Raw genomic sequence first — 144,179 nt, forward strand, 5'->3', positions numbered from 1 at the left:
ACACAGAACGCTGATGGATCATCAAGGAGCATCAGTGAAATGGCTCAAGGGAAAAGAAGCCGAGACTCTGGTTACATATAAATATTTTGGATTTTTCTGAAAGAGAAAAACACCTTTTAAACATCTGCAAACAGGGACCATATGTGCCTTCTGATTGCATAGCATAGATGAGAACTAAGAGCTTATGTAGCCAAAAAACTATCTTATTATGTAGAAGCTCCTCCAAAAAACGTAAATAAATAAACAAACCCCCTTAGATATTTAGTAAATTAAATAAACAGCTAGCAAGAAAACGTTAAAGGGTGAAACTTAAAAGTAGAAGAGGATCATATTGTCCAAATCATTTTTGAACCAATATTTTTGTGATTCTTCTACTCCAGAACACAATTGGATAGGAGAGTGACCAAGAATGACTTCCACTTTACAAAATGTAATGTACTTCTCTACTAAGGAAAATAGGTAATTTGGCCTAAATCTACTAATATTCGAACGCACTCCCACTGCTTTTTTTTTTCTCCAAAGGGAGATGGGTTTCTATTACTTTATCCTGGTTTTTTTTTTCATATTTTGTAAATTTTATTTGTGTTTCTTGGACATAGGGGGCAATTTGCCAAGAAAGACACTAGTTCAGTAGTATACTAAGCACTTGCAAACAATAGTTCTTCCTATAAAGGCTTGCTCTCTGTCTCTGAAAGAAGTTTCTGGGCAAATGATTGACATTTTAAAAACATTTTAAGAAAAAAGTGCAGATATGGGGAAGTAAAGGTCATGGAGAGCAGGGGATTTAGAAAACCTAGCTTGTGCAGGCAGTGTAAACACACTGAAAAGTACCAAGATAAATGAAGCCAGGTGCGTGAAAGAGAGACAGATGCCAAATCTGAGTTAGAGTCAAATTACCTACTTAGCCTGGTTTAGATTCATGTTGGTATGATGGAATAGGGCCAAAATATGAAGTCTTGCCTGGGCAAAGGCTAAATGAGCTTGATGTACTTAGGAATTGAGTTTTATTTTGAGTAAAAAGTCACCTTAACTTCTAAAATGGAGCATTAGAATTTTAGTTTTAAAAGAGAGGATATTCAGTCAAAAAATACCCTGTACTTGTAAGAGCAGAAGTGTTCTAAAGCAAGGGTGGGAATGGGAAGTGAGAGAGGAAAGCTGAAGTCCGAACAGGACACAGTATTTAAAAATAAGATCATACTGGCAGTCAGGACACCTGGATTCTAACTGCAGTTCTGATGTTAACTTGCTTTGTTACTATAGGGAAGTTCTATTGCTCTCTGGGCTTTGTTTCCTCATCCAATTATTTGACATGGTTATACTGAATAGTCTTCCAGGACTTCTGCAATTCTGCATTTCTAGTTAAAGTCATTTGGAATCATTTACTGCAAATTTGCTAGATTTTGACTAATGTTCATTTATAGCCAATAGCTAATAAAGATAATTAAGCTAACAAATTATATTAATTTTAGTTGGGGACTTTGGCTACCATTCTAATCATGCTGATGCTAAATGAGGGTTATACTTAGTTTTAAAACACGCTGAGCACCAATCTTCACTGCTTATGTCTGGAGATAAAAATAGGGGAAAGCATAGAGAATCGGGCTATTTCCTATCCCAGGAAAACACACTCTGGAAGTGGCTGATTTGGCGAAATCTTTGACAGTAGCTTCTTTTTACTTTTAACTCCAAACTCCTCTCCATTCACTAAGATTTATAGTTAAACCCAGTGTTCCTGTCCTAGGTGGCTGTTGTGCTGTCACTTTTTATGGGCGCTCAAGATTTTTGCAGCTGTTAAAAGATGTGATCGGTGTCTAACTTTCCCTTCGGTCTGTAGAGATTGAGCCTTTGCACGTATGAATCCATCTATATAGAGATTTTTTTCCTGGTGCAACTCAGATGATGTCCTTTTCCAAATTTCAGTTTCTTTCTTTAACTCTTTGACTCTTACATTAGCCACCTCTTATAACTGGGGCTGTAGGTCTAAATAATGCCAGGAAATTTAGGAAGGAAAAGTTATGTGACAACCTATTAAGCCTCAAGTAATAGCTCTTCTTTCAAGGGCCATTTAATGTGGGATTTGTCTCCATGAAGTGTACAAAAAAGAAGTTACCTTTCTAAGAGAGAGAAATATTCCTGTACTCAGGTCAGTTTCATTTTTGCCACAGCTGTGGGATCTCAGACAGGAGTCAATCTTTCAGGATAAGAGAAGTTCTTTTCTAACATACTTTGTGGATAAAAAGCAGATGTAGAACTGCATCCATTTGCCACAAGTGGCATACAAAATACATTTGGGAGGGGTGCGTGGGTGGCTCAGTCAGTTAAACATCTGCCTTTGGCTCAGGTCATGATCCCAGGATCCTGGTGGGCTCCCTGATCTTCAGGGAGCCTGCTTCTCCCTCTCATCTTTGCTTGTGCTCTCTCTCACTATTTCTGTCTCTCTCTCTCTCTCAAATAAAAAAATAAGAATAATTTGGAGAAATTTATAGATAATTTTTGTTTTAATAACTAATGAATAAATTATTATTTATAATAGATTTTTTTCAATTATCATCCCTTTATGCTTGATGTAACTTGCCTTCCAAACATATAGTGATAAAATATTTCCTTTTAAAGGAAGTTAAAATAACATTAAATAGAATTAAATTTAAATAGATTAAAGAAAGAGATGCAGCCTATTATGCACATTAATTATTGATAAGCGGGTATGGAAAAATGATGAAGAACGTACAAGAATGATTGAAATTTGGGAAACACAGGACCAGGTAACCTCAAGGCTGCTGTCAGCCCTTAGATTTTGTAAATTCATCAATGGTCACTAAAAGAACTATGAAATTATTTTCTCTCCACCTCTTTATTCTCCTCCCTCCACTCAGTGCCATGTTTAGTTCTGTCTGTGGAGTGCTCATTTATTCCAAAAGTATCAGCACTGCCTAGGTCATATCTTCAGCAAGAGCAATTCACCTACTAGATGAAAGGCTGTCTGACCACAAATTGACATTGCTCTTCTTGGAAATTACTATAACAATTCTATAAACAGATACACTTTTTCAAAAGGTGTCAGAAGGGTGAGAGCGATAAACCATGAATCCTCATTTCACCGTAAACATTCATGAAAAAATGTCATCTGCAGCTGATGGTTATAATAAGCCTCATATAATCACTTATACTTTTGGACTGCATGGTGGTTTCATAAGTTAAAGCACAGGTTCTCTACTATTGTGGGGCATGTGTTTCATGAATAGCATGGTGTTATTTGAACATTTGCAACTCAGAATAAAACCAAAAGAACAAGATAAATTCCCCAAAAAAGATCTCTTATGGTCGCTGTGAGAAACCGATTTCGAATGACCTTCAGAGAAAGCACCATGCCAGGATTAGAAGTGTGTGTGTGTGTGTGTGTGTGTGTGTACCCTTGGGGTTTATTCAAGCTCAGCTACCTTTTGCTTCATTAGGGTGAATGGAACCCCCTTACACTTTGCCCAGGAAGCTGTGATTTTTGACCCATATCAACATTTATTAAGGTTTGTGTTTTTGCTAGTCCTTTGGACACTAGACATTAATGAAGATATCTTTTATGTGAACAGCACCTATATTTCCATTAACATCTTGAGTCTCAGACAACCTAGGAAGGTAGGCACAGCAGACATTACACTCTGAACTTTAGAGGAAAGAAAACTGAGAACTAGCAGGAGAGGCACAACTGATCCACATTGTACATTAATGACAGAGTAGGCAGCATAATTATAGAACCAAGGCATTTTGGCCTCTTAGGAAATTCTAGGTTCTATCTAGACCAGATTTTCGCTGGAAATAGCAGTGATAAAGTGTTCTAGATAAAGAGGAAAAGGTAGAGGTGAGTGTACTAAACTCTTCCTTCAGTGTTCAGATATCTTTTGAAAGCCATGCACAATTTCATACTTTCAAGTTATCCTGAGAGTTGAGCATCCCTGGAAGAAGGTGTTCTGCTGTCCTAGTGTAAACTGGTAAAAGGAAGCCATCTGAGGTTTATTTATATAAACATAAACTTTGAGCTCTCTAGCCTGAGAATACAACTGAACAAATCATTACACTTTTTTTTTTTTTGCCTTCAGGTGAGTAAGCCTTTTATTTTCACTTTCAAATAACATTTAATATGGCAACTAATTCCCTTTAAAGACTGATAAGGGCAACAGAGCTAAGAATAATATATTTTAGCTGTATTTCTGTCTTTGATTAAGATAGATTTCATAATATTAGTAAGAACCAAAGGGGAGCAATTGTAAATGGAATCGATTCCTTAATTTCTCTTTCTTCTGTCTCATTGTTAGTGTATAGAAATGCAACTGATTTCTGTGCATTGATTTTATACCCTGCCACATTGCTGAGTTCCTGTATGAGTTCTAGAAATTTTGGGGTGGAGTCTTTTGGGTTTTCCACACAAAGTATCATGTCATCTGTGAAGAATGAGAGTTTGACTTTTTTTTTTTTTTTGCCAATTTGAATGTCTTTTATTTCTTTTTGTTGTCTGATTGCTGAGGCTAGGAATTCAGTACTATGTTGAACATCACTTGGCATCAGGGAAATACAAATCAAATCCACAATGAGATACTACCTGACAACAGTCAGAATGGCTAAAATTAAAAAGTCAGGAGAAAAACAAATATATATATATATATTTTCCATTATATATATAATGGAATATTACTCAACTGTCAAAAAGGATGGATTCTTAACATTTACATCAACATGGATGGAACCGGAGGGTATTATGCTGAGCAAAATAAGTCAATCAGAGAAGGACAATTATCATATGATTTCACTCATCTGTGGAATATAAGAAATAGCACAGAGGATCATAGGGGAAGGGAGGGAAAACTGAATGGGAAGAAATCAGAGGGGGAGAAAAATCATTAGAGACTCAACTATGGGAAACAAACTGAGGGTTGCTGGAGAGAAGGTGGATGGGGGGATGGGGTAATTGGGTGATGGGCATCAAGGAGGGCACATGATGTGATGAGCATTGGGTGTTACGTGCAAGTAATCTGAAACTAATGATGTACTGTTGTTGGCTAATTGAATTTAAATAAAAAAAGAAATGAAATGGGAGAGAAGACAAAGCCATAAATAGAGATTTAAGTATCATCAGTATAGAAATAGTAATCGAAATCATAAAAGTAGGTGTGCTTGCCCAGTGTGAGTGGGCAGCACTAGAGGAGCAATGGACCTTGGATGTAACCTGGGAAAGGACAATATTTAAGGGTTGGACAGGGGGAGAGTTGTATCAAAAGGAAAACAAAAGGTAACAGACAGAAGTAGGAAGAAAATCAGGATAGCTATTGGATTAAGAAAACTTAAGAGAAAAAATTTTCAAAAGTGGCGGTGAACAGTGTCAAACATTTTAAAAAGGCCAAAGGCAATGAAATGAGGACTTGAGAAAATAGCGCTTCATGTATTTATGGGGTAACTTTTAATGGAATATTTTTATTAGAAAATGGGATTACCAGGTTTCAAGACAGATTGGAAGATAAAGATATGGATGCAGTGGGTAAAAGTCATTTGTAGGAAAAACTTAAGTGTGAAAGATGATAAAAACAGAATAGTAACTTTGGCAAAAAAGAATTATGTTTAGTGATACATAAAAACTTCTTATCTTAAAAATCAAAACAGAATGGTAGGTGAGGCAATGGGGTTAATGTATCTGTCTATCTTTAAGTTATAAACAAAAACTCTTATGTGTGTGCTTTTTGCATTTGATTTTAACATAGCAGAAAAGAAAAATGAGCTCATTGTTACTTCAGTGTGTCGTTGCACTATGTATCCCAGTATTTGTCTCCTCATTTTCCACTGAGATTAAGTAGTGCCACCCAAACTGTTCCCTGACTCTGAGAAAAGTATTTTCATAGTTCTGATGGTATCATTTTGCTTAACTTTGTGGATGTTTTAACTATTTCTGTCACCTTTTAAAAAGCTTCTATTAACCTCTATTTACAAGTTTCAGTGAAAACAGGTGGCCCAGGGAAAGAAACAGGTAAGTGCTGATGTGACTAATGAATAGTCCAGGGACACAAACAGTCACTTCTGAATGGTCCCCAATATTTTAAACTTCTTTATAAATCAATGATTTTGAATGTATACATATATATAGTATATGTCTTTTATTTATTTTTACAGTATTTTCATAGCAACTTTTCTCTGCAGTGCTCAGCAGTGGGGATCTCAAAATAGCAATCTGTTCATATGAGGACTCAGGGAAAGTCTAACACTGTTGGCAAGGTGTCAGGTTCCCCTCCCATCTCATACCTTCCCCCTTTCTCCTTCTTGTATTTCCTTGACTTCTTTTTCAGTCTTAATCCCCAAGTTGAATCATAGTCTATCAATGTCTGCCAGTTCCCATTCCTTCCCTAAGTGTGACTGAAATATGAACACATGGAATCCCCCAACCTGTGGTGAAAAATCTCCATGGCCTGAGCACTTGATCAGGTCATATTTCATCAGCAGCAGTGGGTAATGTCTGAGAACATAATACATACATCAAGAAGCTAACTTCAGCTTAGCTTGAGTTTTATAAGTAGAGTCTTCAGGGATTTCTTGGCTTTTCTTCTTTAGTTAGAAAAATATATTCATTTCACATCACTAGTAATCCTCAAATGGAACTTACTGCAACCTGTTTGTTGAAACTCCTTTGCTACTCAAGCATTTCAGTAATTTCACTTAACTTCCAAACCTCCAACCATCTATATGTTACCAGTTTTGAATTTTAATATTTACAATAATTCTGCCTCATGTATAGATAGTTGGTGATAATGTTTAGATGGTGATATTAGACTTAAAATAACTCACATCATTGTCAATATAGCCCCAACCTTAATACATTAACATTCAAGGCTCTCCTGTGGCCATTGTCTTTTGTAGGAAATAGTCTAAACACTTTATCTAGCAAGTTTAAATTATCCCATTAAGTACTCTTATATCCACTTTCATATACTATATATCCTAAAGCCAAATCTCCTTGTTAACTGTCAGGCTTTTAAATCTGTTCATTTAGGTTCATAGTTCACATACTCCTCAACACCAAAACTCAAGCCCAGGACTGTACCTAGAAAAAAAATGATTAAAAGAATTTGCCTTAGTGCCAGAGAAGCTTCTTTGCTCCTCATACCAAAGACATGGCCCAACTCTACTGATTTAGATGGGATACTATTGAGCTTTTATGTTTAACTAATTGTTAATTATGTTAACTAATTTATGATACTACCTTTAACATTCTTCCTCCTTCCTCCTGCTTTAGGCTCCATGACTTCAAATCCCATGAATACATAAAAACAAACAATACCTCAATAGTTTCTCAGTTATCTTTACTTCTTGCAATAAAATAAAACAACATAAACAAGACTTATAATAATAATAATAATAATAATAATAATATATTTGGCCCTTAGACAAAGCCAACTTATGTTAATTACTTTGTGCACAGTGTCTGTAATTAATGAGTAAGAGGACTGCCAGAATGGCCTTCCTTTAGAGTGTTGTAGATTCTTTGTCTAATCCATGATTCTACTGTATTTCTGTAAGGGAAACATTGGTGGGTTTAGCTCACACATTTCCAATGGCCCGAAGTCTACTCAGTGAGATTAAATCTATCTGGAAGGGTAGTCTAAAGAAAGGTAACAAACTTTTGCTTGTAAAAAGTCTTACAAGTGGAAACATATCTCCATTTGTAGAGATTCAACTAGCGGGGAAATGCTTCCTTGATCACAGAAGAACATGAAACACACTGGCTACGTAAAGAGTGATTTAATCTGTCTACATAAAATGATAATGCACCAACTAGCTCATCCACAGACATAAATATTAGAGTAAAAACTCAGTTCCAGCAAATTACAACAGAAGGTGCTGTATGACCAAGTTCTCTTTATGAACCAGGAAATAATAGGGGAAAAAACCTTGAATTTTTGGTTGGAATATTGTTGTCCAAAAATCACCCTGAACATGTATTCTCTCTTTTTGAGGAAACGTAATCTAAGGCAAAATCGAGATCATGCACTGTTTTAACAGTAACAGGCAAAGGGAGAGGAAGAGTCTCTGCTGAGTTCATTACAAAGAGTTCATTTTCTCATCAAATAGTGATTACTTTTCAAACCACACATCCCTCCCCACCGAAAATATCTTTACCACTAAATTCCCACCCACCTACCAACTGACGTAGAACAGAAACTCACAAAAAGCTTTAGATGCTTTGAAGAAAGAAAAGTGAGGGTGGACCAGCACCCACTTTTTTCCATCTGGGCTCAGAGCACGTCTTTCCACATGCTAGCCACAATGCTATTGACTTTGAGCACAGACTTAGGTACCAAACTGCCTACGGTCAAATCTTGGCTCGACCTCTTATTAGCAATGTGACTTTTGGCAAGTCATTTAATACTTTTGTCTTCAGTTTCCTCATCTATATAATGTAATAAGAGAACCTACATCATAGGGTAATTGTGATGATTATATGAGTTGAAATAGTGTTTGCTATCACTATTTTAGGACATAGACTTTTTCATCGTGCCATCTTTGTTACCAGGTTTCATCTAAGCTCAGAATATTTGTCTGGTTGGTTACATTGAACTACAAAGTACTCCTTGATATGAAGCACATTTGTATATATGTTGTGTTCAAGTGACCAGCAAGCTTTGTGTACTAGGTGTTCCTAGGCCAATTGACAACTTCACTATTTATCATTTGCACAAAAGTAAATTTTTTTTTAAAGATTTTATTTATTTATTTGACAGAGATAGAGACAGCCAGTGAGAGAGGGAACACAAGCAGGGGGAGTGGGAGAGGAAGAAGCAGGCTCATAACGGAGGAGCCTGATGTGGGACTCGATCCCAGAACGCTGGGATCACGCCCTGAGCTGAAGGCAGACGCTTAACCGCTGTGCCACCCAGGCGCCCCAAAAGTAAATTTTTAAGCTGATTCTTATCCTTTTTTCTCTCTATGGAAACTTCTACTACAATAATCTCAGCAGGCAAGTGCTTTTAAACATAATTCAATTATTTTCTTTGATTGTTAGTACAAGTTCAAATTTAAACACAGCCTAGTGGCTTGGGAATGTTATCAGCTTTTTTTTTTAAGGTTTCCTTCAGTGCCTACACAGATTTCCACATTCTACCACCTACCCCTATGGGTCCCCAGGGACCCACAGCTCTGTTTCAGATAGAGAAGAAAGGTGTGTGCTTTCATTTTGCACTTGTGAAACAGACTAACACTACACACTGGTCTCACCCTGCCCCCAAAGGCCAAGGGCAACAAACAAACAAAAACGAACAAAAAATCAGTTGGCTCCTTCTTTCTTTTCTGATTTTGTTTTATTTCATAGAGATCAAATATGTTTCTTTAGCTTTGAATTTCCTAAGGGTCTTTCAGTTAATTTTATTTCTGTTTTTGAAATCCCTTGTTCTGTTGCACACAGAGAGGAAAGTAGATAAGTCATGTCTGTTAGACACATGGTGAGACGGTTCACAGCTGCTGCAACCAAGGCCTACATTCTTTTTTGAATGCGGTTAAGCTGGGAAACTGAAGTGTGGGTGTCTATGGAAACAGCCACTCAAGTGATTATGAGATGAGACATAGAGAAACCAACTTGTAAAAGGAGTATGTTAACTCCAGCCTCCTCCAGAAGTGGCAAATGATAACCCTTTGTAGTTGTCAAATTGTAATTGGGGCTAAGAGGGCCACCTTAAAATTTTCCTTTAAGCAGACTCAGCTTCTGGGCTACAAACTTTCCCTTGGCTTAAAAGTGTGGGTCTGAGTACTTGGGGATATAATCACATTTTTCTATCTTAGGGCTCCAGCTGCCTACCTATTTCCACAAAGACACAATCCCTTTCCCCATCATATTCTGTAAGTGTGGCTGCCCAACTTGTTTCATGGTACAAGAAGCCTTCTGCAGTGGGTTATAAGAAAGAATGAAAAGAGCATTAACATTGCAGTTAGGAACTTGTTTTCAAGTCCTGGTTCACCCAATTATTAGCAGTAAGTAGGAAGCTTTACAGCTTGTGGGAGTCAGACTGCCTGGGATCTTAATTCCAACTCTGCAAGTTAGTAGTTGTGTAACCTGGGGAAAACTACTTAACACTTTTTACTTCAATTTTCTCATCTATGAAATAGTTACAGTCATAGGTCCTATATCTCACAGGGTTATATGATAATTTAATGAAATGATACATAAAACTGGTCTAAGGAAAGATAATACAATTTTAATAGATGTTATATACCACCATCACCAGCACAGCCACCATTATCATCATCAAATCTATATTACTCTCCAGGCAAAATGAAATAACTTTTTTCTCCCTAGTAGACTTATCTATAAAATGACCATCATGACTTAAGGGTATTAAGAAAAACCCCCAAATTTACTAATTCTAAGCAAATATGGTAGTCTTTGAAGTGTCATATAACTTGAAGGGTGATAAGAATTGTTTTTTGATAAGTGTCAAATACAGAAGCTAGCAAGTGCCTACATGCCCCATTCGAGGGTCTTTTTCTATGGTGAAATTAACTCTAAAAGTGAGAAGACAAGTACTTCCTTTCCAGCGGTTTCTGAGTAAATTAATCCTAGTTCTCTTTTTCATTGGCATTTCTTCAATGATTTACATATTCTTACTCACTAGATGCCTTCAGAGTATCAGCCTGGTTGTCATAGAGCATACAAGACCTGAATAACAGGCTTTTTTATTTTTGGCATGATATATTATCAGAGAGAAATCTGGGATAGATTGTTCTTCATGTATTTTGATTAGCTAAAGCCTGCATTTTCTGTGGGATCTCAAAGGAATTAGAAAATTTGTGGTGCTCTTCTTGGTTGCCTTTTTAAAACAATTTTTGCTTTTCTCTGCAGCATTTCTTCACCAGCATGGTTATGTGACAGTTTCAAAGACCCTGACATTAAACTCTAACGTCATAGTTTTCTATAGTCTGTGAGGTAAGGTTTGAAGACTATCAGCTTTGTATTTTTCCCTTGTGTGTTTCTTTTTGCTTGTTTCAAGTCTTTTTTTTTAAAGATTTTATTTATTCATTCGACAGAGATAGAGACGGCCAGCGAGAGAGGGAACACAAGCAGGGGGAGTGGGAGAGGAAGAAGCAGGCTCATAGCGGAAGAGCCTGATGTGGGGCTCAATCCTGTAACGCCAGGATCACGCCCTGAGCCGAAGGCAGACGCTTAACCGCTGTGCCACCCAGGCGCCCCGCTTGTTTCAAGTTTTTATTTAAATTCTAGTTTGTTACTATATAGGGTAATACTGGTTTCAGGTGTAGAATTTAGTGATTCATCACTTACATGTAACACTCAGTGCTCATCACAACAAGTGCCCTTCTTAATACCCATCACCCATGGGTAGAATATGATTTCACTCATGGAATTCCTGTGTGTTTCTAATATACCTTTGTCTAAATCATAATTAGCTGGATGTGTGTGGAGTTATGGTTCAGTGTTAGTTAAGTGGATCTTTAGTTGTTTAAAGGTCCTGAAAAATGCCAACTATCATCCTCATGATTACTCACAGAGCCAACACTCTGTAGCAAGGCATTATTAGCCACTTTTTTAAATTAAACTTTTTATTTAAATTCAATTTAATTAACATATACTGTATTATTAGTTTCAGAGGTAGAATTTAGTGATTCATCAGTTGCATGCAATACCCAGTGCTCATTACTTCAAGTGCCCTCCTTAATGCCCATCACCCAGGTACCCCTTCCTTCCACCAACCTCCCCTCTAGCAAACCTCATTTTTTTCCCTACAGTTGAGGCTAATGGTTTGCCCCCTCTCTGTTTTCATCTTCTTTTGTTTTTCCTTCCTCTTCTATATTCATCTATTTTGTTTCTTAAATTTCACATACAAGTGAAATCATACGGTGTTTGTCTTTCTCTGACTGACTTATTTCACTTAGCATAATACCTTCTAGTTCCATCCACATCATTGCAAATGACAGATTTCATTCCTTTTGATGGCTGAGCAATTTTCCGTTGTGTATATCTATATACTACCTGTACTCTATCTATTCATCCATTGATGAACATCAAGGCTCTTTGCATATTTTGGCTATTCTGGACATTGCTGCTATAATAACACTGGGCTGCATGTACCCCTTCAAATCACTATGTTGTATCCTTTGCATAAATACCTAGTAGTGCAATTGCTGGGTATTAGGGCCATTTGTTTTAACTTTTTGAGGGACCCCCATACTGTTTTCCAGAGTGGCCGCAGCAGTTTGCATTCCCACCAACAGTGTAAGAGGGTTCCCCTTTCTCCGTATCTTTGCCAATATCTGTTGTTTCCTGAGTTGTTCATTTTAACCATTCTGACCAGTGTGAGGTGGAATCTCACTGTGGTTTTGATTTGTATTTCCCTGATGCTGAGTGATGCTGAGCTTTTTTCATGTGTCTGTTCATCATTTGTATGTCTTCTTTGGAGAAATGTCTATTCATGTCTTCTTCCCATTCCTTGACTGGAGTGCAAAATCAGAACTTTTAGAAGTCTACTACAGTGGGGGACATCCCTGGCTTAAAGGTGTTCAGGTAGTGAAGTGGGGCAGAATCCCAGGTGGTACAGCATGGTCTCAGGATCCCTGGGGTCACAAGAAGAGCAGGGGTGCCTGAGTGCAACATAGTTCCCAGGCATCGGAGTGGGGAAGCCAGCTGAAAAGAGAAAGTCTACGCTCTGGCTTTCTGCTTCATGTTGCCATAAACCGCGAACTGCTGTGGGGTTGTACCATTTTTTTTATCCAAACCTTTGCAGCTCAGCAGCAAAAAGGGCCTGTAGCTGTATTCTATTGTTCATCAGAAAGCCCGGGGTCCATGGTAGGTTTTGTTGTTGTTGTTGTTGTTGTTATTGTTTGCTTGTTTGTTTTTGTTTAACAAATCTGTCATTGTGTCCTGTCTGTGAAGAATGCTTCCCAGAGGCCATTGCAATTATTTCATTCACAAAAGTTACCTGACAGAAAACTTATCCACATGTTCTTAAATAGCTACAAAGACAAGTTAGCAATGCTTCTGAAGATGGGATTCTTTTCCCATCCCCAGCATAATATTTCATCTGCCTCTGGAGAATACTTCTGACTCCAAGGAAAATAAAGTGCATTTAAATTACCAATGGAGACCACTTCTGGAATGGTAGGAATAGAAATGACTGAGCTAAGTATGCTCTCTCACCCCCACTATGCACATACACACACCTGGGGAGAGCTTCCTATGAAAACAATTTGTTAAAACTGCCAAAATTTTACTCTTGTCTGAGAGAATAAACTAGTAATGCTTTGCTTTGGGCTGGCGATTTTTATGTCTTTCTTGCACACCTAGATGTGTGTGCACACACATGTATACTGCTTCAACAAAAAGGAGGGCAAGTGTTATTTAAATTATTTTACACAGAAGGGAACAAAAATCCAAACAAATTTGGAAAATCGCCTAAGATCATACAATTAATACTTGGAGAAATAGAACTAGATCAGTTAGGGTAGGAACAATCTCTAAGTCAAGTCTCAGTGTTTTCTTTACCCCTGAAGGTTACAACTGAAAATCTTTAGTAACTTAAGGCATAGACTTTGGTGGGGGGGGCAGTGGGGGAACAAGTAAATAGGAAAAGAAAAAAGAAACACAGAAAGAAAAAGGCATATGCATTGCAAGATTAAAAACGCAATGACTCTGGCCTCAGAGCTCTCTCTGTCTGGCATTTAGATGCATATTTCACCGTTTAATCCATTTTGAATTTATTTTTATGTATGGTGTTAGAAAGTTGTCCAGTTTCATTCTTTTGTATGTTGCTGTCCAATTTACCCAGCACCATTTGTTGAAGAGACTGACTTTTTCTCATTGGATATTCTTTACTGCTTTGTTGAAAATTAATTGACAATATAGTTGTGGGTTGATTTATGGGTTTTCCATTCTGTCCCACTGATCTATGTGTCTATTTTTGTGCCAGTAGCATACTGTTTTGATTACTATAGTTTTGTAATATAACTTGAAGTCCAGAATTGTGATGTCTCCAGCTTTGCTTTTCTTTTTCAAAATTACTTTGGCTCTTCAGAGTCTTTCGTGTTTCCACACAAATTTTAGGATTGTTTGTTCTAGCTCTGTGAAAATTGCTCTTGGTATTTTGATAAGGATTGCTTTAAATGTGCAGATTGCTTTGAGTAGTATAGACACTTTACCTATATTTGTTCTTCCAATGTGTGAGCATGGAATATCATTCCATTTTTTTTTAAGATTTTATTTATTTATTCGACAGAGATAGAGACAGCCAGCGAGAGAGGGAACACAAGCAGGGGGAGTGGGAGAGGAAGAAGCAGGCTCACAGCAGAAGAGCCTGATGTGGGGCTCGATCCCAGATCGCCAGGATCATGCCCTGAGCCGAAGGCAGACGCTTAACTGCTGTGCCACCCAGGCGCCCCTCCATTTCTTTTTTTTATAATAACATTTTTTTATTATATTATGTTAGTCACCATACAGTACATCCCTGGGTTTTGATGTAAAGTTCCATGATTCATTAGTTGCGTACCATTCCATTTCTTTGTGTCATCTTCAGTTTCTCTCATAAGTGTTTTCTAGTTTTCAGAGTACATGGCTTTCACCTCTTTAGTTAGGTTTATTTCTAGGAATCTTATTGTTTTTGGTGCAATTGTAAATGGGATTGCTTACTTAATTTCTCCTTCTTCTGCTTCTTTATTGGTGTATAGAAATGCAACAGACTACTGTACATTGATTTTATATCCTGTGAGTTTTCTGAATTTGTTTATCAGTTCTAGTTTTTTTTTTTTTGGTGGATTTTTTAAGTTTTCTGTATGTAGTACCATGTCATTTGCAAATGGTGAAAGTTATAATTCTTCCTTATCAATTTGGATGCCTTTTATTTCTTTTTGTTTTCTGCTTGCTGAGGATAGGACTTCCAGTACTTTGTTGAATAAAAGAGGTGAGAGTGGACTTCCTTGTCTTGTTCTGTGTGTTATTCATAGATAGCCTTTATTATGTTGAGGTATGCTCCTTCTAAACCTACTTTGTTAAGGGTTTTTATCGTGAATGGATTTGGGACATTGTCAGATGCTTTTTCTGCATCTATTCAAATGATCACATGGTTCTTGTCTTCCTGTCATTGATGTGAGGTATCATGCTGATTTATCTGTGAATATTGAATCATCCTTGCAACCCAGGAATAAATCCCACTTGATCATGGTGAATGGCGTTTTTAATGTGTTGTTGGATTCAGTAAGCTAGTATTTTGTTGAGAATTTTTATACATATGTTTATCAGGGATATTGGCCGGTAATTCTTTTTTTTAGCAGAGTCTTTATCTGGTTTTGGTATCAGGGTAATAAAAAAGGAAATTAGATGGATAAAATCAACAACACAAGAAAAACAAGTGTTGACAATGATGTTGAGAAAAAGGAATACATACACTGTTGATGTGAATGTAATTGGTATAACCACTGTGGAAAACAGTATGGGAATTCCTCAAAAAATTAAAAATAGAAATACAATATGATCTAATAATTTCACTACTAGGCATTTACCCAAAGAAAATGAAAACACTAATTCAAAAATATATGTGCACCCCTATGTTTTTTGCAATATTATTTACAATAACGTTTACATTAATACAATAAAATATGGATGCAACTTAAGTGACCATTGATAGACAAATGGATAAGGAAGGTGGAATTGAAATATTACGAGATTATATTATATATATATATATATATATATACACACACACACACACAGGAATATTATGCAGGCATAAAAAAGGATGAGATATGCCATTTGCAAAAATGTGGCTAGACCTAGAGGTTATAATGTTAAGTGAAATGAATCAGACTGAGAAAGGTAAATGCTATATGATTTCACTCATATGTGAAATCTTTTTTTCTCCAAATTTTTATTTAAATTCCAGTTAGTTAACATATGGTGTACTATTAATTTCTGGTGTAGAATTTAGTGATTCATCACTTACATACAACACCCAGTGCTCATCATTACAAGTGTCCTCCTTAATACTCATCACCTATTTCACCCATCCTCCAACCCACCTCCCTTCTGGTAACAATCAGTTTGTTCTCTATAGTTAAGAGTCTGCTTCTTGCCTTGCCTCTCTTTTCTCCCTGCTATGTTTATTTGTTTTGTTTCTTAAATTCCACTTATGAGTGAAATCTTTAAATAATGAATAAGCAAACAAGCATAAAGCAGAATCAGATCTATAAATACAGAGAACAAACTGATGGTTGCCACAGGGAAGGTGGGTGGGGGATGGGCAAAATGGGTAAAGGGGAGTGAGAGATACAGGCTTCCAGTTATAGAATGAATAAGTCATGGAAACAAAAGGCATAGTATATTATATTGATATTATAATAACATTTTATGATGACAGATTTTAGCTACCTTCATGGTGAGCATAGCATAACTTATAAACTTGTCAAATTACTATGTTGTACACCTAAACTAACATAACATTGTGTGTCAACTATACTCAAATAAAAAAGAGGAAATTAGATGATATCTCAAAGGATGTGAAAATGAAAACAGGACATACTAAAATTCATGGGATGAAGGAAAAACTGCACTAAGAGGAATGTTTATAGTGTTAAATTCCTATGTTAAAAAAAGAGATTTCAAGTAAGTAATCTGACTTATATTGCAAGAAATTATAAAAAGAATAAATTATGACCAAAATCAAAGGAAGAAAATTACAAATATGAGCAAAAATAAATGAAATGGAAAATAGAAAAAAAAACAACTGAAAATTTAACAAAACTAAAACTTCATTTTTTAAAAGATAAAATTTTAAGAATCCCTTAGCTAGACTAACAAAAAAAGATTTGAAATAAATTCAGAAATGAAATAAAAGACATTATATCTGATACCACAGAAATAAAAAAGAACATACATGAACAAATTGAGCAATCTATAAGAAATTGATAAATACTTAGAAACATATAATTTAGTAAGACTGAATCAAAAAGAAATAGAAAACCTGAACAGAAATATAATGAATAAAGATATTGGACCTGTAATAAAAAACCTCCCAACAAAGAAAAGCACAGGAATAAGATGGCTTCACTGGTAAATTTTACCAAACATTTAAAGAAAAAAAAATAATGCCAATCTTTTTCAAACGCTTCCAAAGAACTGAAGAATATAAAAATTAATTCTATGAGGCCAGGATCACCCTGATACCAGAGGCAGACAAAGACAACACATGAAAAGTGAACTACAGGCCAATATTCGCAAATAGCATAGTTGCAAAGACACCAACAAAATACTAGCGGATCAAATTCAAAGGCACATTAAAAGGATTAAACACCACGATCAAGTAGAATTTACCACCAGGATGCAAGAATGTTTCAACATATGAAAAGCAATCAATGTATACACCACATTAACAGAATGAAAGATAAAAAATCACATAATCATCTCAATAGCTGCATAAAAAGCCTTTAATTAAATTCAACAAAATTCAGGATAAAAACGGAGCAAATTGGGTGTAAAAGGAATCTATCTCAACACAACAAAGGCCATTTATGAAAAGCCCAAGGCTAATATCACACTTAATAGTGTAAGCTGAAAGCTTTCCTTCTAACATCTGGAACGAAGCAAAGACGGCTATTCCTCCCATTTCTATTCAACATAGCTTTGGACATTCTATTATGATTAATTAGGTAAGAAAATTAATTAAAGGCATCCGAAATGGAAAGGAAGAAGTAAAGTTATCTATGTTTGAAGATCACATGCTCCTATAATAGAAAATCCTAAAAACTCCACCCAAAAACTGTTAGAACTAATCAACAAATTCAGTAAAGTTGCAGGATACAAAATCAACATACAAAAACTCAGTTGCATTTTAATACATTAACAATGACTTACCACAAAATTTAAAAAACAGGGGTGCCTGGGTGGCTCAATTGGTTAAGCATCTGACTTCAGTTCAGGTCATGATCTCAGGGTCCTGGGATCTGGCCCCACATTAGGCTATGCACTCCTTCTGTTTCTCCCTCTCTCTCTGCCTTTCCCCCTGTTCATGCTCTCTCTCACTCTCAAATAAATAAATAAAATATTTTTTAAAAATTTAAAAAACAATTTATTTACAGTAGCATCAAAAATAATAAAACACTTAGGGATAAACTTAATCTAGTAGGTGAGATACTTGTACATTGAAAACATTAATAGAATAAATTAAAAAGAAGGCACAAATAAATGGAAAGACATCTCTTTTTTGTGGGTTGGAAAAGTTGATATTGTCAAAATGTCTATTCTCAAAGTAATCTACAGATTCAAAGCAAGCCTTTTTAAAATTTCAATTATATTTGAAAAAAAACTATAATTTATTTGTAACCATAAAGGAACCCAAACAACCAACACAATCTTAAAAAAACAAACAAACAAACAAACACAAAAATAAAACAAGCTAGAGGTATCAATTCCCTGATTTCAAAATATAGGAGAAAGGTACAGTACTCAAAACAGTATGAATATGTCTGTTCATATTCAGACATATTCAAATTTCAAGTTTGATACTAACTTGAAAACAGACATATAAACCAATGGAACAGAATAAAGAGGCCAGAAATAAAGCCATGGATATGCAGTTAACCAATCAAGGGAGTAAAAAATGCACAATGGGGAAAATATAGTTTGGGAAAACCGGATATCAACATACAAAATAATTAAGTTGGTCTCATACAGTACAGAAAATCAACTCAAAATAGGATAAATATTAATCACAAGACCTAAAACAATAAAATCCATAGAAGAAAACATAGAAAATAAGTTCTAGACATTGGGCATGGCAAAAATTTCTTAGCTATGACACCAAAAACTAGAAATAAAAGCAAAAATCAGCAAGTGGGACTACATTAAACTGAATAGCATCTACACAGCAAAAGAAACAATCAAAAAATGTAAAGGTGATCTATGCAATGGAAGAAAATATTTACAAACCATATATCTGGTAAAGGGTTAATATCCAAAATATATAACAAACCCTATAACACAATACAAAATAAGAGTCTAATTTAAAAATGTACATAGGACCTAAATAGTCATTTCTCCAAAGAAGACATAGAGATGGTAAACACAAATGAAAATCAAAAGTACAAGAAAATATCATCTTAAACCTGCCAAAATGGCTATTATCAAAAGAACAAAAAGGTAAGTGTTGGTGAGGATGTGGGGAAAACACATACATTGTTAGTGGGAATGTAAATTAATGCAGCTCTATGGAAAACAGTATGAAGTTCTTCAAAACACAAATAGAAGTAGAATAATATTAACACTTCTTGGTATATAACCAAAAGAATCAAAATAATTACCTTGAAGAAATATCTGTACACTCATATTATAGTAGCATTATCACAACAGCCAAGGTATGGAAAACACCTAAATGTTGGGAAGCTGGCAGAGTATGAGGACTCTGAGCTCACCCCATATCATGTTTACAACTAGATATCATCCACATCCATGTCAATAAACTGGAGAGGGATCTGAAGACTGGAAGAACAAACTCCACAACTAAATGTAAAGAAAATGCATCTGAAAGGTTAGGAAGGTCAGAAAGGTGGAGGGAGGCTGCCCACAAGAGGGAGGGAGCAGCACATATGGAGGTGAGAAATGAGCCTCCTCACTAGGGAGCTCACACAGGGAAGACTAATTGTCATAATGTTTGGCTTTGAAAACCAGAACAGCTGAATTCCATGAGTTTGTATAACTACTGGGACTTGGAGCATGGAGTTTTGAAAGTCAGCTGACTCAGAAGTGGGTAAGCCAGAAGGGCAAATGATGGCTGGGTTGTCCCCCTTGGGGAGATAGCAGCCTGCATGGAAAAACAGCATAAAAATGGCAGTTTAAACAATGCAGGGGGCAAACAGGAGACAGATCTATTCATACTGATTTCAGATTGTGATGGGGGACTTCTTTGAACAAGGGAACTGGCATGTGCCATTTTTCTCCCCAACCCTAGAATAAAGGCAGGGCCATCTGTGGGAGGTGGGGCTGCACAGATACTTTCTACTTAACCTCCTAACAGTACATGACATCCATGAGTTCTCTTGAGAACTTGCCTACTCTAAGCATGCTAACCTCCCGACTGGGCTCAAGTCAAATTTTGTTTAAGTCTTACAGGCACACCCCATGGTGGTGCACAGTGCACAGCCACCATGCATGCAGCCAGCCATGTGCCCCCAGCCACCACCAAATTCTGTGCCCAGCTTTGTACCATTGGCTGACCTGGTATGCAGCCCCAAGCCACTCCACTGCTTCAGGGGATCTGGTATAGGACTAGTGGCCTAGTGTAAATTTTGCTAACACCATCACCCCACTCCCAAGTTCCTGCAGGTATGTCCCCTCAGAGCTGGCCTGCCTGGGTAGCAATAAAACCACAGAGAGGAAGCACAGCCCACAATAAGCAGAGAGTCAGTGCAGGTGACTGCATTAAAAAGAAAAGTGGCTCAAACACAACAGTGTAAGCAGCACATATAGGATACTCTCATGTAGTGCCAGGTTCTGGTGAACAGGGGACACTGTGCTGCAAGGCACTCTAGAACTTTTTCTTCATAAAGTCACTACTTTCAAGAGCAGAAGACATATCTGACTTTCTCAACACACAAAAACAGACAGAGATAGACAAAACGAGTGACAGAGAATTTTATTCTAAAGGAAAGAACAGTACAAGGCCATGTCCAGAGGTCTAGGTGAAACAGATATAAGTAACATGCCTGATAGAAAATTTAAAGCAATGATCATAAGGATAGTCACTGGACTTGAGAAAAGAGTGGAAGACATTAGTGAGACCCTTAACACAGAGATAAGGAATAATATCACAAAGATAAAGGGCTCAATAAACCAAATGAGAAACATGCTTAATGGAAAGAACAGCAGGATGAAAGAAGCAGAGGAACGAATTTGTGTCCTAGAAGACAGTAATGGAAAGTAATCAAGCTGAACGAAAGAGAGAAAAAAGAAGTATGCAACACAAGAAACAGACTTAGGGAGCTCTGTGACTCCATCAAACATAATAAAATTTGTATTATAGGAATCCCAGAAAAAGAAGAGATGGAAAAAGGGGAAAAAATTTATTTGAAGAAACAATAGCTGAAAATTTCCATAATCTGGGGAAGGAAACAGATATCCAGATCCAGGAGGCAAAGAGAACTCCCAAAAAAATCAACAAAAATGGACCAACACCAAGACATATTTAATTAAATTAGCAAAAATATGGTGTTAAAGAAAAAAATTAAAGCATCAAAAGAAGACAGTAACTTACAAGGGAAAACCCAGGAAGATAGCATGAAATTTTTCAACAAAAACTTTGCAAGCCAGAAGGGAGTGGCATAATATATTCAAAATGCTGAATGTGAAATTCTTCAGCAAAGAATACTCTCTCCAGCAAGGATATCAGTCAGAAGAGAAGGAGAGATATAGTTTTCCCAGACAAACAAAAAGAAAAGGAGTTCATGACCAGCCTTGCAAGAAATATTAAAGGGGACTCTCGTAGTGGAATGGAGAGACCAAAAGGAACAGTATAAAGACAGGAAACGAGACAGCACTACAAAGTGAATATTTCTGCAACATAATCAGTCAGAAAATCCACAAAATACAAGGTTGTAAAATATGACAACATATACCTAAAACATGTGGAGTAGAGGGGGGGGAAATGGGTTCAAACTTAAAGGATCATCAACTTAATATAGACTGCTATATGCAGAAGATGTCATATATAAACCTAATGGTAACCATATATCAAATACCACTAATAAAACAAATGGTCATAGAGGAGAAAAAAGAGAGAGGAAAACCAAGAAACAGACACTTAACTATAAAAATCAAACTGAATGTTACCAGAGGGGAGGTAGGTGGAGGGATGGCTTAAATAGATGATGAGGATTAAGGAGGGCACTTGCGATGAGCACCAGATATTTTATGTAAGTGTTGGATCACTAAATTGTAGACCTAAAACTAATATCACACTGTATATTAAGTAGAAATTAAGTTTAAAAAATGCATATATAAAAATACTAATATGCAAAAAATAAAGAGAAAAAATCCAAATATATCACTACAGAAAATCAGCAAACCATGAAAGAGAGAAAGACAAGAAAGATCAGAGAAAATATTCAGAAACAACCACAAAATAAATTTTAATGACACTAAATACATATCAATAATTACTTCGAATGTACATAGACCAAATGCTTCAATCAAAAGACATAAGGATACAGAATGGGGAAGAAAAAAACCTAAAAAACAAGACTCATCTCTGTGCTGCTTAAAATAAACTCATTTTAGGTGTAAAGACACCTCCAGATTGACAGTGAGGGGATGGAGAAACATCTATCATGCAAATGGATGCTAAAAGAAAGCCAGAGTAGCAATACTTATATCAGACACAACAGACTTTAAAACAAAGGCTATAACAAGAGACAAAAAAAGGACACTATATAATGACAAAGGAGACAACAAGAAGATATAACAATTGTAAATATTTATGCATCCAACATAGAAGTACCCAAATACATAAAACAGTTAATAACAAACATAAAGGAGCTAATTGAAATAATACAATAATAGTAGGGGACTGGGAGGGAGAAAAGATGGCAGAGGAGTAGAGGACCCCTTTTTCAGCTGGTCCCCTGAGTAGAGCTGTATATCTACCAGACCATCCTCAACACCCACGAAATCAGTCTGAGACACAGGAAGATACATCTGGATCTCTACAAATGAACATCTACAGTGCTGGGTATTGAGATACAAAGCAGAGAGCCGTGAATCCACTCACAGATATCAGAAGATAAATGAAAGGGGGAGGGAGCCACTGCGCTTGGGCACTGGGAAGCAGTAGCCACTTGCACTGGGGAGGCAGCTGGACTCCCGGACTGGCACCCTCGAGAAAGCAGACTGAGACCATGAGCCCGGGAGAGCGTGCGCATCCAAACTGAAAACTGGAGCTCTGGAGCTCACCCTTGAACTAGACTGAAACCGAGAGCTCTGGAGCACTCACTGGAACCTGACACCAGGAGCTCCAGAGCACGCGCGCACGCGAACCACACTGAAACAGGGAGCACAGGAGTGCACACGGGAACCGGGGGCAGCTGGCGGTGTTAGAAGCATAAAGGACAGAGATGTGCTGGCCCTGGAAGTGAGGGCTGGGAGAGCGGCTGTGGGACGCACAACCCAGGATGCTGCAGGGTTTATAGCAGCACTGACCGAAATAGAATTAAAGTGGCCAGGAGAGCTCAGTGGAGAGTGGACTGTGATCTCTTTGTTCTGAGACAGAGGCTAGGATACAGCCACTGCTGCTCTGACTCTCAGAAGAGTCACAGAAAACCACCAGGGAAAGCCGCCAGAGAACAAAAGCCCAGAAATACCAACTCACATTGGGCCAATCCCCATCCCTTCTCACAGGGGACAGGGCAACTCTACCCAAAGAGGGTTGCCAGAATATCAGTGAGGCAGGCCCCTCCCCCAGAAGGCCGGCTGAAAAATCAAGAAGCCCACATCCCTAAGGTCCCTATAAAACAAGTGCACACTGCCTGGGTCCTGGTCAATAATTTGGGCTCTGTGCATGCCCGCAACCTCTCCTCATCAGAATAATGAGGAGGAGAAGTACCCCCCCAGCAAAGAATGGAGACAGAGACTGTGGCCTCTGACACAGAACTGGTGGATATGGATATAACCAAATTGTCAGAAACGGAGTTCAGAGTAACAATAGTCCAAGATGATGTGTAGGCTTGAAAAAAATATCAAGGAAAATATTAACTAGAATATAGAATCTCTAAGGGTGGAAATGAGAGCAAATCTGGCAGAAATTAAAAGTGCTATGAATCAAATGCAGTCAAAACTAGATGCTCTGACGGCGAGGGTAAATGAGGCAGAAGACGAATTAGTGAATTGGGGGATGGGATGGTAGAAGAGAAAGTTAAAACAGAAACTTGGCTCAAAAAAATCCAAACTCAAGAATGTAGATTACCAGAGATTACTGACTCAATGAAATGTTCCAATGTCAGAATCATTGGCATCCCCAAGGGGGTGGAGAAAGAGAGGTCTAGAAGAGATATTTGAACAAATTGTAGCTGAGAACTGCCCTAATCTGGCAAAGGAAATAAGTATCCATGTCCAAGAGGCAGAGAGGACCCCTCCCAAGGTCAATGAGAACAGACGTACACCACGTCACATCATAGTGCAATTCACAAATATTAGACTCAAGGATACAGTATGGAAAGTGGCCAGGTGGAAGAAAATCCTCACGTACAGAGGTAAAAAATATCAGAATAACGTCAGACCTGTCTACAGAGACATGGCAGGCTGGGAAGTGTTGGCACAGTACTTTCAAAGCTCTATCTGAGAAGAACATGCAGCCAAGGATCTTTTATCCAGCAAGGCTGTCATTCAGAATTGATGGAGAGATAAGGAACTTCCAAGATTGGCAGAAACTGACAGAATTCATAACCAATAAAACCAACCCTACCTGAGATATGAAGGGGGGTTCTATAAAAGTAAAAAGACCCCAAGAGTAATACAGAACAGAAATGTACAACCTATAGAAACAAAGACCTCACAGACAACACAACATCATTAAAATCATATCTGTCAATAATCACTCTCATTGTGAATGGCCTAAATGCTCCCATAAAACACCACAGGGTTGGAGATTCGATAAAAAAGACATGACCCATCCATTTGTTGTCTACAAGAGACTCACCTAGAACCTAAAGATACAACCAGACTGAAAGTGAAGGGATGGAAAACCATTTTTCATGCCAATGGACCACAAAAGAAAGCTGGGGTAGCAATTCTCATATCAGACAGATTAGATTTTAAGCTAAAGACTGTAGTTAGAGATACAGCAGGACACTATATTATTCTTAAAGGATGTATCCAACAAGTCGATATGACAATTAAAAATATCTATGCCCCCAATAGGGGAGCAGCTAGATACACAAGCCAACTCTTAACCAGAATAAAGAGACATATAGATAATAATATGTTATTAGTAGGGGACCTCAACACTCCACTCTCAACAATAGACAGATCACCTGAGCAGAAAATCAACAAAGAAACAAGAGCTTTGAATATCATACTAGACCAGATAGACCTCATAGATACATATAGAACACTATACCCCAGAACAACAGAATACTCATTCTTTTTGAATGCACATGGAACGTTCCCCAGAATAGACCATATACTGGGTCACAAAACTGTTCTCAACCGATACCAAAAGACTGATATTATTCCCTGCGTATTCTCAGAACACAATGCTTTGAAATTGGAACTCAATCACAAGGAAAAATTTGGAAGAAACTCAAACACTTGGAAACTAAGAACCATCCTGTTCAAAAACCATTGGGTAAATGAGGAAATTAAAAATCAATTTAAACAACTTATGGAGACCAACGAGAAGAAAACACATCAGTCCAAAACCTATGGGGCACTGCAAAGACAGTCCTAAGAGGAAAATACATAGTCATGCAAATCTCACTCAAAAGAATAGAAAAATCTAAAATGCAGTGTTTATATTCTTGCCTCAAGAAGCAGGAGCTGGAACAGATGAACAAGCCTAAGTCACGCACAAGAAAGCAGTTGATCCAGATTAGAGCAGAGATCAAGGAATTAAAAACCAGGAGCACAGTAGAGCAGATCAACAGAACTAGAAGCTGGTTCTTTGAAAGAATAAATAAGATCGATAAGGCACTGGCCAGACTTATTCAAAAGAATAGAGAAAGGACCTAAATTAACAAAATTATGAATGAAAGGGGAGAGATCACAACCAACACCAATGAAATAGGAAGGATCATTAGAAACATTTATCAACAGCTTTATGCCAATAAATTAAACAACCTGGAAGAAATGGATGCCTTCCTGGAAACCTCTAAACTATCAAGACTGAAACAGGAAGAAACTGATTATTTAAACAGACCAATTAATTATGAAAAGATTGAAGCAGTGATCAAAAACCTGCCCCAAAACAAGAGTCCAGGGCCTGACAGATTTCCCGGGGAATTCTACCAAACATTCAAAGAAGAAATACTACCTATTCTACTGAAACTGTTTCAAAAAATAGAAACAGAAGGAAAACTGACAAACTCATTCTATGAGGACAGTATTACCTTGATCCCCAAACCAGGCAAAGACCCCATCAAAAGGAGACTTACAGATGAATATCCTGATGAATATGTGTGCCAAAATTCTCAACAAGATCCTAGCTAATAGGATCCAACAGTACATTAAAAAGATTATCCATCATGACCAAGTGGGATTCATCCCTGGGATGCAAGGGTGGTTCAACATTCACAAATCGATAACTGTGATAGATCATATCAACAAGAAAATAATCAAGAACCATAAGATCCTCTTAATTGATACAGAAAAAGCATTTGACAAAATACAGCATCCTTTCCTGATTAAAACACTTCAGAGTGTAGGGATAGAGGGTACATTCCTCAATTTCATAAAAACCATCTATGAAAAGCCTACAGCGAATATTATTCTCACTGGGGAAAAGCTGAGAGCCTTTCCCTTAAGATCAGGAACACGACAAGGATGCCCACTCTTGCCGTTATTATTCAACATAGGACTAGAAGTCCTTGCAACAGCAATCAGAGAAAAAAAGGGGGGATAAAAGGTATCCAAATCATCAAAGAAGAAGTCAAACTGTCTCTCTTCACAGATGACATGATACTCTATATGGAAAACCCAAAAGACTCTACCCCCAAACTACTAGAACTTATAGAGCAATTCAGTAATGTGGTGGGATACAAAAACAATTCTCAGAAATCTGTTGCATTTCTATACACGAGCAATGAGACTGAAGAAAGAGATATTAGGGAATTCATTCCATTTACAGTAGCACCAAAAATCATACCTTGTCTTGGAATTAACTTAACCAGAGATGTAAAGGATCTACATTCTAGAAACTACAAATCACTCTTGAAAGACATTGAAGAAGACACAAAAAATGGAAAAATATCCCATCCTCATGGATCGGAAGAATAAACATAGGTAAAATATCTATGCTACCCAGAGCAATCTACACTTTCAATGCCACTCCAATCAAAATACCAATGACATTTTTCAAAGAACTGGAACAAACAGCCCTTAAATATGTGTGGAACCAGAAAAGGCCCCAAATCTCCAAGGAATTGTTGAAAAGGAAAAACAAAGCTGGGGGCATCACGTTGCCGGATATCAAGCTATACTACAAAGCTGTGATCACAAAGACAGCATGGTACTGGGAAAAAAAAAAACAGACACGTAGACCAATGGAACAGAATAGAGAACCCAGAAATGGACTCTTGGCTCTTTGGGCAACTAATTTTTGACAAAGCAGGAAAAAACATCCAGTGGAAAAAAGACAGTCTCTTCAATAAATGGTGCTGGGAAAATTGGACAGCTACATGCAAAAGAATGAAACTTGACCACTCTCTCACACCATACACAAAGATAAACTCAAAATGGATGAAAGACCTCGATGTGAGACAGGAATCCATCAAAATCCTAGAGGAGAGCATAGGCAGCAACCTTTTGACATTAGCCACAGCAACTTTTTTCATGACACATCTCCAAAGGCAAGAGAAACAAAAGAAAAATGAACTTGTGGGACTTCATTAAGATAAAAAGCTTCTGCACAGCCAAGGAAACAGTCAATAAAACTAAGAGGCAGCCCACGGAATGGGAGAAGATATTTGCAAATGACACTAGAGATAAAAGACTGGTATCCAAGATCTACAAAGAACTTCTCAAACTCAATACATGGGAAACAAAAAATCAAATCAAAAAATTGGCAGAAGATATGAACAGACACTTTTCCAATGAAGACATACAAATGGCTAACAGACACATGAAAAAATGTTCAAAATCATTAGCCATCAGCGAAATTCAAATCAAAACCACATTGAGATACCACCTTACACCAGTTAGAATGGCAAAAATTGACAAGGCAGGAAACAACAAATGTTGGAGAGGATGTGGAGAAAGGGGATCCCTCCTACATTGTTGGTGGGAATGCAAGTTGGTACAGCCTCTCTGGAAAACAGTGTGGAGGTCCCTTAAAACGTTAAAAATTGAGCTACCCAATGATCCAGCCATTGCCCTACTGGGTATTTACCCCCAAAGATACAGACATAGTTAAGGGAAGGGCCATATGCACCCCAATGTTCATAGCAGCATTGTCCACAATAGATAAATTGTGGAAGGAGCAGAGATGCCCTTCAACAGATGCCTGGATTAAGACTCTGTGGTCCATATATACAATGGAATATTACTCAGCCATCAGAAAGAATGATTACACAACATTTGCAGCAACGTGGATGGGACTGGAGGAGATAATGCTAAGTGAAATAAGTCAAGCAGAGAAACACAATTATCATATGGTTTCACTCATTTATGCAACATAAGAAATAGGAAGATTGGTAGGAGAAGGAAGGGAAGAATGAAGGGGGGGTTAACAGAAGGGGAATGAACCATCAGAGATTGTGGACGCTGGGAAACAAATTGAGGGCTTCAGAGGGGAGCGAGTTGGGGGATTGGGATAGGCCAGTGATGGGTACTAAGGAGGGCACGTATTGCATGGTGCACTGGGTGTTATATGCAAATAATATATCCTGGAACATTACATCAGAAACTAAGGATATACTGTATGGTGACTAACATAAGATAATACAAAATTATTATAAAAAAATAACAATAATAGGGGACTTGAACCCTTCACTTACATGCAATCCAGTGATATGTCACACATGTAATTCTAGTATACAAGTTAAACATATCATAATAAAAAAATAATGTTAAAGAACAAAAGCATTAAAAATAGCCCTAGGTACAATAATTTGCTGACGGGTGCACAATATAAAAACTGACATCAAAAACATAAAATGTGAGGGGAAGAAAATGTTCATGTGTCATGTATCTGTTATGCCATTAATATCCATACTATGTAAAGAACTCCTACAACTCAACAACAAAACAACCAAATTCAAAATGGGCAAAGGACATATATAAACACATCTCCAAAGAAGATATACAAATATCCTATAATCATATAAAAGATGCTCAACTAGTCACTAGGGAAATGCAAATCCAGACCACAATGAGATACCTCATTACACACATTAAAATTACTTCTATCAAGAAGAAGAAGAAGAAGAAGAAGAGGAAGAAGAAGAAAGAAGAAGAAGGAGAAGGAGAAGGAGAAGGAGAAGGAGAAGAAGAAGAAGAAGAAGAAGAAGAAGAAGAAGAAGAAGAAGATAATCATGGGTGTTGGCAAGGATGTGGAGAAACTGGAACCACTGTGAATTACTGATGGGAATGCAAAATGGGGTAGCCACTGTGGAAAACAGTATTGTCATTCTTCTAAAAATTAAAAATTGAATTACCATATGATCCAGAAATTCTTCTTCTAGGTATGTATCCTATAATTCTTTAAAATAATTTAAATCAGGAGTTTGAACAGATATTTATACAATGTTCACAGCAGAATTATTCACAATAGCCAAAAGGTAGAAACAACCTTTTTTTAAATATTACGTGTAAAGAAATACTAATAAGCATATGGAACTATTATGCTAAGCAGATATTAAAGGACAAATACTGCATGACTCCATTTATATGAAAACCTAAAATACGCAAATTTATAGACACAGAAAGTAGAATAGTGTTACCCAGGGGCTGGCAGAAAGAGAAATAGGGAACTATTATTTAATGGGATGAGATTGATAGTAGCAATGGTTACACAACAATATGAATGTACTTAATGTTACTAACCTAAACACTTTAAAATAATAAATTTTATGTTATGTGTGATTTTATCACAATAAAAATAAGTATAAATATTTTCAAACATCTTTTTGACCGAAATTTACAAATACCTGTATTATTCTAGACACTACACTAGATAAGTCATTGATCACGGATGATAAGTATTATGAGTGTACAACTTGGGTTCCAAGTAAGATTCTATCACTAATCAACTCTGAACTTGTGTAAATAATTTCTCCTCCATGGACTTTAGGTTTTTATCTGTAAAATAAAGGAGTTTAATTAAGTAAAATCTTAATTTACATTAGAATCATTTAGGGTATTTGTTAAAATGTTCATTACTTGGCCTCACTTGAGAGATTATGTTCATTGATTTGAGAAAAGAGATATTTAAAATGAATTTTAAACAAGTACTACCCAATTATAGTACAGGTAGGCTATAGGCCACTTTGAGAAATACTCTACCAGAATACATCAGAATTCTTTTAGCTCTAAAATCATATGAATCAATTTAATCCACTGTTTGTTCACAGTTTCTGAAATTTTCCCATCAACCATTTCTATTCTTTAGAGTGTTATCTCTAGTTTGTACCCTGTTATCACCATTAATATATTCATATTCATTAGCATGGATTATTTCACCAGATTAAATGAGCTTTCAAGATTTGGCACTGAGATAATGAGGCAGCTCAGGGGGCATATGACAAGTGCCATACAAAAAGGCAATGTATATCTGGAAAACAGAAAACAACAGGGAAGATTGGAAGGCCTAGGTTTTAAGAAAGAAATGATTTATTAGGTCTTTCCCCGTCCATCTGGTCTGGGTGAGTTAGCTATAAAAAGTTATTGAAAACCCAGCACATTTGATGTTTTCCACCAAAATAACTGAAAAACTGTGACATAACAACTAAAGACAGAATATGTGTTAAGGGCAGAGCTGAGTTTTTAGGGATCTGGAAGTTGAAATACCTTGAAGACAATGCTTCCAATCTAGTTCTCAGAACAATGAGATCCACTGAAAGGTTTCTGTGAAATTTTCAGAGAGGGAAATTGCCTTTGGTGAGCTAGGTAGGCCAAGAAAAACTAGCTCTTATTTGAATACACAATTATTAATCTTATTTAGCTGAAAACAGAGTTAACAGTCTTAATAGTTTCGACAGGTCTTAAGTTATTCTCTATATATGGGCAGGGCCTTTCTTGTCATCTTCAGACAAAGTCAACTAACAGCAAATATTTCTTTCTTAGATCACTGGTTGGGTTGTGGTGTGTGGGGGCAAGAGACAGAAAGCAAAAAAAAAAAAGGAGGGTAGGAAGGAAGAAGGGAAGGAAGGGAGGGAGAGAGGGGGGATGGAAGGAAGGAAGGAAAGAAGGAAGAAAAAAAAAGATTTTTAAGTGGTAAAGGGGTTGAGTGAGATGCTTTTATTTATTATGTATTTTTTTTCTATTTCTCAAGAGGAAGGGAACATACATTTCCATGCCAAAGCATCTCACAGAAATTACCTCATCTACTCCACAATAACCCTAAGAGAAAATGATGCATCAGAAGGGGAAGTGTGAAGGGCATTGTTGAGTTTGAGTTTGAAAATTGTGGAAAGGAGTGATCTAGGATGTACCCAGAAATGTAACGTGAAGGGGGGAGAGTTAGAGTTAAACTCACTATTTCTATACATTTGTGAATAGAAGCAGTGAGTTTAACCTTAACCTGAAAGAGTTGTTACTATTTTCATTTGATGGATGAGGGTTTTGAAGACATTGTTAATAAGTGTCAATGAGAAGATTCAATCTTATTCAGTTTTTTTCCAAAGTCACTGGTCTTTCATCTTTTCAATATGTATTTTTTAATTTGTTCTCAAAATTTGTTAGGAAATTTCTTCTGGACACTGAGCCTAGGCTCTTGGGCTCATATAATTTGCAGGAGCTAATATTTGGCCATGAGTCCCGTCACTACTCTACTTGAAACCTGAAAATGAAATTACTTCATTTAAACCTATGGAATAGTGGTTCTCAAATACCAATTAATAATAACATTTTCACAGAAATGAGAAAAATATAAATAATACATTTTCACAAGGCTAAATGTATTCCATTTAAACATTTTTTTTTTATTCCAAGCTTGGATTCTTACTTTAAATAAGGGTGGGAGATTAAAATGTCCTTTTTAGGGGCACCTGGTGGCTCAGTTGGTTAAGTGTCTGCCTTTGGCTCAGGTCATGATCTCAGGGTTTTGGGATCAAGTCCTATATCGGACTCCTTGTTCAGAGGGGAGTCTGCTTCTCCTTCTCCCTTTGCTCCTCTCCCCTGCTCATTCTCTCTCTCTAAAAAATATATAAATAAAATCTTTTAAAAAATAAAATAAAGTCCTTTTTAAAAATGAAATAATGGTAACAGTAGATGTATTGGCGATTTGCTTTAATGCATTTGGAAAAAAATCTATGTCAGTCCCTCCTATTTTTTTTTCTGTATGAAATATTTTCTGTACTGTGAAATACACGTCTATTGTGATAACAACCCTTGTTGTGATAACCTATTTGGTACATTCTAGGGATTTGAGAACCCTTAATTAAGAAGGAAATCAGAGGCAAACCAAGTAGCACTTTGTCTTTCTTCTCCCTAAACTGTTAAAAGGTTCTTACTCATTTCAGTACAAGGCACTAATCTTGACATAAAACACTAAGTTCTGAAATGCCTGTCTTTGTGAGCACCACACTGGGTAATTTTGCAATGTTTTACAATCTAGAGCAAATTTGTGATTTTCTTAACCAGTGAGGCCTTAGAAGACAAGAATATATTTACCCTCATATGTCATGGGATAGAGAAGACCTTCAGTAAAATTTCTGATTATACAGGTGAGATAGATAATTTCATAAAACCACAAAATGTTAAGACTATAAGGGTCCTTACAAATCATAATCCAATAGCCTGAGTTTACACATGAAGATACTGAAGCCCTAAAGATAATTAGTTGGGTTTTCTAAGGATAAATAATAAAGCTGTTGTTTGTTATAATAGCAGTTCAGAAAGATTAATGTATTTGTCCAACAAGAAGTACTTTATCAAAGATAATTTGAGTGTAGATGACAGTTTAAAGGCTTTTTCTAAATTTTCGTTTACTTTGCTGTGAAAGGGAGAGCAGTTAAAAAGAAAAGCCTTGGCCTAATTTGTTCAGATAAGCCTGTTTCTTACTACAGCAATTTAGATAACTGGGACAAATCTCAATTTTTGCTTGGACTAGAAGAATAAATATAATGAGGTTATCCCTCAATAACCTACTTAAATGACATTTTTCTTAACCTCATTGAAACTCATGCTTCTCTTTAATAAATAGACAAAGCAGTCTCATGTCCTTCTCTAATTTTATTTATTTATTTATTTATTTATTTTATCATGTTCAATTAGCTAGCATATAGTACATCATTAGTTTGTGATGTAGTTTTCAATGATTCATTAATTGCATAAAGATTAAAAATAGATTAAATATTATGAATAAATGCATAAATAAAAGGTATAATGCTTTTAGAGTAAAATATATTTCACCTTGAAAATTAAACATATAATTATGTCTATAGATAGTTAACTTTTAGCATACATTATTTAGATGATAAAATCCAGTGTCCAGCTATTATCTGGCACTAGTTGGTACTCAAAAAATATTTGTTAACAAGTGGATGAATAATAAAATAATGACAGAAGAAACCAGATTAAGATGGACTGAGAAGTGGGAGGTAAAGATGTGGAGACAACATCATTAAGCTGAATTTGTCATTATTTTCTTCATATCCCCAGTGCCTAATACAAAGCATGCTACATGGTACCCAATCAATATTTAACTATTTAATTACCATAAGTATTAAAACAAGTAAATTTCCATAACTTTGTTATTCTAGCTAATGTTGAAGATACAGCATATTGTAGATCACCTTAAACATCAAGTCTATTGCTTTGTTTCATTTTCATAGAGAAAGAAGAAAGAACAGTTTTGCAAATGATTTATATTAAATATATTTTATTATTATAAATGCCTTTTCTAAATATTTAATCTTCTCTAGTGGTTCTAATGATCCTTACTTCTCTAATTTCTCAAACCACTTCTCTTCCCCTACTTTTTCATAGCATACAACCAAAGTTGTCAGTTGATATAGAATAGTAGAATGCTGTGTAACTGACTTAAACTTATTTACTTTCATTTCTATTCATCCATTATATATATATATATATATATATATATATATATCCATTCAATGTATATATCAATATATAATTAAGATATATTTGACATACAACATTATATAAATTTAAGGTGTAACACATATTGATTTGATACATTTATATTGCGATATGATCATCATTGTAGCATTAGGTAATACCTTTGTTACATCACACAATTACTGTTTCTTCTTGTGGTTAAGAACAATTAAGACTTAGTCTCTTAGCAAGGTTAATGTTTATAATACGTTTTTGTTGTCTATAACCCCCTTATTGTGTATTAGCTCTCCAGGACTGATTTATCTACTAGTTGCAAGTATGTACCCTTAAACACCATCTCTCCTATTCCCCAACCCCCAGTCTCTGATTCTACCATTTTACTATCCGACTTTGTGTGTTTGATTTTTGTCTTTTTTAGATTCTACATATAAAAGACACTATATAGTATTTGTATTTCTCTGTCTGACTTATTTCACTTAGTATTATGTCCTCAAGGTCCATCCATGTTGTTGCAAATGGCAGAATTTCTATTTTTTCACAGTTGAATAGTATTACATTGGGTATACATACCACCTCTTCTTTATCAATTCAACCACTGATGGAGACAGGTTGTTTCCAGATCTCAGTTCTTCTATATAATGGTACAATAAACATGGGAGTGCATATGTCTCTTCAATCATGTGTTTTTATTTTCTTTGGGTGTAAATCCAGTAGTGTAATTGCTGGGTCATATGACAGTTCTATATCTAATTTTTTGAGGAAACACCATACTGTTCTCTATAGTGGCTGAACCAGTTTACAATCTGACCAACTTTGCACAAATATTCCCTTTTCACTACTTCCTCACCAACATTTTTTATTTCTTGTCTTCTTGATGATTGTCATTTACAAGTGTGAGGTGATAGCACATCCTGATTATAATTAGCACTTCCTTGATGATTAGCAGTGTTGAGCACCTTTTCATGTACCTGTTAGCTATTTGGATGTCTTCTTTCAAAAAATGTCTATTTAGTTCCTCTGCCAATTTTTTAAATCTGACTGTTTGGGGGTTTCTTGTTGTTGTTATTGAGTTGTAAGTGTTCTTTATAAATTTTGGATATTAGCCCCTTATCTGATACATGACACAGTTTGCCAAAATACCCCGCTACAGACAGGGCACAGACTGGGAGCAGCAGGGAAAGGACTTTAGGTCTGACAGGATCCAGGAGCTGTGGGTGTGCTTGTGCAAACTGGGAGTGACTCGTGGTTTTAGAAGCAAAAAGGGCAGAGACATGCCCAGCCCTGAGATCCACTTCTGGGTGTGTTGCTGCGGGGCCCACAACCGAGGAGGCTGTGGGTTATAGCAGCACAGACAGAAACAGAGACTGTGTGTCCTGGAGAACTTAGTGAAGAGCAGACTGCGATGTTTCTGTTCTGAGACAGGTTTGGATGTGGTCACTTCTGCTCTGACTTTCAGAAGAGATATGGAAAGCTGCCAGGGAAAGCCACCAGAGAACAAAAGCCCAAAAAAACAATTTTCACTGAGTAACCCGTATCCCAACAGGGGGCAGGACAACTCTGCCCAAGCAGGGTTGCCTAAGTAACAGTACGGCAGGCCCCTCCCCCAGAAGACAGACTGGAAGAACAAGAGGACAGCAACCCTAAGGTCCCTATAAAACAGGTGCATCTTGCTGGGGTCGTGGTTAATACTTGACTTTGTACATTCCCTCAACCAACCCTCAACAGAATGACTAAGAGGAGGAACCCCCAACAAAGAAAAGAATCAGAGACTGTGGCCTCAGCCACAGAACTAATGGCTATAGATATAAGCAAGATGTAAGAAATAAACGTCAGAGTAACAATTATGAGGTCAATATCTAGGCTTGAGAAAAATATTAGCAACAATATAGAATCTCTAAGGTCAGAAATGAGATCTAATCAGGCCGAACTTAAAAATGCTATGAATGAAATGCAGTCTAAGCTGGATACTCTGACTGCCAGAGTAAATGAGGCAGAAGAATGAATTAGTGAGCTAGAAGATAAGATGACAAAAAAGAAGGAAACGAAGGATGCCTGGGAAAACCAGACTAAAGTGCAAGAGATCAGACAGAGAGAGATTAATGACTTAATGAAATATTCCAATGTCAGAATTATTGGGATCCCAAAGCAGGTGGAGAGAAGGAGAGGACTAGAATATATATTTGAGCAAATTGTAGCTGAGAACTTCCCTAATCTGGGGAAGGAAACAAGCATTCATGTGCAAGAGGCAGAGAGGACCCCTCTAAGATCAATGAGAATAGACTGATGCACAGACATATAATAGTACAATTCTCAAATCATAGATCCAAAGAAACGATCTTAAAAGCGGCTACAGAGGGAGGAACATCAGAATAACGTCAGACCAGTCCACAGAGAACTGGCATGCCAGAAAGGGCTGGAAAAATATATTCAGGGTACTAAATGAGAAGAACATGCAGCCAAGGATACTTAACCCCGCAAGGCTGTTATTCAGAATGGATGGAGAAACAAGGAGCTTCCAAGACTGGCAGAAACTGAAAGAATATGTGCCCACCAAGCAAGCACTGCAAGAAATGTTAGGGGGGTTCTATCAAAGAAGAAAGACCCCAAGAGTAATATAGACCATAAATTTACAGAGACAATCTATAAAAACAAGGACTTCACAGGCAACATGATGGCAATAAAATTGTATTTTTCAATAATCACTCTCAATGTGAATGGCCTAGATACTCCCATGAAATGGCACAGGATTGCAGACTGGACAAAAAGACATGACCCAACCATATGCTGTCTACAAGAGACTCATTTTGAACCTAGAGATACATCCAGACTGAAAGTGAGGGGATGAAGAACTATTTTTCATGTCAGTGGACCTCAAAAGAAAGTGGGGATAGCAATTCTCATATGAGACAAATTAGATTTTAACCTAAAGACTGTAGTAAGAGATGCAAAATGACATTATATCATTTTTAAAGGGTCTATTCAACAGGAAGTTCTAACAACTGTAAATTTCTATGCCCCCGACATGGGAGCAGCCACCTACATAAGCCAACTCTTAACCAAAATAAAGAAACATATAGACAATAATACTTTAATAGTAGGAAAACTCAACACTGCACTCTCAGCAGTAGACAGATCATCTAAGCAGAAGATCAACAAAGAAACAAGAGCTTTGAATGACACACTGGACCAGATGGACTTCATAGATAAAGAACATTCACCTTGAAACAACAGAATACTCTTTCTTCTTGAGTGCACATGGAACTTTTTCCAGAATAGACCACATGCCGGGTCACCAATCAGGTCTCAACTGAAATCAAAAGATTGAAATTATTCCCTGCACATTTTCAGACCACAATGCTTTGAAACGGAAAGTCAATCACAAGAAAACATTTGGAAGGAATTCAAACACTTGGAAGCTAAAGACCACCTGCTTAAGAATGTTTGGGTCAACCAGAAAATTAAAGAAGAACTTAAAAAACTCATGGAAACCAATGAGAATGAAAACACATCAGTCCAAAACCAATGAGATACTGCAAAGGCAGTCCTAAGGCTGAAATACTTAGCCATCCAAGCTTCACTGAAAGAAAATAGAAAAGATCCCAAATTCATAAACTAACCTTCACCTTAAAGGAACTGGTGAAAGAACAACAAATAAAACTCAAATCAAGCAGAAGAAGAGAAATAATAAAGATTAGATCAGAGATCAATGAATTAGAAACCAGAAACACAATAGAGCAGCAGATCAATGAAACACGAAGCTGGTTCTTTGAAAAAAATTAATAAGATTGATAAACCACTGGCTAGACTTATCCAAAAGACAAGAGAAAGGACCCAAATTAATAAAATTATGAATGAAAGGGGAGAGATCATGACTAACACCAAGAAAATATAAACAATTATTAGAAATTATTAAAGCAGCTATATGCCAATAAATAAAGCAACCTGGAAGAAATAGATGCCTTCCTGGAAACCGATAAACTATGAAGAGTGTACAGGAAGAAATTGACAATCTGAATAGACCCATAATCAGTAACGAAATTGAAGCAGCAATCAAAAACCTCCCCCAAAAAAGAGTCCTGGTCCTGATGGATTCCCAGGGGAATTCTACGAAACATTTAAAGAAGAAATAATACCTATTCTCTTAAAGCTCTTTCAAAAGATAGAAACAGAAGGAAAACTTCCAAACTCATTCTATGAGGCCAGTATTACCTTGATCCCAAAACCAGGCAAAGACCTCATCAAAAAGAATTGCAGATCAATATCTCTGATGAATATGGACACCAAAATTCTCAACAAGATCCTAGCCAATGGGATCCAACACTTCATTAAAAGGATTATCTGCCAAAACCAGGTGGGATTTATTCCTGGGATGCAGCGGTGATTCAACATTTGCAAATCAATTAATGTGATAGAACACACTAATAAGAAAAGAGACAAGAACCATATGATCCTCTCAATTGATGCAGAAAAAGCATTTGACAAAATACAGCATTCTTTCCTGATTAAAACTTTTCAGAGTGTAGGGATAGAGGGAACATTTCTCAATTTCATAAAAAACCAGCTATGAAAAGCCCACAGTGAATATCATTCTCAATGGGGGAAAGCTGAGAGTTTTTCCCTTTAAGATCAGGAACACAACAAGGATCCCCACTCTTGCCACTATTGTTCAACATAGTACTAGAAGTCTTAGCATCAGCTATCAGACAACAAAAAGAAATAAAAGGCATCCAAATTGGCAAAGAAGAAGTCAAACTCTCTCTCTTCTCAGATGACATGATACTTTATGTGGAAAACCCAAAAGACTCCACACCCAAAATACTAGAACTCATACAGCAATTCAGTAATGTCGCAAGATGCCAAATCAATGTACAGAAATCAGTTGCTTTTCTGTACACTAACAACGAAACAGTAGAAAGAGAAATTAGGGTATTGATTCCATTTACAATAGCACCAAAGACCATAACATATCTTGGAATAAACTTAACCAAAGAGGTAAAAGATCTACACTCCAGAAACTACAAACCGCTTATGAAGGAAATTGAAGAAGACACAAAAAGATGGAAAAGCATTGCATGCTCACGGATTGGAAGAAGAAACATTGTTAAAATGTTTATGCTGCCCAGAGCAATCTATACTTTCAGTGCCACCCAATCAAAATAACAATGGAATTTTTCAAAGAGCTGGAACAAATAATCCTAAAATGTTTATGGAACCAGAAAAGACCCTGAATCACCAAGGAAAAGTTGAAAAAGAACAAAGCTGGGGGCATCACGTTGCCTGATTTCAAGCTATATTATAAAGTCATGATCACCAAGACAGCATGTAACTGGCACAAAAACAGACACATAGATCAATGAAACAGAATAGAGAGCCTACATATGGACCCTCAACCTTATGGTCAACTAATCTTCTATGAAGGTAAAAAATATCCAATGGAAAAAAGACAGTCTATTCAGTAAGTGGTGCTAAGAAAATTGGACAGCTATGTACAGAAGAATGAAACTTGGCCATTCTCTTACACCATACACAAAGATAACCTCTAAATGGATGAAAGACCTCAATATGAGACAGGAATCCATGAATATCTTAGAAGAGAACATAGACAGTAACCTCTTCGACATTGGCCACAGCAACTTCTTTCAAGAAATGTCTGCAAAGGCAAGGGAAACAGAAGAAAAAATGAACTTTTGGGACTTCATCAAGATAAAAATCTTCTGCACAACAAAAGAAACAATCAACAAAACAAAGAAAATATTACCAAATGACATATTAGGTAAAGGGCTGGTATCCAAGATCTATCAAGAACTTCTCAAACTCAACACCCAAAAACAACAATCCAGTTAAAAAATGGGTGGTAGCCATGAACAAACACTTCCCTAGAGAAGACATACAAATGGCTAACAGACACATGAAAAAATGTTCAACATCATTAGCCATCAGGGAAATTCAAATCAAAACCACATTGAGATATCACCTTACACCAGTTAGAATGGCAAAAATTAATAAGGCAAGAAGTAACAAATGTTGCAGAGGATGTGGAGAAAGGGGAATCCTCTTACACTGTTGGTGGGAATGCAAGTTGGTACAGCCACTTTGGAAAACAGTGTGGAAGTTCCTCAAGACATTAAAAATAGAGCTACCATATGACCCAGCAATTTTACTACTGGGTATTTGCCCCAAAGATACAGATGTAGTGAAAAGAAGAGGCTCATGCACCCCAATTTTCATAGTAGTAATGTCCACAATAGTCAAACTGTGGAAGGAGCAGAGATGCCATTCAACAGATGAATGGATAAAGAAGATGTGTTCCATAGAGACAAAGGACTATTACTCAGCCATCAGAAATGATGAATACCCTCCATTTGCATTGCATGGATGGAACTTTAGGGGATTATGCTAAGTGAAATAAGTCAAGTAGAGACAGACAATTATGTGGTTTCACTTATATGTGGAATATAGGGAATGGTATAGAGGACATCAGGAGAAGGAAGGGAAAACTGAAGGGGGGAAATTAGAGGGAGAGAGGAACCATAAGTGACTATGGACTCCAGGAAACAAACTGAGGATTTCAGAGGGGAGGGGGCTGGAGGGATGGGTTAGCCTGGTGTTGGGTATTAAGGAGGGCACATATTGCAATGAGCACTGGGTGTTATACACAAACAATGAAGCATGGAACTCTACATCAAAAAGTAATGAAGTAGTAATGGTAACTAACATAACATAATAAAAAAATTAAAAAGAAGGAAGGAAGGAAGGAAGGAAGGAAGGAAGGAAGGAAGGAAGGAAGAAAGAAAGAGAAAGAAAGAAAGAAAGAAAGAAAGAAAGAAAGAAAGAAAGAAAGAAAGAAAGAAAGAAAGAAAGAAAGAAAGAAAGGAAGGAAGGAAGGAAGAAAGAAAGAATTGGGTTGTCTGTTAAAAAAAAAGGCCAATGTCAAGGAGTTTTTTCCCTATGTTTTCTTTTAGGAGTTTTACAGTTTAAGGTGTTATATTAGGCCTTTGATCTTTTTAGAGTTCATTTTTGTGAGTGGTATAAGATAAAGGCCCATTTTTCTGCATGTGGTTATCCAGTTTTTCCAACACCATTTTTTCAAAAGACTTCCCCCCTGGCTCTTCATGAGCCCTAATCAAATATTAGTTGACCATATGTTCAAAGGTGTAATTCTAGGATCTTCCATTCCATTGGTTTATGTGTCTTTTTTTTTGCATTACCATTACTATTTTAATTCCTATAGCTTTCTAATATAGTTTGAAATCTGGAAGTGTGATACCTCCAGCTTCATCTTCTTTCTCATGATTGCTTTAGCTATTCAAGGTCTTTTATGGTTCCATACACATTTTAGGATTTTTTTTCTAGTTCTTTGAACAATGCCATTGGATTTTGATAGGGATTGCATTGAATCTACTATAGATAGCTTTGGGTGGTGTGAACATTTTGACAATATTAGCTCTTCCAATCCATGGAAACAGGATGTCCTTCCATTTGTGTCTTTGATTTCATTCAGCAATTCTTCTACTTTTCATCATACAAATCCATTATTTCCTTGGATAAATTTATTCTTAGGTATTTTATTGTTTTTGATGCTATTTTGAATGGGATATTTTTCTTTCTTTCTTTTTCAAATGTCTCATTGTTATTGTATAGAAAAAAATCTGATTTTTGTGTATTGATTTTATATCTTGTGACTTTATGGAATCCATTGTTTAGATCCAACAGTGTTTTAGTCGAGTGTATGGGATTTTCAATGTATAAGATCATATCATCAGCAAATGGTGATAGTTTTACTTCTTCCTTTCAGATTTGAATGCCTTTTATTTCTTTGCCTTGCCTGTTGCTCTGGCTAGTATTTCCAGTGCTGTGTTAAGAATGGAGAGAGTAGGCATTCTTGTCTTGTTCTTAATCTTAGAAGACAAGAGTAATTTTTCCCATTAATATAGTGTCAACTGTGGGTTTGTCATATGTGGCCTTTATTATGTTGAGATATATTCTTTCTATACCTATCTGTTGAGAGTTTTTATCATTAAAATGCATTTTGTCAAATGCTTTTTCTGCATTTCTTGAGATAGTCATATGATTGTACCTTCTGTGGACTCTGGGAGGCAAATTGAGGGCTTCAGAGGGGAGGAGGGTGGGGGAGAGGGATAGGCTGGTGATGGGTTTTAAGGAGGGCACGTATTGCATGGTGCACGGGTGTTATACACAAGCAATGAATCATGGAACTTTACATCAAAAACTAGGGATGTACTGTATGGTGACTAACATAATAAAAAATATTATTTAAAAAAATGAAGAGTATCACACTTACTTATTTGAGTATTTTATTTTGGGGGGGTAAACTAATTTTTTATTGGAAAACGAATATGCAACTCGAAATGGATTTGTGGCAAATTGTGCCATAAGCAGATTTTCTTTAAGTAGCTAAACAAAGTTTAAAAAGTAAATAATAAAAGAAAATGTTTCTGGTATAGGGCCAGTAGTACAAAAAAAAATAGCATACAAGTACCTGGATAATATACCCATTTTGCAGTAGGGCAACTTCTAAGTACATATTGTGGACTATCCATAGTCCATGCAGAGTTACAACTCCACACTTCAACAACAACATGCTGATAGTTCCTAAAGGAAACTATTTTTAAAAAAGGCATAACCCAGATGTTCCCTCATTTGACCAACTCCATCTAAGTTTAGATGTGCAGAAGAGTTTAGATACATCCAGAGTAAGCCACAGACAACATATTACTTGATCAATTTTCTAAAATAAGGTTTCAGGACAATGACAGTAAGATTAGGGAAGAAAACATGAGGAATGAAGCCCTACTTATTATACATGCATATTTATTGACAGTAGAGGAAACCTTCTACAGATAAGTTACAAACAAAGAAAAGGAAAATAAATAATTTTGTACAAGAAATTTAATATATTCTGTACAATGTCTTCATTTTGCTGTCATCATTCATACAAACTCTTCATAGTTTACTTGAACATCACTATCAATATCTGCTTCCCTGATCATTTCATCAACCTCTTCATCTGTTAACGTCTCTCCCAGGTTTGTCATCATATGGCAAAGCTCTGCTGCACTAATATAGCCATTGTTATCCTTATCAAACACACAGAATGCTTCTCTAACTTCTTCTTTACTGTGTCTTTCATTTTTCTTGCCATCATTGTCAGAAATTCCAGGGAGTCAATTGTGCCATTGCCATCAACACCTACTTCATTAACCATGTGCTATAACTCTGTTTCTGTGGAATTCTGCCCAAGAGACCTCATTACAGTTCTCAATTCCTTTGTTGTCACAATTTTTGTCAAATGATGAAAAAGCGTCTTTGAATTCTGCAATATGTTCTTCAGTCAGTTGGTCAGCCAAGCTGCAAGTGCTACTGGTCTCTGAGAAATGACTACAGAACCATGAGAAGTGACTACAGAACCAGGCAGCTCGATTGTCCCAAACAGATTCATATTTGGTATTTGAGTATTTTAAATCATTCTTGCATCCCAGGGATAAATCTTACTTGGTCATGGTATCTAATTCTTTTGATTAGTTCTTAAATTGAGTTTGCTAATATTATGTTGAGAATTTTTGCTACTTTGTTTATCATGGATATTGGTCTACAGTTTTGTTGTTGTTGTTGTGTTGTTGTTGTTGTTTCCTGTAGTGCCCTTATCAGGCTTTCATATTAGGGGAATGTTGGCTCCGTAGAATGAGTTTGGCATTCTCCTCCTCTAAAATTTTTGGAAGAGTTTGAGAAGAATTAGTATTAATTCTTCCCTAAATTGTTGGTGAAATTCATCTGTAAGCCATCTGGTCCTGGCGGTGTCTGTGTTTGGAAGTCTTTTTTTATGATTGAAGTATAATTGACATACAATGTAATATCAGTTTTAGGTGTTCAACATACTGATCTGACAATTCTATAAATTACACAATGTTCACACCGTGATTAAGTGTAGTTACCATCTGTCACCATACAGTGTTATTACAATATTACTGATTATACTCCCTATGCTATACTTCTGATCTTGATGGCTTATTTATTTTATGATTAGAAATTTGTACCTCTTAATCCCCTTCACCTATTTCACTTAACCCCCACCTCCCTCCCCTCCACCAACCACCAGTTTATTCTCTGTATTTATGAGTCTGTTTCTGTTTTGTTTGTTCTTCATTTGTTTTGTTTTTAAGATTCCACATATAAGTGAAGTCATATGGTATCTGTCTTTCATTGACTTATTTTACTTAGTGTAATATTCTCTGGGTTCAACAATGTTGTTGCAAAATGGCAAGATCTCATTTTTTTATGGCTGAGTAATGTTCTATTGTGTGTATGTACACACACACACACACACACACACACACACACACACACACACACACACCAGATCTTCTTTATCCATTGTAAGATTGCTGACAACACTGACTCCATCTTTGGCCCTTCATCTTATTTATGCCCATGCGATGACCTCCCTCAAGGCTGTGTGTTTGAGGCACCTTGGAAGTTAACATACACCCTACCTGAAATGTGACAAGGCTTGTTCTGATCTTCCCTATAGTGATGCACAGAAGGCAACACTTTAGATAACCAGTAGACATGACTGGTGCATAGAAGGTGCCACTTTATATTATCCTTTGACCTCACCAGAATGTCCCCTGCTGTATAAAAGCTGTGGATTAAGGTCTGGACTTGGGCAGAAAGTAGCTGCTTTTGTGCCTGAATTATCTGTTTGCCCCATTCACCCAACAGTAAGTTACCCTGAATAAAATTCTGTAAACAGTATGGAGTGACTTGCATTGTTTTTTTTTGGTCTCAAAATGGCTTCTCAGTCTGGAAGATATTTTGCTTTCCATCCTTTACCTTCTAACATCCATTCATCTATCCGTGGACACTTAGGTTGTTTCTATATCTTGTTTATCGTTAAGTAATGTTGCAGTAAATATCAAGGTGCATATATTTTTTTCAAATTAGTCTTTTTGTTTTCTTTGGGTAAATTTACTGGGTAAATACCCAGTAGTGGAATGACTAGGTCATTTGATATTTCTATTTTTAATTTCTTGAGGAATGTCTGTACAGTTTTCCACAGTGTTTGCACCAATTTACATTCCCCCTGGCAGTGCACAGAATACTGATTCTATTCCTTACTCATTTTTGGTCTGTTCATACTTGCTATTTTGTCCTGGTTCAGTCTTGGTAGGTTGAATGATCCTAGGAAATTATCCATTTCTTCTAGGTTATCTAATCTGTTGGCTATAATTTTTCATAGTAGTCTCTTATAATCCTATGTTTTTCTGTAGCATCGCTTATTATTTCTCCTTTTTCATCTCTAATTTTATTTGAGTCATCTGCCTTTTTTCTCCCATTGCTAAAGTTTTGTCAATTTTGCTTATCTTTTTGAAAATCCTGTTCTTCTTTTCATTGATCCTTTTTTTTTCCTAGTCTCTATTTCATTTACTTCCACTCTAATCTTTTTTCTTTCTTTCCCTTAAATGTGGGCTTAATTTGCTTTTTCCCCTAATTCCTCAAAACATAAAGTTAGGTTGATTGTTTGTCATCTTGTTTATTTCCTAATATATACATTTACCACTATTAACTTCCTTTTCAGAACTGCTTTTGTGCCATTGTATAGGTTTTGGTAAGTTGTGTTTCTATTTTCATTTGTTTCTAAATATTTTTTTGATTTCCATTTTGATTTCTTTTTTGATCTGTTGGTTGTTCAGGAGTATGTAGTTTAGTGTCCATATATTTGCAGATTTTCTGGCATTCCTAGTTTTGATTTCTTTTTTTCTTTTTTTTTTTTCCCAAAGGCCACTGAGAATTTATATTTTCCTTTTTTCACTTTTAAATTCACAGATTAGAGGACAATTTGTAGTACTTTAGTGTACAAGTAGAATCACCCTATCTCAACATTTTAAAAAACTTAAAAGGCAACACTGCTACTTTGGATCGACAGAAATTTACGTTGTAGTCTTCAGCTACAGGTTAATCATATGTTAATAATACAGCATAAACCAAAGGCCTTTTTTTGGTAATAAAACTCAGAGTAAATATAATACAAACGAGATTGTAGCTTCAGGCAAAGTAAAATTTTACTTTGCCTAGTTTTGATTTCTAGTTTTGAACCATTGTGGTCAAAAAAGATACTTTGTATGATTTCAATCTCTTATACATTTGCTAAGATTTGTTCTGTCTTATCATATGATCTATCCCTGACAGTGCTCTTTGTGCACTTGAAAATGCGTATTCCTCTTTTTTTTAGGTGGAATATTTTATACATGTCTGTTAGGTCCATTTTGTATAATATATATTTCAAGTCCGTTATTTCCTTGTTGATTTTCTGTCTATGTTATTGTATCCATTATTGAGAGTGAAATGTTGAAGTCCCCTACTCTTATTGTATTATTTTCTATTTCTTATTTTGGATTTGTTAGCATTTGCTTAATAGATTTAGGTACTCCAATGTTGGGTGTATATATATTTATGATGGCCATATCTTTTTGATGCATTGATCTTTTTATCATTATATAATGATCTTCCTTATCTTTTGTTACTTTTTTAGCTCAAAATCTATTTTTTCTGAAGTAGCTACTCCTACTTTCTTTTGGTTTCCACTTTTATGGCATAACTATTTACATCCCTTCACTTTGAGTTTATATGTGACCTTAAATCTGAAGTTGGCCCTTTTTAGGCAGCATATAGTTGATTTTTTAAAAAAAATCTACCCAACCAATGTGTGCCTTTTGATTGGCAAATTCAATCCCTTTATATTTAGAATAATTATTGAAATATAGGACTTACTAGTGCCATCTTACTTTTGGTTGTTTTGTATTTCCACTGTTTCTTTTTCCTTTTATCTCTGTGTATTTTTGTAAATTGGTTAATTTCCACAGTGATATTCTGTTTCCCCTTTGTCTTTGTGGATCTACTCTAGGTTTCTGCTTTGTAGTTGCCTTTTACATTATTTAAAATATGTAAAAATAAAACAGTCCATTTTGGACTGATAGAAACTTACCTTTGAATGTCTATAAAGTTTCCATTCTTTTAGTCTTCTCTTTTATATTATTGATGTTACAATTTACTTCTTTTATGTTATGTATTTGTTAACAATGTATTGTAGTTATAGTTACTTTAATTATTTTTTCCTTTGACTTTTATACTGTAGTTGAGGTGCTAACACACCATCCTAATATAGAGTTACAGTTTTTTAAGTCTGACTGTCTATTTTTCACCTTTACCAGTGTGTCATGTACTTTGATATGTTTTCCTGTCAGTGATTAGCATCTTCATTTCAGCTTGAAGAACTTTTAACACTTCTTTCAAGGCAGGTCTAGTGATGATGAACTCTCTCTGCATTTGTTTGTCTGAGAAAACTTTTATTTCTCCTTCATATAAGAAGGATACCATTGCAGGATAAAATCTCCATCACACTTCTGCAGTAGAAGGCTCATCTAAGGAAAACAGAGCCAGGTTATTAGACATTTTTATCTTAGTTGGGACCTGTTCACATTGATCAAAAGAAAATTCTTATATTTGTTTGAATTTAGTGTTTGATGTTATTACTGAAAACATCTAAAATCATTTATCTTTAACCCCTTTTGATCATATATTGAATAGTTAATTTAAACAGTACTATAACTTATTTAAAATTTAAAGATGGAATTATATAATGTATGAAGTGTACTTTAATGTAATATGGGGTAAGGAGAATAGGTACAGGCATAGAAAAAGATTAGTCATGTGTTGATGTTGATGGAAGCTGAATAATGGGTACATGGGGGTTCATTATATTAATTGCTCCTCTTTTGAATATGTTTGAACTGTTCCATAGTTACCTACAGACTTATATGTATCTAAGTAAAAAAAGTTACTAATTTAGTGACATAGGGCAGTACTGTGATTTCATACCATTTTTAACCCAGTGTTACATATGTCACCTTATGTGAGCATGGTGAGAGTCTTATGATAAGGTACTTCCTTCGTGCTTTCATTCCTTGAGGCCAATACTTGGACCATTAGTGTTTCAAGCTGGGTTTATTTATTTATTTATTTATTTATTTATTTATTTATTTATTTTATTATTACATTAGCGTTTTAAAAATATGAATGATACTTGTCATTTTACAGGTTGTGGATATTCAATATTCCTTAGAAAATGTCAAGAAAAAATATTTCCATTATGCCCAGAATCAAACTTTGAACAGCAAAAGATCCTAGGTTTTCCTCTGAACATTGCTTCTGAAGCCCTTGCAAAAAGAAAATACTGGGGTCAGGGTGATAGGTCTAATGATAGTTCCCCCTTCCAAGGAACAGTTGCTCTATTATTCTTTGAAGAGATCTAAGAAGGCAAAGGTAAGGCATCAAATAAGAACTATGCCTATAGAGGAATCAGCAGATAGGAGTTAGATAAATAAAACTTACTCAACAAACAATAGAACAAGAAATGTGGTCTTGACAAAATCAAATAAGTGAGAAAGTTCTATTGAGGAAATGGTTAAAGAAATTCAAGAAAGTTACAGTACACTGCTTTGTTTCTCAAACATGCATTACATCCTCTATATCTGAGGAATAAGAGGTTAAAAGAGCTACATTTACTGGGGAGTTTATCTCTCACTCCTTCCCCCCAAAATATGGTGTGAAGGCAGTGAAGTTACTTCTGGTCTGGCTTTAGGAAGGCACAGAAAATGTGTATATGTGAATTGAGGGTATTGGAAGCATGGGCCAGATCCCATATTTATATCCCATTATTTTCATGTCTATCAAAACATCAGAGATTTCTCTAGGAAAGCTTTTACCACTTCTTAGGAAATTATTTCTGCAGTAGCCAAAATGTGTAATTCCTTTTTTTTTCTTTTCCTTTTTCCTTTATTTTTTTTTAATTTTTAAAGTTTATTTTTTAAATTCTAGTTAGTGTAATACTGGTTTCAAGAGTGGAATTTAGTGATTCATCACTTATATAATACCCCGTGTTCATCACAAGTTCCCTCCTTAATATTCATCACTCATTTAGCTCATCCCCTGCTCCTCTCCCATCCAGCAACCCTCAGTTTCTTCAAAATATGTAATTCTTAACAACTTGGTTATTACAGAAGATACCTGGGCCTTACCAAAGCACTAGAGATATAGTCAAGATAAAGAAGGAGTTGCTAAAGTGGAAGAAAGAGAAATAAGATGAGAAGAGGGCCAGAGATAATTGTACTGTCTTTGTATTTTTTGTTTAAGATCTGTTTTTGGAAGAGTAGAGGGGGACAGTGGAAAATTGTGGGTTTTTGTTTTGTTTTGTTTTCCTGGCAAACTACAAAACAAATCAGACTATCAGGTCTTAACAACCCTTAAGAATAGAGAGAAAACATTTATTCTGTCACTTTATCTCCTTTTCTGCCCATAAACTATATTCTAGAAAATACAGGTATTATCATTCAAATAAACTTGGTCAACAAGTAAGTGTGAGGAATAATCTTAGTAGGGTATGGATACTAAAGAGTCTACCTGTGGGAGAAGTGGATGGCAGGGGGTGGAGTAAGATGGGGGAAGTTCTTCATCTTTCTATTTGAGAATAGAATGGACCTCTCCAGGGAGAGAAAGGAAGAGTGAAGCCTTATGGGATTTATCTATGTGTGTGAGAATACTGAAAAAAATACTCAAGTGTATCATTTTCTGAAAAAGTCATTAAATATAACTTGACTTTCAGAAGCAGAAAATATGTAATTACAGAGACCATCTTTATTATTAAAATGCAAATTATAAGTTACAGATGAAAATAAATTCCAAGTGCAACATTTTCACAGTGTCTTGAAAGTAAAAACAGAAAGATTATATAAAAATGAAGTTGCATGAGAGACTATGGACTGTAAGAAACGAACTGAGGGCTTCAGATGGGAGGGGGGTGGGGGAATGGGATAGACTGGTGATGGGTAGTAAGGAGGGCACGTATTGCATGGTGCACTGGGTGTTATACGCAACTAATGAATCATTGAACTTTACATCAGAAACCAGGGATGTACTGTATGGTGACTAACATAATATAATAAAAAAACATTAAAATTAAAAAAAATGAAGTTGCACAAAAGTTCCACTTATGTACGCTTTCAGATAGAGTTAGCTTGATCTGTTGTTCCTAGGGCAGATGGTTCCTTTTTTATGGAATTACAGGTTAATAGAATTAGCTGCTTACCTGAGTGACAATGAAAACATATAAACCTTTTGAATATAATAATAATAATAATAATAATAATAATAATAATAATGACAATAATAATAACATGGAAATCACCCCATATTCAAATCTCTGTTTTTGGAATAATTATGTGTATGTTTTGAAATCAGAACTCAAAAATCTTTATACAGGAAATGTGAGTTTATTTTGAATTGTATATTGCTATAGTTGAGGGTGTTTACTTTTGGCACCTTGATTTCATTGAACCCAGAGAGTGATAAGTGGGAGATTCAGAAAGATTTTTCAAGAAAAAGAGAAGCTCAGAGAGGAGACTGTTATCCAGATGGCAGCTGCAGTAGCATATCCTTCCTACTACTAAAAACAATGCTTTTCTCCTGGAAATAATGTCCAGAGTTGGAAGGGGAAATGTCAAAAAGAAAAAGGAAACAAGCAGAGATCTGAGAAGCTGATATATTGTGATACAGATAGATGATGATAGATAGATAGATACATACATACATACATACACACACGCTTACATACATAGAGGATATATTTCTTAGAATTATGGTAAGCAAAGTAGGTGACCACTTACTGTATGTAATTTAAAAGACACTGCTGTAAAATCCACTTTCTTAAAAAAATCTTCCTCTCCAGTTTTCTTCAGTGTCTTTCATCCTTCCATTAAAAGTAAGGTATTGACAGTTTGAATTACGGTTTATCCCTAAAACTTGAATTCAGATATCCCTGGGCAAGTTAATATTAAGCTAACATTAGTCACTAGCACCTTAGTATGAATAAATTGATCAGATCACTGACTAGAAGGACAAGGGAATAGGACAGAAGGAAAAACATATCAATGGGGAAGAGGGGTAAATAAAGTAAATTACAACACTTAATACAAACCAATATGGGCAGACCTGGGGAGAAGTGTTGGTCCTAGCTATACAGTATAAGAATACAGGACACTTATCCTTGACTCTAATGATGTAAATGATCTTCAAGGGCTTCTGGACCACCTAATAAGTGGGCTTTAACCCCCTCAACCATTCCTCTAAGAAATTCATTAATGTCCTAGAAATATTTCTTCTCCTTTTTAGAAAAAAAATAGATATGTTTAAAGTTACATTAGTATGTTAATAAAATTAAATCTCTGGTATCCCAAAATGACCCTAAAAAGTGTAATCCATGCTAATCTAAAAAATAGTAAGCAAATATAGTGTAGACAAGACTCTTCCATTATAAGTACCCACAAAATTATTACTTGTGATCCCATTACAATGCTAAATTGTATTCAAACACAACTCACTTTAAAGCAAACAGACCAGACATAGTTACAGTTACTCTTTTTAAAACACAATTTAACACTCATTTATAACTCATATAACAGATCAAAATATGTACCTTACAATGAATAATAAGGAGACAAACACACCATTGCTAGCAGCACAAAGTCTGTTTTCTAATAGGGTATTATTTTAATAACAAAGTACAAGCAAAATCAATACTTGTCTAGAGAAAACATTAGAAAACTACAGAGGGGAGGGGGGTGGGGGAATGGGATAGACCGGTGATGGGTAGTAAGGAGGGCACATATTGCATGGTGCACTGGGTGTTATACACAACTAATGAATCATCGAGCCTTACATCGAAAACCGGGGATGTACTGTATGGTGACTAACATAATATAATAAAAAATCATTATTAAAAAAAAAAAAGAAAATTTTCCATTCCTCTCAGATATTAGAATTAATTTTGATCTCCCAGTTCCCCCCAATCATATTGGTATCATAACTGTGTGCCTAAAACGACCCCTTTCCTGTGAAAATATGATGGAGCCCTTGGTTGATTTCCACATTCCTTCCAGATGAGAAGAAACATGTGTCTTCATTATATAGCACACAGACTTTTAAGTAGATCATTGTTTTATATTAGAGGTTTTTGTTAAAACATGTTTCAAAGTACTGTAACATTTTAGACCTCATATTTAATGACTCATATATTGGGTCTGCTATCTGCATACTAGTACCAAACAGGTAGCAGGTAAATAACTGTAAGGGGAGTCCAGTGCTGCCAAAATTAACTTTTTTTTTGCTGTTTTTTTTTCTCCAAAAAAGGTGAAAGAATCTCCTTCCATAGCTGCTGGGAGGTAGGCTGTGCAGTACTCACAATGGTATGACTGAGGCAAAGCCGGACCAGAAAAATTTCTGAAGACTCTAGAGTCCACATGCCTGGCTGCCTTCAGTTCATGAGGGTGGCTTGACAGTCGCCACTTAAAGTAAGAAATACAACGTGGTGAGGCTTTTAAGAGGTGTACCCATCCCTTCATCTTTTTGTTCTGGCCTAAGCTTACTAATTAATTAGTGCACTACTTCTTTCATAGGTTCCAAAAGTGCAGTAACCTGTCAGAGATATTCAGTGTTACTCTAGAAGCATGGTGGAAACTCCCTCTATTAGGCAGGTCCATACATTTCAATATGTATTCTTTGGAAAGTTTAAGAGAACCAGAGCTGTGATTGTCACTTATCTGCCATCTCCTGCACCTATAGAGGCAATTTAGGTCACATTGTATGTACTTTGGCCAGCTATCTGACCTGGGTGGATTCAATATGACATCTTACATAATCATAGAGGTTACTGTATGTAAATTTGTTTCTTGTTCTTATTTTAAACATACCAGAGGCCTGAGTTCAGATTTTCATTTTATGAATAAGTGTGACAGATGATATTTCATATTGACAGTTAAATGAAGAAAATAGTTATTTGAGTCTTCAAACCCTAGAGTATAATCACACATGGGAGATAAAAATGGTCCCGTGTTTAAACCACTTTGTTTTCACAGAATAACATATTGTCCATTCCAGTTAAAATACACCCAAAATATAGTATTTGAATATAAACTGTGATTACTAGTATAAATAGACAACTACATTGTCTCTAAATACAGAGACTCAGTGTCCATTGCAGCAAAACTAAGTGCTTATAATGAGCCCAAGCTAATAGTCTCTCTGTGTTTTGAATTCACATAAAACTGATGACTCTAATTGAGTGCATATATATATAGAATGTCACTGAAGTTTTACAGTTTAAATCCTGACTTAATAACAAATTATTACATAGACATTTCAACAACAGTGATGGTGGAATATAGTGCTTTAAACAAGTTCTGTTATAAAGATGTGAATTCCTCATATAGGTGAGATAGAGCATAAATGAAAAGCTGTGAGTGCTTCCTGTAATTACTTTCCAGTGGCTTGGGGTACTACAAATATGTTCTGATATACTTGCATTTCAGACCACAATCAGGTTTTGTTTTAATTTAGCATAATTCAGTTGTCAGAGTAGAAGTTGTATGGTTGTTTACAAAGGATTTTGCATGGAGTTGGATGCTGTCTTGCCTTGAAAGTCGTCTTCTGAACTCATTAGTGGTGAAGTAGTATATGACTGGGTCAAGACAAGAATTCAGACTAGCAAGACAGAGAGCAACAGAATGAAATATTAGAATCACCCTTCTGGCTAGGCAGCTTTGAATTTTGTTGGACTTGACCAGGAAATCTAAAGGAAAACTGAAGTGATAAGGTGCAAAGCAAATTAGGAATACTCCTGCACAGGTTAGAATCATCTTCAAGGCTTTCTTTTTCTCCCCAAGGTCTTGGGCCACAGGATATTTATCATGCAGTGATAAAACTGTCTTCCAGGTACAATATAGGACAATCAGAAGAGGAGTGACAAACCCAATCAACTCGCCAATGGTCATCATGGCAACAGAGTGGGCCAGGTTGACATTCCTGGTAGGAAGATCCACAAAGCATTTGGTTCTGTTGCCTGAGGTGTCATCACTTGTTCTGAGGAGAGGAAAGGGCAGACAGGCAAGGCAGATGATCAACCAGCCAGCAAGGCTGATGTATAGGTCATATTTCTGTTTGCAGTCATGGAAGCGAAAGGGGTACATGAGAAACCAAAATCGTCGCACACTTATGCAGACCAAGAAGTAGATGCTTGCATACATGTTGACATACTTCAGGTAGAAACAGAACATGCAGAGACCAGGCCCAAATGGCCAGTCATAATTCAAGTAGTAAAAGATCCTCAGTGGAAGGGAGAGAACTTGTAGTAAGTCAGCAATGGCTAAATTTATCATGAATATCACAGCCCGTTTGGTTTCCTTCATATAGCCATAAAATACCCATAAGGCTAATATGTTCCCTATGAGACCTGGCACAAGAATTACGGTATATGTCACTGCATAGATAAAATATCGAAAATCTGTCTTATTTCCATCTGGCCCAGCACATGTGTCATCAGCAGGCATGTTTCTTTCCAGAGCAGCTGTCTTTGCCAAACGGTGGTACAAAACACAAATTCACAATTAACTGCCACTCTTTCTAAAGGACTTATTGTCAATGGGTTGGAGAGAGTGAGTATAAAATTGCCTCCTTTTTACTGCATTGGTCTGAGTCTCTACACATAATCTGGGGTTTTTTCAAAGAACTATTTACATGTTTGCTTTGGATTTTTTTATAGTAATTACACTGAAGTCTAGTGTGCAAGCACAGATAACAAGCTGTTATAATTTTCCCTCTTGTTTACTGTTATAAGGCCTTCTGGGACATCATGACAGTTGATTATCTCCCATTTAGATCGTGAATGTGCCACATAGAAGCTCCTCAAATTTCCATATGATGATAGCCATCTCTTTACAGGTGTTTGACAGGCTGTTTTTTCTTACGTTTGCCTTACATAGAAGAAAGGTTTGCTTTAGTACTCAGTAAGTCCGCAGTTCTTCAGAGGTGATTAACTTGGATAGATCAGCTTTCTGAGACTTTTTCAGTTATGTGTTGAAAGCTAAAAAATGGGAAACAAAGGCAGAGCTGCAAGTAAAAAAAAACAACAACAAATAAGCCAATTATTGTCTGGCACTTCTTGCAAAAAAAGAAAAAGACTATGTATACAAAAATCTATTCATTTGAAGGAAAATTCTGATGTACGTGAGGGTGACAAGCCAGTTTCTATAAATTACTTTAGAATCACAGGAAAGTATAGCTAGAAGTAACCTGAAAGGTAATATAATCTGTGACTGTGAACCAACTTTGAGAGCTTGTTAGAAATGCCGAAGACTCTCAGGCCCCACCTGGGACCTGCTGAATCAGCCTGCAGTTTAACAAGAGCCACAGGTGGCTTTTATGCATATTAACGTTTGAGAGGCTCTGATTTAGACCACGGATTCATAAACCGCATTGTCAGACTCATCTGATGGAGTTTAAAAAAATTCAACTTTCTATAGCTTTCCTGGTGTCTCCTCCAGAGATTCTGATTCCGTATATAATGCCTCAAATTTGTATTTTTAAAAACTTCCCACATGATTCAGATATAGTCAACTGAGCATTTTTCCTTGAACCATCATTATAGGGGCCATTGACTTGGTCAAAATCCTCAGATGTCTGAAAATAAGTGGGTAACCAGCCTCTCTTTAAATACTTCATTTACATGGGTCATTTAGTCACCTTTCAATTATCTGAGATAACAGACCATAGCACCAGTAGAGAGAATCAAATCCCAAGATAGTTGACTCAGCTGGATCCATGACCTTTGTTCTGAGGTAAACAAATTTTAGCTTAGTGACTTGGATAGTTGCCTTAAGGCTGCTGAAATTTGGGAGGATTTAACTGATGTTAAAGATATGTGGGAAGGACAAAAATGAAATAGGAATTACGAAACATTCTGCTTTATATCATCAATTCCATGGGCTTTAAACTGTGCTTGATTCAGCCCCTGAAGGAATTGTTTTGTTATTATTTTACCTCAATTGCTTGGTAAGAAAAACAGCATGTTTTGTTCAAAGACATGGTGCTCATTTTAACTAAAAGCCCTGATGAATGATATGCACTATGCATCAGATTGAAGAAGTTAAATACTTGAGATTTCTTAGGTAAGGACAAAGTAGAGAGATGGCTTTATAAAATACAAGGAAGCACAGCTGTAAAGAATAACATCAATATTGAAAGTGATTAAAATTAGAGATTGTTTAGTTCTCAAACTGAAATACATCTTTATAATATTTTCACAGGTAGTGATTTGGGATAAGTGACAGGCAAAATCAGGTGGCAGACCAAACAATCAAAAGCCCTGGGTTTTCAAACTCCTTTTAACTATTTATACAGAAGTCATTGTCTTCTATTGCCACTGAATAGACATTAGAAGTTTATACAAATATACTTCCAGTCAATCTCTATTGAACATCCATCTTCCCTATCATGGGCAATGACTCTTAAATTTATATTTCATTTGAGCTGTAGTTCTCTTTCCAACTATATATAAGAACTCTTCTCTCGAATGTTTCGTTATCACCTTAAAATTCAACACATGAACATGAAATTATCTTCAATATTTATTCGAAATATGTCTTATCTTGTCAGATTATGTCATGTCTCTGATAAATATATCCTAATGACTTTTCCTCTCATTTAGAGGAAGATCAAAGTTCTTTACAATGGCCTACATCTTTGGGGTGCCTGAATGGCGCAGTCAGTTAAGCTTCCATCTCTTGATTGCAGCTTAGGTCTGATCTCAGGGTTGTGAGATCAAGCCCTGTGTTGGGCTCCATGCTCAGTGTAGAGTCTGCTTGGGTTTCTCTCTCCCTCTGCCCCTCCCCACTCTCTCTACCTCTCTTACTCTCTTTCTCTCAAATAAATAAATAAACAAATCTTAAAAAAAAACAATAGCCTACATCTCCTTATATGATCTGGCCCCTGTTACTCTTCTGAGCTCACCTCCTAACATTCTCCATCTTGCACTCTGCTCCAGCCACTTTGCCATTCTTTCTGTTAGGGGAATGGACCAGGTACACTTTTGCTTTGAAGCCTTTGAACTGGCAGTTCCCTGTGTCTGAAATGCTTTAGCCCAGTTATTCACTCGTTTCATTCACTCACCTCCTTCTGATCTTTACCTCAGTGTTATCTTTCATGAGGCTTCCCCCAATCTTTCTATTTAAAACTGCATCTCTCCTCCAACATTCCCCATCTCCTTCAATATTTTATTTTATCCATTTTCAATCAGAATTAACATACTTTATGTTTTTTACTTATTTATTTTGTCTTTATATATTTTCCCTACTAGACTGTAAAGTCCAAGGACAGGAATTCTTAGATATTTTTTCTACCTGCTGTATACTAGAACCAAAGACTGTACAAGATGCAAAGTAAGTGCTCAGTATTTGTTGAATGAAATAGTTTCAGTAAATAAAAATTATTTAACTATAAAGATCAACATTCTCAAACAAAAATTATCATCTCTCAAAACTTAGAACCTGATTCTGCTCTAGACTTCCTTATTTCTATTAAGTTCATCAATATTTTCCCAGGTTGTCTCAAAGTCTGGGAGACATTGACTCTTTGTCACTTGTTCTCCACTTCCAAACAAGTTTTTAAGGGGGGACAGAATACTATGGGGGAATTAATGTATGTTTAGAAGTTTGAATGACCTGGTCTTAAATTCTTGCTCTTTCAATTAATAGCTCTGTGACCCTGGGTATATCACTAAACCTCTCTGATCCCTAATTTTTTCATTGGTAAAATGAGAAAAATCATAGTATCTAACCTACAGAATAAGTGTGAGAATTAATTGAGCTGCTGTATGTAATCTATTTAGCATAGTGTCTGGTACATAATAAGCATGAGTTATTATAACTGATACTATGACTATTTTCTGCAACTGTATTATTTTCACAACCATCTCATTTTTGAAATTTGCATTGTTTTTACTCTAGTTCAGGCCTTTATTATTGAATTTGTCTCCCTATCCCATATCTTGTCCTACTCTTTTGTGTATAATGCCGTCAGATTTTTTTTCTGAGATGAACTTTTTAAAGAGAATTAATGGCTCCCGATTACCCGTCAAATCACAAAGTGCAGTCTTGTAGTCAATGGCTTCCTTAAATTCAGTCCCTTCTACCTTTAGCTTTGTCTCCCATTACTTGCCTGCCATGATCACCACTCTAGCCAAACTGAGCTCCTTCTGTTCAAACTCACATTTTTTTTACAAACATCTGCATATTATACTATTCATCCTGGATATTGTCTTTTTGCATGCCAGTCCTACCTATTTGTAAAGACCTTTCTCAAATTTCCTATTCTTCATGGAAACTTTTGTGATTAACTCAGCACTGCTATGCTAACCCCCTTTTCAAATCCTCATTTGTATCTCTTTTTTTTTTAAGATTTTTTATTTATTTGACAGCCAGCAAGAGAGGGAACACAAGCAGGGGGGGTGGGAGAGAAAGAAGCAGGCTTCCAGCAGAGGAGTCTGATGTGGGGCTTGATCCCAGAACGCCGGGATCATGCCCTGAGCTGAAGGCAGACACTTAACAACTGAGCCACCCAGGCACCCCTCATTTGTATCTCTCTTAAAGTACTTAAATTTGCTTTTTAGTTAGTAGTTTTTGTCTCTGTCTTATTTATGCCTCTGTTCCCCTGCCTATTCTACCTACCACAACGAGCCCAGAAATTCCTTGAAGTCAGGGGTTGGGGTTTAAACACCTTCATATCTCCTGGAGCACCTAGAGCCATGTTGGGAATGTGATGGGTTCGTCTAATATCTATTCAGCAAATATTTATTCAACATCTACCACTTGCCAGGCACCACACTTGGTACTGGGGATATAGACAGTGGAAAAAAGGATATGATCTTTGTCTTCTTGGACATTATTTTCTAGTGAGGCAGAATGATAATTGCCTCACAATAATAAAAAAAAAAGTGTCTTTGTAGGAAAAGTACAGTGTACTCTATAAGCACAAATGAGGGAAAACAACTAAAATATTAAGAACATATTTGCTTAAGTGAAGTGAAATCAAAGTCATGGCCACCCTCCCAAAGTCTATAATTTTCCTGTTGGTTATTCTGTCCTTGGCCACATTTAAGTGCATTTTCGTAGGTAAATATCCTAGCCTGTAACCTCAAAATGCTCCTGAATAGAGTATCTCCCTTACAATTCCTCTGGCTTCTTCTGGGAGAGTGGATGACATTTTTCCCTTTGTTTAAATAACATTATTTTCTAGTAGGAAAAGTTGTTTGGGATGACTGTAAAGGCTTTCCATCATGGGGGGAAAAACCCTACTTAGCTGTTCTATAATGAATATAAATTCCCCAATTTCTAAGAGTAATGGAGGCAAAAAAAGAAAAAGAAAAAAAGAAAACGAAGGTGGCTTTTTCCCCCCCAGAGCATGCCACTATTTTATGAGATTTTCCTTTCTCAGGAAAGAATCACTATTATAACAGGCACTGAAACAGACTACAGTTTGAATGAGATATTTATTTGAAGAAACATTCCAGACTCCTTGATCAAATTATTTTTTGCTTTCAGGAGACTATTCTTCCTTAATTTTACTTACTTCCTTTTGGGAAGAAAAAAAAGAAAAAAAATGAAACTAATGGCCTAAATCTGGCCTGATTCCCAGCAATCTACAGGTCAGAAACTATTTCATATGGAGTTCTCATGAGAAGTTATTATTTTCATTTATGAATATTTATGTTTATCCAAACCTGAAGCTTTACTAAATTTCACTATGATATGGTTCAGGAGTATTTTCCAGCAATATTATGTTGCTTATCCAGGAAAAATGTGATTCAAATGAATATCAGGGGTAACTTTACTGAGATTTCCTCTGAACAAGTTACTATTATCTATGAAGATGCTAGACTTTGACCCACCAACATGTTTTTCTATATTTTAATAAAAGAAAGTGAATCATTAAAAATAATTAAACCGTCAAATGACCTAATTTTTAATGGTGGTCTTTGAGACATATTAGTGGCAAGTAAAGACTATATTTGGGGATGTGGAGTTCTGCCCAGCAACCATCCAGTCATAGGTCATAGGCAAATACTTACCCAAAAGCCAACTTTATTTTAGAGTTCTAGTTAGGTACATATTTTAACAAGCCAAGAAAAGGCAGACCTACTGCTTCAAGTGACTGCAAATGATGTGGGACTGAATAAGGTGTGTACATGTGTGTGGGAGGAAATAGTACCACTATGATACATAAGTAATCACAAATATTGGATGGAAAAGAGCAAAAATTTCTTCCTGATTCTGATAAACACACATAGCAAATATCAGGGATTATTTTTCACTTTTGAAGATCTTCAAAGTCAAATCTTTAATAATATATCCAGAAAACCTGTCTGACAACTGCAACTAGATAAAGAGCTGACAACGGCACATTAAGCAAAAACTTTAGAAAGTCTTTGCCTGGCTAACTCTGCTAGGGAATTCACCAGTTCTGCCTTACTGAAGGTTCAATCAGAATTTTTATTTTAAAGAAGGGTGTTCTGCTTGGAAAGCACATTCAATTAAGCTCCCAACTTCTCCTATATTTGATACCTCCTGTGATTCCCTCATAAGCCAACTTCATAAAGGGGAGAAATAACTATGTGTGGACAGAAAATGCAGTTATTGTGAGCATTGCCATTTTGCCAGGAAGTTCTTTCATTTAGCTGGGTCTAAATGTCTTTGCTGAGATCTGAGGCCCATTTCCTCTTCAACAGATAGTGCACCTTGTTACTCTGAATAGTACTCTTTTAATTACCAGGAGACAGCAAGGAGTACATTACTCAATCTCACACTACCAGTAAGTAATGCCCAGTCACATTGCCTTTCCTCAGATATCTTAGTTTGTAATCATTTCATATCCTGGAGACAAAGGCACACCAATTGGTATTGGCAACCTCAGATGCTATTTAAATCTGTACTGCTAATTAACAAGTACTTTAGCCACTATCCACTTCCTTGTTCCTACCATCCATTAAAAAATGTTTGTTTGTTCTTATACAGCTCCTATCTCTCAGCGTCTTGTTCTTATACACATGATTTAAAGCTGTTTATTTTTATTCTTTCAATTTTTCTTAAGCCATGTTTTTCAAAATGTGGTTTCTGCACTAACTGGAGTGCATATTAAAACTGAATATTTCCAGATGGAACAAATCTTAATTTCCAAAGGGTAGAGCCAAGGTAGCTACATTTTAACAAGCTTCCAAGAGAAACAAATCCGAGAGCCTTCAAATCTGAGAGTCTTCCTGGGGTTATAAGAGCAACATCAATATCAATTTAGTCATTTTCTTAAGCTCCATACCAAAACCAGTTCCTTGCAGGCATTCTCTGTGTTTTCCTATCTCCATTCCCTGGGTTCTTGATTTTCCCTCTGCATAAAGTGCTAGATCCCCATCTTTACCTATTGAAATCCTGCCCATCTTCTGAGGCCACTCTAAAAAATGCTACCTTCCTCATGAAAGCTTTCCTTATCCTCTGCCTGATTATGATCATACCCACCTATGAACTCTCATAGCATTTTGTATTATAAATATGCTTTCTTTTCTTATTCATTCCACAAAATTGTGAGCTCATTACCAGCAAAGACCATGTTTTATTGCTATATATATATAACCCTCCACCACTAAAGTGCCCAGCTATTTCACATGTAATGGGAACTCAATTACATTCAACTAAGTTTATTGAACATCTAGTCCAGAGCTTAATGCAATGGGGGGATCCCTTTACGTCTCATATATGCTGTGTTATTTTGTAAACAATTTGACTATAGCTCCATATCGTTGACTATTATTTAACTTGTGGCTCATAATGGGTCTCAAGTCTTTATTTATGCATGGTTAAAATACAAGAGAGAGTAGTAAATCATTTTTCATAGGTACTATAAAACACTGAGCAAACAGTTTAGAATTACATGTAGCCAACTATCTAACTATCAGTGTCTCCTGTTTTTACAGCTCTGGGTGTATGTATCCTAACTTTCAGTTTAAAATACAGGTCACCATTTTACAAAGTTTCATTTTAAGCATTATATTTCAAGTATTTTTACTTTGTAGATGTGATGAGAAAATCACAAGTTATGGTACAGTGGGAAAACTGTATGTATTTCCTATTCTCAGTGCTGACATGGCTGTGGGGATTTTCTTCCACTCTTCTGAATGTTCATCTGGTGTTTCAGACCAGACATCAGAATTTGGACAAAAAGGGGATTTTTTTAAAGGAAAGTTAAAATCTCCCAAGTTTATATAAAATAAAGTAAGGTCCAATATAACCAGGTCTTTCTGGCTGTTTTCACTTTTTTGCAGTCCTTTTCTTGCAATTTTCTCTTTGAGAGTGTGCCCTATCCACTGCTTCGTAGGATTAATAGGCTGCAAAAGTGAAGGAGTAAAGCAACTTTATGAGGTCTGGTAAAAAGAGCAAGAGTGCAGTGGAAAATTAAACCAGTCTCCAGGGCTTCACTCCAGTGTTGGCTTTGATTTTGAGTGTAGGTGGCTACCTAATGTGGTGTGATTTCAAGGGCTGCCAAAAAGCCCTCCTGTAAGAAAAAAGAAAGTACAAATCCTGTCCAATTTGTTGGCTGGGGCCCAAACTCCTTTTTCTTAAGAATAAGACCTTTTCCCTATAGAGACAATTAAGGTTTGGAATGCCAGACTCCCACCTTTAAGATGGAGTCCAGGAACTTAAAACTGGCATTTTTTCCTGGGGAATATCAGTACCCCACACAAACTCAGACTTTCTGTATCATGTGTAATAGATACTAAAGTTTTTGCCTTCTATGCTTTTCAGCTCAGTTAGTGTATCAGTTTTTTGTTCTTGGTGCTTAGTATTTTCCCCCCATAGTTGTGTTTTACTTATATGTTGAGGACATTTTCTCTCCACTCTATTATTCAAGATCTATAACATTTTGTTTTATTTATTTTTTTAAAGATTTTATTTATTTATTTGAGAGAGAGAGAGAGAGAGTGCAAGCAGCAGGAGGGGCAGAGGGAGAGGCAAAAGCAGACTCCCTGCTAAGCAGGGAGCCCAACATGGAACATGATCCCAGGACCCTAGGATCATGACCTGAGCTGAAGGCAGATGCTTAACCAACTGAGCTACCCAGGTGCCCCTAACTAATCTTAATAGCATTTTGTTCTAAAGAACAAAAGGGGGGTGCCTGGGTGGCTCAATTTGTTAAGCAACTGACTTTGGTTTGGGTCATGATCTTAAGGTCCTGGGATCAAACCCCATGTTGGGCTCCCTGCTCAGCAGGGAGTCCCTCTGCCCCTACCCCCCTCGCTTGTGTGCTCTCTCTCTCTCTTTCTCTCTATCTCAAATAAATAAATAAAATCATTTAAAAAAAAAAGAACAAAAGCATATTACGGAAGCCTCTCAGCAGATGCCTGAGGTCTTTAGAAACTGCATTAAAAAATCCCCATTAAAAATGATTTAAATTTTAAGATTTTAAATACTAAAATGCAAGTGACAAACAAAAGAGATTGTTTAGCTCTTGGTAACTACCCTAAAACATACCCATGTAGCTCTTAATAATTACTCTAAAAAACTGCTTGTGGAATATTTGACATCCCAATAAAAGAACATTTAATCTAAAATATGGGGATCTCATTTTTGGATTTTAATAACAGATACTAGATCACGTCCTTAGATCAGACTTGGAGGGAGGCAAGGAAGAGTGGTACAAGACAATGAATGCTGCTATCCCAGATGATTAAACATAAGACTCCTCTAGTGTCAGTTTTGTCTTTGCTGGACTTGTCTTACTTTCTGGCTTTCAGTAGCCTGTCTCTTCTGGTACTCCAACTAAACAGGATTCTTTCTGTGCTTCTTAATTTTCTACCATTTTTTCCTATACTTGGAAAGTGGGCCCTATAAATTACGAAAATTCTAAAGAAGTTTACTTGGTCACTCACTTTAAAAATAAGCCTTCACTGCTCACCCCCACAGTGCAGCTGCATGTCACAGCCTGGCTGGGTCTTAGCTTGCCCCACTCACCCCAGTGCTACAGTGCAAGCACATGTTACAGATGGGTTGGGTGCCAGCCCAACCTATGTCTGCACCACAGATACAGCCCAACCACAGATGGGCACACACCACCAACCCAAGGGACACCTCTTAAGCACCTAGCTCTGGTGGTCAGAGGAGATTGTGCTTCTGGGCTCTATGTGACTTTTCCTATACAAAACCATTCCTTCAAGACTGGGAAAAGAGGTTGATTTGTGTAATATATAGAGCCAAACGTAAAGACTCAGGGAAAATAAGAAGACAGAGGAATATGTTCCAAATGCAAAAAGAAAAACCAAATATCGGAAAAAAATATATTAATGAAATGGAGATAAACAATCTATTTGATAAAGACTTCAAAGTAATGGCTATAAAGATGTTTACTAAACATGGGGAAACAATGAATGAACACAGTGAAATTCTTATAAAAAAATAGGATATGTACGAAAGTTCCAAACAGAAGTTACAGAGCTAAAGAATACATTTACTAAATTGAAAAAAATACACTAGAGAGCTTCAACAGGATAGTGGGTGAAGCAGAAGATCAAATCCATGAGCTGGAAGGCAAAGCAACAGAACTCACTCAGACAGAGCAGGAAAAAAGAAGGTAACTAAAGGGACATTTGCAACAATTTCAAGGGAATAACATTTACATTATAAGAGTCCCAGAAGGGGAGAGATAGAGAAAAAGAATGAAAAATCACATTTGAAGAAATATTGGTTGAAAACTTCCCTAATCTGGGGAATGAAACAAACCGGTTTAGAAAGCCCAGAGTCCCAAACAAAATGACCAAAAAGATCCACACCAAGACACGTCATGATTGGAATGGTAAAAGTTAAATATACAAAATGAATCTTAAAAGCAACAAGAAAAAAACAACTTCTTACATGCGAGGGAAATTTGAAAGAATATCAGAATTTTTTTTTCCAGAAACTTTGTAAGGCAGAAGAGAATGGCACAACATATTCAAAGTGCTGAAAGGAAAAACTTCCAACCAAAAATTATCTACCTGACAAGGATAACATTCCAAATTGAAGGAGAGATCAAGAACTTTCCATTCCCACCAACAATGTAGGAGGGATCCCCTTTCTCCACATCCTCTCCAACAATTGTTGTTTCTTGCCTTGTCTATTTTTGCCATTCTAACTGGCGTAAGGTGGTATCTCAGTGTGGTTTTGATTTGAATTTCCTTGATGGCTAATGATTTTGAACATTTTTTCATGTGTCTGTTAGCCATTTGTATGTCTTCATTGGAAAAGTGTCTGTTCATATCTTCTGCCCATTTTTTGATTTGTTTATTTGTTTCTCGTGTATTGAGTTTGAGAAGTTCTTTGTAGATCTTGGATACCAGTCCTTTATCTGTAGTGTCATTTGCAAATACTAAGAGGCAGCCCACGGAATGGGAGAATATATTTGCAAATACTAAGAGGCAGCCCACGGAATGGGAGAATATATTTGCAAATACTAAGAGGCAGCCCACGGAATGGGAGAATATATTTGCAAATACTAAGAGGCAGCCCACGGAATGGGAGAATATATTTGCAAATACTAAGAGGCAGCCCACGGAATGGGAGAATATATTTGCAAATGACACTACAGATAAAGGACTGGTATCCAAGATCTACAAAGAACTTCTCAAACTCAATACACGAGAAACAAATAAACAAATCAAAAAATGGGCAGAAGATATGAACAGACACTTTTCCAATGAAGACATACAAATGGCTAACAGACACATGAAAAAATGTTCAAAATCATTAGCCATCAAGGAAATTCAAATCAAAACCACACTGAGATACCACCTTACGCCAGTTAGAATGGCAAAAATAGACAAGGCAAGAAACAACAATTGTTGGAGAGGATGTGGAGAAAGGGGATCCCTCCTACATTGTTGGTGGGAATGCAAGTTGGTACAGCCACTCTGGAAAACCGTGTGGAGGTCCCTTAAAAAGTTAAAAATTGAGCTACCCTATGATCCAGCCATTGCACTACTGGGTGTTTACCCCAAAGATACAGACGTAGTGAAGAGAAGGGCCATATGCACCCCAATGTTCATAGCAGCAATGTCCACAATAGCTAAATCGTGGAAGGAGCCGAGATGCCCTGCAACAGATGACTGGATTAAGAAGTTGTGGTCCATATATACAATGGAATATTACTCAGCAATCAGAAAGAATGAGTTCTCAACATTTGCTACAACATGGACGGCACTGGAGGAGATAATGCTTAGTGAAATAAGTCAAGCAGAGAAAGACAACTATCATATGATTTCTCTCATCTATGGAACATAAGAACTAGAATGATCAGTAGGGGAAGAAAGGGATAAAGAAAGGGGGGGTAATCAGAAGGGGGAATGAAACATGAGAGACTATGGACTATGAGAAACAAACTGAGGGCTACAGAGGGGAGGGGGGTGGGGGAATGGGATAGACCGGTGATGGGTAGTAAGGAGGGCACATATTGCATGGTGCACTGGGTGTTATACACAACTAATGAATCATCGAGCCTTACATCGAAAACCGGGGATGTACTATATGGTGACTAACATAATATAATAAAAAATCATTATTAATAAAAAAAAAAAAAAAGAACTTTCCAGATAAGCAAAACCTAAAGTAGTTTATCACCACTAAACTGGCCTTACAAGCAATGTTAAAGGGACTTCTTTAAACTGAAAGAAAATGGTACTAAATTACAAACAAGAATACATATGAAACTAAAAATCTCACTGAAAAGATAATTATATAGTAAAAGTAGCATGTCAATCACTTATAAAACAAGTATGAAAGTTATAATTAAAAAATAGTAAAATTAACTGAAAGGACAATGACTAATTATAGAATACATAAAATAAAAATATGTAAGGTGCACCTGGGTGGCTCAGTTGGTTGAGCAACTCTTGATTTCAGCTCAAGTCATGGTCTCAGGGTTGTGGGGTTGAGCCCCACATTGGGTTCTGCACTCAGCACAGAGTCTACCTGACCCTCTCCCTCTACTCGTCCCCTTGCTTGCTCTCTCTCTCTCTCTAAAACAAATAAATAAAATCTTTTTTAAAAAATATGTGAAATGTGACATCACAAGCAATAACAACAACAACAAAACATGGGGGAAAGATAAAAAATTTAGTTTTGGAGTGTGTTCAAATTTAAGTTGCTATGAACTCAAACCAGACTATTATATACATAGGAAGTTATATGTGAACCTTACAATAACCACAAAGCAAAAGTCTGTCATAAATATACAAAAGAAAATGAGAGATAAATCTAAATATAACACCAAAGAAAGCCATCAAACCATAAGGAAAGAGAAAAAGAAGAAATGAATACAGAGGAACTACAGAAACATTTAGAAAATAATTAATGAAATGTCAATAAGTACATACCTATCAGTAATTACTTCAAATATAAATGGGCTAAACTCTCTAATCAAAAGACTTTGAGTAGTTAGTGGGGGAAAAACAAACAAACAAACAAAAACAAACAAGACCCATCTATATGTTGCCTATGAGAAACACACTTCAGAAGTAAGGACAACACAGATTGAAAGTGAAGGAATGGATAGAGACATTCCATGTAAATCAAATAAAAAGAAAGCTGGTGTAGCTATAGTCAGCAGAAAAAATAAATGTTAAAGAAAGACTGTAAAAATAGATAAAGAAGGGCACATAGCAATAAAGGGGTCAATCCAACAAGAAAACCTAACATTTATAAATATATATATGCACACAACATAGAAACACCAAAATATATAAAACAAATACTAATGGAACTAAGAGGAAAAATTTAGAGCAATGCAATAATAAGAGAAAATTTTAACTCCCCACTTATATTAATGGACAGATCATCCAAAGAGAGAATTAATAAGGAAACAGCATCCTTAAATGACACATTGGACCAGATGGACTTAATAGATACATACAGAACATTGCATCCAAGAGCAACAAATACACATTCTTTTCAAGTGCTCATAGAATATTCTCCATTATAGATAACATGTTAAGCCACTAAACAAGTCTTAATAAATTCAGGAAGCCTCAAATTGCATCACACATATTCTCTGACCACAATGGTATGAAGCTAGAGATAAATCACAAGAAAAAATTGGGAAAAAACCCACAAAGATATGGAGATTAAACAATATGCTTCTGAACAACCAATGGGTCACTGAAGCAATCAATGAAGAAATTTTAAAAATACCTAGAGAGAAATAAAAACAGAAATATGACATACCAAAATCCGTGTGATGCAGCAAGAGTGTTGCTAGAGGGAAGATTATAGTAATTCAGCCCTACCTCAAAAAAACTAGAAATATCTCAAACAATCTAACTTTATACCTAAATAAGCTGGAAAAAGAGTAACAAACAAAACTCAAATTCAGTAGAAGAAAGGAAATAATAAGATCAAAGTGGAAATAAATGAAATAGAGACTAAAAATAAAACAGAAAAGATAAATGAAACTAAGAGCTGCTTCTCAAAGATAAACAAAATTGATAAACCCTTAGCTAGAATCTCCAAGAAAAAAAGATAGAGGGCTCAAATAAATAAAATCAGAAATGAAAGAAGTTACAGCAGATACCACAGAAGCACAAAGGATCATAAGAGTCTCCTACTAATATGCACCAACAATTTGGACAACCTGAAAGAAATAGATAAATTCCTAGAAATTTACAATTTTTCAAGACTGAATCATGAGGAATTAGATTCTGAATAGACAGATTACTAGTTAGGAGATTGAATCAATAATCAAAAAACTCCCAACACAAAAAAGTCCGGGACCAGATGGTATTACTGGTTAACTCGAGCAAACATTGAAAGAATATTTAATACCTATCCTCAAAACCTTCCAAAAAATTGAAGAGAAAACACTTCCAAAGTAATTTTACAAAGCCAGCATTACCCTAAAACCAAAATTTGACAAAGACACCCCAAAGGAAGTAAATTACATATCAATGTTCCTGGTGTATATACTTGCAAAAATACTTAACAAAATATTAACAAAACCAAATCCAATAATATCTTAAAATGATGATGCACCATGATCAAGTGGGATTTATTCCAAGGATGCAAGAATGGTTCAACATCTGCAAATCAATCAATGTGATATATTACATTAACTAAATGAAGAATAAAAATTATATGATTAAATGATCATATATGATCACAGATGCAGAAAAAGAATTTAACAGAAGTCAATATTTATTTATGATAAAACAAAGAGGGTATGGAGGGAATGTACTTAAATATAATTCAGGCCATATATGATAAACCCATAGTTAACATCAAACTCAATGGTGAAAAGATGAAAGATTTTCTTCAAAGATCAGGAACAAGACAAGAATGCCCACACTTCCTACTTTTATTCAACATAGTTGTAGAAGTCCTGGCCAGAACAATTAGGTAAGAAAAAGAAATAAAAAGGCATCCAAAATGGAAAGGAAGTAAAACTGTCACTATTTGCAGATGACAAATACATTCCACTTTATACAGAAAACCCAAAATACCCCACCCCCCAAAAAAGCTAATAAATGAAATCAGTAAAGTCCCAGGATAGAAAATCAACATGCAGAAATCTGTGATGTTTCTACACATTTACCAAAAATCAGAGAGAAATAAAAATAATCCTTTTAAAATTGCACCAAAAAAATAAAATACTTAGAAATATATTTAACCAAGGAAGTAAAAGACCTGCACACTGAAAACTCTAAGACAGTGCTGAAAGAACTTAAAGATGACACAAATAAATGGAAAGATATCCTGAGAGAGGGAAGATGGCAGCAGAGTAGGAGGATCCTAGGGTTGCCTCATCCCACGAATACAAACAGATAACTATCAAATCACCCTAAATACCACAGAAATTGACCTGAAGACTGACAGAACAAACTCCACAACCAAATGGAGAGAAGACACCACATTGAAGACAGTAGGACGTACAGAGGCACAGTATGAGAGAGGAAGAGATCATGGACTCTGCAGTAAGGAGGGAGCCATGGTCATGGAGAAGGGTGAGAGACAGACTAACACACAGGGGAGTGCAAGGAGAAAATGAACTCCCATAGGAATTGTCTTGGAAAGCCAGAGGGGCTGAATTTCATGACTTCTAATAATGGTTGGGATTTAAAATCTGGAGTTCTAAAGGTCAGGGGGCTTGACTCAGGGAGAACCCAATGGCAAAAGGGTCACACTTGAAGAAAAGGAAGGGCAAAGAGCCTGTGGTTATATAGCATGGAACTGGCAACCTGAAGAGCATCTGGACATACAGTGGGGAGATTATTTGCTCATCTCAGAGGATGTCCCTGAGAAGCAGCATTCACGGAGAGAACCCTACTGGAACAAAGGAATGACAGGGGCCATTTCCCTCCCCTGCATCAATGTATAAGCAGAAAACCACTTGCAGGAACCAGCACATCACCAACACTCACTACGTAACTTATTTATGTCAAGCCCTGCCCTGTCATGCTTTAGTGGGACCACGCTTCCCAGTCACCCTTGCTTCAGACCCAGTGTGGCAGGGTCCCTTTCCCTGGAAGACCTGCTTATCTCCCTGACAACACCACATCTCCCCACTCTGGAGTTTTGCAAAGCCTCAGTTCTGGTCTTGGTGGCAACAGGTTTCATTTCACAAGAAAACCAGAACACATCTAGTTAAAACCCACCACATTCAGGCCAGGGACCAAACACTGCCCACAACAGGCAAAGAGAGCTTCTGCAGACAACTGGACTGAAAGCAGCCAGGACAAAAGAGCAGAAAACATGCAGCACACATTGGAGACACTCCTGCATACAGGCCCTGGAGAACAGGGGACCCTACATGACAGGAAACTACAGGACCTCTTCTTCATAAGGCCATAACCCTCAAGAACAGGAGATGTAGCTGACTTTCCTCTCTCTCTCTCTCACACACACACACACACACACACACACACACACACACACACATACACACACACAAAGGCACAGAGACTTAGACAAAGTGAGAAAACAGAGGGATTTGTCCCAAATGAAAGAACAGGAGAAGGCCATGGCCAGAGATCTAAGTGAAACAGAAATAAGTAACATGCCTGATGGAGTATAAAGTATTGATCATAAAGATACTCACTGAACATGAGTAAAGACCAGAAGACATCAGTGAGACCCTTAACATGGGAATAAAAAAAAGAACCAATTACAGATGAAGAGTGCAATAAATGAGATTAGAAACAAGCTTAATGCAGTAAACACCAGGCTGGAAGAAGCAGAGAAAGGAAGTAGTGACCTACAAGACAGACTAATGGAAATTAATCAAGCAGACCAAAAGAAAGAATAAAAGGATTATGCAAGAGGAGAACAGACTTAGGGAACTCAGCAATTCCATCAAACATAATAACATTCATATTATAGTAGTCCCAGCAGAAGAGAGAGGAAAAGGGGCAGAAAATTTATTGAAGAGATAATGGATGAAAACTTTCCTAATCTGGAGAAGGGAACAGATATCCAGATCCACGAGACACAGACAATCCCTGCCAGAAAATAACAAAAGCAGATCTACACCAAGGTATATTATAATTAATAATGTAATAATGTAATGCAAAATACGGAGATATAGAAAAAAATTAAAAGCATCCAGACAAAAGAAGACAGTTACATACATGGGAAATCACATAAGAACATCAGCAGATATTTCACCAGAAAGTTTGCAAGCAAGAAGAGAGTGGCACGATATATATATGTGAAAAATCTGTCGCCAAGAATACTCTATCCAGCAAGGCTAACATTCAGAATACAAGAAGAGATAAAGAGATTCTGTGTTATATGCAAGTAATGAATCATGGAACTTTACATCAAAAACTTGGGATGTACTGTATGGTGACTAACATAACATAATAAAATTTTTTTATAAAAAAAATTAAAAAAAGATTCTGAGACAAACAAAATGAAAAGGAGTTCATAACCACTAAACGAACCCTGCAAGAAATATTAAAGGGGACCCTTTGAGTGGAAAGGGGAGACCAAAAGTGATGGTATAAAAAAGGAAACATAAAAGCAGTAGAAATGAATATTTCTATAAAATAATCAGTGAAGAATCTCAAACATACAAGGATGCAAAATATGACAGCACAATCCTCAAGGATGGGTAACAGAAGAGAAAAGAAAAAGCTCAAACTCAAACACATCAACTTAATATAGACTACTATATGCAGAAGAGATTACATAAATACCTAATGGTAATCATATATCAAAAACCACTAAAATATGCAAATAATAAAGAGAATGAAATCCAAATATATCACTAAGGAAAGTCAACAAAACATGAAAGGGAAAGACAAGAAAAGATCAGAGAAAATAGTCAAAAACAACTGCAAAACAAGTACTAAAATTACAATAAATACATATTGACTAAATGCTCCAATCAAAAGGCATATGCAGACAGAATAGATAAAAAACAAAAACAAAACAAACAAACAAAAAAACAAGACTCAAGTGTATGCTGCTTACAAGACCAACTTTAAACCTAGGCACCTAAAGAGTGAAAATGAGGAGATGCAGAAATATTTTTATGAAAATGGATGTCAAAATAAAGCCAAAGTATCAGTACTTACCTCAGACAAAACAGACTTGAAGACAAAGACTGTAACAAAAGACAAAGAAGGACACTATATAATAATAAAGGGAACAATCCAGCAAGAAGAAATAACAATTGTAAATATTTATACATGCAACATGGGAGCACCCAAATACATAAAACAGTAAATAACAAACATAAAGGCAATAATTTTTAATAATACAATAATAGTAAGGGACATTAACACTTACATAAATGGACAGATCATCTAAAAAGAAAATACACAAGGAGACAATGACTTTGAACAGCACACTGGAACAAATGGATTTAACAGATGTATTCAGAACATTCTATCATAAAACAGCAGAATTCACATTGTTTTCAAGTGCACATGGAGCTTTCTGCTGAATAGAGAACATATTAGGCCACAAAACAAGCATCAACAAATTAAAAAGATTGAAGTCATACCATGAATCTTCTCTGACCACAACAGTATGAAAATTGATGTGAACCACACAAAAAAAAATCTGGAAAGAACACAAATATATGGAAGTTAAATAAGATGCTACAAAACAATGAATGGGTCAACCAAGAAATAAAAGAAGAAATTAGGGTCGCCTGGGTGGCACAGCGGTTAAGCGTCTGCCTTCGGCTCAGGGTGTGATCCCAGCATTATGGGATCGAGCCCCACATCAGGCTCCTCCGCTATGAGCCTGCTTCTTCCTCTCCCACTCCCCCTGCTTGTGTTCCCTCTCTCGCTGGCTGTCTCTGTCTCTGTTGATTAATAAATAAAATCTTTAAAAAAAAAAGAAATTAAAAAGTGCATGGAAACAAATGAAATTGAAAACACAGTGGTGCAAAACCTTTGGTAGGTAGCAAAAGTGGTACTAAGAGGGAAGTTTATAACAATAAAGGCTTACTTCAAGAAGTAAGAAATATCTCAAATAAACAACCTAACATTACATCTAAAGGAGATAGAAAATGATCAGCCAACAAAACATAAAATCAACAGAAGGAAGAAAATAATAAAGATTAGAACAGAAATAAATGATATAGAAAATTATAAAACAATACAACAGATCAATGAAATGAGATGATTCTTTGGAAAACTCAACAAAATTGATAAACCTCCAGCCAGACTTAAAAAGAAAAAAGAGAAAGGATGGAAACAAAGGAAATTACAAATGAGAGAGGAGAACTAACAACCAACACCACAGAAATAAAACACTATAGGACAATATTATGAAAAACTGTATAATAACAAATCAGACAACCTAGAAGAAAAGGATGAATTTCTAAAAATACATAACTTACCAAAAACTGAAACAGAAAAAAAAATCATACAGATCAATTACTGGCAAATAAATTAACTCAGTAATCAAAAAATTCCCAATGAACCAAATTCTCAGACCACATGTCTTCACAGGCAATTTCTACCAAACATTTAAAGAAGAGTTAACACTTATACTTCACAAAGTATTCTAAAAAATAGAAATGGAAGGGAAACCTCCAAACTCAGTCTATGAGGCCAGTATTACCCTGATACCAAAATCAGTTAAAGACACCACTAAAAAAGAGAACTATAGGGGTGCCTGGGTGGCTCAGTTGTTAAGCGTCTGCATTCAGCTCAGGTCATGATCCCGGAGTTCTGGGATGGAGCCCAGCATCGGGTTTCCTGCTCAGCGGGAAGCCTTCTTCTCCCTCTCCCACTCCCCCTGCTTATGTTCCCTCTCTTGCTGCCTCTCTCTCTGTCAAATAAATAAATAAAATGTTTAAAAAATAAAAAAATAAAACTAAAGAGAACTATAGACCAATATCCTTGATGAACAAGATGCAAAAAATCCTGAACAAAATACTAGCAAACTAAATCCAACTATACATTAAAAAAAAAATCATTCACCACAATCAAGTGGGATTTATTCCCGGATTGCAAGTGTTCAGAAATCAATCAACATGATACATCACATCAATAACAGAAAGGATAAGAACCATAGGACCATTTCAATAGAAGCAGAAAAAGCATTTAATGAAATATAACATCCATTCATAATAAAAACCTTCAACAAAGCAGCTTTAGAGGGAAAATACCTCAACATAATAAAGACATCATATGAAAAATCCATAGCTAATATCATTCTTAATGGAGATAAACTGAGAGCTTTTCCCCCTAAAGTCAGGAATGAGACAAGTATGACCACTTTCACCATTTTTATTCAACATAGTACTGGAAGTTCTAGCCAGAACATCAGACAACAAAAAGAGATAAAAGGCATCCAAATCAGTAAGAGGTAGTAAAACTTTCATTATTTGGAGATGACATGATAGTATATATAGAAAATGCAAAAGACTCCATCAAAAAAAATGTTAGAATCAATAAATGAATTCAGTAAACTCACAGGATACAAAATCAATGTACAGAAATCTGTTTCATTTCTATACGTTAATAATGAAGCAGCAGAAAGAGAAATTAAGAAAACAATTCCATTATAATTGCACCAAATATATTAAGATACCAACAATAAACATAACCAAAGAGGTAAAAGACCTATGCTCTGAAAATTATAAAATACTGATTAAAGAAACTGAAGATGACCCAAGAAATGGAAAGACATTTCATGCTAATGGATTGGTATAACAAATATTGCTAAAATGTCTATACTTTCCAAAGCAAGCTACAGATTTAAAGCAATGCCTATCAAAATACCAACAGTGTTATTCACAGAAATAGAAAAAACAGAAATAGGGAACCACAAAAGTCCCAGAATAGCCAAAGCAATTTTCAAAAAGAACAGTAAAGGTGGAGGCATCACAGTTCTGGACTTCAAGTTATATTACAAAGCTGTAATAATCCAAATAGTATGGAACTGGCACAAAAATAGACATATAGATCAATAGATATAGAAAAATGCAGAAATAAATCCAAAATCATATGGCCAATTAGTCTTTGACAAAGGAGGAAATAATATCCAATGAGAAAAAGACAGTCTCTTCAACAAATAGTGTTGGGAAAATTGGACAGGAACATGCAAAAGAATGAAACTGGACCACTTTCTTAAACCATACACAAAAATAAATTCAAAATGTATTAAAGACTTAACTGTGAGACCTGGACCCATAAAAATCCTAGAAAAAAATCACTTTCCATATTTTCTCTGACATTTGCCACAGCAAATATTTTCCAGATAAGCCCTCTGAGACAAAGTTAATAAAAGCAAAACTGAACTATTGGGACTACAACAAATAAAAAGTTTCTGCACAGCAAAGGAAACAGTCAACAAAACTAAAAGGCAGACTATGGAATGTGAGATATTTGCAAATGGCATATACAATAAATGGTTAGTATTCAAAATACATAAAAAACTGATAAAACTTAACATTGCAAAGACAAATAATCCAATTAAAAAGTGGGCAAAAGACATCAACAGACGTTTTTCCAAAGAAGACATACAGATGTCTAACAGACTCACAGAAAGATTCCCATCATCACTTATGATCAGGGAAATGCAAATCAAGACTACAATGAGATATCACCTCACATCTATCAGAATAGCTAAAATCAACAACACAAGAAAGAACAAGTGTTGGTGAGGATGTGCAGAAAAAGGAGCACTCCTGAAGGTTTGGTGGGAATGCAAACTGGTGCAGCCACTGTGGAAAACAGTATGGACTTTCCTCAAATAATTAAAAACAGAATTACCCAGGGTGCCTGAGTGGTTCAGTTGGTTAAGCATCCAACACTTGATTTCAGCTCAGGTCATGATATCAGGGTTGTAAGATTAAGCCCCGTGTCAGGCTCCATGGAGAGTGCTTAGTAGTCTCTCTCTGCCTCTCCCTCTGCCCCTCCCTGCTCTATCTCGAAAAAATAAAATAAAAACAGAACCACCCTATGATCCAGCAGTTGCACCACTGGATATTTGCCAAAAGAATACAAAAACACTAATTCAAAAGGATACATGCACTCCTATGTTTATAACAGCATTATCTACAATAGCCAATATATGGAAGCAGCCAAAGTATCCTTCAATTAATGAATGGATAAAGAAGTGGTACACACGCATGCACACACACACACACACACAGGAATATTATTCAGCCATAAAAAAAGTGTGAAATCTTGCCATTTGCAATGACATGGATGGATCTAAAGAGTATAATGGTAAGCAAAGAGATTCAGAGAAAGACAAATACCATAGAATTTCACTCTTTTTTTTTAGAGAGGGAGAGAGAGAAAGAGACAGAGAGGGGGTGGGGGAGAGGCAGAGGGAAATGGAGAGAGAGAATCTTAAGCAGGTTCTATGCCCAGCATGGAGCCCGACACGGGGCTCAATATCACAACCCTGAGATCACGACCTGAGTTGAAATCAAGAGTTGATCACTTAACCGACTGAGCCACCCAGGCACCCCATTATTTCACTCTTGTGTGAAATTTAAGAAAGGAAACAAATGAGTGAAGGGCAAAAAAGAGAGACAACCAAGAAACAGACTCTTAATTATAGAGAACAAACTGAAGGTTACCAGAGGAGAGGTGGGTAGGGAGATGGGTTAAATAGGTGATGGGGATTAAAGTGCATTGTTCATGCAGAGTACAGATTGATGTATGGAGGTGTTGAATCACAACATTGTACACTGGAGATAATACAAAACTGTGTTAAATAACTGGATTTAAAACAAAAACTTATAAAACTTGGGAAGATATCTGTACTAATGGATTGCAAAATTAATATTGTCAAGACGCTCATAGTATCCAAAGGAATCTACAGATTTAATGCAATCCCTATAAAAATTCCAAAGTCATTCTTCACAGAACTAGAACAAATAATCCTAAAATTTGTGTGAACCCACAAAAGACCCTCAATAGCCAAAACAATCTTGAGAAAGAGAAACAAAGCTGAAGGCATCATGCTTCCTAATTTCAAAACAAGCTACAAATCTATAAAAATCTAAATGGTATAGAGTTGGCATAAAGACAGACAATTATGTTCAAGGGAACATAATTGAGAGCCTAGTATTAAACCCATATATACATAGGTAATCAACCTGTGACTGAGGAGCCAAGAACATACAATGGAGAAAGGACATTTTCTTCAATAAATGACACAGGGAAAGCTGGACAGCCACATGCAAAAGAATGTAATTAGACCTCTATCTGACTCCATACACAAAAATGTACTCAAAGTGGATTACATGACTGAATGTTAGCCCTTAAACCATGAAATTCCTAAAGGAAAACAAAGGTGGTAAGCTCCTTTACATTGGTCTTAGTGTTATTTTTTTGGGGGGTTGGACTCCATAGTAAAGTGAAACAAAAGCAAAAATAAACAAATGGAACTACATCAAACTAAAAAGCTTCTGCACAGTAAAAGAAACCATAATTAAAACAAAAGGACAACCTACTGAATGGGAGAAGATTTTTGCAAATTATGTCTCTGACAAGGGATTACTATACACAATAAAGAAATCATACAACTCAACAACAAAGATGAAAATAACTTAAAAACTGGCAGAGTATCCAAATAGATATTCTTCCAAAGAATACATAAAGATAACCAACAGGTACATGAAAAGATATTCAACATCACTAAGTATTAAGAAAATGGAAATAAAAATTTCAATGACATAACACCACACACCAGTTAGAATGGTTCTTATCAAAAAGATGAAATAACAAGTATTGGAGAAGATATGGAGCAAAGGGAACCCTCATGCACTGTTGGTGGGAATGTAAATTAGTGCAACAGCTATAGAAGATTGGAGTATGCATTATTCCACAAAAATATAAAAATAGAACAATCTTATGATTCAGCAATTTCAGTTCTGGGTATTTAACCAAAGAATACAAAAATGCTCATTCAACATCACTGATCATCGAGGAAAGGCAAATCTAAATTACAATGAGATATCACTTTATATCTGTCAGAATGGCTAAAATCAACAACACAAGAAACAACAGGTGTTGGTGAGGATGTGAAGAAGGGAGAACCCTCTTACCCTGTTGGTGGGAATGCAAAGTGGTGCAGCCACTCCAGAAAACAGTTTCAAGGTTCCTCAAAAAGTGAAAACTAAAACTACCCTTCGATCCAACAATTGCTCTACTAGGTCCTTAACCCCCCAAAATACCAAAATACTAATTCAAGGGAGACATGAACCTGGATGTTTTTGGTTTTTTAAAAAAGATTTTATTTATCCATTTATTTGGGGCAGGGGGAGTGAATGGGGGAGGAGCAGAGGGAGAGGGATAAGCAGACCCTGTGCGAAGTGCACAGCCTGACACAGGGCTCAATCTCATGACCCTGAGATCATGACCTGAGTGGAAACCAAGAGTCAGATGCTTAACTTACTGAGCTACCCAGGCACCCCTACCCAGATGTTTATAGCAGCATTATCTACAATAGCCAAATTATGGAAACAGTCCAAGTGTCCATAGACTGATGAATGGAAAAAGAAGAGGACACACACACACACAGGAATATTACTCAGCCATAACAAAGAATGAAATCTTGCCATTTGCAATGACATGAATGGTGTTAGAGAGTGTTATGCTAAGTGAAATAAGTCAGAGAAAAACAAATGCTATGTGGTTTCACTCATATATGGAATTAGAAAACAAAACAAAGGAACAAAGGGAAAAAAGAGAGAGAGAGGCAAATGAAGAAACAGACTTAACTATAGAAAACAAACTAACCATTACTGGAGGGCAGTAGGGTGGGGTGTTGGTTCAATAGATGATGGGGATTAGGGAGTACACTTGTGATGAGCATTGGGTGCTATATGGAAGTGTTGGAATCACTATATATTGTACACTTGAAACTAACATTACACTGTATGTTAACTCTCTGGACTTTAAATAAAAACTTTTTAAAAAATAAAGAGTATTTAGAGTGCCCCCCCAATAAAGAAATGAGGGCCCAGATAAATTGACTTTCCCATGGTCACACAGAGACATCCAATGGCAAAGATGGAACAAGAACTCAAGACTTCTCACTCTTTTTTTTTTTTCTGGCACTTTTTCTTTCTTTCTTTTTATTTATTTATTTATTTATTTATTTATTTATTTATTTAATTTTAATGTTTTTTTATTATATTATGTTAGTCACCATACAGTACATCCCTGGTTTTTTATGTAAAGTTTGATGATTCATTAGTTGTGTATAACAACCAGTGCACCATGCAATACATGCCCTCCTTAATACCCATCACCAGCCTATCCCATTCCCCCACACCCCTCCCCTCTGAAGCCCTCGGTTTGTTTCTCAGAGTCCATAGTCTCTCATGCTTCATTCCCCCTCCTGTTTACCCACCTTTCTTTTTTCCTTTCTTCTCCTACCGATCTTCCGAGATAATGCTAAGTGAAATAAGTCAAGCAGAGAAAGACAATTATCATATGGTTTATCTCAACTATGGAACATAAGAACTAGGAAGACTTCTCACTCTTAATCTAATATGATTTTCATTACACTAAAGTTGCTTTGCTATAACTAATTAAAAAAATTTATCACAATTTTTATTTTCAAATCAATGTTACCTTCAAATGGCCACTTTGCAAAACTATATGCTTAGCTTACTGATGCTGTGTCTTCTCATAACTTATTCTTTGAGACTGGTTTGAGCTAATCAAGAAAGAGAGAGAGAGACAAACAAACCATAAAGCGGATTTTTAACTGTAGAGAACAAACTGAGGGGTGCCAGAGGGGAGGTGAGCTGGGAGGATGTGTGAAATATGTGATCGGAATTAAGGAGGGCACTTGTTGTGATGAGCACTGGGTGTTGTATGTAAGTGATGAATCATTGAATTCTACACCTGCCACTAATATTACACTGCATGTTAACTAACTGGAATTTAAATAAAACCTTGGAAGAAAAAAATGAGTCTTCCCACAGTATGGTCGTATCTTCTCATACTTTGCTTTTGACCAAAAATGGTGTAATTTTGTTCGTTTGTTTTGTTTTTGTGCTCTTTTCTTTTTATTATGTTATGTTAGTCACCATACAGTACATCATAAGTTTTTGATGTAGTGTTCCATGATTCATTATTTGTGTATAACACCCAGTTCTCATTACAACATGTGCCCTCCTTATTACCCATCACCACGCTACCCCATCACCTCCACCTCCTCCCCCCTGGAACCCTCGGATTGTTTCCTGGAGTTCATAGTCTCTCATGGTGATCCTTAACTTCATTGTTCAGGCTTTGTTCTGAATGACTTTTGACTATTTCCCAAAATCAACTACCCTTGAAACACAAGGATTCGTTACCACAATAATTATTCTAAAGTATGTGAAGCTGGTTCTGAGTAGAATTCTAAAGGAAAATTACAAAATTTTCCTAAACAGTAGGAGTATAAATATAATAAGCATGTATCCTTTCAAAATGACATCTTAGGAAAAGCAAACTCACTTGGATGCTTGCTTTCTGATAAGCTTATTTTTTAAATTAATAGCACTATGGGGGAGTCCCATGTTCTAAAAGTTTCAATGCATTGATTGGGTCCAGAATGGTAATGTATGTGTAAGTGTGTTGTGTTTGTGTTTCTTGGGTGATTTTTCATAAATGTAGAGGTTCCTGATAGTACTATTCATCCTCCCAGGCAAAGGAGATTCCCTAGAGATGAATACCTTGCCATGATATGTAGAATATGTTGATGCCATAGTTGGAAAGGTTATGAAAGTAATAAGGAAGTCAGTTAGAGGCAGGGCTAAGGCAAAAACAAGGCAGATCAAAACAATGTTGTGAAGAAGATCAGATGAACCCAGAAACAGTCTACATAGGAGGCTAAGAAGAGAAGCAGTGGGGAAAAAGGGGGTTAAAGAAGATTCAAAGTTGAAACTTTGAGTTATTAGTGATATCAGTATTGTTCCCAATATTAGGAAGGACAGGGAAAGAGAAGGGTCTTGGTTTTAGACAAATTTAGAATTGCTAGCAGTTTGTTTTAATCTTTCTCTTATCTCATGTGCGAAGCCTTATCTAAGTGATTCATGTATGGATAGATAGATGATAGGTAGATAGGTAGATGGATAGAGAGATAGATAGATAGATAGATAGATAGATAGATAGATGATAGATAGAGATAGTTAAGGGCCATTAACAGAACAAACGATGGAAGTGCATAACCATTTGAAGGGATCTTAAAATAAAAATAACCAGACTTCACGTATTTGCAATTATTCTGTCACTGATGTCAACTGTTGATAAAACAATGGACTTTCCAAACTGTTAGAGTTATTACCCCAGTCACTTTGCACTTGACATATATTTGTGTTGTAAGTAGGGGGGGATCTGAACTCAAGCCATTTGCCATCTCTTAGACCTAAATTTTATTCATTTAACACTTGTTAAAATGTTACAAAGAAAACAGGGGTAAATACGATAAACTCAACCTAAATGCCTCTCAAGAAGTGGGTAGTCACCTACTTTTCATTCCAGTGAAATCTAGTCGTTAAAAGCCAACCAAATATTGCAAATAATGCTATTCATTGAGGAAAAAAACTTTTTATTTTGTTACCAGTTTTGGTTTAGAAATAGCTTCTCTCTTTAGTCTTTTGCAAGATGCATTTAAGGGGAAAGAATTAAAAATAAGAAGATACCAAGCTCATGACTAAATTAGTCCTAAACTCACCATAGGCCAAACTGATTCCCTAGGCTTACAGATAAGTCCACCTTTAATTTTTGAGTAGTTCATAACATAGAGAGGTAAGTGATTAACCTATTTCAGAAACAAAAGTGAGCAAACCAACAGGTAACTTTAATAAGAAAAAGTATGATTTTTTTCAACTGCAGGTTTTGGAGACCAGTGACCATTCAACACACTTTCAGGTACTTGGTGATTCCCCTTGTTATGGTGGGGGTGGGACTTGTCATTTCCTGCTATAGGAAGGCAGCAGGCTGTGGTAGAGAAAGTAAAAATAGTACCACATTGCCTCAAATTGTGCTTTACTCCATTTTGGTGTGTGAATGGAAGGGTGATTTTTTTTTAACCTGACTTGATTTTATTTGTACTTCCTTTGATACTAATACAATGTGACTAAATGTATATTCTGAAGAGTTATGATTAAAAAAAACCAGTGACTGTATTTTGAGTTGTGCATTCTGCCTTAGTTCACAGCTTGCAAATAAAAATGGTAAATTTGTAGTTGGACAATTTTTTAAATGCTAAATGGACAAAGAGCTTATGAGGCCAGTTTCTCTGAAGATGTGTTTTCTTTTTGATTGTTTTCAAAATTTCTTCAATTTGATTCCCAAATATGTAAATGAATACATTGTAATTATTTCAGGGGAAACCATGAAGGAAATCCTAATCAGTTCGCTGGGATGGCAATGAACATTTAAAGTCGCCTCATGTCATTATATCATTATCAATTAGTACCTATATGTTTGTTATTAATTGAGATTTTTTGAAAGAGAGAGAGAGCATGCTTGAGTGGTGGGGAGGGGCAGAGGAAAAGGGAGAGAGAGAATCCTAAGCAAGCTCAACACAGTGTGGATCCAGATGTGGGGCTTGATCTCACAACCCTGAGATTATGACCTGAGCTGACATCAAGTGTTAGACACCTAACCAACTGAGCCACCCAGGCACCCATTTGTTATTAATTGTTTTATATATGTGGGTGCTCTCATATTAGGTGCATAAATATTTACAATTTTTAGATCCTCTTATTAGATTTTACCCTTTGTTATTATATAGGGCCCTTCTCTGTCTCTTGTTATAGTTTTTTTTTTTTAAGACTTATTTGTCTACAATAAGTATTACTGCTCAGGCTTTCTTTTGACATCCATTTGCATGATAAAGGTAGGTGTCCTTAGGTCTAAAATGAGTCTCTTTTAGGCAACATGTGGATTGTTTTTTTTTTTTAATCCATTATGACACCTCATGTTTTGTATTGGAACATTTAGTCCATTGATATTCAAAATAATTATTGATATGCATTTATAGACTTTCTTACTTGCTTTATCATTGTTTCTGGAGTTTTTTTCTCATCCTTTCTTGTCTTTGTCACTTTTGGTCTCTTCTTTGCACTTAAAGAATCACCGCGAATATTTTTTGCAGAGTTGGTCTACTGGTCATGAATTCCTTTAGTTTTTGTTTTTCTGGGAAACTCTTCAATTCTTTTTCTATTCTAAATGATAGCCTTGCTGGATAGAGTATTCTTGCTGCAAATGTTTCCCATTCAGCCATTTGTCATATAATGTGACTCCCTCTGGCTTGCCAAGTTTGTTTTGGAACATCTTCAGCTAGCCTTAATGGTTTTCTTCTGTAAGTTAGGGACTTCTTTTGTTTTGCTACTTTTAAGATTTTTTTTTCTTTATCATTATATTTTGGAAATTTAATCACAATATATCTTGGTGTTGGCCTGCTTTTGTCAGTTTTGATGGGAGTTCTCTGTCCCTCCTGGATCTCATTGTGTGTTTCCTTCTGAAGATCAAGGAAGTTTTCAGCTATTATTTCTTCAAATAAACTTTCTGCTCCCTTTTCTCTCTCATCTTCTTCTGGGACTCCTATAAAATGAATGTTATTATGTTTGATGGAGTCACTGTGTTCCCTAAATCTACTCTTGTATTGCATAATTCTTCTTTCTCTCTTTGTTCAGCTTGATTACTTTCCATTACTTTGTCTTGTAGGTTATTTATTCATTCCTCTCTTTTTCCCAGCCTGCTATTCATTGCATCAACCCTGTTTCTAATCTCATTTATTGCACTCTTCATCTCTAAAACCTTTTCAACTCTTTTGTCTCTGTGGTAAGGGTCTCAGTGATGTCTTCTGTTCTCAAGCCCATTGATTATCCTCATGATTGTTGCTTTAAATTCTCCATCAGATGTCTTACATATATCTCTTTGGCTTAGATCTCTGGCAACGGCCTTGTCTTGTTCTTTCATTTGGGATAAATCCCTCCATCTTCACATTTTGTCCAAATCTCTGCCATCTTCTGTGTGTTAGAAAGGCCAGTTATGGGATGTCTGGGTGGTTCATTTGGTTAAGTGTCTGCCTTCAGCTCAGGTCATGATCTCAGGGTCCTGGGATTGAGCCCTGCATTGGGATCCCTGGTTGCAGGGAGACTGCTCAACCTCTCCTCTCTGCTTATGCTTTCTCTCTCTCTCTCATTCTAAAATAAATAAATAAGATCTTTAAAAAGAAAGGAAGAAAAGAAGAAAGGAAGAAAGAAAGAAAGGCAAGTTATGTCTCCTGCTCCTGAAAATAATGGCCTTATGAAGATGAGGTCATGTAGTGCTCATGTCCTGGTGCTTCAGAGTGTGTCACCAGTGTGTGCTGTGTGCACTCTCCATTTTTTTTTTTGATGCTGTATCCTTCAGGCCACTCATCTGCAGAAGTTCTCCTTGCCTGCTGTGGGCAGTGTTTCATACTTGGCCTGAATGTGGCAAGTTTTAACTAGTTGTGCTCTGGTCTACTTGTGAAATGAGACCTGTCACCACCTCCTCTGGAATTGAGGCCCTGTAGAGCTCTCTGGTCTGGAGAAGTGGTGTGTTCAGGGGCTGATGCTGATGTTCTGGGTGAGGGGTCTGTCGTGGTGGGAATGAATCAAGTTATTGAGAAAAGCACTCTCATAAGATCACAGGGTTTTGGGTCTGTTGTATGTAAGTTAGGCAGTCAGCATGAGTGCTGTGGTGCTTCTTGCTCGTGGCTCTATGTTTATACTGAGGGTCAGGGGACGTAAATGGTGCCAGCCAGCTCCTTTGTTCCCAGTGAGGTGTGTCAATGAATGCAGCCTCTCAGGGACATGTTCTAGGAAGAGTGAATAATCTCCCCACTTTTGCCCCAGGCACTCTTCAGGTTACTGTTTACACACTGTCTGCCCTTGGATTGCTTTCCTGACTTCTCTCCAGGAGAAGTGCAGTGCCCTCCAGGCTCTGACCTGGCTGGCATCAACCAAGCCTGCTGATGTTTAATACTCCAGGCTTTAAGCTGGGCTGTTTGCAAGAACTCATGGAAGTCAGCCTCTCTCATTTTCCAAGCCAATGTCTTTGGGCAAACATTCTTCTACATTCCACTGTGTGCTTCTCTCTCTCTCTCTCACTCTTCTCTGTGACCATGGATCCTTTCCCTCTGTAGCACTTGCAGTCCGTTTCTCTTCTAAACCATATCTCCATGCTTCCTAAATTCTTCAATGTGGTCTCTTCTCTTCCTTTAGTTGTAGAGTTTGTTCTGTCAGTCTTCAGATCTATTTCTGGGGTATTAATATGATTTGATAGTTATCTAATTGTGTTCCTAGGATGAGGCAAGCCTAGGGTCCTCCTACTCTTCCTCTCTTCCTCCCTCATTTCTTCTTTGAAATGGGTAGATTAAACCAAATAACTTTTATGGGCAATTTTAGCTATAATATTGTATTATTTTACTTCCAGGTTTTAAATAGCCCTGGTATTCTATGCCATATTTGTGTGTGGATGCATATATAATTATTGCATAATATACAAATATTTTATAAATAATGAGACATCATTTGTAGTTGACAAGAACATGGAAATCTGGAGCCAGTCTGCCAGAGGGGAGGTGGCTGGGAAGATGGTTAAAATAGATAAAGGGGATTAAGAGGTACAAAGTTCCAGTTATAAAATAAATAAGTCATGGAAATAAAAAAGACAGTATAAGTAATATAGTCAATAATATTGTAATAACTAACATTGTATAGTTACAGTGACTATAGTTATCACAGTGAGCATTGAGTAATGCGTAGAATTACTGACACAATATTTTATACATCTGAAACTAACATAGCATTGTATATGCATTACGCTTCAATAAGAAGAAATTCAGACTCTGCCACTGACTAGCTGTGTGACTTGGGCAAGTTACTTAAACATTTCCATGTCTCGATTGCTTCATCTGTAAAAAGAGGTAATAGTGCCTACCTCTATGAGTATTTAATGAGTTAATATTTCTAAGGTTTTATAGTAAGTGGTATGTAAATACGTCCTTAAAAATGAACAAATTCTGGGGCACCTAGGTAGCTCAGTTGATTAAGTGTCCAACTCTTGATTTCAGCTCAGGTCATGATCTCAGGGGCCTGGGATTGAGCCTCATGTCATGCTCTGTACTCAGTGGGGAGTCTGCTTGAGAGTCTCTCCCTTCCCTCTGTGCCTACCCCCACTCACATTATTTCTCTCTCAAAAAAATAAATCTTTAAAAATGAGCAAATTCTTAGCATTTTACACAGTGTAAAATAACTATATGCATATCTAACTGTTGTGGCCAAAGACTGAATGCAGACTAATGTCTTCAGGAGGAAATCATTAGAAGAAATTACATGTTTTTTCATGGATATCTTTTTTTTTATTAGTAAAAATTTCTATTGTTGTTTGTTTTGTTTTGCTTTTTTTTTTTTTTTTGGCTAGTAGTAATAGTTAAGTATTTTTCTTTCTCTCTCAAGCCTGAGGTTGTATCATGATTAGGGACTTCTATGCCTATTAATAAGTAAAAATGCACTTGAATTTCCCCAGTTAACTTGACTTTTATATCACAATAGGAACTCAGGTTCAACTAGCACTTTCATTTTTTAATACCTCCAATGGAGGTATAGTATTTTACTTGGGACAAAAGGTGATTATTTTTTACAAAGGAAGCATGCCATGTAGGCTACCCCACTTATTATTAATCCCTAATTTATGAGTGTTGCAAATATAATGTGCTTCAGACCGGCACCTAATTTTTTTTTTCTTCTTGTCTCACTGAGCTCTCATCCTGATTACATCAGGGAAAAAGTCTCAAGTAGTCTTGAACAGAGGTTCTTTCCCTTTTTATGAGAAAGTACAACTAGAAAGAGGAGATAGAATTGTTTCAATTTTGCTTCCAGATATTCATAAATCCATATACTAAATACTTAAGTTAAACATACACATATTCACATACAGATAACATGAGCACTCAAAGGAGTTGGGTTAGTTATTAAAATCCTGACCTCCTGGGTAGGGGTATAAGTGAATGTGAGCATATTTAGGGTCTTTTTTTTTCCTCCACGTTTAAGTGATATACGCCATCATTTTGCCCCTGATTTTTTTTGAAGTATAATCAGCATGCAGTGTTATATTAGTTTCAGGTGTGTAATATAATGATTCAATAACTCTACACATTACTTAGTGTTCATCATGATAAATGTTCTCTTAATCTCGTTTATCTATTTCACATATCCCCTCATCTACCTCTCCTCTTGCAACCACCAGTTTGTTCTCTGTATCTAAGAATCTGTAGTTTTGTTGTTGTTGTTTGTTTTTTTATTTGTTTGTTTTGTTTCTTTTTAAACTCTTTTTAGAAGTAGAGAGAGTGTGTGTGTGTGAGTGAGGGGGTGGTCAGAAGGAGAGGGAAAGAGAATCTTAAGCAGGCTCCACACCCAACATGGAGCCCAATGCAGGGCTCAATCTCAAGACCCTGAGATCATGACCTGACCTGAAATCAAGAGTCAGATGCCACTCAGGTACCCCTGTTTCTTTTGTTTCTTAAATTCCACATGTGAGTGAAATCACATGGTATTCGTCTTTCTCTGATTGACTAATTTTGCTTAGTGTAATACTGTCTAGGTCCATCCATGTTGTTGTAAATGGAAAGATCTCATTCTTTTTGATGGCTGAGTAATATTCATATATATATATATATATATATATATATATATATATATATATATATATATATATATTGGATTATCCATTCATCTATCAATGGACACTTGGGTTGCTTCTGTAATTTGCCAGTTGTTAATTAAACCACTTGGATTACACCAAAATAAACAGCTTTTGCACAGCAAAGGAAACCATCAACAAAATAAAAAGGCCATCTACTGAATGGAAGATGTATGCAAATGATGTATTCAATATTCCATTAATATGCAAAATATATAAAAAATGCATACATCTCAACAGCAAAAAACTCACAAATAATCTTATTGAAAAATGGACAGAGGACCTGAATAGACATTTTTCCAAAGAAGACATACGAGTGACCAACAGACACATGAAAAGATGCTCAACATCACTAAGCATCAGGGAAATTCAAATCGAAGCTACAATGAGATATTGCTCCTGCTATTTTTTTAAACTGAGCTTAAGTATTAGACATGTCCTCCTAAAATAATTAGATATCTAAGCTGGTGCTTCAATAATACCTTTCTTCTAAGAATAGACATCTAGAAAAAGAAGCCAAAAGAAACAAAAAACACTCCCCTCTCTCCAAAATCTGCATCTTCCAAATCTGCTCTTAACCTAAGGTTCAATAACTTTTAAACTTACCAATCAATAGACACTTGCCTATTATTCATGTGATTCACTTACAACTACTCTATTATTCCTTCTCAGTAAATGGCATCCCCTTACTCAATGCACACATATTACTCTCTACTATATGACTAGAGTGGAGAACGTGTGCTGAGTGATATTTATTTATGTATTTGTGTTTGCTTAATAAATAAAGTCAGGGTCAGTATGATTCTTTTTTCCTTTTGCCTCAGTTTCCAATATGACTCAACAAGACAATATTTAAAAGAATATCACATTCTACCAAATACTTCAGAAACAGTAGCCTTTCATGTTCTATAAGATTACATTCATTGACTGTAAGAACCTGGTCATTATCTCATAATCTATCGATGGACCTGCAAATGTAGGAGGGGTGACTGGTGAGGGCTCTCAGTCCACTGTTCACAGAGTGAAAAAATGGAATCAGGATTATTTGAGTACCTACTTTTTTCTCCAATGGTGGTGAAACTCCTTAATCATAGCAACAGGGTCTTCTGAAGAAGCCATGGGGAATCTGGCTGGTTTAATTCATTTATGCCTGAAAAAAAAAACATAGAAGAGCAGTGGTCAAGTGCAGCATGAAGAATAGTCTCAGAGAGGGCTGGGATATTTCAGCAGATCAATGCTGAGACCACAAAAATGGATTATCATGGGTACAAATATTACAGAGAGAGTTATACTTAGCTGGTGGTGGTAGCAAAGTTGAGTGGGAATCCCTTTACCATCTGACATTTTTTTTTGACTTGGCAGCCTTTGGAAAGGGTGAGAGATTATAAGAATGTCAGTGGCAGGGTTTACATGTCACTCCTTGGTCACAAGGAGCTCTTAACTCTGACTGACTAGCCTGGAAAAATTCCACGGCTTCTAGTCAAACACAACACGGTTGGAGGATAGAAACTGACTTGTTCTCAGGTGGGGATTTTTTTTTTCTGAGTTCTCATAACCACAACTGCTTCATTGATTAATGAATACACACAGAAAGAGATTCAAATGGCCACTGGTTGTCAGCACAGCTGATACTGAGATAGATTAACTTCTACAAAAAAAAAAAAAAAAAACCTGCCTTGCAGGTACCCTTGCAATGCTTGTAGATGTTTTCTTATATGGGGTAATTTAGGTATACCAAAAACCATACTTCATTCCTTTCTGCTCCATGTTGCATAATGATCTCTTGCCTGGGCTTGCCACCTTGCCTTATCCCATTATAGATTCAGTCCTTTAAGGTACTTTGTCTTTAAGAATTTCTTTTTTTTTTCTAATGGCTTGTATTTTTTCTTTTTTTGAGAGAGAGAGAGAGAGAGAAGAGAGAGAGAGAATGCATGAGTGGGGGAGGGAGGAGCAGAGGGAGAGAGAGAATCTTAAGCAGGCTCTACCCTGACCATGGAGCCCAATGTGGGGCTCAGTCTCGGGATCTGAGATCATGACTCGAGTCAAAATCAAGAGTCAGATGCTTAACTGACTGAGCCACCCAGGAGTCCCTCCAAGAATTTCTTAATAAATGAAAATACTTCAAGGAGGATTTTCACACTAACCCACTAACTGTAGTCAATAAGATATGCTAGCTTTCACCTTAGACAGTGGACAGAATGAAATATACAAATAGAGATTCATTTTACTTTGTGGGAGAAAGCAAGTAAAGGAACATAGATGGGGACAGTCTTAGGTGGTGTAATATATTAGTATAACCAGAGAAACCAGATTATATCCTAAGTGTTAGCAGAGAATTCTACAAAAAGGAGGAGTGGGCAGGAAAGATAGAAGGCAGACAACCAACATAATAGCTTCCACCTAAACCAATTTGTGTCAAACTAGTCTTTTTAAGAATCTTTTCTCATCTAGACTGCAAGCTCTTTGGGAAGGGGGCTCCTTTCAAAGAGACTAGAGTTTGAATACCAGCTTCAGTTGGGAGATCTTGAACTACTTGCTTTCTGCTCTCCTCCTTGCCCTGACTCAGTTTATTCCTCTTGTACAATGAGTACAATAATGTATACTCCTAGAGTGTGTTGTTAAGATTACATAAGATATCCCAAGTAAAAGCCAGTAAAACAGTGCTTAGCACATAATAGATGCCTAATACATGTCATTTGTCTTTTTCTTCCGGCCTCCAACATATATTAAAGATGTTTGGTACACAGGGACTTCTCAATAAATGCTTTAAAAAGACTCAATGAAGGAAAAGTTAGTTGTGAGGATAAAATAGACTACTGTAACCAAAAGGCATTCCCAGGGTCTTCAGAATCCATAGTAGTCTGTTATGTGAGCTAGGAAAGAAAACCCAGACAGAAAATTACAAACTAACAAAGTTATGATCCCTACTGGTACTTTGTTGTGTGTGAAGGCATAGCCAGAACTATCCAAGTCCCATCTGAGTGGGACAAATATATGAAGACAAACTAGAGCAATAGTTCATAGGGACAGAATTCAGTGACTGAGCAGTGTCACAGACTAATTATAAACATCATCAGGCAAATCCAGCTGGAGACAAACAGATTTTATTGAAGTAATGAACATTCCCAGGCACTTTTTTTCAAGGCTTTTTAAATTATATTTCATGAACAAAAGTCATGTAAGATATCAAAAAAAAAGGGTTTTAGTTTGTGGGTCTCTTCATCAATTTCTTTTAGAAAAGCCATATACCCCAAAACTATTCTGTGTTACTTGCTAGGTTTTCAACTCCCAAAACAGGTCACATTTATTATGCAAATGGAAACAAAAAAAGTGTGGTAGCAGTATTCATATCAAACAAAATAGACTTTAAATATATTTATTTATTTATTTATTTATTTATTTATTTACTTTAGAGAGAAAGAGAGCACATGCATGAGCAGAGGGAGGGGCAGAGGGAGAGAGAGAGTCTTAAGCAGATTCCTCCCTGAGCACAGAGTCTTATGCAGGACTTGATCCCATGACCCTGAGATCATAACCTGAGCCAAAATCAAGAGATGGAGCTTAACCAACTGAGCCACCCAGACTCCCCAAACAAAATAGACTTTAAAACAAAGATTTCAACAAGAGACAAGAGGTATTATTATAATCATAAAGGAAATAATCAAACAAGAAGAAATATCAATTGTAAATATTTATGGACTCAACATGGAAGCACCCAAAGACATAAAGTAAGTATTAACAGACATGAAGGAAAAACTCCATAATAACACATTAATAGTAGGGGACTTTAACATTACACTTTCATGAATGGATAGATCATCCAGACAGAAAACCAACAAGGAAACAGTGGCTTTGAATGACACATAGGAACAGATGAACTTAACATATATTCAGAACATTTCATTCAAAAACAGCTGAATGCACATTCTTTTCAAGTGCATATGGAACAGTTTTCAGAATAGATCACATGTTAGGCCACAAAACAAGTCTCAGTAAATTTAAAAAATGTTGAAATCATATCATATTTCTTTTTCAACCACAATAGTATGAAACTAGAAATAAATGACAAGAAAAAATCTAGAAATAACAAATACATGGAAACTAAGTAACATGTTAGTAAACAATTAATGGGTCAATAAAGAAATTAAGGAGGAAATCAAAAACATATGTGGAGAGTAACGAAAATAAAAGCACAATGGTCCAAAATCTTTGGGATGCAGCAAAAGCTTTTGTAAGAAAGAAGATTACAACAATACAGGCTTACCACAAGAATAAAAAAAAAAATTCTCAAAAAAGCAACCTAACCTTATACCTAATGTGCTAGATAAATAACAAAATAAAGCCAAAAGCCAGTAGAAGAAGGGAATAATAATCAGAGTAGAAATAAATGAAATAGAAACTAAAATAACAGTAGAACAGATCGATAAAACTAGGAGCTGTTTCTTTGAAAAGATTAACAAAATTGATAAACCTTTGGCTAAAGGTTAATATTAAAGGTTATTATTTAAGGCTGCAAAGGACTCAAATAATAAAATCAGAAATGAAGGAGAAATAACAACTGACACTACATAAATAAAAATAATTATAAGAATATGACAAAATATTATATGCCAACAAATTGTTCAACCTAGAAGAAATGAATACATTCCTAGAAACATGTAACCTTCCAAAACAGAATCTGGAAGCAATGAAAAAATTGAACAGGCAGATTACTAGTTATGAATTGAGTAAGTAATCATAAATTCACAACAAACAAGAGTCCAGAAACTTCACAGGTGAATTCTACCAAACACTTAAACAGTTAATACCTATTCTTCCCAAAGTATTCCAAAAAACTGAAGAGTAAGGAAGGTTTCAAAATGCATTCTATAAGGCCAGCATTACCCTAATAACAAAAACAGATAAAGACATTGCAAAAAAAAATAAAAGAAAGAAGAAAGAATGAAATAAAATAAAGAAAAGAAAGAAAGAGAAAGAAAACTACAGACCTCTAATGAACATAGATGCAAAAATCCCCAACATAGTATTAGCAAACCAAGTCCAATAATGCCTTAAAAAATCAATCACCATGATCAAATGGGGTTTATTTTTGGGATACAAATATGTTTCAATATTCTCAAATCAATGTGATATATCACATTAATAAGAGAAAGGATAAAAACCACGTGATCATCTCAATACATGCAGAAAAAGTATTTGGCAAAGTATAACATCCATTCATGAAAAAACTCTCAACAAAGTAGGCATAGAGGGAAAATACCTCAACATAATGAAGGCCATATATGAAAAACCACAACTAACATCATACCTAATGGGGGAAAACTGAGTTTTTCCTTTGAGGTCAAGAAGAAGACAAGGATATCCATTCTCACCACTTTTATTCAACATAGTACTGGAAGTCCTAGCCACAGTAATCTGACAAGAAATAATAAATAAAAGGCATCCAAACTGGTAAGGAAGAAGTAAAACTGTTACTATTTGCAGATGACATGATACTATATATAGAAAACCCTAAAGACATAAAAAGATTCCATGCTCATGGATTGGAAGAATAAACATAGTTAAAATGTCTATGCTACCCAGAGCAATCTACACTTTCAATGCCATCCCAATCAAAATACCAATGACATTTTTCAAAGAACTGGAACAAACAATCTTAAAATTTGTGTGGCATCACAAAAGACCCCGAATTGCCAAGGAAATGTTGGAAAAGAAAAACAAAGCTGGGGGTATCACGTTGCCTGATTTCAAGTTATAATACAAAGCTGTGATCACCAAGACAACATAGTACTGGCACAAAAACAGGCACATAGATCAATGGAACAGAATACAGACTCCAGAAATGGACCCTCAACTTAATGGTCAACTAATCTTTGACAAAACAGGAAAAAATATCCAATGGAAAAAAGACAGTCTCTTCAATAAATGGTGCTGGGAAAATTGGACAGCTATATACAGAAGAATGAAACTCGACCATTCTCTCACACCATACACAAAAATAAACTCTAAATGGATGAAAGACCTTGATGTGAGACAGGAATCCATCAAAATCATAGAGGAGAACCTAGGTAGTAACCTCTTTGACATCATCCACAGCAACTTCTTTCATGACAGGTCTCCAAAGGCAAGGGGAAAAAAAGCAAAAATGAACTTTTGGGACTTCATCAAGATAAAAAGTTTCTGCACAGCAAGGAAACAGTCAACAAAACAAAGAGGCAACCCACAGAACGGGAGAAGATATTTACAAATGACGCTGAAGATATAAGGCTTGTATTCAAGATTTATAAAGAACTTCTCAAACTCAACACCCAAAAAATAATCAAATCAAAAAATGGCCAGAAGATATGAACAGACAGTTTTCCAAAGAAGACATACAAATGGCTAACAGACACATGAAAAAATATTCATCATTAGCCATCAGGGAAATTCAAATCAAAACCACATTGAAATACCAGCTTACATCACTTAGAATGGCAAAAATTGACAAGGCAAAAACAACAAATGTTGGAGAGGATGTGGAGAAAGGGGAACCTTCTTACACTGTTGGTGGGAATGCAAGTTGGTACAACCACTTTGGAAAATAGGGTGAAGGTTCCTTAAAAAGTTAAAAATAGAGCTACCGTATGATCCAGCAATTGCACTACTGGGTATTTACCCCAACGATACAGATGTAGTGAAAATAAGGGGCACATGCACCCCAATGTTCATAGCGGCATTGTCCACAATAGCCAAACTATGGAAGGAGCTGAGATGCCTTTCAACAGACGAATGGATAAAGATGTGGTTCATATATACAATGGAATATTACTCATCTATCAGAAAGAATGATTACCCAACATTTGCATCAACATGGATGGAACTGGAGGAGATTATGCTAAGTGAAATAAGTCAAGCAGAGAAAGACAATTATCATATGGTTCACTTATTTGTGGAATATAAGGAAGAGCAGGGACATCAGTAAGAGAAGGAAGGGAAAAATGAAGAGGGGGTAAACAGAGGGGGAAATGTACCACGAGACACTATGGACTCCAGGAAACAAACTGAGGGGTTTAGAGGGGATGGGGGTGGGTGGGTTGGCGAGCCCCATGAAGGTGTTAAGGAGGGCACATATTGCATGGAGCACTGGGCATTATATGCAAACAATGAATCATGGAACACTACTTCAAAAACTAATGGTGTACTGTATGGTGACTAACATACCATAAAACAAAAACCAAAAAAAAAAAAAAGAATGTGGATGAAGATTGTGCGAATTTAGATGTGTAGAGTAGTAAGATACATAATAGCAAAACATCAGAAATCCAAGTACACGATATTTAAGGAATGCTGATAAAGGGAAATATTAGACAGATATTAAAAATAATGTGAACAACAACAAAAAAAGAAAACCCTAAAGATACTACCAAAAAACTACTAGAACTATTACATGAATTCAGTAAAGTTGCAGAAAAGAAAATAAACAGAAATCTGTTGCACATTTATACACTAATAATGGAGTAGAAGAAAAAGAAATTAAGAAAAGAATCCCATTTACAATTGTATCAAAAATAATAAAAAAACCTAGGAATAAAATTACCGAAGAAGGTGAAAGACCTATACTCTGAAAACTATAAAACACTGCAATTACCATATGGTTTTACTCATATGTGGAACATAAGAAATAGAGCAGAGGACCACAGGAGAAGGGAAGGAAAGCTCAATGGGAAGAAATCAGAGAGGAAGACAAACTATGAGAGACTCTGGACTCTGGGAAACAAACTGAGGGTTACAGAAGGGAGGAGGGTGGGAAGATGGGGTGACTGGGTGATGGGTATTAAGTAGAGCATGTGTTGGGATGAGCACTGGGTATTATATGCAACTAATGAATTATTGAAGACTACACAAAACCTTATGATGTACTATATGTTGGCTAACTGAACATAATGAAAAAATTTTAAAAATTAAATTAAAAAACTGTAAAACATCGATGAAAGAAATTGAAGATGACACAAAGAAATGGAAAGACATTTCATGGTCATGGATTGGGAGACCCAATATTATTAAAATTCCCATACTACCCAAAGAAACCTATACATTTAATGCAATCCCCATAAAAAAATAGTATTTTTCATAAAACAAGAACAAACAATTCTAAAATTGGCATGAAACCACAAAAGACCCTAAATACCCAAAGCAGTCTCAAAAAAAGAAGAACAAAACTGTAGGCATCATAATCCCAGATTTTAAGACATACCACAAAGCTGTAATAATCAAAACAAATGGTATTGGGACAAAAATAGATACAGAGATCAGTGGAGCAGAACAGACAGCCCAGAAATAAACCCACACATTGTTAATTAAGCTATGCTAAAGGCAGCAAGAATATACACTGGCAAAAAGTCTCTTCAACAAATGATGTTGAGAAAACTGGACAGCTATATGCAAAAATAAAATAATAAAATAAAATAAAATAGGACCACTTTCTTACACTACACACAAAAATAAGCTGAAAATGTATTACAGAACTAAATGTAAGACCTGAAATTATAGCAATCCTTGAAGGAAATATGGACAGTAATCTCTTTGACATGCACCATAGAAACATTTTTCTAGATGCATTTCATCTGGCAAGTGAAACAAAAGTAAAATTAAATTGTTGGGACTACACCAAAATAAAAGGCCTATACACAGTGAAGGAAACCATCAACAAAATAAAAAGGCAACCTAGTGAATGGGAAAAATTATTTGTAAATGATATAACCAATAAGGGATTATATTCAAAATATATAAAGAATTTATACAACTGAACACCAAAAAAAAATGATCTGATTAAAAAATGGGCAGAGGACCTAAATAGACATTTTTCCAAAGAGGACATACAGATGGACAACAGACACATGGAAAGATGCTCAACATCACTCATTATCAGGGAAAAACAAATCAAAACCACAATAAGATATCATCTCACACATGTCAGAATGGCTAAACTCAAAAATACAATAAATAACAAGTGTTGCTGAGGATGTAGAGAAAAATGAACACTCGTGCACTGTCAGTGGGACTTCAAATTGGCACAGCCACTATAAAAAACAGTGAAGTTCCTCAAAAAATTAAAAATATATTTACCATAAGACCCAGTAATTCCACTACTGGGTATTTGCCCAAAGAAAATGAAAACACTAATTCTAAAAGATATATTTATCCTTATGTTTATTGCACCATTATTTACAATAGCCAAGATATGGAAGCAACCCAAGAGTCCATCCTCAGATTAATGGATAAAGAATTGGTATGGAATGGGATATTACTCATCCATAAAAATAATGTGATCTTGCCATTTGCAACAACAATAATGGACCTGGAAGGTATAATGCTAAGTGAAATAAGTCAGGCAGAGAAAAACAGTGTCTCTATTTTTAAGTTCAAAATGACTGAAATTTGATCAGTGGATTTATACTAATGTATTCATGACCAAGAACTAGAAGACATTATCCAGGACCTTCACAGAGACCACGCAGGCACTTGCCTAGTAGTCTTCTTTTAAATCATATGGTTTCACTCATTTATGGAACATAAGAAATAGGAAGATCGGTAGGAGAAGGAAGGGAAGAATGAAGGGGAGGGTAACCAGAAGGGGAAATGAACCATGACAGACTGTGGACTCTGGGAAACAAACTGAGGGCTTCAGAGGGGAGAGGGTGGGGGAATGGGACAGGCCTGTGATGGGTATTAAGGAGGGCATGTATTGCATGGTGCACTGGGTGTTATACGCAAATAATGAATCATGAAACACTACATCAAAAACTGGGGTTGTACTGTATGGTGACTAATATAACAAAATAAAAATTATAAAAAAATAAAAATAAAAATAAAAATATATATAAATCACTCATGAGAACCATCATAGACCCAAGCTAAAAGGAGGGTGGTACAATGGGAGGAGAGTAGGAGAGGGGTTTTAACCAAGATCCACCTTTTAAATCTTATACTAAACTTGCTTATCAGCCTACACATGGAGTAAATAATTCAACAAGTTCAGTCAGCACAAACTTGAGTACCTGGAGTGGTATTTTTTTCTTTTGTCAATATGCTCTTTTCATTGATAAGCCTAATGATGACATAGGTAGTAATTCAATAAGCATTTATTTTTCATTTTTTGTAATTTAAATTAAATTACCCAACATATAGTACATCATTAGTTTCAGATGTACAGTTCAATAATTCATCAGTTGCATATAACACCCATGGCTCAGCACATCACGTGCCCTCCTTAATGCCTATCACTCAATTACCCCATACCCCCCTCCAGCAACCCTCAGTTTGTTTCCTATAGTTAGGAGTCTCTCATGGTTTTTCTCCCTCTCTGATAACTTCCCATTCAATTTTCCCTCCCTTCCCCTATGATCTTCTGTGCTGTTTCTTATATTCCATCAATGAGCCTTATCACATTTTTTTCAATTGATGGTAGAACTGATTGAACATTTTAAATAAATATTAGATTTTATTAATCTTTATTAATAATCTAGTAATCTCTATTAATGCTTTAGTCTTAAGAAACAAGGTAACTGAGGCCTAAAGAAAGTAAGGTATTCATTCTTTTTTTAAAAAGATTTATTTACTTATTTGAGAGAGAGAGAGCTTCAGTGGGAGGGGAGAGAGGGAAAGGGAAGGAAAACTCAAGCAGACTCTGACTTGGGGCTCAATCTCACAAGCCTGAGATCATGACCTGAGCCAAAATGAAGAGTCGGACACTTAACTGACTGTGCCACCCAGGTGCCCACAGTTTTCATTATTAGTTATATAGCAACTTAATGGCAGAGCCAGGACTAGAACCTAAGTTTTAATTCCAACTGTACATATGTGAGCAAATATTTCTCTTCCCATATAGTCAGACCATTTGGATGTAAACGTTGTTTATGTTATTAAAGGCTGTCAATTTTTAAATCACCAATGTACAAATCACTGAAAACACATGTCCTTCATTTTGCTTTCTGCAATGACATGGTAACCAGTGTTCTTGCTATGTGCATAAAAACATTAACACTTATTCCTTCTTTTTCTCCATCTCTCTCTCTCTCTCTCCCCACCCCCACATATAGAAACACAGACATAAAGACATGTATTTTTACTGGCATGCAAGACTGGAAGAAAGTAACTAAAATAGGACAAATGTTCTTTTTCTTGGCCAGCCCCTTTCCTGCTCCTACAGTTTATTAAATTATCAGTTTAGGAAAAAGGAATTCAGTGATGAGATGAGCAAAAACGTGTTGTAAATCAAGTTACTGTGTGAGATGCCACTGGAGACATAGCCTTTCTTCTTGAAAACTTATAGACTTTGTTTTTCTTTTTCAACATTTCCTTGGTGATTCAGGGTCTTTTCTGGGTCCATACAAATTTTAGGATTGTTAGTTCCAGCTCTTTGAAAAATGCCGTTGGTACTTTGATCAGAACAGTGTCAAAAGCATAGATTGCTCTGGGCAGCATAGACATCTTAATAATGTTTATTCTTCCATTCCACGAGCATGGAATGATTTTCCATCTTTTTCTGTCTTCCTCAATTTCTTTCATAAGTGTTCTGTAGTTTCTAGAGTATAGATCCTTTACCTCTTTAGTCAGGTTTATTCTTAGGTATCTGTTGGTTTTTGGTGCTATTGTAAATGGAATTGATTCCCTAATTTCTCTTTCTACTGTTTCATTGTTAGTGTATAGGAAAGCAAGTGATGTCTGTGCATTGATTTTGTATCCTGCCACATTATTGGATTGCTGTATGAGTTCTAGTAATTTGGGGGTGGAGTCTTTTGGGTTTTCCACATAAAGTATCATGTCATCTGAGAAGAGAGAGAGTTCAACTTCTTCTTTGCCAATTTGGATGTCTTTTATTTCTTTTTGTTGTCTTATTTCTGATGCTAAGACTTCTAGTACTATGTTGAACAATAGTGGCAAGAGTGGTCATCCTTGTCGTGTTCCTGATCTTAAGGGAAAAGTTCTCAGCTTTTCCCCATTGAGAATGATATTCACTATGGGCTTTTCATGGTTTTTATGAAATTGAGGAATGTTCTCTCTATCCCTACACTCTGAAGAGTTTTAATCAGGAAAGGATGCTGTATATTTTCAAATGCTTTTCTGCATCAATTGAGAGGATCATATGGTTCTTGTCTCTTCTCTTATTAATGTGTTCTGTCATATTGATTGATTTGCAAATGTTGAATCATCTTGCATCCCAGGAATAAATCCTACCTGGTCTGTTTGGATAATCCTTTTAATGTACTGTTGGATCCTGTTGGATAGGATCTTGTTGGGAATTCTGGCATCCATATTCATCAGGGATATTGGTCTGTAATCTACATTTCCTGATTTCAAGCTATATTACAAAGATGTGATCACCAAGACAGCATGGTACTGGCACAAAAACAGACATATAATCAATGGAACAGAATAGAGAGCCCAGATATGAATCATCAACTCTATGGTCAACTAATATTTGACAAAGCAGGAAAAAATATCCAGTGGAAAGAAGACAGTATCTTCAATAAACGGTGCTGGGAAAATTGGACAGCTATATACAGAAGAATGAAACTCAACCATTCTCTTACACCATACACAAAGACAAACTCTAAATGGATGAAAGACCTCAATGTAAGACAGGAATCCATCAATATCCTAGAGGAGAACATAGACAGTAACTTCTTTGACAGCAGCCACAGCAACTTCTTTCAAGACACAACCCCAAAGGTAAGGGAAACAAAAGCAAGAATGAACTTTTGGGGCTTCATCAAGATAAAAAGCTTCTGCACAGCAAAGGAGACAGTCAACAAAACAAAGAGGCAACCCACAGAATGGGAGAAGATATTTGCAAATGACATATTAGATAAAGGGCTGGTATCCAAGATCTATAAAGAATGTCTCAAACTCAACACTCAAAAAACAAATAATCCAGTCAAAAAATGGGCAGAAGACATGAACAGATACTTCTCCAAAGAAGACATAGGAATGGCTAACAGACACATGAAAAAATGTTCAACATCATTAACCATTAGGGAAATTCAAATCAAAACCACATTGAGATACCACCTTATACCAGTTAGAATGGCAAAAATTAACAAGAAAGAACACAACAAATGTTGGTGAGGATGTGGAGAAATGGGAACCCTCTTACATGGTTGGTGGGAATGCAAGTTGGTACAGCCACTTTGGAAAACAATATGGAGATTCCTTAAAAATAGAGCTACCGTATGACCCAGCAATTGCACTACTGGACATTTACACCAAAGATACAGATGAGTGAAAATAAGGGACACATGCACCCGAATGACATAGCAGCAATGTCCACAATAGCCAAACTGTGGAAGGAGCTGAGATGTCCTTCAACAGACAAACGGATAAAGACATGGTTCATATATACAATGGAATATTACTCAGCCATCAAAAAGGATGAATATCTACTATTTGCAACATGGATGGAACTGAAGGGGATTATGCTAAGTGAAATAAGTCAAACAGAGAAAGACAATTATCATATGGTTTCACTTATATATGGAACATAAGGAATGGCATGGAGGACATCAGGAGAATGAAGGGAAAAATGAAGTGGAAAGCAATTAGAGGGGGAGTCGAACCATGAGAGACTGTGGACTCTGGGAAACAACTGAGGGTTTCAGACAGGTGGGTGTGGGGGTTGGGTTAGCATGGTCATGGGTATTAAGGAGGGCATGTATTGCAATGAGCACTGGATGTTATACGCTAACAATGAAGCAAGGAACACTACACCAAAAACTAACGAAGTACTGTATGGTGACTAAAATAGCACAATAAAAAATAAAAATTAATTAATTAAAGGAAAAGAAAACTTTTATACTGGCAGAAGTGGACAATACACAAAACAAGAGAGAAATGAGTAAAATCAATTGCTTAATTGAACAAGCCAAATGTTAAGCTCTATAGAATGCTGCCATATATTTAGGTTAAAAACCCACCATAGTTCTTGATGTGGTTGGGGCATTATATATGACTTTTCTAAAAGCAGTGATTTCACTAGTTCATAAAACTCATACTTGTCTTTCCCGTTTTTTCAACTTTAAGCCTTATAACAATTCTGTTCATCATAAGCATTTTAAGGTGAAAGCTTGACCAAGCATAATGGTCCCATGCACTGAAGGAAATCTGACAGGCAAAAGGCAGGTGTTACCTAACTTTCCCAGTATAATTTCAATCTAATTGCACATGGCATTTTGCAAATTTTACAGAGGAATTCTGAACAAAGTAATGTGAAGTACCTATTTGGTATTTGCATGGTGAGTAATACCTCTGAGAGAGAGGTGCCCTCAATCACACTATTCTCACAAGTAGAGAAACTGAAAAATGAAGATGCTTACTTTCTTGTTCAGGTTTATGCCTCTAGCTATTCCCCAAAAAGCATAAATTGAAGCTCAAGCTTCTGATTAGTGCTTGCTGAAAATATGATTTAGAACAGAGTTCAGGGATGCATGTCCCAAGACCTTTCCTCTACTTCCTCTTGGTTAAGAGAGGAGGGCAGGGTGCAGAGAGCAGGGGGACATGGAGAATAACCAACATTATCAGGAGACAGACTATCCTAAACCATTCTGTGGGTTGCCTCTTTGTTTTGTTGACTGTTTCCTTTGCTGTGCAGAAGCTTTTTATCTTGATGAAGCCCCAAAAGTTCATTCTTGCTTTTGTTTCCCTTACCTCTTGGTTAAAAATGGAGGGCAGGGTGCAGAGAGCAGGGGGACATGGAGAATAACCAACATTATCAGGGTCTAGACAGACTATCCTAAACCTTGTACCTGTTTGTTTGTTTGTTTGTTTGTTTCCCAGAGTTCTGTAGCTGATAAGGTCAGATGGTTACAACACTGAGGTCCTAAACTTAAGTATGTGAGATAAATTTCATTAACTTTCTCTTTAATACAGCCATATATTGTATTCTGAACCTGTGACAAGATCCTGTAACTCCAAATCTTTGGTCCAAAGGAAAAAAAAGATGATTCATAAATACGAATAGAAATTTACTTTCTCTTCTTTTTTTATTTTTTATTTAAATTTTAGTTATTTAACATATATGGTAAAATTGGTTTCAAGTGTACAATTTAGTGATTCATCACTTATGTATAACATCCAGTGCTCACCGCAAGTACCCTCCTTAATACACATCACCCATTTAGCTCATTCCTTGCTCACCTCCATCCATCAATGCTCAGTTTCTTCTCTATAGTAAAAAGTCTCTTAAGGTTTGCTTCCCTCTTTCTTTTCTTTTCCTTCCCCTATTTTCTTTTGTTTTGTTTCACTTATGAGTGAAAGCATATGGCATTTTTCTTTCTCTGGTATTTAACTTATTTCACTTAGTATAATACACTCTAGCTCCATGCATGTCATTGCAAATGGCAAGATTTCATTCTCTTGGATGGCTGAGTAATATTCCATTGTGTGTGTGTGCATCCGTGTGTGTGTGTGTGTGTGTGTGTGTGTGTGTGTGTGTATCACTTATTTATCCATTCATAAATGAACATTTGGGCTCTTTCATTAATTTGGATATTGTTGATAGTGCTGTTATAAACATTGGGGTGCATGTGCCCCTTCAAATCTGTATCTTTGTATCCTTTTAATAAATATCTAGTAGTGCAATTGCTGGGTCATAAGGTAGCTCTATTTTTAACTTTTTGAGGAACCTCCATAATGTTTTCCAGAGTGACTGCACCAGTTTGCATTCCCACCAACAGTGCAAGAGGGTTCCCCTTTCTCCACATGATCACCAGCACCTGTTCTTTCCTGTGTTGTTAGTTTAAGCCATTTCGATAGGTGTGGGGTGATACCTCATTGTGGTTTTGATTTGTATTTCCCTGATGCTGAGTGATGTTGATCATCTTTTCATGTGTCTGTTAACCATCTGGAAGTCTTCTTTGGAAAAATGGCTATTCATGTCTTCTGCCCATTTCTTAACTTGATTATTTGTTTTTTGGGTGTTGAGTTTGGTAAGTTCTTTATAGATTTTGAATACTAACCCTTTATCAGATATGTCATTTACAAATGTCTTCTTGCATTCTGTAGGTTACCTTTTAGTAGTTTTGATTGTTTCCTTTGCTGTGCAAAAGCTTTTTATCCTGATAAAGTCCCAGTGGTTCATTTTTGCTTTTGTTTCCCTTGCCTCTGGAGAGGTATCTAGTAATAAGTTGCTATGGCTGAGATGAAAGAGGTTGCTGTCTCTGTTCTCCTCTAGGATTTTGATGGTTTCCTGTCTCACATTTAAGCCTTTCATCCATTTTGAAATTATTTTTGGGTATGGTATAAAAAAGCGTCTCACTTTCATTCTTCTGTGTGTTGCTGCCCAGTTTTCCCAACACCATTTGTTGAAGAGACTGTCTTTTTTCCATTGGATATTCATTCCTGCTTTGTTGAATATTAGTTGACCATCAATTCATGGGTCCAGTTTTGGGTTTTCCATTCTGCTCCATTGATCTATGTGTCTGTTTTTGTGCCAGTACCAAACTCTCTTGGTAACTACAGTTTTGTAATATAGTCTGAAGTCCAGACTTTTAATGTCTGCACCTTTGCTTTTCTTTTTCAAGATTGCTTTGGCTATTTGGGGTTTTCTGTGTTTCCACAGAAATTTTTGGATTGTTTATTCTAGTTCTGTGAAAAATGCTGGTGGTATTTTGATAGGGATTGCATTAAATGTGTAGATTGCATGGGAGTTAAAGAATATTCTACTAAAGAATGAAGGATAAACCAGGAAATTAAAGAAGAAATTTAAAAAAATACATGGACTCAAATGAAAATGAAAACATGACAGTCCAGAACTTTTGGAATGCAGCAAAGGTGGTCATAAGAGGAAAGTATATAACAATACAGACGTACCTCAGGAAGCAAGAAAAGTCTCAAAGACACAACCTAAACTTATACCTAACGGAGCTAGAAAAGGAACAGTAAATAAAGCCTAAAGCCAGCAGACTAAGGGAAATAATAAAGATTAGTGCAAAAATTAATGATATAGAAACAAACAAACAAAAAACCCAGTAGAACCGATCAACGAAACTGAGACCTGATTCTTTTAAAGAATTAATAAAATTGATAAAACCCTAGCCAGACTTATCAAAAAGAAAAGAGAAAGGATGCAAGTAAATAAAACCATGAATGAAAGAAGAGAGATCACAACCAACACCGCAGAAATACAAACAATCATAAGACAATATTATGAAAAATTATATGCCAACAAACTGGCAATCTGGAAGAAATGGATAAAATCCTAGAAATGTACAAACTACCAAAACTTTAACAGGAAGAAACAGAAAACTTGAACAGACACATAACAGGCAAAGAAATTTAATCAGTAATCAAAAATCTCCCAACAAACAAAAGTCCAGGGCCAGGTGGCTTCCCAGAGGAATTCTACCAGACATTTATTTATTTTTTTAATTATAATAATATTTTTATTATATTATGTTAATCACCATACAGTACATCCCTGGTTTTTGATGTAAAGTTCGATGATTCATTAGTTACATATAACACCCAGTGCACCATGCAATACGTGCCCTCCTTACTACCCATCACCAGCCATATAAAGAAGAGGTAATACCTATTCTTCTCAAACTGTTCCAAAAAATGGAAATGGAAGGAAAACTTCCAAATTCCTCTACAAGGCCAGCATTACCTTGATTCTAAAACCAAAGACCCAACTAAAAAGGAGAACCCTGGGCCAATATCCCTGATGAACATGGATGCAAAAGTTCTCAACAAGATACTAGCTAATCAAATCCAACAGTACATTAAAATAATTATTCACCACAATCAAGTGGGATTTATTCCTGGACTCCAGGGGTGGTTCAATATCTGCAAATCAAGTGATGTGATATACCACCTTAATAAAAGAAAGGATAAGAACCATATGATCCTCTCAATAGATACAGAAGAAGCATTTGACAAAATACAGCATCCATTCTTCATAAAAACCCTCAACAAAGTAGGGATAGAAGGAACATACCTCAACATCATAGAGCCCATATATGAAAAAACCATGGCTAATATCATCCTCAATGGGGGAAAACCGAGAGCTTTTCCTCTACTGTCAAGAACAAAACAGGGATGTCCACTCTCACCATTGTTATTTAAAATAGTACTGGAAATCCTAGCCTCCACAACCAGACAATAAAAAGAAATATAAGGCATCCAAATTAACAAGGAAGAAGTCAACCTTTCACTATTCACAGATGGCATGATACTCTGTAGGAAACCTAAAAGACTTCATAAAAAAATTACTGGAACTGATACACGAATTCAGTAAAGACACAAGATATAAAATCAATGTGCAGGGGCTCTTGGGTGGCTCAGTTGGTTAAGCGTCTGCCTTTGGCTCAGGTCATGATCTCAGAGTCTTGGGATCGAGCCCCAGGTAGGGCTCCCTGCTCAATGGGGAGTCTCCTTCTCTGGCTCCCTTTCCCTCTGCCCCTCCCCACACACTCAAACTCTCTCTCTCAAATAAATAAACAAAAATCTTTAAAAGATAAAGTAAAATAAAATCAGCATACAGAAATCTGTTGCATTTCTACACACCAATAATGAAGCAGCAGAAAGAGAAATCAAAGAATTGATCCCATTTACAATTGCACCAAAAAACAAAAGATACCTAGGAATAAACCTAACCAGTGAGGTAAAAGATCAGCACTCTGAAAACTATAGAACACTTCCAAAAGAAATTGAAAAGGACACACACACACATAAATAAAATGGAACAGAACATTCCATGTTCATGGATTGGAAAGACAAATTTTGTTAACATGTATGTAGTACCCAAAGCAATCTACCCTCTCTTCTGATGGTTGGTGTGTAGCTTCAACATTGTGTGTGAAGGATCTAATGTTTTTCTTTCTAGTTTAGGTGCCCTTTAACTAATATAGAGTGAAGTTAGAAGACAACAAATAAGCATACACATGAATAAATCTATTCTTCTGGACATGTTTTAGAGATTCTCTATGTATAATTTTCTTCTGAGCCTTTTCCTTGTGTAGATTTTGACTTGCATCTAAAACCACACATTCTGTCCTACTATCTGATATAGCCTTATATCTGGAATTCAGTACCTTTGCTCTAAACTCAGCATAACATAGATTAGCATAACATAAGAAAACAAATATTTTGTGAAATCTCTAATATGATTTCCTTTTTGTGTCACAGCAACTTAAATGTGAATGGGGATGATGACTTTCTGTTTAATGCAAACTGTGTTGTGAAGTCATACACCTTTTTCTAAATTCCTTTTGTATAGTCAGATTTAATATGTGCTACTTTATCTTCCCCAAGCAAAGAAGCTCTATAAGGGTACAGGATATTTTATATGACTCCTATTATTACTCATACTACACTTGAAAAATAGTAATCACCATAAACTTTGGTCAAAGAGAAAGTATTTCATCTATGTTTTCTATGATCCCCATTTTTCAATCTATTTTATTCCTTATTTTATATGTTTTACTCTCCCCCATTTCTCAGTTCACCTAACCTAAGTCTAATAAAAGAACAACCTATTTTGAAATTGGTACATCTTCTATTATTAATTTTTTTGATTCTCAAAATAGTGAAATAAAGCTGTATCATATATACACAGTATAGCTTAATGGAAAGAGCTTTAGCAACAAATAGAACTGTTTGAAATGCAACCAAGACAGTTATACAACCTTGGGCAAGTTGTTTAATTTTTGGTTTCCTCATCTATAAAACAAGGGAAATAATAGAGTTATTGTAAAAATATAAGATATCTTGCCCAGTGCTCAGTACATCATAAGTGCACAATAAATAAAAACCATTATTATTTTTGGTGAGAGAGAACCTAAAATCAGAGTTAGAGCCAGTAGTAGATAGGCACCAAAAGCTGATAGACTCTAGGTAGCTGCTCAGATGCTTATTAGCTTTTTCTGGAATCATTACTAGGAAGATAATCATTTTAGAATAGAGTATAAGTTCTTTTGGGAGAAAATAAAAAGGTTGGGTATAGCATGGATTTCACGTAGACCCTTACTCCATGGTAGGAAGCACTAAATGTACTTATAAACCCCAAAATCATATTGGAGAATTCTGATTATTTTTCCTTTGCTATAAAAACCTTATTGGCTTCCCAGAGCAGTGAGAATAGACCAAGGCCAAACACTCAGAATTCTCCATGAAGAAAATGAAGTCAGCATGCTTAGGAACAAAACCAAGGAAATAAAAACCAATTTACATTCCAAAGTGGATTTTTCAAACCTAAAAATGACTCCATACCACAAAAGGGTTATGTAAAATTAAAACTTTATTTTGAAAACAAATTTTTAGGTATGAAAATAAATAAATTCTATCTTTTTAATAAATGTGCTGAAAATTTACAGAAAAAGATAATGAACTGATAACCACTTCTTAGTATTTCATATTTCAATATGACAAGGGGATTAACACATGAAAACATTGATTTTAGACTTAAATTTTCCAATGCAACATGATACAAGCTTTGAAGGGCAGTATATTATGGTGGTTCACCAGCAATTTAACTGTATATGTATCCAAAATTTTTTCAAAAAATTCCCAAATGTGTTGCTAAATGAAAAGTCTGGGGGGAAAATGTATCTTTATTTAGTGTAATAAAGCATCCCACATATTGGAGATTCCACAGCATTTGGGGAAAGCCAGCATGATTAACCATCATACCCATATTCTCCAGATATTGGTTTAGCCTAGGTTTTCACTCCAGCTATGCTTGGCCCAAGTCCCAGTTAGAAAGTAGCTTATAATCCAGGGTAATAAAACTTAGTATCTCTACCTGATTGAACCAGGTCACAGAGATTTTCAAATTTATTGATTCCAAGAGGTTACACAGTTTTTATATTTTTATTTTATTTTATTTATTTATTTTTATTTTTAAATAATTTTTTGTTTTTATTTATTTATTTTTGATGTAAAGTTTGATGATCCATTAGTTGCGTATAACACCCAGTGCACCATGCAATACGTGCCTTCCTTACTACCCATCACCAGCCTATCCCATTCCCCCACCCCCCTTCCCTCTGAAGCCCTCAGTTTGTGTAACTTTAAAGAGTGATTCTCCCCCTCCCCCAGGAAAGGCTCAGGCATGCAGATGGCATTTATAGATGTGAAATTCTCACAACTTTAACTTAGAACCAGGATGGTTATTAATAAGTAATTCTATGTCAAATACGACACAGGTCTCACTCTGTGAATTCTGATAAACATCACTGTTCTCTCTGCAAATTGCAAAATATCTTCATAGTGCTTCGCTTAATCAAATTTCATGGTCCAAAATTGAGGAAAGCTTACTCTATCCTCCGTGACCAAGAGGACCTTTCAGCAAATGGCCAGAACAAAGATGGGTACCCAAAATCCAATGGATGATCACCCACTCTGGGTGACTCAGGCCCCCAATCAACTTTCTTTAATTCATCTGAATCCGTTATCTAGACTAGCCACTTCACTCTCTGTCATATTCATACTCTGCCTCAGCTAGGTAAATAATCATTGAGTTAGTTTTATTATATCTATTGGTGTGAAAGTAATCACAAATAATTTTTTCTTTTTTAGTCCTGATAAGCTTTTGGATGTGATAAACTTTCAGAGGAAAAAGCATTACTGTACCAGATGGCTTGATGTGGATGTGCCTGCTTTTGAAAACGAAAACAGATATTTCTATTTTCAGTAGTTCTTCCATAGAGGGACTAATGCTAGGTCAAGTGACCAAACTTTCTTTTATCATATTGAGCTTTATGAAATATTAAAAATCAGTAACACATAAATTTAACCCCAACATTCTTAGAAAAAAAGAGAAATCTGTTAATACCTTAGAATGCAGTGGAAAAAAAGATTAAACAACAATAATAGCCTTGGCTATTCAGTGTCTTTTGTGTTCCATACAAACTTTAGGATGTTTGTTCTAGCTCTGTGAAAATTGCTCTTGGTATTTTGATAAGGACTGCATTAAATATGTAGATTGCTTTGGGTAGTATAGACATTTTAACATTTGTTCTTCCAATCCATGAGTATAGAATATCTTTCCATTTCTTTGTATCATCTTCAATTTCTTTCATCAGTATTTTATAGTTTTCAAAGTACAGGTCTCTCACCTCTTTTATCAGATATTTCTTATAAGTTAATTACTTATTTTTATATAATAAAATAATTCTTACACTTTATTTATAGGATAACATTAATGGTAATGATTTATTGCTTAGAGTATATAATCATTTTTAGGTGACATAAGGTGCTCTGTGAGTTGGTTATTTAAAACTAAATATTTTGAGTAGATCCTCTATTTTGAATATGTCAGACTAAATTGTGTGCCAGAAAATAAATGACATGTAAAGGGCAGACTGATTTATTATCCATCAGCTGTGTTTTTTTAAACACCCACTTAATTCTAAACCTACAGAAGAAAATGTTTTCTTGACATTTCTGATTGATGTCACATCAATATGTATAAATAAAGCCACCATGATTATGAAGGTGAATAAAGTAAGACAATGATGACAAACAACAGAAACATTTTCTGTTATAAATTAAGCTTCACAATTCTAGACTTCAAGTTATATTACAAAGCAGTAGTGATCAAAACTGTATGGTACTGGCACAAAAATAGACATGTAGATCAACAGAAGAGAATTAAAAACCCAGAAATGACCCCACAACTGTATGGCCAATTAATTAATCTCCAACAAAGAAGGAAAGAATACCCAATTGGAAAAAGTCCCTTCAACAAATGTGGAAAAACTGGACAGCAACATGCAAAAGAATGAAACTGGACCATTTTTTTTACATCATACACAAAAAATAAATTCAGAAAAGATTAAAGACTTGAATATGAGACATGAAGCCACAGAAATCCTAGAGAAGGACACAGGCAGTAACCTCTTTGATATTAGTCGTAGCACATTTTTCCTAGATATGTCTCCTGAGGCAAGGGAAACAAAAGCAAATAATAAACTATTGGGACTTCATCAAAATAAAATCTTCTGAACAGAGAAGGAAACAATTGTTAAAACTAAAAGGCAACCTATGGAATGGGAGAAGATATTTTTAAAAGGCATATCTGATAAAGGGTTAGTATCCAAAAATCAATAAAGAATTTATAAAACTAAACACCCCAAAATTAAATAATCCAATTAAAAATGGGCAGAAAACATGAATAGACATTCTTCCAAAGAAGACATACAGATGGCTAACAGTCACATGCAAAGATGCTCAACATCACTAATCATCAGGGAAATGAAAATCAAAACTACAAGATATCACCCAGCAATTGCACTACGAGGTATTTACCCAAAGGATACAAAATACTGATTTGAAAGGATACATGCACCTGATGTTTATATGTTTATAGTAGCATTATCTACCATAGCAAAATTATAGAAACAGCCCAAGTATCTGCCTACTGATGAATACACACACACACACACACACACACACACACACACACACACACACACGATGGAATATTACTTAGCCATAAAAAGAATGAAATAATTTCATTTGCAATGATGTGCATGGAACTAAGGAATATTATGCTAAGTGAAATTAGTCAGAGAAAGACAAATACCACGTGATTTCACTCATATGTGGAATTCAAGAAACAAAACAAAGGAGCATATAGGGAAAAAATAGAGAGGGAAGCAAACCAAGGAACAGACTCTTAACTATAGAGAACAAAGTGATGGTTACCAGAGGTGAGGTGAGTGGTGGGGATGGGTAAAATAGGACATGGGGATTAAGGAGTGCACTTGTGATGAGCATGGGGTGTTGTGTGGAAGTGTTGAATCACTAAATTGTACACCTGCAACTAATATTAAACTATATGTTAACTAACTGGAATTTAAATAAAAACTTTAAAAAGGAAATATGTGGTAATATGTGCTTAGCTTTATAGAAATACCTGAATGTGACCTGCCGAGTAAAGCTGAAAATAATTTTAGCTAAGTATTTATAATTATAACAAAATTAAATGCTTTCTTCTGTTGCTGAAAATGTAGAGGAAACCTTGCCATTCCCTTCCATAAATAGTGTGACATTGAGCAAAAGCTGATAGAAGAAATAAATATATTGTCAAGAAGTAAGAAAGGAATTGAAGGGCTTTTTGAATTAATGGCTGATATTTGAATATATTTTAGGGACCTAATGAGATAGTAATTAGGTTGTCCAAGATACAGTTGAGCCTGAATGGGAAGGCTAGGCTCATGCTCTTACTGGGAGCCATTCTTAACGTGATTTACCAAATGATCATGGCCAATGGTTTAAACCTTTGTTTCTTCACTAGCTAATTAGATTTAGTGAATTTCTTGGCCCATATACATCTTCAGAATCTATACAGACTTGGTTTTGGTTAAAAACCTGTACTTCTGATTATTTCTCAGGAACTCTGTCTGCATCTTGATTCATAGTGTATGTTAATGTAGTCATTGCTGCAAGTAAAAGTTATTCCTCTGAAGCACACTCTCCTCTCTGGATTATCTTTTAATGACTATACCTAGAGACCCCACTGTAATTTTCAAATCCCAGATATCATGTTGTTATATGATAAGCAGTAATAGTTAAGCCACTAATGACTGCATCCTCTTCTGGATTCACATACCGCTAATTATTGTATTAACTTCCTCACACTTTATTCTAAGTCTGTTTTGCCTTTATGCTTACCCTGTAATCTTGACTCTACTCAAACTTGGAATCTCCAAGAACTTAGGACTTCCTGAGTACTTTCTGTTGTCTTATAACTTGGCCAAAGTATTGCCCTGGGATGTGATATAGCAAATAAGCATCCAGTACATGGCCGGGTCTGTGTTAATGTTGTATTATAGCATATTGTGCATATTCATTTTCATTTTAGTTTTTCTTTTCCTGTGGGCATAGTAGAATAATTATCTCCTACTCTTGCAAGGAAGCAGTGATAAAGCCCAGCAAGGTAAAATTTGCTACATTATAGCGTCCTTGGGAGAAGCCTGAAGGGTGTGCCTCTTCATTTTTGAATGATTTCAAAATGACATCTTTTAACAATTCCCAATGAATAATATGTGTGTCTCTTAATCCTCAAGCCTTGTGAAGCAGTAAGAAAAAGTGAAATGAGCACTGGATGAGGTGTCAGAGATGTAGGTTGTAGTCTTTTGTCTGTCATAGACTCATAGAGGTACTTGGCCCAGTTATTTCAATTATCTGAGCCTCAGTTTTTTCCAATTGTAAAATGCAAACTGTCAAAGTATGCCATTTTTCAAAGCATAAAAGAATCTTAAATGTTTTCCATTGCTCCCATCAGTGACAAGATTTGAATCTGTTTCTGACAATTTTCTTTGACTCAGGATCTCCAGACTGATTCTCTAGACCTATGGCACAAGGAAAAGGCTTTTGGGAGGTCACTTTAATGGCCAAGGGAAAGAGCACTATCTCTGGTCCTTTCAGGATTAGCTAGGGTTCAGAAGAAAGAGTTAAATTCCCTTTCTGGTTCTGAGTATCTGATTAATGTCAAGACTGTCTATGAGAGGAATCCAGAAAGCATGCTTTTTTTTTTCCTATTCATTTCAGTTACCTAGTGCAAAGGGGAAAAATTGAGTTCATTCATTCCTAAGGGTCTCTAGATGAAAATCCAGTGAAGTTTTTGCAGGAGTCAATGTACCACTTTGTATTTATTCACCTTTGCAATATTCAGTACCATATCATACCGGCCCAAACAGAATAGATATATTAGATGATTACTGTCTGACAGAAATATTGCTGAAAATATATAGCAAGATAGAGCAGTACATGTGTTTACAAGTGCAAAGAATATTTTCTATAGTAAAAAAAGTCCCCCCCCCAGACACAAACTTCTTGAAGGATGGTTTTTATGTGATCCAACTATTTGCTAGTGTAGCTGGTGGAATCTTTCCTTCAGCTGAAAAACTTGAATCCTATTTATAAGATTAATGCCTTTGCTACAATACCTGATATTTACAGCAGCTGAAGGAAAGAAATACTCCTTGCTGAATCATCCAAAGCTCTCTAACAAATGTAGTTCTAGTTGAATAAAATTATACTTTTTTTTCTTCCCTGAAAAGATTAGAGCAGTATAAAATGAAGTCCATGAAAAAAAAATAATAAAAAAATAAAATGAAATCCATGCACACCATTGTTGACAGAAGAGAAAGGAGCAGGAAAATCATTTGAGATTTCATCGTGGGTCATGCTGGAAATCCATCATTTCTTTTTTTATAATCTCTGAATGCATCTCCTAACAGTTGCATGCTACTGACAACCCCGTCATTTGGTTTAAAGTTAGAAGGCACCTTCCTCAATATTTCTACTTGAGCACAAAAGCGAAACAACATGTAAACCAGGAAACAATTTTACTTACATTTTGTCAAAATAAGTTGGTTATGAATATCCAAAAATGTAAATTTAACCTAAAATCATTTAGCTCATTGTTGTTTTTTATGTACCGATTATTCTGATAGATACAGCTTATCTATGAGAAACAAAGCAACTATATATCTTGTCTCCATATTTCTTTTCTCTCATTATAATTGTGTTTTGTTGTCATTGTTGTTCTGGAGCACATTCTTTGAAAGCAGAATCTCTACACCTAACATTAACTACAGTTCAGATTTGCAGTAAAAATATGTAACTTATCCAAGCTGATAAGAACATTCATTCATGTTAATAAAGGTCCTGAGACATTACAGTTCTTATTTTTTAATCATAGCTCATTTAAAAAATAACAGAAACCTAACCATTTTAATCATTTAGCAGATAAAAATATCACCTCCAAAAAGTTACAACAAAGAGTAGATAAAAAACATCCTGCACATTCTGCAAATAACTCTACTTAATACAGAGTTGGTTAAATTACAAATGTTCATGGGGCTATTTTATTCAATATCAGTTGAGTGAAATACATTAGGAAAAATCTCTCCATATCAAACTTACATTTCTCCTCATTCTAAGTTACCTCCCCCTCCCACATCAAGCAGCCAACTGTATAATTATTTTTGTTTGTGCAAATACTAAGGAAATTATATACAAGGATGGTCCAGGTTCATGATATCCATACCACCCTTAGATCTGACAGGTTACCCAGAACTTGATGTGAAGAGACCAATTCTAGATATTAATAGTAAAAGGCTCAGATAAGATCTAATTATTCATTAAAAAAGGAGCCTACCGTTTCAGTTTCTTTCTGTTTTCTCCAGCGATCTCCAATGAATTCAAGTGACAGCCACTCCAACAAGGATGCTACTGATATATGCATCAATTCCAGCTCCCTGTTCTGAAAAAAAAAAATCCAATCCTTTTTCACTACAAAAAAAAAAAAGAAGATGAAAAGAAAAGAAATACAGACCAAAGGAAAGGAGATAAAGAAAGAAAGAGAAAGAAAGAAAGAAAGAAAAGAAAAGAAGGGGGAGAAAGGGAGATATGGAAGGAGGAAGGGGGGAAAGAATAAAAAGAAAAAAATTTAAAAAGCCAAAAGAAAAATGAAGATAGCAAAAGGAAAAAAAGAAAAGAAAATTCTCAGCATTACCTAACCACTACCATGTTGGAAAACATGGTAGTGAGATGTCAGAATGAAATATGCAAGCCTCTGTGCACACTGAACATTTCCGTTTTCCAGGGGGTAGCTTGAGCTAGCAAGCTCGCTGGTGCTCAGTCTCTCTCTCTCGCTCTCTCTCTCTGATTAATGATGCAGAACTATGCTATGGGTTGTACATAATGCCTGCTAAGCTTCACACTTAGCAAAGAAACTCTTGTTTCTATTTATAGGGCCACCGTGCATTGTCTTCCAATCTTGTGGTTGCACTAAGCTTTGAGTTTGTGACAATACATGGTCTATTTGTTTATGGAGAGTTTTGCAGAAGCTATGCATCTACTGGCCCCTTTCACAGATAGTGGACCACCGCAATCTTCACTGTGATCCTTTCTCTCAGGCCCTGAGTTGTAGTGTTCAGGTACCAAAGTAAACACTCCTTACCTAAAGTTGCCCTTAGGTAGCTCCCAATAAGAGAGTTCAAAGGGGGAATGACCTCCGCCTAGGGTATTCTTAGATGTGTAGACCTTTAAATCCCTGAGATTAAAATAAATACTCTACTCTTTAAGAAAAACTTGAAGATACCTAACTCACCTCCCACTTCCTGTTCACCCTCTCCCCATTCCCCCCAGAGTCCTGGGCCAGGAAGTGCAAGTAAACCCCCATTTCCTCTCAGTGGTTAAGGATAATTGGGTGAAAAGAGCTTGATTTCCTGTAGCTCAGACCCTTAGCAACAGCCTGTTGAAGATGGTGTTCCAAGGGGCCTCAGAGCTCCAGAGCCCAGCACCACATTGTACTAGACACCTAACATACCACCACCAGCAGCAGCACTCCTGAAATTTGAACAAGGGGCAGCTTAAGACAATCTCCAAGACTTAAGTAGTATTTTAGATCAGAGCAAGGGAACTTTTCACAAAGACCATGGGAGAAAGAAGTATATTAATGCAGGTCCAACCTCATGCCAGGAGATACCTTCACAGTACATTATAGGAAGCATCTGTAGGACTCTGCCTCAAAATATTTTCTTCACTAATGCCTGAAACACAAGTCCTTTGGAGACAAGCATTCCCTTCTTCCTGAGTCTTGATTTTCAAATTCTGACACTCTTAGAAATATAGTTAGCTGAAAACTTTGATGTGAATGAATTTGTTAGAATTGGAAAGATAAGAGTAGATAGTGGGAGCAGGATATAAAAGAAAAATGAAAAGATTCCTGGACACAAAAACTGAATTATAAAAATAATCTTTAATGATTTTTGCACTAAGCTAGCTATGGTGAGAATAATTCTGAGCAAGTGTAGAAAATATAGGGAAAGGGGTAAATTAATCTAAGTTTGCACTGGGTCAAATATATTGATAACAGACTACAATTCATTGCCCCTGCTGTATCTATTTATTCTGTACTTCACAGTCCGGCAGAATATGGCATTAATGCTTTATTTGTTTATTTTATTTTTTTTTAAAAGATTTTATTTATTTATTTGACAGAGATAGAGACAGCCAGCGAGAGAGGGAACACAAGCAGGGGGAGTGGGAGAGGAAGAAGCAGGCTCATAGCAGAGGAGCCTGATGTGGGGCTCGATCCCGTAACGCCGGGATCACGCCCTGAGCCGAAGGCAGGCGCTTAACCGCTGTGCCACCCAGGCGCCCCTTTATTTGTTTATTTAAAGAAAATTTTCCTACTTGCTTTTTGCTGTGTCTAGATTTTATTGTGATGCTCTCTCCCTTCACGCAGACTTAGCTCCATTCAGCAAACTCCCACTGAATAACTGCCAAATGGAGACCAGTAGATCAAATATAGCTGAAGAAGAGAGAATGAGAGAAAAAGATTAAGAGATACCATCTCCCAGCAACTTTTTAGAATGTAGTTAAGCGGATAAGATATTATGTAGTTGCCTCAAATAATAAGGCAACATACATGTCATAAGGGCCTAAAAATGTCATATCTACTGCTGTAAGATTTTCAGAAGTCAGGGATCCCAGGGGGGCTGGGATAAGGAATGGAATTTCAGGATGTGAGTCAGATAAGTCTTCCAGGAGAATGAGAGTTTGGGCTGGGCCTATTAAGAATGGAGGGATTTCAATAAGTACAGAACAGAAAGATATATTTTCGATTTCTAAAAAACCCATAAATGTTGCTGCTTTGTATAGGCTCACCTTTTATTATCCTCATGTTCTTCCTGTTTGCTTCCACCAAGTGAGATTTGGGCGTAAACATATCAGTTTTGAGGTTTCAGCTGGCTGTCCCAAATAGAACTCATAGGAGCCAATCCTCATGTACTGTGACATAAAATATCTGGTAGTAAAATTTCCTGACCTAGACTGTACTTATCTTTCCTATTTAGATCAAAGAACTTTAGCCCAATTAGAAACAAAGTAATACCCCTATAGGAAAATTGTTAAATTCCACTCCACATTGGTCAAATAAGAGTACTATATCATGGGGCACCTGGGTGGCACAGCGGTTAAGCGTCTGCCTTCGGCTCAGGGCGTGATCCCGGCGTTCTGGGATCGAGCCCCACATCGGGCTCCTCCACTATGAGCCTGCTTCTTCCTCTCCCATTCCCCCTGCTTGTGTTCCCTCTCTCGCTGGCTGTCTCTATCTCTGTCAAATAAATAAATAAAATCTTTAAAAAAAAGAGTACTATATCAGAGCTGAATGGAATATGAATGATGATTTAGTCTAAGCTCTAATTTTAAAGATGAAGAAGGTAAGAGAGAAGGACCTGATTCATGTCTCAAAGGGAATTAATGATAAATTTTGGACTTAAACCCAGGTTTCTTGACTTTTAAGACGATGTCCTCACTAAGGTCATTTCTATCTGGCTAGTGTCTCATGGCATTAATGATATGGGTAATTTGTTCACAATTATATCATCTGTGGCAAGGCTTTGTCTTAGTTACAGAGGAAAGGTCAAATATCAAATAAACTCAAAAGCTGAATTCTATGCCTCTGCCTTTATACATAAAAGGGGTGGACATTTAACTCACTTAGATCTACTTTAAAAAGAAAAAAGTTCAAGCCCACTCAAATTAGACATACAGGCCAAGACAATTTGTAAATCTTTTCTCGATAGTTTAATTTTGAAATATGAAATATATTAAAATGGAAAAAAACAGAGAAAGGTGGTGGCAGGGTAGGAGGACCCTAGTCTCACCTCCTCCACAAATACAACTAGATAAGTATCAAATCATCCTAAATGCCTCAGAAATTGACCTGAACACAGCCAGAACAAACTCCACAACTAAAGGTAGAGAAGAGGCCACGTGGAAGAAGGTAGGAAGTGCAGAGACACAGTTTGTAGAGAAATGGATTGTAGTCCCTGCAGTGGGGATGGATCCATGGTGGTGGAGAAGGATGAGAGACAGACTAACCCAAGAGGGAGTGCATGGGGAAAAGGAATCCCCATAGTAACTGGCTTGGAAAGCAAGAGGAGATGAATTTTGTGATTTCTGGCAACCAGCTGGGCTTAAAGCCTGGAGTTTTAAAGGTCAGTGGGCTTGGCTCCAAGATAATATAGGGAACATTGGGGCTGCTTTTGGAGAGAAAGCAGGGCAAAAAGGCTCTGAACATACAGCATGAAAGCAGCAATCTGAAGAGCACCTGGGGCACACAGTAGGGAGGTTATTTGCTTATTTCAGCATATGTAGCAAAGCGGCAGTATTCACAGAAAGACCCCTCCAGTAACAAAGGAACTGGAAGGCATCATTCCCCTCCCCTCCCTTCAGCATAAGCGCAGGGCCACCTGCAAAAACCAGGAAGACTCCAAAGTTCGCTATTTAACTTGCTTACACCAAGACATGGACTCCTTCACTCCAGTGGAATCACCCTTCCCTTCCCAGTTATGCTTATGTCAGTAAAAAGTAGTGGAACCCCTCCCCCAGAAGTCCTGGGAATTTTGCAGGGACATGGTTCCAGAGATGGTGGCAACAGTATAGTTTCAGAAGCAGACCAGAGCACACCTTCTTAAAACTCACCACATTCAGGTCAGGGACCAAACACTGCACACAACAGACAAAGAAAGCTTCTGCAGACTACTGGCCTAAAGATAAAGCAACCAGGATAAACCAGCAGAGTCCACACTCTGAAACACCAGGTCCTGGAGAATGAAGGGCACTATACTGAAGGACAACATGGGACCTCTTCTGCATAAGTCCATTGCCCTCAAGAACAGATGTAGCTGATTTTCCTAACACAGAGAAACAGACAGAGACTTAGACAAAATGAGAAAACAGAGGAATTTGTCCCAAGTGAAATAATAGGACAAGGCCACAGTCAGAGATCTACCAAAACAGATGTAGGTACATCCTGACAGAGAATTGAAAGTAATGGTTCTAAAGACACTCACTGGACTACAGAAAGGAGTGGAAGGTATCAGTTAAACCCTTACCACAAAGATAAAGAATAATATATTAGAGATAAAGTGTTCAATAAACAAAATGAATAACACACTACATAGTATGGGCAGCAAGCTGAAAGAAGTAGAGGAATGAATTAAGGACCAAGAACACAGTAATGGAAAGTAATCAAGCTGAAAAAAAGAGAAAAAAGAATTATGCAAAATGAAGATAGACTTGCAGAACTCAGAGACTCCAATAAACATAATAACATTCATATTATAGGGATCCAAGAAGAAGATAGAGAAAAGGGGGTAGAAAATATATTTGAAAAAATAATAGCTGCAAACACTCCTAAGCTGGGGAGAAAATAGATATCCAGACCCACGAGGCACAGAGAACCCCCAACAAAATCAAGAAAAGCAGACCCACACAAAGACATATTGTAGCTAAATAGGGAAAATGTAGTGACAAAGAAAATATTTTAAAAGAAGCAAGACAAAAAACACAGTTACACACAAAGGAGAACCCATAAAGCCATCAGCAGATTTTTCAGCAGAAACTTTGCAAGCAAGAAGAAAATGACATGATATATTCAAAGTGCTGAATGTGAAAAATATGCAGCCAAGAATACTTTATCCATAGAAGCTATCATTTGGAATAGAAGGAGTGATAAAAAGTTTCCCAGAGAAACAGAACTTCAAGGAGTTTGTGACCACTAAGTCAGCCCTGCAAGAAATATTAAAAGAGACTCTGAGAGGAAAGGAGAGACCAAAAATGATAGTAAGAAGGTAGGAAATACAAAAGTGATAGTAGGAAGGTAGGAAATACAAAAGAAGGTAGGAAATACAAAAGGAAACTAATAGCAGTAAAAATCAATATTCTGTAAAAAAAAATCACTCAATAAAGTCACAAAGTAAAAGATGTAAAATATGATAATGTATACCTAACACTTGAGGAGAGGAGAAAAGAATGGGTTCGAACTTAAATGACCATTGACTTAATATAAAGTGCTGTATACAGAAAAGTTTATATAAAAGCATAATGGTAATCATATATCAAAAACCAGTAATACATATGCAAAGAAAAACACAGAAAGAAATCCAAATATATCACTAAAGAAAACAAAAAAAAATGAAAGAGAGAAAGACAAAAAAGGATGAGAAAAAATCTTCAGAAACAACCACAAAACAAATAATAAAAACAATAGATGCATATCTATCAATAATTACTTTGAATGTAAATGAACTAAATGCTCCAATCAAAAGACATAAGGTGACAGAATGGATAAAAAAAAAAGATCAATCTAAATGCTGCCTACAGGAGATTCATTTTAGACTTAAGGAAACCTACATATTGCAACTGATGGGATGGAGAAAAAATTATCATGCAAATGCTGTCAAAAGAAAGTTGTAATAGCAATACTTACATCAGAAAAAATAGATTTTAAAATAAAGACTGTAACAAGAGACAAAGTAGGACCCTATATAATAATAAAGGGGACAATCCAACAAGATCATATAACAATTGTCAATATTTATGCACCCAACATGGGAGCACCCAAATAAATAAAACAGTTAATAACAAACATAGTGGAACTGTTAATAAAACAGTAATAGTAGTGGATTTTTTTAAATTTTATTTTAATTCCAGTTATTAACAGGCAGTGTAATATTAGTTATAGGTGAACAATATAGTGATTCATCACTTCCATACAACACCCCTTGCTCATCAAAGCAAGTGAACTCAACTTCTTAAACCCCATCACCTATTTAGCCTGTTCCCCACCCACCTCCCAAAGATTTTGGATCTCAGTGTTTTCATTTTCATTGTTTCCTTATATTTTTTTGATTTCTCCTTTTATTTGATGGTTGACACATTCATTGTTTTTTTTAATGTTTTTTTATTATATTATGCTAGTCACCATACAGTACATCCCTGGTTTCTGATGTAAAGTTCGATTATTCATTAGTTGCATATAACACCCAGTGCACCATGCAATACATGCCCTCCTTACTATCCATCACCAGTCTATCCCATTCCCCTACCCCCTCCCCTCTGAAGTCCTCAGTTTGTTTCTCAGAGTCCATAGTCTCTCATGCTTCATTCCCCCTTCTGATTACCCCCCTTTCTTTATCCCTTTCTTCCCCTACCGATCTTCCTAGTTCTTATGTTCCATAGATGAGAGAAATCATATGATAATTGTCTTTCTCTGCTTGACTTATTTCACTTAGCATTATCTCCTCCAGTGCCGTCCATGTTGCAGCAAATGTTGAGAACTCGTTCTTTTGATTTCTCAATGGGCATTCTGTCCATTGATATAAGTGTGGTGTTAAAGTCCCCTATTATTGACACTTAGAACATTCTCCAGAATAGATCACATATTAAGTCACAAAACAGGTCTCAACAAATACAAGAAGATTGACATCAAATCATGTGTCTTTTTTAACCACAAGCCTCATGAACCTGGAAGTCAACAACTACAAAAATATCTGGAAAGATCACAAATGCATGGAAGTTAAACAACATGCTACAAAACAATGAATGTGTCTTTCTGATAGCTGAGTAATATTCCATTGTATATATGGACCACAACTTCTTAATCCAGTCATCTGTTGAAGGGTATCTCGGTTCCTTCCATGATTTAGCTATTGTGGACATTGCTGCTATGAACATTGGGGTGCATATGGCCCTTCTCTTCACTACCTCTGTATCTTTGGGGTAAATACCCAGTAGTGCAATGGCTGGGTCATGGGGTAGCTCAATTTTTAACTTTTTAAGGGACCTCCACACTGTTTTCCAGCGTGGCTGTAGCAACTTGCATTCCCACCAACAATGTAGGAGGGATCCCCTTTCTCCACTTCCTCTCCAGCAATTGTTGTTTCTTGCCTTTCCAATTTTTGCCATTCTAAATGGCGTAAGGTGGTATCTTAGTGTGGTTTTGATTTGAATTTCCCTGATGGCTAATGATCTAGGGTCTTTGGGCAACTAATCTTTGATAAAGCAGGAAAAAACATCCAGTGGAAAAAAAGACAGTCTCTTCAGTAAATAGTGCTGGGAAAATTGGACAGCTACATGCAAAAGAATGAAACTTGACCACTCTCTCACACCATATACAAAGATAAACTCCAAATGGATGAAAGACCTCAATGTGAGACAGGAATCAATCAAAATCCTAGAGGAAAACATAGGCAGCAACCTCTACAATATCGGTCACAGCAACCTTTTTCATGACACATCTCCAAAGGCAAGAGAAACAAAAGATAAAATGAACTTGTGGGCCTTCATCAAGATCAAAAGCTTCTGCACAGCCAAGGAAACAGTCAGAAAAACTAAGAGGCAGCCCACGGAATGGGAGAAGATATTTGCAAATGATGCTACAGATAAAAGACTGGTATCCAAGATCTACAAAGAACTTCTCAAACTCAATATGCGAGAAACAAATAAACAAATCATAAAATGGGCAGAAGATATGAACAGACACTTTTCCAATGATGACATACAAATGGCTAACAGACACATGAAAGGATTAAGGAGTGCACTTGTGGTGAGCACAGGCTGATACATGGCAGTACTGAATTACTATATTGTACACCTGAAACTAAAATAACACTGTATGTTAAATCTACTGTAATTTTTTTTAAAAGATTAATAAAAAGGAGTCTGTTTTCCCTTGTTCAGGGAGTCATGGCTTTGTAAATTATTCTCTGTAATCTCCTATTTATACAAATAATGATGATCTTGTGAGGCAAAATAATAATAACAATAATAATAATAATTAATAGTAAAAGTGTAGGGAACTTGGGTGGCTCAGTCGGTTGATTTTTGCACATTGCTTTTGTATCCTGCAACTTTACAGAATTCATTTACTAGTATGTTTTTGGTAGAGTCTTTCAGGTTTACTACATATATGACGTAATATAGTATGTCATTTGCAAATAGTGAAAGTTTTACTTCTTCCTTGCCAATGTGAATGCCTTTTATTTCTTTCGTCTCAGGTCATGATCTCAGGGTCATGGGATAGAGCCATGCACAGGGCTCCATGCTCAGCGGGGTGTCTGCTTGAGATTCTCTCTCTCCCTCTCCTGCTGCCCCTTCCTGCAATTGTGCAGTATCTCTCTCTCTCTCTAAAGTGGATGAACAACCCTTAAAAATAATAATAATAAAGTGTAAATAATGGAAAAGTTTGAGCTTTTATTATTGGTTCAAGGAAAGAATTTTCTCTTTAATAAATGTTTCATTATCATTTAATGTTTACCTCATGATTCTAAAATTACTCTTTCAACTTAGCTTATTGGGTTGCATATAAAATACTGCATAATACAATATAGATTATCATCAAAATAATTTTTCTAAACATATTCATACCATCAGACCTATAATTTTAAATACCAGTGGTTCTCCCTTTCTAAGAATTTTCTACAGTTTAAACTTTTATTGGTTGTGATTTAATCATAACTAGCATTTGTTCAGCACTCTATAATCTGCAAAGTGCTTTATGCTTTGTTATGTAATTGCACAAAATTAACACATCATCCTCAATAAAACATTAGAGTGCTGCAATTAACAAATTAAAATACATTTAAAAGTAGGTTACCTAAATTATTTTTTTTGTCAAGTTACCAGTTAAAATACTAATCATACATATTCCTTCTTTAAGTAAAATACTTTTTTTGCAGAGTAAACACTCTGGCCTGAGAGTTGGCAATCCACTAAGCATTGTGTTACCAACTTTACATTTGTTATATTATTTACTCATTCAGACAACCCTATGTTGTAGATATTATTTGTCCCCATTTTATAGTTAAAAAAACAGGCTAGAAGCTGTTAAGTAAATTTCTCCAAGTTACACAGCTTTGATTGTCAAGAAACGCTAAAAATTGATTTGCAGTTTTGAAATTAAGATTTCAAGACACAGGGACACCTGGATGGCTCAGTAGGTTACGTGTCTGTCTTCGGCTCAGGTCATGATCCCAGGGTCTTGGGATTGAGCCCCACATCCAGCTCCTTGCTCAGTGGGGAGCCTGCTTCTCCTTTGCCTGCTGCTCTCTCTCTCTCTCTCTCTCTCTCTGACAAATAAATAAATAAAATCTTTTAAAAAAACAGCTTAAAGATTTCAAGACACAATATCATTGCTGATTCTCAGGCTGTAGTGATACTTATTGATAAAGTATAATATTGCAACCAAATTATGTTAATCATTATAAAATGAGGACAATAAAAGAATAACTTATGAATGTTGATTCAGGAGATGCACATGGCCAAGAGAAAAATTCTGACAGCTTTGGGATTATGGGGTTATGACATAAGGTAGATTCTGTATTTGTGGAAAGTTTTTTTGTTTTGTTTTGTGTTTTGCCAGTTTTCAGTGGTATCTTTGTTTTTCCTTGGGGGACAGTCTCTGACTTGATCATGAAAGGAGATGGGAAAACAGAATTCACTTTACAGAAAGTGAAGAAGGAAGAAAGCAAGGGGGAATTGGTGGAAGGTTGTTTCTATTCCAAATAGTGCAGTGGCCAAAGAATCAGTTTACTCAGGACCATGCTCATTTGTTATTACGCATTGGGACAGGACCAGATGGCTTCACAGGGGAATTCTACCAAACATTTAAGGAAGAGTTAATACTTATTCTTCTCAAACTATTCCAAAAAAATAAAAAATAAAAAAATAAAAAATAAAAATAAAAAAAAGGAAAGGAAAGAAAAATTCCAAATTCATTTTGAGGCAAGCATTACCCTGACACTGAAACCAGATAAAGACAATACCAAAAAAAGAGAACCACAGGCCGATATCTTTAATGAATAGAGTCCAAAAACCCTCAGTAAAATACCAGCAAACCAAATGCAACAACACATTAAAAAAGCATTCACCACTACAAAGTGGGATTTATTCCTGGTATGCAGAAGTGGTTCAATAGCTGCAAATCAATCAACATGATTCATCACATCAATAAGAGAAAGGATAAAAACCATACCATCATTTCAATTGACACAAAAAGAGCATTTGGCAAATTACAACATCCATTCACAATAAAAGCCCTCAACAAAATAGGTTTAGAGGGAACATACCTCAACATAATAAAGGCCATATATGAAAAACCCACAGCAGACATCATACTCAATGGGGAAATACTAAGGTCAGGAACAAGACAAGGATGTCCACTCTCTCCACTTTTATTCAACATAGTACTGGAAGTCTTAGCCATAGCAATCAGATAATCAGTCTGGGGCCTGGAGGGAGCCTAATTTGTTATTTTGAAAATGTTCAGAGAACATTCTACTAAAAGTCACAATGTAAGTGCAAATGAGCACCAAATATCTCAAAAATAACCCTCAAGGGAAATAAGCAAAGGGATGCTGTTTGGATCTGCATACTTAGGCCAGAATTCAAGGCAGGAGTGGTTTTATTGTTACTGATTTTAAGTGTTTATAATTAACAATAAGTGAGATTATCTATTGTATCAGACCCTTGTGATAGGGGATTCAGCAGGAGCCCACAAAGTTCACTTTATAAAGCCTGTATTCAGATATACACATGTGGTTTGCACTTCATAGCAAGTAACACCCTTATCCATAGATAAACTAGGTCACTTGTCCTACACAACACAATATTCAATGTAAGTGTTATAATCCCCAAAAGTCCACTCATATACCTGCCACCAGGTCTGAAAAGTCAGTATTCCAGGTATGTCCTTTTTGGTTCTTCCCCTTCATTGTTCTTTTTGCAAAGGCAAACTGTTGAGAAGGGTAACATGTATACCCTCAAATTCCTTTCTTTATGTAAATCTATTAGGTAAATCTACTCTCAGTGGGGATCCTGGCAATTTGGGACAATTAACAGGAAAGGAATGCTGGAGAGGAATGGGAAGGGTGTGGGGAAGTATCCACCACCCATTTTTGCCTTCAGTCAAACATGCTTACCACATAAGAGACGCACAGTGCATTGGAAATAAAAGGATTTTTAAGGAGGGCACTTGATGTAATGAGCACTGGGTGTTATATGCAACGGACGAATCACTAAATTCTACCCTTGAAACTAATAATACAGTATATGTTAACTAAATTGAATTTAAATAGAAAAAATTTTTAAAGCATCTTCCTGTACAAGAGTGTTTTACTGGTGAGCCATGCATGCACTTCAGAAGGTCCTGAAATCTCTGAAAGCATTTATAAAAAATTTCTGTGTTCATACATATGGGCACTTTTTTGGGGAAAACGTCCATATTTTAATCAGATCCTTGAAGGGGCTGGGACCAAAAAATTTTAAGAACCACTGGACTAATGAGGGTTGCCACCATAGATTGGCTGCTATCAGAAGTGCAACCTAGTAGGAAGGGCCCAGAAAATGAGGGGTTTTAGATAATAATCCCCCAAATTGTTACAAACTGCTTATCTGTCTAACTTCCTCATTTTATAGGTGAGGAAACTGAAGCCCAGAGGCAATTATACTAATTGTCCAATAAAGTATAATTATAATTACAGTATACTGGTATAGTGTAATATAGATGAGCTCAGGCAGGCGTTTTTAGCTTCACTTGTCACCTGCATTGCTGTGTTGCCCAGAGCAGCTGAGCCCACCATCATGACATCTGCCTTGGAGAACTACATCAACAAAACTGTTGCAGTTATTACTTCTGAGGAGAGAATGATTGTGGGAACACTGCAAGGTTTTAAGTAGACCATTAACTTGAGTTTGGATGAAAGCCATGAACTAGTGTTCAGCTCTTCACAGGAGTAAAACAAGTGGTGCTAGGGATATACATCACAACAAGTCACAACGTTGCAGTCTTTGGAGAAATTGATGAAGAAACAGATCTTGTACTTGATTTGGGGAATATTGGAGCAGAACTTCTAAACTCTGTAGCACACTGAGGAAAAACTACATACCTTGGACATCTGTAAATCTTTGTAGAGAAACTGATTATTCTGAGGATGATGTATGGAATTTTTATGAATGTGTAATGGTGGACTTTTGACTCCATATTGATTCATTGTAATATGATATGTAAATTACAATATTCCTACATTTCTTTGAATAAAATATAGATGAGCTCAGTGTAAATTATTTTGAGTCTAATGAGAGATAATTTCCCTTATCCTCTATTTTCCTTGATGTTTCTTTTCTGAGAGTCACTGTAAATGGAAGAGAGGGTGCTCATTGTGTTGGATATAGGCTTATGCTGGTATTTTTAGATCTGAGTAATGAGAGAAGAGAAGAAGTGGTATAAAGGGAAAATAAATGTTGAATTCCGGTGCTATTGCCATGATAGTTGATAAAATTTTAAAACACAGGTCCCTCAGCTGGCAGAATCTCTGAAATTGTATGAAATTTTTTGAGTGTGTGTGTATTTTATGGAAAATATTCTACAGATTTTATAAGCTTCTTAAGAGTCCATGACATGCAAAAAAGTTAAAAATCACCGACCTCATTTATTTATTGAAGTAAACTAAGGCCCAAAGAGAATAAGGGACTCACGTGTTCTCATAGTTAGGAAGTAAAAAGCTAAGAGCCCAGTCTCTCAACTTTGGTTCAGTGGTTTTTACACTGCACCCCAAGCAACCTTTTTCTCTACTGCCTTATCTTTCTAAATAAGATGTATTTATGCTTTTTGCCCTATTTAATACCTGTGGGAAAGACCTGATGAGATATACTCAATACCACAAACACTTGTAGACTCAATACAGAAAAGTATTTTTAAATGAGTGCAGGGAAGTCTTCTGAACCTCAAATCATTCAACTAATGCATTTTCAAATGAATCTAACCACTGTGATTGGGGTAAGAAGTTAAAGTTACATAGGTTAAGTTTTTAGTTATAGACACTGTAAAATTGGATCTACTTGATTTATATAGGAAGCAATTTATTAAAGATTATTAGATAAATCACTGGATTTCCAGGAAAGACCAAAAAACAGGCTCAGATGCCACACAGCTAGGGATAATTCAGCCAGGAGCAAAGTCACATCATGAGAATATTCTAGGAAAATATTCACTATGCAACACTTAGTATTATGACATTAGAGACTGTATGTGACACTTTGCCCAGATTGTCTAAAAGAATTGGATGCCTCTGTCATAATGATTTCTGTAAGATCCAAGCCCACCCATATGGCCCCAGCCTCATATTGCTTTCTTCTACTTCCAAGTGTCATAAATTTTCATCTGCTTAACCAAATTTGGGTCACATGCCTGTACATCAGCTGCCAAGGAAATAATTTAAAAATATATGTGTTTGTGTATGTATGCATACATGCAACATAGATTTTAGTTTTCTAACTTAATTATATAAGAATCCAAACTAGAATGAGGTTGGAATGGGTATTGGATAAACAAATATAGAATATCTTCCATGGGAGGTAAGGGAGGTAACATTAGCCAACTATTCTACACTGCAGTATGCAAAGGAGGCTAGGCTTAGTGGGTCACTCAGGAATAATTTAAAATCAAAAGTGACATGCTGAAACCCTGGGATGCTACTAAACCAGTGAACTTCATAGTGCATTGGTATGACACAAAATTCTTTGGAATTTTAGTTTAAGCCAAACAGGATTAAGAAGGTGAACATTCAAAAAGGTAGAATACCCTAAATCCATGTCTACAATTCTTAAATTGAAATGCCTGTTTTAGGAATTGTCTGTGTTTTTGCATGTTCCCATAGAGAATTGACCATATCAGAAGTTTGAAGAGACTGAAGGGTGGGACCCTGCCAGCTCAGGAATGCCAGATCCTGGTTCAAGAGCACAATGAGGTAAAAACAAATTAACAACAGAGTAAATGGAATGGGGATAGATAATTAGGTGCCAGGTATAGAGAGGTGCAAAGAGGCTGATAATTACAGGGAAAGAAAGAAGGAAAAACGGATTAAAGGTGGAGGTAGTGAAGAGAATTTTCAGCTGCAGTAAAATGTGAGAAGTTCATAGACAACATTCTCTGTGTTTTTGCTGAACTCTGGAAGGAGGCAGTAGTCTTGGGGGACCAAGGAAATGGGGCCAGTTGGTGGTCACAGTATGTTGATCTTCCTGCCCTGCATCCCAGATCTGACTGAAAGAGCAGAAGCTAATAACTTATGAAGATGCTTTTCTTTTCTAGGTCATATGGAGAAGTCTTTTATATAGGTGTAGTTTCCATAGATTATTCATATACAGTAGAAAATAAAAAATGATCAGTAAAAAGCAATTTTTCCTTGGCTTAAGGAATTGAACTAAATTGGTTCCATCAATCCCTTCTAATTTCAAGGGTTTGCTGAAGCTTCTTTCGGTTGGGGAATAGAAAGTTAATTTGAAACCATCAATCAGAGCAAAATATCCATACCCAAATGGGCTATTTATATTTCTTCTTAATTAGGATGTGCAAATTTCATGAGCCACACTGCCTATATCTCCAATCTAGAATGTGCCTACTTCTTTTGAGCCTATTTATTTTCCCAGTCATTTTGCTTTGAAAATTATACACAGCAATAATGAAATCTTTAATATTGACCTACTTTCTAGCTTATATTAAACCAAAGGTACTTAAAACTATTTATCAGCAATTGCCTTTTTAGTTTTGCATGTCATCACTTATTAAACAAAGGTCGCATCTCCAGCTCATCATAAGCATCAACTGAAATGTTAATAGGAATAGCATCAACTCAATTCTCTGTTAGCCCAGCAAAATGCAAGTGATGTAGTATGACCAAACTGCTCCCCTTGCCACTGTGTACAGAGTATCTGAATCCCTGGTTCCCCATCCCAAAAGGCCATGCTTCATCCCAATTAATTAATTAAATACCCAATAGGCAAGTTCTCAGCCATCTGCTCCTTTTTGGAGCCTTCCTATATGTCTCATTACTATTCCTTTCACTCTGTTTTCTGTATGTCCTGGGTAAGGGAAAGCACACTAAGATACCACTTTACGGCAGTTAGAATGGCAAAAATTGACAAGGCAAGAAACAACAATTGTTGGAGAGGATGTGGAGAAAGGGGATCCCTCCTACATTGTTGGTGGGAATGCAAGTTGGTACAGCCACTCTGGAAAACAGTGTGGAGGTCCCTTAAAAAGTTAAAAATTGAGCTACCCTATGATCCAGCAATTGCACTACTGGGTATTTACCCCAATGATACAGATGTCGTGAAAATAAGGGGCACATGCACCCCAATGTTCATAGCAGCATTGTCCACAATAGCTAAATCATGGAGGGAGCCGAGATGCCCTTCAACAGATGACTGGATTAAGAAGTTGTGGTCCATATATACAATGGAATATTACTCAGCTATCAAAAAGAACACTTTCTCAACATTTGCTGCAACATGGATGGCACTGGAGGAGATTATGCTAAGTGAAATAAGTCAAGCAGAGAAAGACAATTATCATATGGTTTCTCTCGTCTATGGAACATAAGAAGTAGGAAGATTGGTAGGAGAAGAAAGGGATAAAGAAAGGGGGGTAATCAGAAGGGGGAATGAAGCATGAGAGACTATGGACTCTGAGAAACAAACTGAGGGCTTCAGAGGGGGGTGGTGGGGGAATGGGATAGGCTGGTGATGGGTAGTAAGGAGGGTACGTATTGCATGGTGCACTGGGTGTTATACGCCACTAATGAATCATCGAACTTTACATCAGAAACCAGGGATGTACTGTACGGTGACTAACATAATATAATAAAAAAATATTATTATATAAAAAAAGAAGTGTAGGCATTTTAATCCTTGGGGATTATCATCATATTAACCAAGATATCCTCTGCCCTACCCTGGATGTTTTAGTAAGGACTGTGTCATATGCAAGTGACTAAAACCCAATTCGAACTGGACCTAGGAAAAAAATGTATTAGCTGATGTACCTGAAATTTCCAGGACTTCAAACATTTCTGGATCTAGATTACAGACAATGAAAGTAGAAACATGTTTCTTATCATATATCATATGTTATTTCCTCTAGCTTGGTTTTATTCTTAGGTAGGCTTTCCATAAGTGGTAATAATCTGTACTTCCAATAGTCTGAAAGATAAGTAGAGCAGGTATTATTATATTCTTCTTATACATGAGGAAAATGAAACACAAACGACTTGAGAGGATTGCTCAAGGTTACATAGCTTGGAAGTAGATGATTGTATCAGACACCTCACAATATTTCAGAGCTATATTTTACTCCTGCTGTTTCTGACAATTAGCTATAGACAGATGTAACTTGACAGCATCATGCCTCAACCACACCATATATTTGTTTCATTTTTGGCTCAAGGTTTCTCTGTGGTGCATTACATGCTTACTGGAAAACTTGAAACTGTGACCATACTTTTAAAATATTCATAACTGTAGATCCAATAGGATCTTAACTAGGATTGGCTTTAATAAGATGGATTTTAAGTAGGAAAAATGTCTTACCTTACTCTTTTATTTAAAAAAAAATGCCATCAGCCAGAGAACAGTAGCATTGTAGCTAAGCAGCAACACAAGTAGAAAAGAGGAGTTTCAGCTGATTGTTAACTCATGCTCAGTGAACAGTAAGCAACAATCACCAGAAGCAACAAAAATAAATGTCATGTTAGGCTGAGTTATTGGAAATATACTAAGATGATAATATTGATAGTTACATTCTACTCTAAGCTAGTCAGACCACTCCTAAAATAGTTTAAGAAGTTCAGGAAGTCACACTTGAGGAAAGAATATGATTACAAAAGAACACCTAAGATGATAAAAAATACATTTACAAGATAAAATATTTGAAATAACTGAGGACATTTAGTGTGCAAAATGTGGGAGTTTGGAATAAAGAACATGATATCTATCTTTAAATAACTCAGTGGCTGTTACACAAAATAATAATACCTTATTCAATGATTACTATGCACCAGCTACAGAGCCAAGTCCCTTATGTGAGCAGATCAGCACAATACTAAAGGGAGAAGTACTTATTGGAAGAAGTAAATACAAACTCCCAAGAGACATATGTTTGCTGAATGCAAGAAAAACCATTGAAGCAACTGTTGATGTCAAATGTTAGAAAAGACAGCATAGGCAAGCAAATGAGTTCCCTATCCCTACAGAGGTCTGAAAGCAGAAGCTGGACTATTCATGATGGCAACTGCTATGGACTGTTGAAGCCTTAATTTCCAATGTGACCATATTTGGAGAAGAGGCTTGTGAGGGAGTTATAGATTAAATGAGTTCATAAGAATTGGGCCTTAATCCAATAAAGCTGGTACCCTTACAAGAAGAGGAAGAGACACCAGAACTCACTTCCTCTCTCTCTCTCTCTTTCCCTCTCACTATGCACACACACACACGCACACACACACACACACACACACACACACACACTCTCATGTAAGAAAGGACCTATCTGTAAGCCAGGAAGGAAGCTCTCACCAGAAATTGAACCTGGGTCTGGGACTTTCCAACTTACAGAACTATGAGAAAATCAATTTCTGTTAAGTTACCCAGTCTATGGGTACCATAGTCTATGGTATTTTGTTTTGGCAGCCTGTATGGTATGTGCCGAATAACAAGTTTGTGCAAGCACACCCTGACTGTCCCTGTTAATCTTGAGAATGTAGAGATCCCACCCTTTTCTATATTCCTATCAATCAGAATGTGTAGAAGAATGTGTTGTTCAATCTTCAAGGTCAGGGGTTCCAGGTGTGACCAACCCAGAGCATCTCCTTTAAAATGAAGAATGTCCAGATGGCAAGCCTTGATTTCCTTGGAATGCTGGTTGTGCAAGGAGGGGAAGGGCTACACATAGTTGCTAGGCTACTCTATAAAAGCTTGCTGCATGTAGATCCCAGAAGCAGATGTTTAGACCCATTGGCTGCTCCTAAACTCTTTGTATGTAAGTTCCCCAATAAACATATGCCTCAATCACTATCTCCAGATCTTTTCTTTGGCTTCACCAAACCATCACCCACCTTCGCTTAGAGTCTGCTGGCGTGCAGTTACATACATCCTGAGCAAACTAAAACAAGAATGTTGAAGAAGAAATTTAAGCAAAGAAAGAAAACAGTCTACAACAAAGCTTCTAAAATTGTTTGAAAAAGCCCTGGGGGATCTACAAAGGCAGACAACAACTTAAAAAAAAAAAAAACGATGCAGGGGCAAATGGCTTTCCTGGCTGCTTTTATGATTTTTCTCTTTATCTTTGGCTCTTAACATTTTGACTATGTCTGTTTGTAGACTTCTTTGTGTCAGTACAATTTTGAAGGTTTTTAAAATTTCTTGAATGTGGAAGACTAGTGTTTTTCACCAAATTGATAAAATTTGTGACCATCACTTCTTTAAATATTTTTCTGTCATTTTATTCAATTTCTTTCCTTCTGCTATTTCCATTATGCATGTGTTAGTCTGTTCCATCTTGTCCCACTTTTCTCCAAGACTGTTCACTTATCTTCTCTCCTATTTATGTCTTTCAGATTGCATAATACATATTGATCTATCTTCAAGTTTGCTGATTCTTTATTCTGAAAACTACGTGTACTCTTGAACCTTTCCATTGAATTTTTTACTTTGCTTAATGTATTTTTTATTTCCAAAATTTTATTTCCAAAATTTCCATTTGTTATCATCTCTATATCTTTATTGATATTATGCACTTGATAATATATCATTTTCGTGTCTTTATTTAAGTCATTAAACAGTTTCCTTCAGTTTTTTGTACATTTTTATAATAACTACTTTGGAATCTTTGCTAAGTGCAATATCTGGACCCTCTCAAAGATCTTTTCTATTGTTTGTTTCTTTTTCCCTTGTATAGGTCATATTTTCCTGTTTCTCTACATATCTTAAGTTTTTGTTGATAACTGTACAAATGATACATTGTAGTAACTTGGTACTGAGTCTCCTCCCTTGCTGGGACTTGTTGTTTTTGATGTTTATTTGGTCATTTGTTTGATTAATGACTTGGGTGAACTACTTCTATGAAGTTTATTTCTTTTGCCATTATACAGCCTCTGATGTTGGTTCTCAGATTTTCCTTTTTTAAAAAAAATATTTTAGTCTGGCTTTTCTTGTTCACCCCTTGTTTCTTATAAGTCACTTATTAGTCAAAGCTTGTACTTAAGGTCACTAAATGAATTAGATCATTGGACGTGTGTGTTTCTACAGTTCAGGAAACTTGGATTTTGCTTCAATCTCATCCTGGGATGAATGGTTCAGACGATTCCTCTATGGTTGCCTGTGGGAGAAGTACCTTCTTTGGTTACACAACCTTGGGTATGTGCAGTCTTCCAGACCACTAGAGTTAAATGTGACCTTATTTTTCTGCCTAGATTTTAGGAGTTACCCTGGGGTCAGAATAGTTTATTTTATTGCCAGTGCTTGGTCAGAGGTTGTACTCAAGCCCCTCAAGCCAATAAGGCTTCTACTTTTTCCTGAGTGATTTGTATGTGGCTTGGAGAATGTTTTTAAGCCTGCCCCATAGCCTGCTATGACTGTTCATGAATAGCAGTGTACACAACATTCCCAGCTTCCACAGTCAAGTGTGATCCGAGGAGAATTATTCTTGTTTGTCTTTCTCTAGTTATCTCTACTAAACCTCTGGCTGCTCTGCTGTTTTGTTTATATCAGAACTACAGGCTGCCTCTTAGTTGCTCTCCATCAAAACCTCCATTATTTGGTAAGGCCCTCAGACATGGAGTTCTCCAGTATGTATGCCAAAAAGTCAGTCTGTCCCCTCAGGCAGAGTTGTCATTGTGGTTTGTTTCTTTTCTTGGGAAGATCTATGCCATCATTGCACAGGAGCTAAAGGTGGAGACAGCATATTCCTTCTCTTGGAGTGACAAACTTGCTCCACTAGTGGGTTCTGGTGAAGAGAAAAATGTAGTTGCTCTACCAATGGGTTCTCATGTGGAAAGAAGCATAGTAGCCCTTGATTGTTATTCAGCTTGCCTCTCCCAGAGTGGAATCTCTGCCTTGTGAGCAAATTGGGGTGAGGCCAATCAGGCTGCAGTATTCTCTGTCACTGTTGGGGCAAAGTCCTAGCCCTATGAGTAGGATTTGGGTGGAAGGAGGGACTTTCAATCCTCTCATCCATGTCTTCTGAGAATAGACCTTGAGCAACATAGCTCTGGAGGAGGGCATGAGATACACATATGTCCTGCCCTTGTAATGTTCAACTATACAGTGCCCAGAGTAACGCTTCTTTAACATAGAGAGCTGGGGATGGCAGAAAACAGGAGAGGTTCATAGCTCAAATACCACAGACTATGACTCTTATTGCTAAGATTTACTAGATTTAGCAGATTTTCTTGGATAAATGCTTCATCATTTACTATGTGCTGCTTAGATCAATTTTCAGATAATTCAAATCATTGTTTTCTGTAATTTTCAACACTTAAATGTTTCTTGCTCTGCAGAGAGTCTACTGAGGTCCTCTCACTACCAGCCTGTCTTCATAAGTGAATTTTTATTGTGATATACCTATGTTCATTCATGTATGAACTCATTCATGAATGTATGTATGCCTATGTCTACTTTTAAACTCAAAGGCAGAGTTGAGTAGTTGCAATGGACATCATAGGGCCTACAAAGCCTAAAGTATGCACTCTCTGGCCCTTTATAGAAAATGTTTGCCAAATTCATACTTAGAAGCCTTCTTTTAGAAGCCTTCTCTTTTAATACAAATGATCTTAGAGAACTGTGAGAATATTGTTGACTTGATCAGTGATCCAAATCACGTTACAAATTGGTATGATCAGCTGCTCCAAGGGAATGGAAATTCCAATTTGGAAGCTGATGGCTATGATCTGAGAAGTATCTAGAGATTCTGGTGATTTTAGAGAAGGGCAGGCTTGAATAGAGGGCTGAGGAAAGGAATTTTGAATAGTAAAAGGACAAAATGAGGCTATAGAGTGTGAGTGGAGAGATGGAAGAAAAGATTCACAGAAGTGCTAAAAGAAGATTGAGAGGTACCTGCACCCAGTTTCCCTTGATGCAGTTTGAATCACTCTGGCTTATTGACCTCTATTTTCAACATTATGCTTCCTGCCTTTACAAGAAAAAATACACATTTTTAATTATCAGATTTATAAAATATCAAACACAGCAGAGCAGATATTTTTTTAGCTTTTTGGAGGCTACTCTCCTCCCAAACTCCTAGCCATCTTTTACTTGGAGATTCAGGCATATAGGAGTACATGTTTCTCATGCTCTACTCACTGTTCCCAAGATGGAATATAGCTTTTCCAAATTTGGCCCTGAAGCTGTGAAATTCCAAGTATGATTTGTAACTTTTCTATTATCTCACAGCTGTGCACAGCTGTTTCCCTTGTTACGAAATGCTCTCTTGTCTTCCTCCTAGGTATTTGTACTCTGTCCATGACTAAATCCCCTCTGCACACAGAACAACTATATCACTCACTTTTCAGGTTCTCTGGGTAACTGGACAGTAGGGATGCATAATTTTAGGTAATCTATAAAGCTGAAATTGGTAGTCTTTTCTAATGGTGTCTCCCTTTAACTACAAGGTGCCTCTGCTCAAACTGCTGTTTTCTTGTTACAAGACTATAACTGTCTCTGAAGTACAAAGACATAGAAAAAAAAAACTACAGACATGGAGTGCTAAACTGGGCTTTCACCCCAGCCCTCTCACTAACTCAGTATGTAACCTAGTTACCCCTACCTCCATTCACCCAGACCTATTTCTTCCTCTATAAAAAGAAGGTGTTAGGTTGGATGATTTCTTAAGCCACTTACAACTCCACAAATCTCTGAAATCTGCTAAATCTTTGATTATTTTTTTCCCAGTTGTGTCCTTTGGGTTGGAAGAGTTTCCTACTGCTGGGGGGGGGTGGATTTTTCCAACAATATATAGAGCCCAAAGCATACATTTCCCATGTTCCACTCATATCACCCAGTTTGGGTCACAGCCTCTGCAAATTTGGCCTCGGAGCTGTGAATTCCAAGCTTGATGCGTAACACTGCATTTCTCTCACAGCTGTGAGCTGCTGTCTTTCTCCATTCTGGCAAGTCCTCAGAGGCCCTTCTTTTTCACTTGAGGATTTACGCTCTTGGAGGATGAAAGCCTCACATATACCTGTAGATCAGCACTTTCTCCCTTCAACTGTACAGCAAGCATCCCCATAATGCAAAGTACATATGGTTTTGAGGTCTTGCAAATTGAGCAACTGAAGCAACTAAAGAAGATGCATACAATTATTTCTAATAGAAGTCTTACTTAACATAGTATGTAAAGGGCCAAGCTATTGAGCTATGTGTAATAGTCTCAGAAACATCACTTAGTTAATTTCTAGAATTTAAAACGTATATGAGATTCTCTGGACTTTTTTTCTCATCTGTTAGGTGAAGATAATAATGCTTGATCCACTTACTCCATAGTTGTAGGTGCTCATCTAAGTTAATGATGTGAATGAAATTTTAAAAGTATTCAGTACTGAACCATAGATATAGTAAATGCTTGCAACCTTTTTTTTTCCAATGGTAAAAAAATAAATTGTTGCTATTGTTGTATAAAAATTTGTTAAAGGGATTGTCTTGACACTTACTGTGTGTATAACATAACTCTGGCCACCTTAAAATGTTATTAATTAGGATGATGGAGAGAGTGTTTCTTTCATCTGGAGAAGCCAGCTAATTTATCAGTATCAACAAAGGGATTATTTTGGGATCTCAACACATCCTCACAGTGAATGATGAAAGGAAAACTTTGATTTTTAGAAACACGAATTTTGGCTTTTCAATCTTCCTAATGTATATCTCTTTTAGAACCACCAAAGTATGTGGCTAGATTCGCCAAAAAGACCCCACAACAAATATCTCTTCTACTTTCCTTAAGTACTTAAAATATCCCCAAGAAAAATGTGTGTGTGTTTGCCCACATGTGTGCCTGTACGTGCTCACACACACACACACACACACACACACACACACACACACCTGGCCTTTGTTTAAAGCCTTCACCCCAGTTCAAATGAAATGAGAAAACTTACATGTAATAGATGCTAGAGATTTGTTGAGCGTATTGAAATGACAGTCCATTCTAAGGGTAAGCTGTTCTTAGCATCTTAGGGGAAAGAGTGGAAGTTAAGTCAGAACAGGAGGGAAAGAGTAGCTTAATGGGAAGAGGGGAGAAAGGACAAAAATCTAGAAAATGGGGGGGAAAAGAAACCTATATTTGCATGGTTTTCTCTAGCATTGGCCAGAACAAAAATACAGGTGTAGCCTTCTGAAATAAGGCTTGTAGTGACTGAGAAGTTAACATGCCTCAAGTGTCAGGTTTTTTGCATTCAGGCAAAAGTAGAGTTAATGTAAATGCTTATTTTCTGGGTTTTTATTTATTTTTTAGTTTTTAAAATTTTTTAGAAGGGAGGTAGATTTCAAAGAAATGGCCCTAACATTTTTTTCCCCTATAATTTCCTTCTACTTTCATAATGGCTCATTGAGAGAAATGGAATTCTTGTCAGGGCAATGATACTCATTAGGATATTTTTTTCTGAATTTCCTAAACTTAATTTTCAGGAATTCATAGAAAAGTCTATTATTGTGGAATTTACATGGTTTCTCTTTATTATTCAGACATAAAATTTCCCTTTGAGATACTACACTTGAAACTGAAATTTCAAAGTTTCAAACTGATATTTAAGGCACTTACTTGGTTTTAGATTCTGGCTTGAACTCTCATATTCTCTCTTAGAGAGCTGAGTTGGTTGACTCCTTAAAGTTCTCTAATTGTCAGGCTTGCACCTCCGGGAAACAGAGTTTGAACCTTGAAGCTTCTCGAATTGAAATCATGTCTCTGAGTGCTTAACCTATTGCTAATTTTAAAAGTAAAGAAGCTATTGTACTGTGTTTAAGCTGTCTGCCAACATTGAGGATTATTTAGTGAGTGCCAAGTTGTGTTTGAGGAAAAGACTGATGTAAATGCAGGTGGGGATGAGTGCTATGGAGAACATATTCAAGGGGTACCATATCAAAAATTAAAACATAAGTTAAGCTGATTGCTTTGGAGAAAGAGGTCAAATTTCTTTGTTTAGTTTTGTATGTGTTTGGAGCTATATTTCAACATAAGTTTAGTTCATGAACTTTTGTGGCTTAAAAAATAACAGCTTTTCCTTTGTCAATTAGGCTTATTTCTTTAGATTCATGGAGTGAGTGCAACTTAAGTGAAGAGACATGGGTAGAAAGAACCAGCTAGTGTACACTCACCACATTGATCAACTAATCCTAATAGAAACACCAAAATAGTCTGTGAAATGGAAAAATATATGCCTTTCTACTAATTTGAATCAAAACTACCCTTTATCCTTCAAAGGCCCTTGCAAATATTCAACAATTATCAATCTCTTAGAACTTAGGGTTATATTATCCTCATTTACAATGAATTTTAGTATTCATTACTTTTTTTCTGGGTATACTCCCCTTCATAATTAAATGATAACTAAACTCTTAGAGAACACAGTCCGTAATAAACTCACTTAGAGCCTATTGATTAAATGGCTGAACAAATTCGTGTGGTCTTAGAAATGAGTAAAAAGCAAGGAGAAAACTGATTTTGGGAGGTTACAGGGCCCAAACAGCATGTTATATGTTTATTCCAGTGGTCTGCATGCTAACCTACATGTCTTAAACTTTAATGTGTATAGCAGGGATTTTTTTTTTTTGGCCACCCTGCTCTGTCTCTGTGAGAGGTGGGGTTAAAGTCTCACTTCGAATAAGGCATGTTGTCTCAATAAGATGGACTTGAGAGATCTGGATAATCTCTTCATGATGCCATGCCTCTTGTTAAATTTACTCTCCAGTAACTTCCCAAATCTATACTTTTTTTCATTAACAGATAAATACTAATGAGTTTTAAATGTCTGATCTCACATATTCACTTTGATTGTAATAGTTACTCTTGTAGGGGATTTTTGTTTTAAACCCAAGGAAGTGATGTTATATCCTGTTTTTGCCAGTGGTTTATGAATAGCAACCGAAGTTCATTTCTCAGCAAACTAATGAGTCTGTAAACTGAAACAAATAAAATAATTGATTCAGAACTTCTTCCATATAGTGCCACTGACTTAATATAAGAAATGCAGAATGCAGGTCATCCTGAAGCCAAGAGTTTTGAAATAATGCAAAGTAAAATCTTTCTATGCTTACCACTGTTCAAGGATAAGCTGTAATCCTAACAATGACTATTAATGATCACACTAATAATAATGCCAGAATACAGAGAAATCAGGAATCTCTGCCTCAAAACATTCATAGGACTATTATTAATATCTTAGAGTGTTGGGATTAGATTAATCAATCATGTCTTTATTGATAACTGAAATTTATACTAATATTACTAATTAGCTCCATTTTTGAACACTTAGTATGTATTAGTCACTGTCCTTGATATTTTATATGCATTCTGCCATTCAATCTATGAGGTATGTGTTACACTATCATCTCCATATTAAAAACCAGGAAACAGGGGCGCCTGGGTGGCACAGCGGTTAAGCGTCTGCCTCCGGCTCAGGGCGTGATCCCGGCGTTACGGGATCGAGCCCCACGTCAGGCTCCTCCGCTATGAGCCTGCTTCTTCCTCTCCCACTCCCCCTGCTTGTGTTCCCTCTCTCGCTGGCTGTCTCTATCTCTGTCAAATAAATAAATAAAATCTTTAAAAAAAAAACCAGGAAACAGACTCAGAAATGTTAAGTGATTTGCTTAGAATCATACAGTCTGTAAGGACAGTAGCAGAACCCTTTATAGTCCTTCAACCATTATGCAATATTTTCAATCCTGAATCAAGCTTCAGGTAGAATTCAAAGAGGCAAAGGACAAGATTCCTGCTCTCTAGGAGCTTATAGGCTAGTTAGTAAGGCATGCCTCACAGCCAGATACATTTCACTATAAGGCACTATAAGTTTTCAGTCTCAGGGCACTATAAGTTTTCAGTCTCAGGGCTCTAGCTTTGAGTGCTATAAGTACCCAAATATTCTAACTTAGTCCAAGGCACTTATCAAAATCATGTGAATGGAATTTGAGCTGGTTTTACTGCACTGAAGAGTCACCTAGGAATAGCAGAGGTAAAGAGGAAAACCACTAACATTTACTGCCCATTTACTATTTTACAGGTACATAATTTCTTTTAATTTTTAATAAAAACTGTTTCTTGTATATAACAAGCATAGAAAAAATTTGTTGTTTTAAGTTTTTAAAGTTTTTATTTTAATTTAAGTTAGTTAATGTACTATGTTATATTAGTTTCAGGTGGGCAAGGATGTGTAGGAAAAGTTTTTTTTAGTGAAAGTTTCATAACATTATTCAAAAGTTTTGAATTTTGGGGGAAAATATTGCAAAGCTAAGGCAAAAATATTATTTGACTGTCAAAACAAATGATAATCCCTTTCATCATATTCTGTATTTAAAGCAAAACTTTCAATTCAATTAACATAAAGAGGCTTTTAAGTTGCCATGTCATCTGCATTAAGATTTTTTTTTTAATTTGAGTATAGTTGACACATGTTACATTAGTTTCAGATTCAACTCTTCTATATATTATGCTATGTCCACCACAAGTGTAGCTACCTTCTGTCACCATACAATGCTATTACGATAATATTGACTTATTCCTTACGCTGTGCCTTTTATTATGGTGGCTCATTCACTCCATAAATGGAAGCCTGTATCTCCTACTTACCTTCACACATTTTACCTATCCACCTATTCCTCTTCCCTCTCGTAACCGTCGGATTGTTCTTACAGGTACACAATTTCAATTAAACCCACCACAGGCTTTGTTAAGGAGTATTTTTCAAAGAAGGAAATTTAAATTTACAGAACTTAATTTCCCAGGATATTCCTGCAGAAAGTGGTGGGCCTGAAATTTGGATCCACGTGTGTCTGGTTCCAAAACCTGGGAAACAAATATTTTACTATTGGAAGAGCATAATTATGAAGCTTCACTCTTCCTATCAGTAAAAGTGGGATGAAAATAATATCAATCACCTTATAGTTACAACATTGAATCACAGAGTTAAAATAGCATTACCTATTCAATGATTTTTTCAACTTTTTGGGTAAGGTTGTTACATGAAGTAAATAAAATGATGTATGTATGAAGTCTCTTGTATATATTAGGCAGATGATAAAGTTACTGCCATTTTTATTACTGTAATGCATCAAAAAGCATCAAAAAGGATATTTATAATGATGCATTAATTTTGAAGCATTTTGGAGTGTTTACTAAAATGTGAAATAATCATATGTGTCATAAGTTCAGTATTAAGTATATTGAATCACAGACTTAGGAAAGCATTTCCTCCTCAATTTTCTTTTAATATTTCTGATTATATTGAAGATAAAGTCTCTGGCTTTAGCCATTTGTGTTTCTTTAACATTTGATAATTTCCCTTTTTATCATAGAAGGAACAGACCTCAGGGTCAGAACCTTAAGCAGACCCCAGTGTCTGCAAAAAAATTAATTTTAATGTTTTTATTTTACTGAATGTATTTTTAATATTATTTTATGTCTGTGGTAAATTGTGCTGATTTTTATTTATGATAATAACATTTTCAAATTTAAATTTAATTAAGAAATAACAAGGCATAAGTCAATGTAAAGGAAAATGAACTTAATTATAACTCATGGTAACCAAGTATAGCAAAAATCAAAAAGATGGTATGAGGTGTGGTAAACACACAGACACAAAAAAACTATCATCCATAGAAACAAGAACTTAATCTCATATTCTTTTCTAATATCTGTGAATATTTAGTGATCATAGAATTATGTAAACAAAATGAATCTGGGTGTTTTGATTAAAATTATCACTTTTTTAATGGAATCAAACTCATTTTTATGTGCATGAACATCTGCAGCAAAAGAACTGAATGCAAATGGTCAGAATATGAATAAAGTTCCTCATTAAAAAGTTGTTCATTCCTACAAAATATATACTTTGGATATAATTTAAGAAAAAAATATATAAAAGTATAAATACAATTAAGGCATAGGGACTGAAAGGGGCCCTTGCAATGAAAGGCCTTGACATTTAAGCTTCATTCACATAATGCTAAATTTTCCTCCATGTAGACACTGTAATTTTCTTCCACATTAGCCATGAACACTCACAATTTTGTGAATACTTTTGGTTTCCAAGACTAACATCTGGACAGTCCTCTCAGGTGAGTTAAAAAGAAATAAGCTAATAAGTACATGCACAGTCTATTTGGGTCTCCTAAAAATGATGTTCAGAAATCTAATTTGGCACATCTTTGAAGTCTTATAACAATTTTCTGTACTATCCTTTTCCATTTTATTGTGACCTTTCAGACAAGCAGAATACA

The 144,179-nt window shown here is 36.2% G+C and overlaps 1 protein-coding gene and 2 pseudogenes across 1 annotated transcript; 1 reads left to right on the forward strand and 2 right to left on the reverse strand.

Moving 5' to 3' along the window:
- Window positions 1–42,894: 42,894 nt before the first annotated feature.
- LOC123777534 (neo-calmodulin pseudogene) lies at window positions 42,895–43,305 on the reverse strand (annotated as a pseudogene).
- Window positions 43,306–51,271: 7,966 nt separating this feature from the next.
- GPR174 (G protein-coupled receptor 174) lies at window positions 51,272–115,667 on the reverse strand. The gene is made up of 4 exons (XM_045774283.2): window positions 115,588–115,667; window positions 115,231–115,335; window positions 89,143–89,235; window positions 51,272–54,976 (listed from the first exon to the last, which is right to left on the reverse strand). The coding sequence occupies exon 4, from the start codon at window positions 54,415–54,417 to the stop codon at window positions 53,425–53,427; it is 993 nt and encodes a 330-aa protein (XP_045630239.1). The 5' UTR covers window positions 54,418–54,976; window positions 89,143–89,235; window positions 115,231–115,335; window positions 115,588–115,667; the 3' UTR covers window positions 51,272–53,424.
- Window positions 115,668–127,508: 11,841 nt separating this feature from the next.
- LOC123777554 (U6 snRNA-associated Sm-like protein LSm8 pseudogene) lies at window positions 127,509–127,798 on the forward strand (annotated as a pseudogene).
- Window positions 127,799–144,179: the final 16,381 nt, after the last annotated feature.

The sequence above is a fragment of the Ursus americanus genome, chromosome X, assembly GCF_024610735.1.
Source record: "Ursus americanus isolate L20-20 chromosome X, mUrsAme1.1.p, whole genome shotgun sequence".
Classification (NCBI taxonomy): domain Eukaryota; kingdom Metazoa; phylum Chordata; class Mammalia; order Carnivora; family Ursidae; genus Ursus; species Ursus americanus.

Coding starts and splice junctions, on each gene's coding strand:
- GPR174 (XM_045774283.2), bottom strand. CDS start 54,417: ATGCCTGCTGATGACACATGTGCTGGGCCAGATGGAAATAAGACAGAT.